This window comes from Equus quagga, chromosome 8, assembly GCF_021613505.1.
Source record: "Equus quagga isolate Etosha38 chromosome 8, UCLA_HA_Equagga_1.0, whole genome shotgun sequence".
NCBI lineage: Eukaryota > Metazoa > Chordata > Mammalia > Perissodactyla > Equidae > Equus > Equus quagga.
The window spans coordinates 126,365,074-126,501,156 of record NC_060274.1 but is presented as its reverse complement, the minus strand read 5'-3'; the positions used below and the strand labels follow the sequence as shown (position 1 = coordinate 126,501,156).

At 53.2% G+C, this 136,083-nt stretch overlaps 8 protein-coding genes and 2 long non-coding RNA genes across 21 annotated transcripts in view; 7 read left to right on the top strand and 3 right to left on the bottom strand.

Annotated features, from left to right (window-relative positions):
* The window catches only part of SMARCD3 (SWI/SNF related, matrix associated, actin dependent regulator of chromatin, subfamily d, member 3), a 33,305-nt gene extending 16,237 nt beyond the window's left edge, over positions 1-17,068 (top strand). The window contains exons 1-13 of one of the 7 annotated variants that reach the window (XM_046669763.1): positions 6,858-7,408; positions 10,289-10,500; positions 12,232-12,274; positions 13,373-13,495; positions 13,608-13,746; positions 13,911-14,080; positions 14,258-14,359; positions 14,605-14,766; positions 15,556-15,731; positions 15,903-16,038; positions 16,332-16,454; positions 16,571-16,672; positions 16,888-17,068. In XM_046669763.1, coding sequence (XP_046525719.1) covers positions 7,331-7,408; positions 10,289-10,500; positions 12,232-12,274; positions 13,373-13,495; positions 13,608-13,746; positions 13,911-14,080; positions 14,258-14,359; positions 14,605-14,766; positions 15,556-15,731; positions 15,903-16,038; positions 16,332-16,454; positions 16,571-16,672; positions 16,888-16,941 — 1,620 coding nt within the window. In that variant the 5' untranslated portion in view covers positions 6,858-7,330 and the 3' untranslated portion in view covers positions 16,942-17,068. Of the gene's footprint in view, positions 1-6,857; positions 7,409-10,288; positions 10,501-12,231; positions 12,275-13,372; positions 13,496-13,607; positions 13,767-13,910; positions 14,081-14,257; positions 14,360-14,604; positions 14,767-15,555; positions 15,732-15,902; positions 16,039-16,331; positions 16,455-16,570; positions 16,673-16,887 lie in introns of those variants that run through there. The other 6 variants (XM_046669766.1, XM_046669765.1, XM_046669768.1 and 3 more) reach the window with 6 other exon arrangements.
* A 127-nt stretch (positions 17,069-17,195) lies between these two features.
* CHPF2 (chondroitin polymerizing factor 2) lies at positions 17,196-23,227 on the bottom strand. Its single transcript, XM_046669761.1, has 4 exons — positions 21,293-23,227; positions 20,282-20,846; positions 19,368-19,550; positions 17,196-18,647 (listed from the first exon to the last, which is right to left on the bottom strand). The coding sequence occupies exons 1-4, from the start codon at positions 21,553-21,555 to the stop codon at positions 17,340-17,342; spliced, it is 2,319 nt and encodes a 772-aa protein (XP_046525717.1). The 5' UTR covers positions 21,556-23,227; the 3' UTR covers positions 17,196-17,339.
* Positions 23,228-28,777: 5,550 nt separating this feature from the next.
* Positions 28,778-42,873, top strand: ABCF2 (ATP binding cassette subfamily F member 2). 2 transcript variants are annotated; one of them, XM_046670505.1, is made up of 15 exons: positions 28,778-28,868; positions 29,514-29,715; positions 34,054-34,266; positions 34,756-34,938; positions 35,024-35,195; positions 36,346-36,441; positions 37,303-37,405; positions 38,609-38,704; positions 38,877-38,996; positions 39,085-39,174; positions 39,544-39,654; positions 40,299-40,361; positions 40,581-40,709; positions 41,332-41,535; positions 42,257-42,873. In XM_046670505.1, exons 2-15 carry the CDS (start codon positions 29,556-29,558, stop codon positions 42,392-42,394), a joined length of 1,878 nt encoding a protein of 625 aa, XP_046526461.1. In that variant the 5' UTR covers positions 28,778-28,868; positions 29,514-29,555; the 3' UTR covers positions 42,395-42,873. The 2 variants fall into 2 exon arrangements, with proteins under 2 accessions (XP_046526461.1, XP_046526462.1); XM_046670506.1 differs by lacking the exon at positions 28,778-28,868 and adding an exon at positions 29,115-29,414.
* A 2,894-nt stretch (positions 42,874-45,767) lies between these two features.
* LOC124243865 (histone H2B type 2-E1) lies at positions 45,768-48,515 on the top strand. The gene is made up of 2 exons (XM_046669930.1): positions 45,768-45,899; positions 48,279-48,515. Exons 1-2 carry the CDS (start codon positions 45,768-45,770, stop codon positions 48,513-48,515), a joined length of 369 nt encoding a protein of 122 aa, XP_046525886.1.
* A 2,036-nt stretch (positions 48,516-50,551) lies between these two features.
* Positions 50,552-64,281, top strand: IQCA1L (IQ motif containing with AAA domain 1 like). Its single transcript, XM_046669929.1, has 19 exons — positions 50,552-50,562; positions 51,234-51,561; positions 52,701-52,820; positions 53,142-53,327; positions 55,487-55,558; positions 56,976-57,181; positions 57,647-57,731; positions 58,178-58,303; positions 58,444-58,519; positions 58,917-59,023; positions 59,854-59,937; positions 60,031-60,089; positions 60,826-60,908; positions 61,087-61,194; positions 61,830-62,029; positions 62,462-62,548; positions 62,826-63,003; positions 63,376-63,614; positions 64,177-64,281. The coding sequence occupies exons 1-19, from the start codon at positions 50,552-50,554 to the stop codon at positions 64,279-64,281; spliced, it is 2,460 nt and encodes an 819-aa protein (XP_046525885.1).
* A 1,985-nt stretch (positions 64,282-66,266) lies between these two features.
* On the top strand, positions 66,267-75,899 carry ASB10 (ankyrin repeat and SOCS box containing 10). Of its 5 annotated transcripts, none has more exons than XM_046669066.1 (6): positions 66,267-66,605; positions 67,408-67,675; positions 70,956-71,475; positions 74,844-74,957; positions 75,236-75,421; positions 75,587-75,899. In XM_046669066.1, the coding sequence occupies exons 1-5, from the start codon at positions 66,335-66,337 to the stop codon at positions 75,419-75,421; spliced, it is 1,359 nt and encodes a 452-aa protein (XP_046525022.1). In that variant the 5' UTR covers positions 66,267-66,334; the 3' UTR covers positions 75,587-75,899. The 5 variants fall into 5 exon arrangements, with proteins under 5 accessions (XP_046525022.1, XP_046525023.1, XP_046525025.1 ...); XM_046669065.1 differs by lacking the exon at positions 66,267-66,605 and adding an exon at positions 66,687-67,251; XM_046669067.1 differs by lacking the exons at positions 66,267-66,605; positions 74,844-74,957 and adding an exon at positions 66,680-67,251.
* A 7,426-nt stretch (positions 75,900-83,325) lies between these two features.
* Positions 83,326-100,936, top strand: GBX1 (gastrulation brain homeobox 1). Its single transcript, XM_046668828.1, has 2 exons — positions 83,326-83,947; positions 100,383-100,936. The coding sequence occupies exons 1-2, from the start codon at positions 83,419-83,421 to the stop codon at positions 100,934-100,936; spliced, it is 1,083 nt and encodes a 360-aa protein (XP_046524784.1). The 5' UTR covers positions 83,326-83,418.
* A 3,737-nt stretch (positions 100,937-104,673) lies between these two features.
* Positions 104,674-136,045, bottom strand: AGAP3 (ArfGAP with GTPase domain, ankyrin repeat and PH domain 3). Its single transcript, XM_046669044.1, has 16 exons — positions 135,605-136,045; positions 134,275-134,333; positions 133,905-133,992; positions 133,615-133,700; positions 133,327-133,468; positions 132,788-132,922; positions 132,511-132,638; positions 130,679-130,837; positions 127,011-127,103; positions 121,863-121,967; positions 114,848-115,016; positions 107,070-107,224; positions 106,895-106,985; positions 106,518-106,740; positions 105,576-105,831; positions 104,674-105,405 (listed from the first exon to the last, which is right to left on the bottom strand). The coding sequence occupies exons 5-16, from the start codon at positions 133,346-133,348 to the stop codon at positions 105,199-105,201; spliced, it is 1,743 nt and encodes a 580-aa protein (XP_046525000.1). The 5' UTR covers positions 133,349-133,468; positions 133,615-133,700; positions 133,905-133,992; positions 134,275-134,333; positions 135,605-136,045; the 3' UTR covers positions 104,674-105,198.
* Positions 109,117-114,841, bottom strand: LOC124243454 (uncharacterized). The gene is made up of 3 exons (XR_006889671.1): positions 113,689-114,841; positions 110,871-110,990; positions 109,117-109,128 (listed from the first exon to the last, which is right to left on the bottom strand). It is a non-coding gene; the product is annotated as an uncharacterized LOC124243454 (long non-coding RNA).
* Positions 134,352-136,083, top strand: part of LOC124243453 (uncharacterized) — a 14,503-nt gene continuing 12,771 nt past the window's right edge. The window contains exon 1 of the long non-coding RNA XR_006889670.1: positions 134,352-135,523. This is a non-coding gene — a long non-coding RNA (uncharacterized LOC124243453). The remainder of the gene's footprint in view (positions 135,524-136,083) is intronic.

Sequence of the window (136,083 nt, the reverse complement as noted above, 5' to 3'; positions counted from 1 at the left end):
GAGGGGTTGGTGGGAGGTGGGACGATGTGAAGGGAGTCTCTGGAAGTTCTTCAGAAGCTTCTGTTTTCTCAGGGAAGTGAGAAGCAAGGGCATCAGCTGGGAGTGAGGAGGGGGGAGGAAGAGTTGGAGGTTGGAGGAGGGAGAAGATGTGAAAAACTCCTGGAGGGGAGTGGGAGCAGGAAAGGACGTGAACAGACTAGGGCAAGAGTGGGACACCTGGGCAGCTGGGGCCGTTGATGGCCATGCTCCTGAAATGACAGTGAGACCAGCTCAGGGCGGTTGTGTGTCTCTCTCCAGCCACGTTCAGTGCCAGGGTGCAGAGGAGTACAGTTAGTGAAGCTGGATTTAACTCTTAAGTAAGAGAGTCAAGAGTATATGCAAGAGAGGTTAAAATGGTAAATTTATGTATGTATGTAAGGGTGTGGTTGTGATGAGGGGTGAGGGTCAGAGAAGAGGACTGGGGTCTCCAGCAGAGTCGTGGGCTCTGGGGGTCAGGTTTCTGGACAGAGTGAGCTGGAAAGAAAGGAGATGGTGGTCAGAGAATTGGGTGCTGACGACTGATATTAGGGGTGAGGGGCTGTGGTTGCTGGAATTATAAGGTCCAAGAGATGACTCTGGAGTGAGTGGCTGAGGAAGGCTGGGGGATCACTAGAGGAGAGGTGGCCAAGTAACTGAGAGACCAGAGGTGTGGGAAGGACCATCCATGCAGATCCCGAAAAGCAGAAAGAAGAGGACAGGAGTCATGCTAGAGGGAGTGACAGTGAGCCAGGAGCTAAAACGCTCAAGAGATGAGGTGCTGTGTTGGGGGGTAAGATGCAAAGGCAGGGGTCTGGAAGCAGCAGTGAGGGGCAAGGAGGGTCCCTACCCCACGTCAAGGCTCTGGGGGAAACACTGCCACCACATGGAAGGTTTCAGCGGAAGCGTTCCTCAGCGGGGAGCCCGGCTTCTGTAGCAAGAAGGCCAAAGCGCGTTCACAGAGGTGGCTGAGTGTAGTGGAAATTTTACTTAGGACAGACCATGCAGTAGAAGGGTTCAGGTTGGTGGGAGATGGGAGCAGAAAGGGGTACACAGGGCTCTATGGAGGTGAGAGTGCAGGAGTTGAGGGGAGTCTGGGACTTTCTGTGACGCCTGACCCAGTCAGGGAAGAAGGGCATGATGCCAGTAAGGCAGGTGCACTCAAGACAGACCATGGCACAGAGGCAGAGTGTCGGGCTAGGAGCGGGGACGGGCAATGCAGAACGGAAAGTGCCCTTTCAGACCCTGTGAGCAGGGCTCACCTCTGACTCCTAAGGGAGTTGAAGGCATCTGGGAGACCAGGTCTGCATGTTGCTTCCATGGATGTTTTGTCTATACGTGCCACTGCCCATTTGGTTTAATTTCCCAAAAAAATTCTTTAAGGAAATACAGATGAATTTTTTTTCTATTCAATTTTCTTCACTCAGGTGACATCCTAGACCTCAGAATGTAGTGTATGGCAGAATTCCCTCTGATCACCTGGTCAGAGCAGTCACTGAGGCCTCAGAAGCTTCCTGGGGTGAGGGACGGGACATTAGGCCACAAGGAGATTGTCCTGACCGTGGTCACGATGGAGCACTGAGCTGTGAGAGGGGAGAGGAATCAGAGGTGTTAGGATGGGGCTGCTGTCTGCCAAGGGAGAGGAAGGCCGGGGCCTAGGAGCTGTGGGGCGTGAGCAGGGCAGGAGTGATGGCTTCAGCCAGACAGAGGGTGTTGTGGGGATGGGTGGGTTTCCCAGCCCTGGCTGCCGGGCAACCAGTGGAGCAAGCTAGGCGCCCATACTCTGGGAGGAGGAGAGGGAGGGGCTCGCTGTAGCTTGGAATCGTGACAGCCTGTGAGTCCCGAGGCCACAGATCCCTCTTGCTTTTGGCCCTGAATCTAGCTCCACAAGCCAGTTGGTCCAGAGGGAGACGGGCGGGTCAGGAGTGAGGATGGTCCTGTGGGACCCCTACCTGCCACCCCACCAGGCAGAGCCACGCCCCGTGTACCACCCCCTGGGCCACAGGAGGTGGGCTGGGGCAGTTATAGCACCCTTCAGGATCCCCCATAAACACCGCCCCACAGACCAACCCCATCCTTGCCAACATGGGGACCAGGCCAGGGTGGCTTGTTTTTGCACAGCGCCACAGTTGTTAGGTGTGAACTGCTACGAGAAATGACTTAATTAATGGCGGCCATGAGGAGAGTGAGAGAAAACTTGCTGTGAATCCAAAATGTGCCTTCCCTCCGGGCCTACGGATACTTAGAGCCTGAGAGGCCCAGCTCTTCGCTCTTCCTGCGACCGGCACTTTCAGCATCCTGATGTTTGCAGTGATGACGTGTGAGGTGTATGTGAGGGGCCGGGAGGGGGTCCCAGAGCGCCCCATGAGACTGAGGGAACGCACGGCTGGCAAAGAGAGGAAGGACTTATTCAACTAAGCTTTATCATGCACCTGCTTATCATGCAGGCCTCTGGGACCCCAAGGCAACGCCTTGCCCTCCTGGCAGGAGGCTGACAGCATGGTGGTGTGTGTGACAGGGACCAGGCTTCATTGCCGATTGGCAGCATCCCTTACTTGGTGTGGGCCTGCTTCTCTGTGTCTCTGTCTCTCTCCCTCCTGCCTTGTCTGCCCTGGTTCCCGTCTCTGTCTTATGGAATCCTTGGATTTCAGGGCAGGAAGGCCCTAGAATCCTCTGACTACACCCCTCCTTTTACTCCTGAGGAAGCTGAGGGGCAGACAGGGATAGCGACTTGCCCAAGGTCACATAACTGTTTAGGTGTCCTACTTTTTCTTTGTTTTTTTTTTTTGCTTCTTTCTATCATATTTGTCTCTCTTGTGTGCGTTTGCAAAACTGACACAGAAAGGCGAAGTCACACAGAGAGACAGACTGCCCCCTTGATAGTAGCAGAGGGTGTCCTGGGCACAGAAACATTCTGGCACAAAGAGGGAGGTACCCAGCGCCGCTCTGGCCTGGGGAGAGCAGTGGGGTAGCCAGGAGGAGGAGGAGGACTATGCCACGATGCCCCTGGTCTGGTCTGCCAATGTCCTGTTGCTGGCTGGAAGAAGTCCCTCACTAGAGGTGGGCGTTAAGGTGGAGACGCCCCTCCATCCATCTCCGGAGGCTGGGCCTGGCCCCAAGGTCTAGTCAGGGTTCCCTGGGGGCCTGGGACTTAGGCAAGACAGGTAGACTGGGTCCCCTGGCATGTCCTGGGGTTTAGTGACCAGAGGAGAAAGTGGGGGCTGGGTTTAGGGATGGGCCAGAACATAGAAATCAGGGGTCCTCAGCCTGAGAGCTCCAGGTGGTCTCACTTTCGTCTCTCTCCCATTCTCTGTCTCTCTGTCTCTGTCTCTGTCTCACACACACACACACACACACACTCTATCCGTGAGGGTAATTTCATTCCGCTAAGAAAAGCTTTATTGCTGGCGGTGTAGGGAAAAGGGGCAGCGGGAAGAGGTCTCTCCCTTCAGTCTGGTTTCCTTTGTTCCTCCCTTGCCTTCCTCCCGCTCCCCTTCCAGCTTCCCTCCTCTCCTTCTAGCCGCCTTCTTCCATTCTCCCTCCCTCTTCGCCTCCTCCCCCCTCCCCCTGAGCTGGGACCCCTTAATGGGACCTCCATAGAAGGCGGGGAGGGTGAGACTCTGGGCTCTGGCCCCAGCCTCGGTGGCCATCTTCCCGCAGGGAAGGAGTTAAGTCTCTTCGCTGCATCCCTCCTCCCTCCTCTGCCTCCCCCCCGCCGCCTCTGAGTCCTGCAGCTAGGCCCTGGGCTGACCTTCACCGGGAGGGAGGCCGCAGTGCGCATGCCCAGGCCGGCTCCGGGCCGGCTCCCGCCGCTGTCCCGGCCCCCGGCGGGCGAGGGCGAGGGCGGGCGGCTGCGGGCCGGGACGTGCCCCCGGCGCTCGGGCGCGGTGGGGGGGCCGCCGCCGAGCCCGTCCCGCCGGCCGCGGCGCATCTCTCCCTGCGCGGGGAGAGGCGCTTTGCCATTTGGTGCTGGTGGTGCTTCGGCGAGGGAAGGAGAGATGGGGGGACGGCAGGGGGGACTCCGGCTCCGGGCCGCCGGGCGGCCGCCCTCTGCCCGGACACGCACACGGCCTGCCCGGAGCACGGCCTGGGCTAGTCAGCCGCGCATAAGGGTCTAGTCCGGCCGGGAGGAAAGCCCCCTGCCCGCTGGCATCGGGGCTTTCCCTGAGCCTCCTTGCCACCCGGCAGGAGCCGGCGGCGTGGCACTGCTGAGGGCCCTTCTGGGGCTGAGCTTAGGGGATCCTGGCCTTTGTGAGGTGGGAGTCCTGGCCGGGGCACCCACACTGGCGCCTCTGCTTTCTAGGCTGAAGGCTCCCTGGTGTCCTCACACCTGGGGTCGCCCCTGTAAAAGCAGCATGCAAACGTGTCTGCTGGCGGGTGCCTTGTGAATTGTGCCTTGCAAGTGGGATGTGGAGGTAGTCAAGGTGTGACTGTGTGTGCAAATCCATGTGGCTCCTTGTCCGTCTGGTGTTTGCATTGGTGTGTGCCTCGGGGGCATGTATGCGCCATGTATCTGTTGTCTGTGCACCATAAGAATGTCTCCCAGAGAGGGAGCTACAGGGGGAGGCCCTGGTCCTGGGGTGGCCTGGGAGCGGGTTATTGGTGGACATGAATGACTTAGGGGCTTCTCCTCGAGTACCGCCAGAGCCCTTGGTCTAACCATCTCCTGCAGTCTCCTCCACCCCCAAGACCAGCCCCTCACAAATGCTGGTGTTCCCACTGTCCTTCATGCCCCTTCCTCAGACTTTTCAGCTGCCCAGTCTGGGATGCCCATCCACCTCCTCTGCTGTCTTCTTTCCCCAAAAGGCCTCTCCAAAGGTTGAGACCTCTGCGCTTTACACGAAGCCTAGAGGTGTCTACCCCTGCCCAGTCCCCTAGAACCTCCAAGGCCCGTGGGTTCACATGTTCATGCTAGAAGCACCCATGGCAGGTGGGGGTGTCCATGGTGACCCACAGTTTCAGGTAAGCGTCAGAGTATGAGCTCTGTTCACTGGCCCACTGGGCTTTGGGTGGTTGCAAGTGTTAGCAGACATCTGGTTAGGTCACGTCCCCGTGTCCAGGCATGAGGGGACAGTGGGACTTAAAGACTGGTCTCTGACTTGAGGGGGATGCAGCCTATTTGGGAAACCACATCTAATCCACACGAACCACAGGGCACCTCAGACACGAGTCAGTCAAGCGCTGATCCATGGCGCAGGACAGATGGCAAGGGCATTCGGAGAAGGGAAAGATCCACACATAGGAGTGGGACCAGGGAAGGCTTCCCTGGGGGAGGTGGGGCCAGAGCTGGGTTTTAAACAGTGAATGTGTTCTGGACAGGCAGAGGGATTCCAGGCAAAAGAGTAGCGGGAGCAGAGGCTTAGAAATGGGAATAAGTGAGGGGTTTTGGAGGTTAGCTTACAGACTAGAGAGATTACCTCCCCAGGTTACCAGCAGCTGCCATCATGGCCCATGGTAACTACTCACCCATCCCCACCCCAAAAGGGCCTGGTGTCTGTATGTGGGGGTCCTGGGGGAAGCCTAGGTAGAGATTTGGCAGGAATGGGATCTCTAGGTCCCCTGCTAAGCCAGCAGTAGAGGAGGGGCATCCGGGACCACAAACCCTCTCTGACCTTTCAGGGGATTGACACTGGGCACCTAAATGGACAGTGACAGCCAGATGCACAACCAGGGCCCGAGGAAATCAGGCTGCAGGCAAAAAACACTCCCTCGGTTCTTTGTCCTGACCTCTAAAGGCATTTTGAAGGGTTAAGGGTCAGGAACCCCCAGCATAATGCTGGGTCTTCAGGGTCTAACTTCAAATAAGTTTTCCAACACATTCTGCCAGGCATCGCCCCATCCTCACCTGGATTCTGACACTGCAGCCCCAGGAGGCCCATAAACCTGACCCACTGCTGTCCCAAAGCTGTGGGCTCATCCTCCAGGAGGAGAGGGGTGTGGCCTTTGAGGGCATGGGCGGGACCAGGGCTCCCAGCCTGGGGATCTCAGGATTTGCTCCTCCTGCTTCCTGTCCCTCCTGTACCCCAGGGACTGCCAGCTTCCTCCGCTTGGCCCCTCCTGGGACTCCCTCATAACCCCACCCCTACCTCTCCTTTCTTGGGGGTTTTGAGACTGGCCCTACCATACCCAGCGGGCCCAACTCCCCTGAGTCCCCTACCCCCACCCACACTCCATTCCAAAGCCATCAGGCCCTGCTTGCCTCACTCTCTCCACCCAGCCACCCAGGCACCCACCCCAGCTCCTTGCCTCCCCCACACTTCTCTTCCTGTTCTCATGAGCCCAGTCCACCTCCCTCTTTCTGAAATACTTCCCCTATTGCCCTCACTTTCTCACATGGAGACAAACAAAGACTCACATCCCCAGAAATAGACTCACACGGCGCTGGAAGACACAGGCCATGTCCTGCCACACACGCACCCGCACGCGCGCACACGCACTAAAGGCTCTCGTGGAGGGAGGCACACAGAGACGGCATTTGTCTGTGCACGCACATAAACATCCACACCCACCGCCACCGCGCCGTGCCCACACGAGGGTGCAGACACACACGGCGGGTGAGACAAGGGCGCACACATCCGTGGACGCAGGGGGACACCGCCTCCCTGGGCACACCCACCACTGCCGGCCTGGTGCAGGAGGAAGGCCTCCTCTGGGCTCAGGCTCCCCCCCGGATTCCTTCCAGCGAATGTTTCCCTACTTGGCCTGCCAGGTCTCTGGGGAAAGGGCCTCAGAAATGCAGCAGGAGCCACTTGGGGGGAAAGTTGGAACTCACTGTTCCCTGCCTGGCCCTGCTGGCGAATTCTCTAACTGAGAAACTATTCGTGGCGAGAGCCCGGGTGGCCGGCGAGCCCCCCGCCACCTCCCCTTGCGTCCCCTCCTCGCGCCGCCTCCCCGCGGCCCTCGGCCGGCCTCGGGCTGCAGTGGCGCTGCCCAGCGCCCAGGAGCCGGGCTTGCCGGCGTGCCTCGCTGCTTATCTGCGCTGTTTGGACAGCGAGGGTTGGAAAGGCAGGCTTTTCTGTCCCCGCCGAGTCAACAGGCAGACCCCGGGCCGCCGGACTATTTCTGTCTTATCAGTGCAGGAATGCGGCAGCCGCGGCGGCGGCGGCGGCGGCGGCGGCGGGCGGGCGGCGGCGGCGGCGTGGGCCGTGGGCCGTCAGGGCAGCCCTGAAGGGGCCCCCTCCCCACTCCGCTCGAGTAGAAGTGTGAGAGAGCCCAGCAGGACTCAGAGGGGAGAGTTGGAGGAAAAAAAAAGGCAGAAAAGGGAAAGAAAGAGGAAGAGAGAGAGAGAGTGAGAGGAGCCGCTGAGCCCACCCCGATGGCCGCGGACGAAGTTGCCGGAGGGGCGCGCAAAGCCACGAAAAGCAAACTTTTTGAGTTTCTGGTCCATGGGGTGGTGAGTGGGGGAAAGTTAGCGGGGGAGGGTGAGGAGCTGGCTCGGGCTGAATGGAGGGATGATCGGGAGGGGCCGGGAGGGGGCTCCCGCTCTCCCACCCCTCTAGCGGGGGGCGCCACGGCCCGCGGCCCAGCTCCGCGACTGTGCTGGCGCCCTGGCACCCGAACACGTCGTCAGGCGGCCAGCCGGGGATGGGTGTCCGAGCGGGGAAGGGAGGCGTTTGCATGGGTTCTTGTCAGGGGCTGGGGGTGGGACTTGGGGGTTGTCCCCCTCAAGTGGGGGCATCCCCTCTGTACCAGACGTGTTGTCTTCCGTTCTTTTCCTTGTGGGCCCAGGTGTTACCCCTGTCCTGGGGGTGGGGGTGGGGGACATGGCATCCGATGGGCTGGGCTGTCTGTTCATCCATTGGGACAGTGTCTCTCTGATTGTGGCTCGGGAGCAAGGAGCAGGTGACCCTGGAGGCACTGGGCGGGAAGCTCTCTGTCTGAACAACCTCTGCCTCCTGGCAGGAGGGCTCTGGGGCTTTGCTGATGGCCTCTGCCATCAGGGTCAGAGAGAGGCTCTCTCTAGGGACAGACCCCAAGTTAAGGGGTCTGAGGATCCCCTTGGCAGACTTGGCCACCAGAAGCTGATGTCCTTAATGCCTCAAAGGTGTGAAGGAAGGGCTGGAGTCAGGGACGTTAGGCCTAGGGACCAAAGGGGCAGGGCAGCACGTCCTGCCACGAGCAGACTTGGAAGGCACGCAGGGAGCTGAGGAAGCACACGGCGACCTAAGCAGATGGGGGACTCAGGCTGAGGCAACAGGGGCCAGGTTGGGAGGGGTGTGGAGGGCAGTGCAATGGGAGAGGCAGGGGCTCTGGGACGTGGGATGGGTGCTGGGGTTGGAGGCGGGTATAGAGGAAGCAGTCAGGTTCACTGTGGCCAAATTTGGTTGTGACCCCAAGGAAAGCATGTTCTCAGTGAGGGAGCCCAGAGTCCCTAGAATCTTGGCCCTTCCTTGGTAGCTGGCACCGCTGTCTGGGGGCTCTGGAAGCCTCCCTCTCAGGGCCTCTTCTGCAGATCAGTGAGTCTTGCTGGCCTTGATAAGTGGGAGAGCAGCTGATAGGGGAAAGGGGCTTCTCTGGGGCAGCCTGTCCACCAGCCCTGGGGATCTCTGGGGTAACTTCCCAGGGGTGTCTGTGTCGGTCAGCTAAGTTTCTAGTCCTCAACTTGCTGCTTGGGGAAGTCTCTTTAAAAAGGCCCATCGAGGAAGGAGAGAGGCTATACATATGAATTTTTTATTTGGCCAACTTAGAGCTTTAGTTCTTGGGTGGCTGTGAGCCCCACTGCCCTACTCCCTGTGCCCCCTCTGAGCTGGTTGGGAGTGGCTGGGCCTGGGCTCCATTCTGGGCTGCCACCCTCGAGGTGTGAGTGACAAGGTCAGGTGGGGTGGGGGAGGCCGACACATGGAGAGGCAGGTTTCGCTATGGGAGAGATGGGCAGAGACAGCTGAGTGAGGGGACGGCGGGGGGGGGCAGGGGGTGGTTAGGGTTAGACATAGTGCCAGGCAGGAGGGAGAGTTGGCAGAAGGGTTTCACCAAGCTCAGGGGCAGGGCTCCTTCTGTGCCTGGGGGCAGCTGCACTCCTGAGGGTGAAGTGGGTAGTGTTTGAACGATAACAGGGGCACAGGGTCTGCATCCTTTGCTCCCTAATCTTCCTGCATTCCTTGTCCCGGTCCCCATCCCACCCACCTTCTACTTTACGGCCCCTCTGGTCCCCCAATCTCTCTTCTGGAATCTGGACAAGTAGGGTTTAAGAAGTCTGTGAAACACTTCACTCCATGAGTTTGCATCTCAGTGGCTGGGGAGTACACCTGCTTCATATCCCTCTCCATGGCCCCCTTTGAGCCCTGACTTGTGACTTCACTGGGGTGGGGGTGGGAAATAGAGGAGGTCTGTAGGATGGGACCATCTCTGGTGATCCAGCAGACAGGAAGGGAGAGATGGATGTAAGAGGAAATGCTGCTGCCTTTGACTGACCCAAACCCTCTGGGCAGCCCACCCTTGACCCACCTTTCCCCTGCCCTCCCAATCAGAGAATCCTGGAGGGGTCTGGCCTCAGGCCCCTCAGGTTACCTCCAGCCCTGCCTCCAGCCTTCACCTTCGGAGCAAATTATGGGGGTAGACTAAGTCAGCAAAGCCCCTAGCTGTGGAGACTTGGAATTAGGCAAAGGGGGTGGCAGTTGGGACTAAGGGGGCAAAAGCAGGGGCCCAGAGAGAAAACTGAGTTGAGATGGGGAGGGGTGAGTACAAGGCAGGACAGTCCAGGAAGTGGATGGGGAAGCAGAGGATGGGAAGGGGGCAGCAGGAGTCCGAACAAGGACCTCAGCCCCTAACCTAGATGAAGCCCCAGAGAGCAAAAAGCCCTGACCCCCTCAGGAAACGACCGCTCAGAGGCTGCCTTTGCCAGGAGGAGCCGCGTGACCTTGGCTAGGTCGCTCTTCTCCTTGAGCCACGGTTGCCTCATCTGTCAAGTGGGGATGGAAGGACCCATTCAGTCTGTCTTGCAGAGGAGCTTGTTAATGTGCACATCCTTTGAAAAGGTTGAAAAGGCGCCGTTAATATTCATTTTCGCGGTACCTTCCGCAGATCTGAGGCTGGCAATGCCCTGTGCAGTTGCCTGGCTTCAGTTAGCTTCCTGCAGCGAGACGCAAAGCCCCCTCCGCCAAAGCCGCGCGGTTCCGGCGCCCCTGCCCCTCCCACCCCTCGCTCACGCCGGCGGCATCAGGGTCACCGGCCAGGGGCTTGGGGTGGGGGAGACGCGGCTCACCGCGCCCGGAGCCGGGGCCCTGGTCTGACCCGCGGGCGCCTGTTTCTGCTTCACCCCCGCCCCCCCACCCAGCGCCCCGGGATGCCGTCTGGAGCCCGGATGCCCCACCAGGGGGCGCCCATGGGCCCCCCGGGCTCCCCGTACATGGGCAGCCCCGCCGTGCGACCCGGCCTGGCCCCCGCGGGCATGGAGCCCGCCCGCAAGCGAGCAGCGCCCCCGCCCGGCCAGAGCCAGGCCCAGAGCCAGGGCCAGCCGGTGCCCACCGCCCCCGCGCGGAGCCGCAGGTGAGTGGGGCCCAGCGCGGAGGGGGCGGACCGCAGGACCCGCAGGGACGGGGTGGGCGAGGACCGGGATTGGAAGGGGCAAGGAAGAATGATCAGCAGGGAAGGAGTCGTCCTGGGTGGGATGGGCTCTGGGGAGGTGGGCTGAGGGGGCACTGGTCTGGTTCCTTTGTGTGCCCACCGTAGGGACTGAAGCTGCGGCCGTCGCGCCCTTCTCCTGGTCACCTGCTGCGTTCGTCTACCCACCCCTTGTCCCCAGGTCCTGGGTGATGCTTCAGGCTTTGGGGTGGGGGCGGGGCTGGTAGTAGGACCGAAGGCAGAGCTTTAGGACTGTATTTCTCAAAGTGTGGTTGTCCGGTGCGCCTTCCTCAGAAACCCCTGGCTTGCCTGTTTAAAAGCCCCACTCCAGATCTAGATCCGAATCTCTGTCCAGGGGGGTGGAGCCTGGGAATTTCCCTTGTGGGTGGGTGGTCTCTGCCCAGTCATGTTCTCAGGTGATTCTTAGGCCCTCAAAGGTTGAAGAGCGGCCATAATATGTCCTCTGGACCAGGTCTGCCCCCAAGCTACCAGGATCCAGTCCATTTCCTTGTCTGAGCCAGCTGGTGGCACCCCCAAAGCCCAGGCTGGTGGCTGGCAAGAGAGATGCCCCTCTGGGTTTCAGTGTTTAGCCAAACACACATGCTTTCCTTTGCACACCAGATGGAGTCCTATAAAAGGCGTAATATGGATTTTACCTCATTATTAAATATTTTTTACACATCAAGGAAAATTCACCATTTATAGGAATCCCGCAAAAAATTCTTTTGCAAAGTGAATCATCCATTTATACAGTAAACAAGTCCCTGATTTATCTTATATAAATGGAGAGTTTCTTACAGATACTTGTTCAAAACAAATCAGACCTTTAATGAAAGCTGCTTGCCTAGCCTTAGGATAGATTTTTGGACAGGGACGGGGCAGTGGTTGAGAACACCACACGGGGGCAGTATGGAGCCATCTCAAGGCTGGGTTCTAATCTCAGTTTGCCAAGGATTTTCTGGGGTGCCTTTGGGAATAAGAAGCAGCTGGTGAGTCCAGAAGAGTCCAAGTCTCAGCTAGCCCAGGTCCAGCCTGCTGTCATGTCCCACAGGAGAAGATCCACACACACACCCCTTCTCTGGATCCCTGTGGGTGTGTCCCTGGGCCCTGTTGCCAGGTGGTCCAAGGGCATGAGCATCCCCTGCCCGTCAGCATCTCCTTCAAGCCCAGGGTGGCAGGGTGCAACCCTGACCAGCTTCACACCATTGCCTCCTGCTCCAGGGATGTGAGGGGGGTCAGCTCCCCTCCCTTTGAGCTCAGGCCACCTTGGACTGTGCATCCCTGCTTAGCAGAAAAGGAAAGTCCTCAGAATCTGTCCTCTGTCTCCTCTGTCTTCCCTTCTCCCCAGCTTTCCTCAAAGCCTTCTGCAGCTCCCCCACCCCCAGCACCTCCTAAGTCTAAATTTCTCTGGCCCTGAGGATGTGATGGGGTAGAAGGGAGCTCCCAGACTAGAGAAAGGACGGGGTCACCTCTGCTTCCTGTGAGAGGACAGAGCAATGCCATGCACCACCCCACGTAGCCCCTTGGGCAGGCAGATGACGGGCTGTGGGAACCCCAGCCAGGCGGGCGGAGATGTCGGGATAATTTAGCAGGTGGCCTCGTTACTCCCAGATCTGTCGCCATGGTAACCTGGTTTTTTCTTTAAAAAATGTACAGTGCCAAGAGGAGGAAGATGGCTGACAAAATCCTCCCTCAAAGGGTGAGTGCCTTTCACAGCAGCCCCAGCCCACCCCCACCCTTTGCTGCTCCGCCCTCCTCTCCCCCCCACCCCAGCGCCCGGTGTCCCCTCCCTTCCTCCCTCAAGAGCAGGGCTTCAGCTTCATGGTCACTTTCACTTTTTGTTTAAAAAGCTAATTAAGAAGTGAGGTTCCCCAGGCCAGAGGGAGGGGGTGGGGCGGAGGGAAGGAGTCAAGTCATAAGGGGCAGGATCTTGGGCCTGGGGTGCAGTGGACTGAATTCCAGCCGTCTGAAGACATAAAGGTGTGGGACAAAGAGGGGACAAGAGCTAGGGGACCAGAGGCTAGCAAGGAGAGTGAAGGGAACAGAAGCTGGCCAGAAGGCCTGGGCATCACAACAGGACCCAGGCCAAGCTGGGTACGAGGGTAGCACCATTGAGACATGAATTGGAGCAACTGGGTGAGGTGCCAGGGTAGAGACAAGCAACGACATCCCTGAACTGTCTCAGGGACCCCAGGGTCCTAGCCACTTTGCAGACATCTAAGGGAAGCCCAGAGGCCGTGTGACAAGGGAAAGGACAAGATAAAGAGGTGAAGTCCTAGTGCTTGCTGGGCTCCACGGTTGTTACAGCCTCCCCTAGTGGTGAAATGCTTGGGGCCCCCTAGAGGGAGAAAGTTTTTATCCCTACGCATGGAGGCTGCTCCTGCGGGATAGAGAGTCCTGGGGGGAGGTCCCATTTGCACTCTTACAGTCCCAGAATCTCCATGCTCATTGTACCCTGGGACCTCATGACATGCTCACATTCCACCTAAAAGATTGGCTAAGGGGCTGGCCCGGTGGCGCAGTGGTTAAGTTCGCACATTCTGCTTCTGGGCAGCCTGGGGTTCGCCGGTTCGGATCCTGGGTGGGGACATGGCACTGCTTGGCAAAAGCTATGCTGTGGTAGGCATCCCATGTATAAAGTAGAGGAGGATAGGTATGGATGTTAGCTCAGGGCCAGTCTTCCTCAGCAAAAAGAGGAGGCTTGGCAGTAGTTAGCTCAGGGCTAGTCTTCCTCAAAAAAAAAAAAAAAAAAGATTGGCTAAGACCCTGGTTCCCTACCTTGCTCCTCCTCTTCTAGATCCGGGAGCTGGTCCCTGAGTCCCAGGCTTACATGGACCTCCTAGCATTTGAGAGGAAACTGGATCAAACCATCATGCGGAAGCGGGTGGACATCCAGGAGGCTCTGAAGAGGCCAATGAAGGTGCTTTGGGGGCAGGAAGAGGGCTCTAAGTCCTGTTCCCAGAATGGAGAAGTGGGGTTGCCCAGGGTGGGAGCACAGTGTTCGCTCTGTACTACACTCTTTATTTCTACAGCAAAAGCGGAAGCTGCGTCTTTATATCTCCAATACTTTTAACCCTGCGAAGCCTGATGCTGAGGATTCTGATGGCAGCATAGCCTCCTGGGAGCTGCGGGTGGAGGGGAAGCTCCTGGATGACGTACGTCCTGGCCCAGGTCTCTCCAAGTGTCCTGGGGTGGGTATGGGGCTGAGCTGAGGACAGAACTAGATGTTTGCACTAAGGATTAGGGAGTCAGCCCTGGCGAGGGGTGGTGGGTGGCCTAGAAAGACATTTTGGGTGCGGAGGTCTGCTTCTAACCGTGCTGTCCTACCCAACCAGCCCCACCCACTCCCAATTCATTCTGCCCCCATGGTCCCTGTTCTGCCCCCACGGTCCCTGTTCCTCTCCCACAGCCGAGCAAGCAGAAGCGGAAGTTCTCTTCCTTCTTTAAGAGTTTGGTCATTGAGCTGGACAAAGACCTTTATGGCCCTGACAACCACCTAGTTGAGGTAAGACCCAGACCCCTTCTGCCCCTGAGCTGCCACTCTTCCACAGACCACACTCCCTGAAGAATCTACACCACAGTCCCGTCGGCTACACAGATGTGGATCAGGGCCACCCTAGAGCCCCAGGCCCCACCAACCCAGATGGGCCTGTGAGTGACCTAGCTCTTCTCCCCTGGACAGTGGCACCGGACGCCCACAACCCAGGAGACAGATGGGTTCCAGGTGAAGAGGCCAGGGGACCTGAGTGTGCGCTGCACACTGCTCCTCATGCTGGACTACCAGGTCTGTGCCAGCCCCCTACCCTACAGACACCACACGAAGACCTGGACTCCCCCAACACTTTCTCTTAGGGTGGGCCTAGGCCTCAGAGGTGTACATCCTGAGATCCCATTCTCCTCCCTACTTCCCTTCTCCAGATGCATGTTTCTGTGGAGCCCAATCACCAAGTCCTTCCTGGCCCCAGCCTGCCTGCCCTATGCTCTTTCCACCTTCTCTTTTATCTAATTTTCACGGTCACCTTTTCCTAGCCTCCCCAGTTCAAACTGGATCCCCGCCTGGCCCGGCTGCTGGGGTTGCACACACAGAGCCGCTCAGCCATCGTCCAGGCTCTGTGGCAGTACGTGAAGACCAACAGGCTGCAGGACTCGCATGACAAGGAATACATCAATGGGGACAAGTATTTCCAGCAGGTACCCTCCCCCCTGAATGCAGGGACGTGGGGAGCAGGCAGAATTACTAGTAGGGGAAGTACCTCTACTAAGGTAGCACCACTGCTCCCTTCTAGATTCCCGGGTATCAGAAATGGTACACAGTCATGGTCTCGAAGCCAGAGACCAGGGTCCTAGTCCAGGCCCTTCCATGGCACAGCTCTGTGCTGCAGCCCATCCATTTTAGCCACACCATGTTAGGAAGCTCTGGAACCCTATAAGGCCAGTAGCCCCAGGTTCTAGTACTGGGTCCAGACTCCGAGTAAGTTACTGAGCTATTTTTGTACCTTGTTTCTTTGCAATGGGGTAATAATACCTGTCCCATCTAACCCACTGGACAGTTGGGAAAATCACATTGCTATGAAAGTAACTTGATAAAATTCTACCAAAGTAGAGATTATTAATAATTTTTAAATAAACACAGTAGGTAACCTGAGAAGTAAAAATAAGTCGATGTTTAATGAGCACTCACCATGTGCCAGGCATTGTTCCAAGCACTTTATGTGTACCGATCCACTGAATTCTCACAACAACCCTGTGAGATAGGTACTGTTATTCTCCCCATCCTAGAGATGAAGAAACTAAGGCCTGCTTGCTCAAAGTGGTCTAGGAAGTGGTGGAAGCAGGATTTATACCTAGGCCAGCCGACCCAGGGCTGTGCTGTCAGCCACTGCACTGCCCAACTCCTTGTCAGCCCTCCACCACCCACAGCCTCTCCAGTCGCAGCCCCGTGAGCACTGAGGAATTAGCCTTGCTCCTGGCTTCTTCTAGCCTTTCCAGGATAGAAGAATCCAGAACTGTAGTTATGCTCTTTTCAAGCACAGAAGAGTGGTCTCTCTCCTACTTCAGATTTTTGATTGTCCTCGGCTGAAGTTTTCTGAGATTCCCCAGCGCCTCACAGCTCTGCTATTGCCCCCTGACCCAATTGTCATCAACCACGTCATCAGGTGAGGCCCCAGCTTGCTCCTCAGACCAGGGAATCACTGGGGTCCTGCCCTCCCTGCCCCTGCCTCTTCCTTCCACCCCCACGACCCCTCCCTCCCCCAGTGCATCTGCCCCCGGGGCCCTTGGCCTCTGCGAGGGCAGCATGGACACCAAGGGCTGGACTTCCCTGGCAGCGTGGACCCGTCGGACCAGAAGAAGACGGCATGCTATGACATTGATGTGGAGGTAGAGGAGCCACTGAAGGGGCAGATGAGCAGCTTCCTCCTTTCCACAGCCAACCAGCAGGAAATCAGCGCTCTGGACAGTAAGGTGGGGCCAGAGCCCAGAGCTGGAGTAGGACATTAACCCAAAAATGACAAAGTGCAGACAGAACAGATAAGAGCACGGGCCTATGGAGAGATGAAGGGGACAGGTGGCCCTTCCCTTGCTACTTGGAGCCCCGCCCATACCCCCCTTCCCTGGGACTGCAGAGGCATCAGGGACCTAAGGGATCACCCTTCAAAAGAACAGCAGCCAATCTCTCCCCCTACTTACCCCTCCTCCTTCCCCTCCTCTCCCACATCACCGGGGCCAGGTGAAAGTGTCTGTCTTTCTACCTGTAGATCCATGAGACGATTGAGTCCATAAACCAGCTCAAGATCCAGAGGGACTTCATGCTAAGCTTCTCCAGAGACCCCAAAGGCTACATCCAAGACCTGCTCCGCTCCCAGAGCCGGGACCTCAAGGTGAAAGGGACTCAGGGAGCACTGGATGGAAGAGAAGCATATGGGGAAGACAGTAAATATGTACACAGGGACTGGAGGGGTCCACGCTCAGGGCTGACCCAATTGCTCCCTCCCAGGTGATGACAGATGTGGCAGGCAACCCCGAGGAGGAGCGCCGGGCTGAGTTCTACCACCAGCCCTGGTCCCAGGAAGCTGTCAGCCGCTACTTCTACTGCAAGGTGTGGAGGGGCCCGTGCGCCTCAGGCCTCCCCCTCACTCTAAGAGAAACCTCCCTTCTCTGCCTGGCCAGTGGCCCTGGCCACTCCACCAGCCCCCGCACCACATGTAGCCCTCCCTGTTCCCAGATGCTCTTCCAGGCCAGGCCGGGTGGCGGGGTTGTCCTGTCACTCACCAGCAACACCATAACCCTGCTCCTGCTCTTATTTCTCTACAGATCCAGCAGCGCAGGCAGGAGCTGGAGCAGTCACTGGTTGTGCGCAACACCTAGGAGCCCCTGAGAATGAGCACCACTGTGGGCCTCTGGGCCCACGCCCTGTCCCCCAGGGCTCTGCCATCACTCCTCTGACACCTTCCGGGTGAGGCAGGGGTCTGGATTAAAGCTCATTCATCTGAGAGCAGCTGTGTGGTCACTGGCAACTGGGGAGGGAGGGAGGTGGAGGGGAAGGCAGTGGGTTCCTCTGGGAAAACTCCCACCCCCCTCCCTCAGATTCTTCTCCTCACTCCATTTTCCCTAGACCTAAAAACAGTTTGGCAGAAGACACTTTAATATTTTCTTATTTAAAAAATACAGCAACAAGCTCTCCATCTGTCCATCAATCTTGCCTTGCCTTTCCCAGGGCTAAGGCAGAAAAGGGAAATATGCAGAGGTGCATGGCCCCGGGTGTGCTAGGTGCTGTTGGCCTGCTCCTGTTCAAACAGAGCCATGGCGAGCTGGGCACGGCCCCCCAGCCCCTCCAGGTTGCTCAGGCGGCAGCGGTGGTAGAGTTCCTCACTGAGCCGAGGGCTGCAGTCACGCAGGGAGAACTTCTGCACCAGCCCTGGCTCCACGGCCCGGAAGAGGTGGAGCCCTGAGAACCGGAGGAAAACATCCATCACCTCCAGCCCCTCCAGGGCTTCCTCCTCTTCCTGGCCTGCCAGTTCGCCAGCCAGCCGGGCTCGGGCTGCCAGGTAGTCCGCATTGTAGAAGCAGCCCTCCGCAGAAGCCTGTCGGTCAAACCTGCCTCCCACAGAAGCCCCCCGGGAAGGGTCAGCACCAGGAGGGGACGGGGGATCAGGGCCAGCCCCGGGGGGCCCCGGGGGAGATCTCTGTGGTGCCAGGGCAGGGTTGAACTCCTGGAAATGGACTGGGAAGAAGGCCTGCCAGCCGGAGATGGCATTCATGCGGCAGCGGTTAAGGACTTCGGGCCCAGGCCTGGTCCACACGGTGGTGAGGAAGAAGAGTGTGTCCACGGGATGCTTCTTAGAGACCACGTCCATGAGCCTCACCTGGGAAGGGGCCTCTGCTCGTACAGCGAGCCAGGCCAGCCTCGTCCCAGGATATCGTCGCTCTAACTCAGCCGCTGCAGCCTTCACCCCAAGAAATGGGTCTGGGGCCCCTCGGCCACCTTCCCGCGGCCCATAAACCAGCAACAGGGTGAGCAATGCATGTTCTCGTGGTTCCAGAACACTGGCTGCAAAGGCCTCGAGGAAAGCAGGGGCTGCAGCAGCTTCAGCCACCAGGAGTGGCAGCACCAGCTGCACGCGGGTGGCCTCAGTGACATAGGGCATAGGCAAAATTTCCACCCGGCTCAGTGGCCGCAGCAGGCTGACCCTGCGGGCCAGGGCCCGCCGATGCCCACGCTGCGTCACAGCTTCCAGCAGCAGGTCCAGGGTGTACTCCATGCCCCGCGCTGGATCGAAGCGCCGGTAGCCATTGAGCAGCCGCTGCTTTTGGAAACGCAGGCGGGGCTGATAGCGCCGATTCAGCTGCTCCATAGCAGTCTCCACAGCATCACCCACATCCGCCCTGCTAGCCCCTTGCAGTGGGCACTTGGGAGCCCCATCTGCACAGGAGAAGGTATGCTGCTCTGTGAAGTAGTCCCAGCCCAGCACCTCAAAACGAGAGTGTGGTGTGAAAGGGGCCGGGAGCCCAACGGGCCAGCTCAGCCCTGCCTCCCCCTCGGGGGTCAGCACAGTCAGGTTCCGGATCTGCGCCTAGGGTGGGAGGGACACACAGTTAGAGCCCATCTAGGCAGTCAGGACCCTAGCCAGCTCCAGCGTCCTGGGTTCTGAGCTGTACCCTGACTCCATCAACACTTAGTGAGGTGCCCTTCAGCTAATCGTTTACTTCCCTGTACTTTACTTCCTTTGTCTGTAAAATGCAGAAGGCATCTGAATCATCCCACCTTACACAGAGGCCATGAGGAAGAGGAGGAGGAGGAGGTGGGAAATGTGCCTCTGTGGCACTGAGAGCATCCTGCAACACAAAGCTGGCAGCCTTGCTCTCCCGACCCAAGGCATTCACACCCTCTTTGTGATGGGCCTTTGTTTTCACCTGTATCCCACCTCGAGAGAATTCCACCTTCTACCTTTGGGGTTTTGAAGGCCTGTGCTAGAAGTCCAGGGACTTCTGAGGTTTTCGCCCCCTTGGTGGAGAGGTACTACTGGAGAGGAGCTAAAACTATCCTAAGCACCGTACTGAGCCCCAATCCTCACAGTTCACCTGCAAACCCTTTTAATTGCATCCAAGTTGTGCCAGGAAGTTATGATTGACCTGGACCCCCAAGAGTCCCTTCTCCCCAGAGTTGTTTTAAATTTAGGTAGAGTCAGCCTCTTTCTACGCCGCCCAGCTTCCCCTCTCACTCAGCTGCCCGCTCACTGGGAGCCTGGACACCTGCCACTCCCTCTACCTCCAGCCATGGTCCCCTGGCTCACCTGCAGTTGCTCTATTTCACTGTACGCCCTCTCCAGCTCCAGAGCACTGAAGCGTTTGTGGAGCCGGTACATGAGGGTTCCCTCGGAGACAGGGTGTACTGCGAAGGCACTCAGGAAAGCCGAGCTCCCCTCCTTCTCAGGGTCCCTATTTTTGGCCAGTTCAAATGAGCGATACTGCTGCCCCTAGAGAGACCAGTCAGACCAATCAATGCCACACATGGAGGGCTGCCTGTCCCAACTGCTCTTAGCCAAACTCAGCATTCACACCTAATACTGCTGCTGTCACAGAAGGGAGGAGGGAACGAGAGCTCATTGCAGTGTCCCCTTAACCTTGGCCTTACTCTCACCACTGGATTGTGGAAAAAAGAATATTAAGTAGGCAACTAAGGATGCCCTCTTCCCCTAAAGAACCCCACGGTCTCTCAAGAGAATGAAAGCCATGAGCCACCAAACACTCCCAGTACCCTGGTTTGAGAGAATGAACCCCCTCTGGGATCGTCCCCTCTTCTCCAATAAACAGGGCAGCTCTCTGGGCTAGAAAAGTGACTACCTTACTCCTCCAGATGAGTGGACATCTCTAGGACATTCCCAGATCATTCACGACTGTGCATGTCAGGGGAGGGGGGGAGGGCAGGGCGCAGACGGGAGGCAGACTTAAGGTGAGTAGGGGCACCTTGCTGTCTTGCTCAGAGGGTCCCTAAAAAGATGCCAGTTCTGACAGAAGACTGCCAGAAGTGAGCAGGGGAGAGCCAGAGGGGCAGTCAGTGGCTGGGGCAGGCCGCTGACAGGGCGGTCAGGGGAAGGACAAAACGATGGCTCCAAGGTGGTGCTAGGAAGGAGCCAGCAGCATCCAGCCTGGAGACCACTCACGACTAACTTGTCAGGGACTGGGAGTGACTTGAAAGGGCTGTCACCTGGTGCTGTGAGACACAGCCAATGCCCAGAGAGTCGATGAGGCAGCGGCCAAGCCACTCGTCAGGACGAGCACTGAGAATATCTCCTCGGCAGCCATCCAGATGTGGCCGCAATCGAAGCAGGAGACTCCGTGACAACAGGTAGCCAAAGCCCCCGTGGCAGTACCGGGCCTGCTCGCCTGTGCCAATGAACTCCTCTGCCCGGCCCAAGTACAGGTCTTGGTTGATGCTGAGGTGGCCGGCAAGGGCTGCCAGGCGGGGGGCCTGCACATACGTGTCATCCTGCATGATGAAGAACCAGTCGTAGTCGGCCCCAAAGTGTGTGTGAAGATAGCGCAGGGTCTCTGACATGAGCCAGGCTGGCCGCTCGTCCCCATGAGATACCACCTGCATCCCTGCCGGAGTCCGGGCCCCTCGCTGCCCAGTGAAGTAGAGTAACCGAGGGAAGTGGTGGGCCACTGTGCGGTTCACAGCCACAGCAAGAGTAGACAGCGTGGCCCGGGAAGTCAGGACAGCCACCAGCAACCGCTCACGAGAGCCCAGCTCTGTCTGGATGTACCGAGTCCTGTGGAGAGACCAGTGTGCCAAGGTCAACTCCCTAACCTTTAGGAACCCAACTTGTCCAGCACATACATTGCCCTGGGAATAAGTGAGCTGGGGTTGAGAAAAGAGAAGGGAGAGACCTTCTCATCAATATTAATGAGCTACTAGAGTGAGCATCCACTGAGAAAGTGACACTGGAATTGATTTGGGGAGGGGTCTATTAAGGATAGATTAGATGGGTTAGATGCAATTCCTGCCCTGGATGTCAAGAACATCCAACACTAATTTAACACCATTGGATGAAAATTTTTCAGACCTGAGGAGGGAAAAGATAGGAAAAAAGTGTGATGAGTAATAAAGCAAAGAATTGCTCCAAGAAGCCTAACACAGCTTACCAGTGAAGGCAGAGGCAAGGACTTAGACGAGTCCTAAACTGGGGTCTGGGGGCCCCGTGCACACAGCTCTCACCTGAGCACCTTCTTATAGGGCTTGTTTGGATCCCTGTAGTAGGGGACAATCCGGGGTTTGAAGTCTTCATCACTTTGGTCAAGCCGAGTTCTTGAGTCTGGATTCTGTGGCCCTCCTGGCTCCCCCACAGCCTCTACACAGGGATCTTCTCCCTCACCTTGGATCCAGGAAACCCGCAGGAGGCTCAGGCTACATCCCAGAGACAGCCCTAGGATGAGGGGCAGTGCTGGTCGCAGCAGAGCCAACAGGGAACTCAGTCGCATGATGGTACGCCCTGCCACGTGTGTGCCCCAGAGGGCACAGCCTCAAGGATCGATCAGTGGGTTGATGGGCAACAGGCCAGTAGCAGGCCAGCAGTTTTAACACGGAACCTGGGGTCAATGAGGTCGACAACAGAGCAAGGTGTGTTTGCTTCCAGGCCCAGCATCCCCAGGAAGCATCTGCCTGGTCTTTAGTAACCAAGGAGTCAGATCTAACCTTCAGTCCCAATGGTAACAGATATGAGAATCAATTTTACCCACTATTGCTATTGTGGTCTGTCTTCCAATAGAAAAGGGAGGAAATAAAACTCAATCCTGCCAAACCTAACCCAAAAAAGAAGGACTACACACATATGTAGACTGCATCTAAATCAAGAGACAGCAAGGACGGATAAAGAGGTTGGGACAAAGCACATGCTCCACCAAAACAACAGCCCCAACTAAAGGAGCGTGCCTCAGTAGGCCTTTCCCAAAGAGTGCCCAGCTCGGGCACGTTTCTGTGCCCTGGGCACTCTACTTTAATTTATTGAAGGGGCTGCTGACCAGCTGCTGAAGGTGGGCACAAGGAAAGGGGTCAGGGCCTCTTTCTACTCTACCCGCCAGTGTTGAGGAAACACACAGATAGAGAAAACCCTCCTCCCAGTCAAGAGCAGTCACGAGCCACTGGCATTGTGTGGGCACAGAAGGTCTGCCCACCCAAATGAGGTGGACAGATATGGTGACTCAGCACCGAGAGCCTCTCAGGGGAGCACAACGGCTGATGGAACCATTTTGCAGGGCATTTTTCTCCGAATCCCAGCTGCTGAGATGTTGGTGCTGCCCACCTTCTTCTGAGAAGAGACAGGAGGCAAATAACAGTAACTCCAGCAGTGTAAGAGCGACTCGGTGTCTGATTTTACCAGGGCCCTAAGTACCCAAACCGAACCAAACCACACCAAACCTAACCGAGAGGATGAGAAGCAGTTAGAGACAATGCAGGGATCCTGGGCAAGCAAACGGAGGCTCGGCTGGCGTGACGGCTGCCAGGCCTGGCGCCCCTGCTCTACCTCTCAGCGATCAGAGATCAATTCTGGTCCTAGAAAGAAGGCCCAAAGCGAGTTTTAGCCGTTAGTCTCAAAACAGAAATAAAACCGGCTGCGTCACGGAGCTGTCGAGGAGGGGCAGGGGGACTCTGCTCGGTTTGTTCCGCGCAGGGAATGGAGGTCGCGGCTGGGAGAGGGCAAAGACCCGGTTCTCCGGTCTGTCGGCAGGGGCAAAAGCCCCGCTTGCGCGAGGCCCACCCGAGGCCCACGGGGGAGGCCCAGCAGCAAGGCCAGGAGCGGCGGCGGCCGGATAACGGACGGCCCGGGAGCTGGAGACGCGGCCAGCGCTGACCCGGGGAGTGGGGGCGATGGCGTGGGGTGGGACGTGCTCCTGTCCCCTGGAGCGGCGCCTCTGTCGCCCTTGTAGGGGGAAGGGCGGGGAAGGTGAAACAGACCCCAGTGCCCGGCCGAGGAGCCGGTTCCGCTGCTGCAGCCACTGCCACCTCACAGCCCAGCCTGCGCCTTCCTCTTCCGCTCGCTGTCAGTCTCCGTCTCTATGGTGACCGCATCCGGCCGCTCGCTCCGCCACCGCCCTCTCTATGGTCGCCCCGCCCCTTCTTGCATCACATACCGGCTGTGGGGCAACAAGTTCGGCAGGGCCAGTCTCCCGCCCCCACAAGAAACGCGTGCATTCCACAAACGCTAACCCGAATGGACCCACACTCGACCCGAACGCGCCCCAGATCTTCAACCTGAACTCTGTGTGCTTTGGAAAAAATACCCTCCCCATCAATGAGCGTGCTTCTGCCTCCTACACGACTTCTCCCAATGGGCCTCGAAACCCCCTCACCCACTCGGTTATTTCAGAAACGTTTGTTGTATGCCTACTCAGTTCCAGGCCATCGTAATGATACTGAGTAAACAAGCAGTAGACCAGATGAGGCTGATCCCCGCCCTCAGGGAGCTGAGAGTTGAGGGAGACAGGTATTAAACACACACTTGTAACCACAGGAACAGAATGTCACCCCAAAATATGCCTCTTTGGATTAGGCATAAGAATTACTCTAGGCTGATTATTTTGAAGAAACAGCAGACACGGAAAAGCTCTGAAAACCCATAGAAGTTACCCATCTCTAAGGAAAATTTACATTTATAAATCTCCATTTGTGTGCCTTCCTCTCTGAGCCAGGAGGGAGAGGACTAAATCCCTAGGAACTCTCAGCAGCAGAGAAGGGAATGCCCTAAATCTACGTGAGAACTTCACCCTTGTTTGCTGTGCTGACCTCATCTCAACAACAGAAGGTTATGACCATTTTTCAGGGGCGGGAGCCAGCCAGGAGTGTGTGCAGAAGAGAAAATTTTGATCTGTCCATCGAAACTTATCCTGCTAGCGCTTCCACACACCAGCCTGCCCTCCTGATTCCTTACACCTTCCCGTCTTCCCCGAACCTGGGAGACAGATTTGAGGGCCCATCCTCCCGTCTCCTTGCCAATCAACTATGTAATAAACTTGCTTCCCTCATAGACCGGTGTGCACAGTATCTGCTTCTGTGTCCACAGGTGGAGAGAACCCTGCTGGGTAACACATTGACATACTAAAATATAAACTGAGGTAGAAATCACAAATGGTGATATAAGTACCATTGCAGAAAACTAGATCCAGTGGAAAAACAAGACAGGAAGAATTAATTTAGATTAGGAATTTGGGAATGCTGAGATCCAAAGGTTCAGTAAGTTACCCAAACAAAAAGTGGAGAGGAGTTTTCTGGACAAAGAGCAGAGCCCAGAAGGCCTGGAAGGAGGAGAGATTGGCCTAAAGAACTAGGAAGGTGGGGCGGCTAAGCCTGGTGAGAGAGGAGAGAACAGCCCAAAGGGAGGCTCAAGGGCAGGCAGAGCCTTCCAACACCACAGCCCACAGCAGCTTTCCAACCAGGATGGCACTACTCTAGGAGGCAATTTGAAAGTCTACAGTGGCAACTGCGTTGTCAAATGGTTGAGGGGAGGAACCAAGAATGCTAGATGTCTTGCACATTGCAAGACAGGATCACACAAGAAAGAACTGTCTGTGGCCGGGCCGATGGCATAGCGGTTAAGTTCTGCACACAGCACCTCAGTGGCCTGGGTTCATGGGTTTGGATCCTGGGCATGGACCTATACCACTTGTTAGCCATGCTGTGGCAGTGACCTCTATATAAAGTGGAGAAAGACTGGCACAGTTGTTAGCTCAGGGCTAATTTTCCTCACAAAACAAAAGAAAGAAAAAAGAATTGTCTGTCCCACATGGCTTTCAAATATCCTATTGAACATTCATGTAAGTGAAAAAAGTAGTTATAATCATCTGATCCTTGAGCCTATTCTGTGTTGTTTTGTTTTTTGGGTTTTTTTGTGAGGAAATTGGCCCTGAGCTAATATCTGTGCCAATCTTCCTCCATGTTGTATGTGGGACACCACCGCAACACAAGCTTGATGAGTGGTGCGTAGGTCCATGCCCAGGATCCAAACCTGTGAACCCTGGGCCGCCAAAGGGGAGTGCGCGAACTTAACCACTACACCACCAGGCCGGCCTCACCAACTCTGTGTTTTACATATAAAAATGAAGTAATCTTGCAGGGTTGTAATATGTGCTGAATTTTCAAGGAATGTAACCAACGTGTAAATGGAAGGAAGATTATACTTTGTTTTGTTCAAATATTCACTAAGAATTACTCACCATGTTGGAGAACTATATCACAGACAGCAATGTCACTCATGGTATTCTGTCTGCATTTGTATTGTCACATTCAAGGTGATCCCACATACAGGTACAAGCATTGGACTAATTATGTTTTCTAGCATGCTGAAATAACATTTTATTAAATTTTATTAAAAAGGATTTCCTGGGACTGGCCCAATGGCGTAGTGGTTAAGTTCACACATTCCGCTTTGGCGGCCTGGGGTTCACAGGTTCGGATCCTGGGCACAGACCTGGCACCGCTCATCAAGCTACACTGTGGCGGCATCCCACATAAACTAGAGGAAGATTGGCACAGATGTTAGCTCGGGGCCAATCTTCCTCACAAAAAGAAAAAAAAAAGGATTTCCTTTTCTTTCCTCTGTTATGATTAAGACACTATAATTTTTTGAAATTTATGTGTGTAGTTAGGTTATATCTTCTATGAACTTTATTTCAAAATAGTAAAGGGGATGTAATAAAAAAGACATGTTTGCTATTAAAAGGGAACACTGGGGCTGATAGAGGTAAGACCCACGGTTCTAGGAAGTATATAAGATAGAACTCACCAGCACTGTTATCCTTCACTGTGTTTTGGTCTTATCCTCAGACTGCAATTCGATATTCCCTCAGCAACTGGCACATAATAGGTGGTAAATGAGTGACTTGTTAGAAGAGACTCTGGGAAGCAGAGCAGGGACACTCACGTTGAGGTTGGAAGATAAGGTCCAGACCAGCATTGTCCAACAGAAATATAATGCAAGCCACAAATGTGAGCCATATATGTAACTTAAAATTTTCTGGTAGCCACATTTTTTAAAAAGCAAAAAGAAACAGGTGAAATTAATGTTAATATATTTTATTATATTATTAAACACATCCAAAATATTATCATTTCAACATGTAATCAAAACAAAAACTTGAGGTATTTTACATTTTTTGTCCACACACCATCTTTGAAATCTGATCACACTTACAGCATACCTCAATTTGGACTAGCCACATTTCAAGTGCTCCATAGCCACGTGTGGCTAGAGACTATCACATTGAATAGCACCGTTCCAGACCCTTCTCAGTCACTAAATTTCTAGGTAATTCTGGATGAGACATTTCATTGCTTGGGTCTCAGCTTCTTCATACTTTAAATGAAGAGTTTGGACCAAATATTCTTGCTTCCAGCACTGACCTGTGACTTTTCCTGTTTACCCCATCATTTTCTCCTCCTTTCTACCCACATTTCTCTCTCTCCTTCCCATTTCCCCATTTCTTCTCCCCTCATCCCCAGGTCTGTTCCATGCAACAGATCTAAACCCTAGGTGGGAATGGCAGAACTTCTAAGTGACTCACAAGTTTTCTAAGCCACTTTTGTGCTGTGGGAGATTCTGCCCAGCAACTGTCGATTCATAGGAAATCGTGGATGTGATTGGTTGCTATGCAGGTGGATTCAGAGAAGTAACTAGTTAGTCTTTCTTTTGCCATCCAGAGCCATTTTACAGAGTTGGAGTTCTGGAACAAGAAGATTCCAGCCTCAAATCCTGGCACTCTCTCCTACCAGCAGTGTTGTTTTATTAACAGCTCTATGCCTTCATTTTCAATCTGTAAAATAATAATAATACCCACTTCAGAGTTTGTTGAGGGGATTAAATGGGATGGGATAGATGAAAGAGCATAATAAATATCAGTTCTCTGTAACCTGTAACCTGCCTATAACTATGCATTTTAATGAGGCTGGGAGAGGCAGGCGTATCGCAGACAGTGCTCTCAGGAAGCCAGACGCTTGGAGAAGTGATTTTATGTGACCCACAACCATATATAACTTCTTGGCTTCATAAAGAAAGGCTCTGCCGTCAGTTAACTATTGTCTATATCTCTTTACCTAAAACAATGCTTTTGTCCACAGTAGGTACTTAATATTTGTTAAATGTATTAAATTAAATAAATATCTAGTGCATACTTAGGCAAGGATTCCACTACTAGCAGAGAAGGCAAGAAGGAAGCCTAGCAGAACTCTGGCTAAGTAATAATTAGCCAATTAGCAAAAATTAAACTCTAATCTTTCTAACCACCATATGAGGTAAGTACGATCATTATTCTTGTTTTACGGAGGAGAGTATGTATTTTGCCCAAGGTCACACACTGTAAATGGTAGAGCTGGGGTTTGAATGCAGGCAGTCTGCCCCCAGAATTCTTGCTCTTAATTATGCCATGACAAGTGAGGTCCCCACCTAGGTACTCCAGCAGCGCACAGAAATCACTTTTTTTCATGGCACTAATCACCCGAATGTCATGGGCTGTTTACTTTTTGAATGTTCCTTCTTAACTGTGTTTCCTGAGGTCAGAGAATAACTTGTCACCCTTTGCACCTCTGGCAACTAGCTCTGAGCCTAACATATAGTGGGCACTTCATTGGTGGGAGGGTATTCTAGAAAAAGTTATGCTCAAAGGCATGAATGTATGCAATAGCATAGCTTACTTGAAATACAAGTAGTTAGATTCTACTGCAGCATCAAGTTTGAGGAAGAAAACTAATTCTATGGTGGGAGGAGTGAGTTTATTTTTCAAAAGGGGGTTACTTTTGAAGAATGTGCTCAGAGGGAGTAGCAGCTTCCTTTGCTTCCCTCCAACTGTGTCACTAATGGTGAGGCACCGCTGGTCAGGAGCCCGGAGAAGTAACAGGGATCACAAAGGGCCTGCTTTGTATTTGAGGTTACAAATTTGGGGTTTACAATGCGGGCAATGAGAAGTCTGCTGAGAAATTTTAAACAGTGAGACTCAAAGGAAAAGTAACGGGCGAAGTCACATGGCTAACTGATGACAAAGCTAAATTCAGAAAAGGGGTCTTATTTTCACTTCAAGATCTTACATGGCTAACAATTCTGGAGCGGGTAGGCTAAGCGGCCAAGGTTTAGGAATAACGTTCGGCACCTTCTAAAAGTTTGGCGAACACTGTACCAGGCTCTAAATTCTCAGTTTCATGAAACAAGGACGCCTTTCTTTCATGGAGGAATTCTGTTCGCTTTATCTTCGCGGTAATGCGCCCCTCTCCCGGCCCTGTTTCACCAGCCGCCTCACTCTTCCTCCTCCTCCCTGCACCTCCCTTCTCTTCTCTCCCCATTGTTTCGACGCATTCCCGCCTGATGCATGCTGGGAAGCGTAGTCACTCACCCTGCCGCCCGAGCCGGTTGGGCGGCCCTATAAACTCGGTATCTCCATGTAACTCAACAGATATTCCAGAGGTTCGGTAAAGCCTGGAAGACTCAACCCGTTTATCCGAGGAGTAATCTGGGATTTGCAGTTTCCAGTGCCCAAAGCTGGCCGCTAGCATACGACTCTCGGACTCTAATACCCCCAGCCTCGCGCATCCTGATGACGTCACGAAGGCCCGGGAGGCCCCTGGGATACGCGGTAGTTCTCGAGGAGGGGTCTGAGCCCTGGCCGCTGCTACTCGAGGACGACACTTCCCAGGAGTCTGCGCGGCGGCGCGCCGAAAGCCGCGCGAGGCCGTGATTGGCTGGTGAGCCGGCCGCACGCGGAGGAGCCCAAGGAGCCCCTCTGTTGCGACAGAGGCCGAGCGGCGAGGCCCAGTGAGTTGGGGGAAGGGGCGCTCAGGGGAGGGTGCCGGCCGGTGAGGGGAGGGAGGACGAGAAGAGGGAGGAGGGACGGGGTCGGGATGGAGGAGGCGGCGAGGGAGAAGAAAAGGCCAAGGGAGAGAAGCTGACGGGCCGGATTGTGGGGGAGGTTCGGGGGCTGGCGAGTGAGGAGACCCTGAGGGGACTCACTGTGGGTAGGAGGAGTGCGTCCCAGGAAGAAGCTGGGTGGTGTGGAGCGGGGCGACGGACAGGCGGCCGGAGGCAGATGGCAGGAGGAAGCCCGGGGAAGCGAGGCGGCCGGCTAGAGTGCGGAGCGCCAAGTTGTGGGGAAACCGGAGATGGGGACCTCTGCCGAGGGGCAGCACCTGGCCCTAACTGGAGGCCCTGAAAGGAGGAGCGTCTCCAGAGTGAGGCAGTCTGTGGGGATTGGTGGACAAAGCCTGAGGGAAGAGATATTAAGATTAGAAGAGCGGCCGAGGATCAGAAGTGGCTTGAGAGACCCTGGCAAAGTTGGGAGCGACTAGGCAGGGGCGGAGCTAGGTATCGGAGGCTGGGTAGGCAAATTCCTGAGAGGGATGGAGCGGGGCCCAGGCACTCTTACCAGAAGTTTAGAATTTTGGGGTGTTTGCCTTCCGTCAGGCTCCCTGAAAGAACAGTAACCTACTCCTGTGGTTCATCACCATGCCTTCTGACCTGGCCAAGAAGAAGGCAGCCAAAAAGAAGGAAGCTGCCAAAGCACGACAGCGGCCCAGAAAGGGACATGAGGAAAACGGAGATGCTGTCACAGAACCACAGGTGGCAGAGGAGAAAAATGAGGAGGCCAATGGCCGAGAGACCACAGGTGAATTGAGGGAGAGGTGGGTTCCTGGGATGGTTGCCACGACCTAATGGATGCCCCAGCTGGAGTCAGAGTTCTGCTGCTGGGGGCACTGGAGAATATATCTGGTGCCACGAAACTTTTCATGATGAACCAAACCAATAGAGTTGGAGTTTGTGCCATCCTGTTATTGATCAAGGAAACTGAACACAAGGTTCTCACACACTCAGTGGCAAGCAAATGTGGGAGTCGTGCTGCCTTGCTGCTCTGTCTACTAGACTATGAGGAGGAGGTCAGTTCCCTGCCCCTTTCTTCGTTTCCATTTCTACACATGGTGATCAGCGTGCCAAGTTCTTGGCGACATTATATGTCTTCCCAAGGGTAATGACTATACTAGCAAGAGGGAAACTTATGATTTGTTTTATGGTTTTTTCCTGGAAGAGAGATGCCTTTCTGTTATTTGTATTTGGGGAAATATTTATTGAGCACTTCTCAAGTGCTGACAGTGTGCTGCATGCTGAGGCACTATAAACATAGTCTGCCCTCTGATAACTTACAGTCTAGGTGGGGAAACAAGGCAGTGTGTGATAAAAAATATTCAGGCCCTTGGCAGTCTTTTCCCAGCCTTCTTCTCAGCCCCTTGAAAACTCCCTAAACAGGCCTTTTGCTCCATCCAGGCGTTATTGTCCCTTGAGTAGTCACCACATTTCTGTCCTTTTACACACTAAATTCTAATACCATAATTTTTGTGCTAGCTACATTTGACATTTCTCTTAGGGCTCAGCTCAAGATAGTAAAGCCTTTCCTGATGAAACCTGACCCCAGTAATATTTCAGTTCACGATACCTCCATGCTGTCTTATAGGGTTACCTTTTTATGTTCTGTCTTCTGTTTCTTCAGCCAAATTGTTTGATCTTTGAGTGCAAGAACTGTGTCTTGGGTAATACTTTTTTGTATGACCAGCCTTGCAGATAGAGATCCTAAGTAAATATTTGAAAAGGAAAGGAGAATTACAAGTGCAACGTATAAAAGACAAGAATTCAGAAATGTGGAAGTTAAAAATGATTGAGAGGAGAGCATTGAGTGGTAGCAATGGTCTCCAAAATAAGAATTATGGGAGAAAGCTGGTGCAATAAAGTCAGGCCGTGGGGAAGTTTTATTCCTGGCCAGAGTCGTGGAGGGATGGGAAGTTAAGAATGATGGGAGTGGACACGCAGGCCGAGTTGTGATCTCTAAAATAGAGAGATGGGGTCCCTTCTAGGCCCTCAGGAAGCATGGTTAAGCAGTATCTATCATCAGCTCTGTAGGTACTTTCTAGATGAATTGGGCAAGTAGAAAAACTGAATCCCACTTTGTCCACTGTTCCCATTAGAGATTTCTTATTCACCTTTTCTCTTGGGAAAATAGAATTTTCCAGGGAACCCAGCTCAGGGATACGGGAGCTTTGGTTTTCACCCTGCTTCTGCAGGGAGCTACTGTTCTGAAACGTGAACTCTGTTTTCTTTCTAACCCTCTTAAAACATTTCTTAAGGCCAGGGACCAGGGTCATGTCTGCTTTCATAATTAATGGATCATCTGATTCCTCTCCCAAGACTGGGTCCTCTCTCCTTTCTGAGTTTGGGATTACTTGATGCTGCAGGTCACCATTCTCCAACCTTCACCAATGGCCATTGCCACATGGCCTTCCTTAGGTAGTAAGATATGGAAAGAGCAAGATAAATATCAAAGACAGTGACCTCTGACAGTCAGTTCAACCTTCTTTCGAATGTGGGACTCTTCAAGACAGGCAGTGGAGTCCCCTTGTTTGGGGAATGAATAGAAAGGAACTTCTTAGGAAATCTACATTGTTTATTCTCTCTAATGAAGTTTACTCCAGAATCCCTTTTCCATTTATTCAATGCTGTTCACTGGTCTTTTGAGTGTGTTTTCTGGGATGCTGTAGGCTAGACAATGAGGTCTATTTAAGTCTCTTACTTTTGAAGCTCAGGAGATGACTTAGGTCCTAGATTCTGTAAAATGGAAGAGATCAAGAGAAAATGGTAGATAGGTTTCACTTTTTTTTTTTTGAAGATCAGCCCTGAGCTAACTACTGCCAGTCCTCCTCTTTTTGCTGAGGAAGCCTAGCCCTGAACTAACATCCGTGCCCATCTTCCTCTACTTTATATGTGGGCTCCTGCCACAGCGTGGCATGCCAAGCGGTGCCGTGTCTGCATCCGGGATCGGAACTGGCAAACCCCAGGCTGCCGAGAAGTGGAACGTGCGCACTTAACCACTGCACCACCAGGCCGGCCCCAGCTTTCCCTTAATTTTGCCTGAACAGATGGAGACCTAGACCAGGGATTGGCAAACTTTTTCTATAAAGATCCAGACAGTAAACATTTGTGGCTTTGTGGGCCATGCGATCTCTGTTGCAGCTGTTCACCTCTGCCCTTGTAGTGGAAAGCAGCCATAGACGATACGTAAATGATGAGTGGCTGTCTTCTAAGAAAACTTTACTTACAAAAACAAGCAGTTGGCCAAATCTGGCCAGCCGTTTTTAAGCCATCCTCCTCCTAAGCTAAGAATGGTTTTTACATATTTAAGGGGTTACATTTCAAACAGTAGTATATATACCTACCTATTAGTCTCAGTTTTGCCATTGGCCCATAAGCCTTAAAATATTTACCATTTGTTCCTTTAAGGAAAAGTTTACCACCTCTTGATCTAGATCATAAGCTTCTCCTTACTCTATCTTCTTAGCATCTAGAACAGGGATTGGCACAAAGTAGGGCTGTGGGACGCCTGGTAACTCAACCATATTGAAAAGAGACTTTTTAGATTCATCCTTTCAGTCAAAACAAAAAATTTGACCTCCATTCGAAAAGCATTCGTGAAGCACTTATGTATAACATAACTGTACTGGGAGCTGAGGTAGATGTGGAGTGACTGCCATCTGTCTGGTAGGCTGGCGCCAGCACTGGTAATCTCCTGACAGCAGGGTGTGTTGAGAGAGTGACCTAAGACTAACCATACCACACACCTGCTCCCTTGGAGTTGCTCTCCCCAAGCCTTCCTATCCGAGGAGGGCACTGAGCTTTCTTCCCTCCTCTTCTCCATCTTTACTCTTCCTGAGGACAAGCACATAGGCTTTTCTCATTTCAGGGGTTCTACTGTAAAATCACCAAGGGAACTCAAGTAAGGGTGACAAAGACTAAGAAATTAGAAAGTTCTCACAGTGATGGAACCTCGTGTGTAGTCTCTAACCCCTTTCTGAAAAGGTGGATAGATCACTTTATTCTCTTTTGGAAGAAGCTTACCAAGACTCCCTCTACCCCCATTTCTGTCCCACTTTCAACAGCTTTGACACTTTGCTTTCTGGAAAGGTGATGTAGTGAAATGAGTAAGTTCATGGTCTTTGGGGTCAGACAAACCCTGGTTCAAATTCTGGCTCTGTCATGCACTAGCCGTTCTGACCTTGGCTGTGTTATTTAACCTCTTCGTTTATTAAATGGGGGTTATAAGTATATATGTCACATGGGTGGGTTATGAGGATTAAATTAGGTGGGGAATGATGATGTAGGACAGTCCCAGGTACAGAGTAAACTCAGCAACTATTAGCCAGTTAATGTTAACCATTAATATTAATAGTTCTTCCCAGCCTAAAGATATAATCATATCTGAAAAACCACAAAAGTAGAACACCTAGTCTCTTATCTTGTGTCAATTTGCATCTCTGAAACCCTCTAGGCTTGGGAACTTTTGGTTTTCCCAACCTTGGCCCTGCCTCATTGATCCCTCTGCATTTTCTTACACTGGTCCTTCTAGGCAGCTTAGCCTCCTGGAAGCACTGCCTAGAAGTTCTCTAGTTCTCTATCCTTAGGATAGGAGAATTGCATCTCTCTAATATCTGCTTTCTTTTGGGCATTAGGACTAATTCTTTAACACATACTCATGGAGGACAATTTGGAGGTCTAGCTATGGGAAGACCATGCACTTATGTTATTTAAGAACAAGAGAAGTTAGAATTAGAAGGACAAGTTGCGAAATAAAAAGTGTCCCAGAAAGCAGACTCTTAGGGCAGATCTGTATGCAATGTACACCCTGTTTAAAGCTAGTGAAACATCTGAGTCTACTCAAGTTGATCTTGAGCCCAGGTCCTTCAGGACATGCCTTTCCAGCATTCAGTTCTTCGTATAATAATATTTGGTAATCTAAGTGGCGAAAGCCACAAGTGCCCAAATAGGGTCTTGAACCCTGGGCCCTTGGATTAAAAGTCTGACGCACTACTAACTGAGCTACGCAGGTGCTCTAATACGTGCCTTTTTGTGTGAGAGCTGAGTCTTATAGCCCTCTTCCCAAATTTCTTTGATTTTCTGTCCCCAGAAGTGGATTTGCTGACCAAGGAGCTAGAGGATTTTGAGATGAAGAAAGCTGCTGCTCGAGCTGTCACTGGTGTCCTTGCCTCTCACCCCAACAGTACTGATGCCCACATTATCAACCTCTCCCTCACCTTTCATGGTCAAGAGCTGCTCAGTGACACCAAACTGGAATTAAACTCAGGCCGTCGTTATGGCCTCATTGGCTTAAATGGAATTGGTGAGGCCCTTAGAAGGCAAGGTGGGGGGTGTCTCTCCTTGGCTCATCTGTCACTCAGCAAGTATTTACTTAGCATCAGCTGTGTACAAAGCAAGGCATTTACAGTGTGAGTGGGAGAGCAGATATGCCCAGGGAAAAGGAACTAGCACTACAGAGCAGTATGTGTTAAGTACCACATGAGTGGTTTCCGACAGTGGATGCTGGAGAAGTGGGTGGGAGGGCTGGGGGTTGGGGTCTGTGAGGCTGTTGTAAATGCACAGACTTCACAGAGGAGGTGTGGGACAAGAATTGGAGGAAAGTTGGAAAGGTGTCCCAAGGACAGGGGTGAGGGAGTAATAGCAGGATTTGAATGAATGAAAGGAAGGAAGGTACTCAAAAAAGTGGTGAGGTTGTAGTTTGGCTGGAGTGGAGGAATTGGTGTAGGAGAATGACAGGCAAAACTGAGCTGAGTGTCCTCTTCTCTTCACCTTGTTTGCTTGCCCCTCTCAGGAAAGTCCATGCTGCTCTCTGCTATTGGGAAACGTGAAGTGCCCATCCCTGAGCATATCGACATCTACCATCTGACTCGGGAGATGCCCCCTAGTGATAAGACACCCTTGCAGTGTGTGATGGAAGTCGACACAGAGCGGGCCATGCTGGAGAGGGAGGCTGAGCGACTGGCTCACGAGGATGGTAGGGCTCCACACTGAGGGGCGTGGGGGTGGGGTTCTTCCCAGGAAAGGCCCAGGAAGCCTCACAGGCCATGCACTGCCCACAGCGGAGTGTGAGAAGCTCCTGGAACTCTATGAGCGACTGGAGGAGCTGGATGCTGACAAGGCGGAGATGAGGGCCTCACGCATCTTGCACGGACTGGGTTTCACACCTGCCATGCAGCGCAAGAAACTAAAAGACTTCAGTGGGGGCTGGAGGATGAGGGTTGCCCTCGCCAGGTGAGTCCCTCCGTCCTTCCCCACCCTCTATACTCCCTATTTTTTCAGGGTTGAATGCTCACTCCAGTGGAACCGTTTAGAACAGGGGTTACTGGTTAGTAAGGGCCAAACAGGACACAAACATTGACGACTCGGAAGTGGGTGGTATACGTGGGCTAAGGAGTGAGCTTCCTGACTGAAGTGGTCATTGTTGGATTTCCAGCACAGAGTTTAGGAATCCTAGGACCAGCCCCAGGTAAAATGGCAGAATAGGTCTTTTTCTTTCCTTTCCTCCTGCCTCCCCTCCCACCCTTTTTTGTGCTTCAGTTCTTCTAATGCTTGCTATAAAGATAAAATGTTAGACAGCTATTAGAGCATCTGTCCTTCTTACCCTCTTGTGAGTTGGACCCAAAGTGAGTTTCTGTAGACCATTATTCCCCTAGCAGTCCCCCTGAAAGTCCTCAGTTAAATAGGTGATTTCTTACCTCACCATTTTCTGTCAGGTCATTGGTGAGGCTTGATACACTGCTTTAGCAAGGCTGCTTGTGCCTGCCTGAGACATGAGAGCAGTGGTTCCAGGTGCTAGCAAAGATTAGCCTCAGCTTCTCATAGAGAGCTTTTAAAAAAATAAAGGTTCTAGCCTCTCCTTCAGATCTATGCAGGCAGAATGCTGGAGTTGGTGCCCAGAAGTCTTCTTTCTAAAAAGCTTTGCAGATGTGGGAACCAGTGCTATCCCCTTGCTTCTCATGTCTTCAGATTCCATCTAAGAAAAAGAATATTTTGCCTTTTTGCTGGAGTCTGGCAACCCTACCAGATAGGTTTAACCTGAATACTTTTTGCTTTAGCAATTTGTTTCCTCTGTATCCTTTAGCCTTCCCAGTGGTCACCAGTCTCAGTGTAAGAGACATTTAGACTCATAAGGACTCTTACAGCCTCATCTCCAAACTGCATTATCCCTCTGCTTCTCAGCCCTGTTACGTGTCCTTTAATCTCTGCTCTTCAACTCTGGTTTTTCTTGTAGTTCTCCTGTTTCCTCTGAGGTATAGAACCTAGAATTGATTTCAGGACACAAGCCAGACCTGACCAGAATTGCATGTAGCAGGCAAGGCTGTCCCCTCTTGTGTAGCACCTGTTAGACTGAAGTGGCTCTGTTTCCTGTCCTGTCCTTCAGAGCCCTCTTCATTCGGCCCTTCATGCTGCTCCTTGACGAGCCCACCAACCACCTGGACCTCGATGCTTGTGTGTGGTTGGAAGAAGAACTAAAGACGTAAGAGGGTGGGGATGGGGTTGGGGAGTGGGTGGGCCCTAAAGAGGGAGTTGAGCAGAGTCCATGGGAAATGGATGCCCAGAAACTGAACTGATAATAGAGCAGTGAGCAAATGAGCTGAAGTGAGGCCAGAGTGAAGGCCAGATTGAAAAAGTGGTGAGCACCTTTAGGGCTGGCCTTTTTGTTTGATTGTTTTTGTTTAGTCTGAAATGTGTGAATTTTTTAAAAACTTTTTGGGTTTTTCCCTTTATTTAAAATATAACATTTTAATTAAAGACAATATTTTTTTCTTAACTGTATTACATATATATCATATAAAGGAGGACTCCCATCTACGATCATGATGTAGTGACAGAGGCACTGCAGTGGTCCTTCTGTGGCTAAGGAACTGAATAACCTGGAATGTTGTGCCAACTTTGAAAGAAGGCTTTCTGTGGTCTCTGCAATGACTTGGTACCTTCTTTAAAAAGAAGAGCATGGTGGTTTTTATTGCACTTGTTCCAGTTCTTCCAACCCACAATTTTTAGACACATTTATGGGTGTATTTGTGTACATACACTTTTGTTTTTGCCATCACTGTACCATCTCCACTGCGTTCTTTTGAAAATTAGAACAGAAGATTGAGGAAACTCAGACTGTCACACTACACTTTGAAAGGCACTTTGAAGAATGTCCTTACAGGGAGATTGTGCACTGGTGGCTTAGATGCTTGCTGAGAGTGGGAATTGGCCAGTAAATCTAAAGGGTGCTCAGATGTGAGGATGGGAAAGAATGGAGGTTTTCTAGGCCTGACTCTCAGCTCACCTGTGGTGGACTGTCTTCGTTCTGAGTACCTCCTTGACTAATTCTTTGGCTTTGCAGTTTTAAGCGCATCCTGGTCCTCGTCTCCCATTCCCAGGACTTTCTGAACGGTGTCTGTACTAACATCATTCACATGCACAACAAGAAACTGAAGTATTATACGGTGAGTGGGCCTCACCTTCTCCACAGTAACCTCTGTGCTTACCAGTTCCCTGAAGTTCTCCTTTAAAAAAAAGAATGACTTAGCAGCCCTTTTCTACCTATTGCTATAAAAAGATGTGGACAAGGAGTCCTGCAGCCTGTTTTATTTTAGTCCCATAGTAATTGCTTTCAGGCCATAGGCCATGCATTGGCAGCCTGTGCACATGGTGTATGTTTGCCTTATGGCAAAGACGTTGACTTTTTATGGTGCTGAGGCAGGCCCTGCTGCCCTCCACCTTCTTAAATGGCTACTTACCTCTGCTCATGACAGTTGACACACTTACCCCTCCTTTCATGAAGAATGTGAATCAGGATCTCAGCAGCCTACTTTTGAACCTTACCTTTTCATATTCTGTATTTCAAAAAATATATCAAATAAAAAGTGAGAAGTAGAAGTCCTGTTTATTTGTCATTACGCTTACCAGAGGAGTATTAGGAGTTTCTTATTTAGCCTTCTAGAAATTTTGTGTGTACTTGCAAGCATTTATAGAAAATTTCATGTATACATATCACAGTTGTAGTCTTAATAATCATTCTCTTTTGTAGTTGCTTTTAAAATTTAATATATCTTGGACTGCTTTCCATATGAATATATATAAATCAACCTCATTTTTTTCAGTGACTGCGTATTATTTCATTGCGTGGCTATCTTATATCTTGTCAGAGCCTTTTTGCTGGATATTTAGGTTCAGTCCAGTATTTTGCAGATAGAAACTATGGCAGTCCAATTGTGCAGGGTTTGCCAGGTCCTAAATCTGCTTGGTCTAACGTCTTCCCTCCTGGGGGCAGTTCTTGTAGTTTGGGTAGGGCTTCAGCCTCTAGGGGTGGGGAGTAGTAGGGGATACTCTTGGCAGGCTGTGAGCTTCGTGAAGTCCCTCTGATGGTGGTTTTCAGGGCCACTCCTAGTGCTGTGGATGTCTTTATGGCTAACGTGAGGATTTGATCTGGAGCCCTGCTCTGGCCAGGCTAACAGTGAGAGGCACATAATTTGAAAGATCTCAGATTCTAGGTTAGGATGTGCTTTTTCAATGCACTTCCTCCTTCCCTAATGCACAATCTTATACCCAGGGCGAAGTCAGATGCCATTCCTTATCCCCCGTACCCTGAAAGAGAACCCAGGGCTGAGGCTAAAGCTGCCCACCTCACCTGGCGCATTTTCCTGCAGGGTAATTATGATCAGTATGTGAAGACACGGCTGGAGCTGGAGGAGAACCAGATGAAGAGATTTCACTGGGAGCAAGATCAGATTGCACACATGAAGGTAGGGCAATTGTAGAGCTGAGCTCACCTTCTCCAGGAGAAGTGGATGAGGGTATTTGGGGAGTTTAGGGGTGCTGGAGGAGGTCAGGAAGAAGTTGTCATCAGTTTTTACCCTGCATTTGAGTTGTTTGGTGCCTGCTTATACTCCAAGCCCCCTTTCTGGTCTCTTTCAGAACTACATTGCTAGGTTTGGTCATGGCAGTGCCAAGCTGGCCCGGCAAGCCCAGAGCAAAGAGAAGACGCTACAGAAAATGATGGCGTCAGGACTGACAGAGAGGGTCGTGAGCGACAAGGTGGGGTCTGATAGGCTGAAGTTAGGTGGCCTAAGGTGAAGTGGATAAGAAAGGACCTAACCTGATAAATGCCCTCTCCTCTTTCTAGACACTGTCATTTTATTTTCCACCATGTGGCAAGATCCCCCCACCCGTCATTATGGTACAAAATGTGAGCTTCAAGTATACAAAAGATGGGGTGAGTACCTGTGTGTGGTTGGGAGGCTGGGGTGCATTTTACAAGGTGAGCATCAACTGGGTAGGGGAGGGTCTCCTGTTCTTTGCCAACAACACCTGTAACCCATGTGGCACGGGGGATTTTTCAGGCATGGCAGCTGAGGTCCCTCATCCAGGGACTCACTGTGGCCCTCTTAAAGTACTTGGAAGGAAAACTGCTCAGCTGGGTTAGCAGCTGTAGGCAGTGGGTTGGGGTCTGCCATGAGAGCAGTGTCCCTTCTCCACACTCCCACCTCCTCCAGTGGTGATTGGGACTTAATGGGGTTGTCCTGCCAGCCAGATTGATCAGTGCCTTAGCCTTGTATCCATCTCTCTCTCACACCCACCTCAGCCTTGCATCTACAACAATCTAGAATTTGGTATCGATCTTGACACACGAGTGGCTCTGGTGGGGCCCAATGGAGCAGGGAAGTCAACTCTTCTGAAGCTGCTAACTGGAGAGGTATGGTGCCAGGTTGGGGTAGGGGTCTTTCAAGAGTAGGTGCTTGCTGTGTCTGAGGAAAAGGGGACGTATGCAGGAACCACTACTCTTGGAGGGCCTGGGTGCCCTGGTGATGAGTGAGTCATCTTTTGGGGTTGGGGGTGTCATCACTGGGCAGTGCTGATGTTTGGGGCTGTTTTCTCAGAGAGAGCAAGGGAAGGAGGGAGGGGTCTGTGTGTCAGTGTGAGAGAGAGAGAATACATGCATGTGTCTCAACAGTTTTCTGTTTTCAATCAGAGCATTTAGAATACATGAACCTGTGTACATTTAGAGATGTTTTTATTTTAGAAAATGTATGTTGTACCTTTTTCCAAGTCTTTTATTATTGAGTAAAGTGCATTCTGTAATAGACATTTAATACCTACTGAATAGATTGTGTTGTATGTATCTTTACCTCCCTTGAGAACATCTTTGCCTTCCTAAATATTTTTAAAGTGGCCAGAGTAGCAGTCTGTGAGGTGGTGATGTAGATCCTGTTCAGGAAGCTGGATGAATCTTGTTCAGTGTTAACATATGTGTGTTTCCCTGCTCTGCCCATGTCTGCTTCTGACTGGGTTTTCTTTCTTATATACTTAGCTTTCCCCTTACTACTCGTTTCTTTCTAGCTACTACCCACAGACGGGATGATCCGAAAACACTCTCATGTCAAGATAGGACGTTACCATCAGGTACAGGCCTGGAGTTGGGGTGGAGGGATTTACCCAGGGTGTGGGAAGGTGGCTGCATGTGACCAAGTTAGTTCCTACCTGTTTCTCTTGGGATCTTGAACAGGTACCTGGGTAGAGGTAGAGAATTACTCAGCAGGTAACCCAGCAGGGTTCCTTTTGAAGTGGGATACTCTGAACCTGCTGTTATGATATCCTGAGTGGGTTCCTTTTTTCCTGTAGCATTTACAAGAGCAGCTGGACTTAGACCTCTCGCCTTTGGAGTACATGATGAAGTGCTACCCAGAGATCAAGGAGAAGGAAGAAATGAGGAAGATCATTGGGCGATATGGTCTCACTGGGAAACAGCAGGTCAGTGGAGGGGGTTGTGGGAAAGAACCCCAGATGACTAGGAGACTGGCTGGGTGGTCAGGGGACACTGTCCTGGTGATCCGGGTTTGAAGCTATCCCCCAAGTCTCCTCCGTTAATTCTAGCCCCTAAGAGAACCGCTATCTTTCCTTTACCCTAGGTTGTTATGTATTGGAGCATTTAGGTCTTTTTATGAGGGAGGGGCAGGGAGAGCGTGCCAGTCTCTGACATGCCCTTGCCACCAGACTAGCAGGATGAGCCATAATGTTTGAGGGCATGGGAAATTGAAACCTAGAAAACAGATTCCTGGATTCAAATCTGGACTGAGGGTCCACTGGATTGCTCCAATTCATTAAGATTTAAGTGCTGCGAGAGAGTAAGAGGCATGGCCTTGGTAATGGCAATGGCTTCAGGCTTCCACTTGTATCCCTCTCAGGCCTTGAGAGACTGGTGACTATGCCACCATCTTGCTCTGTGATCTTGGGTCTTCCTGAGCCCGACTTCTTGTAAATAGCAATAATATTAATGGAGGAGACTGGGGAGAGAGGTGAGTCTCTCCCATCTCTCTGTGTGGTGTACAGTGGGGATAACACCAAGTTATATAAATGTTATGGTTCCGCTCAGGTGAGCCCAATCCGGAACCTGTCTGATGGGCAGAAGTGCCGAGTGTGTCTGGCCTGGCTGGCCTGGCAGAACCCCCACATGCTCTTCCTGGATGAGCCCACCAATCACCTGGATATTGAGACCATTGACGCCCTGGCAGATGCCATCAATGAGTTTGAGGGTGGTATGATGCTAGTCAGCCATGATTTCAGACTCATTCAGCAGGTGAGGCTCCCAGCTGGGGTGAGAGGCCTGGTGGAGGGCATCTAGGAGAATGTTGGGTGGAACACAGTTGTGGCACCCGGAAGGCACTTAATAGGTTTATGGGATTTGGTAAAAGGGCTCAGGGCCTCATAGGGTGATGACCTATGACTCTTTGGGAAACTTAGAAAGGCTCAACAGAAATACTTCATTTCTTCATTAGCTATTTGGGGATGTTAGCCTACTTGGCATTGTTGACCAAAATCACGGGGGGAGTTGGGTAGAGTATGGGATGCTTTTACTACTTTCTTCAGCCTAGAAATTGTATTATACTAAGGAGGATTTGGATTAGACAGAAGGCTACCACCGGTCATTGGTGGAAAAGCTGCTGGTCATTTTCTGAAGCTTTGGTGAAGATGAGGTAGAGGAAAGGAAGCTGAGAGTAAAGCCTCTGAACGGATGTAGGCCCTACCAGGGAACTGGAAATAGGAATGACGTAACAGATCCTGCTTGGAAGGCTCTGAACCTGCTGTTATGATATCCTTGAGTTAGGCCATTAGACCATCCCGCAGAACGAAAAGGTAGTGAAACCAACCATGAGCTGGATATGAGTTGGGATGGGCTGGGAGGGTGGGACAGGAGGAGCTTGTAGAGTTTTCTTCCTGGAATTCCTTGAGAACAGTCTTCTGGGCAGGGATGGGGAGAGTGCTGGCCAGGATTATTATGTCTAGGATTTGTTTTCTAGGTTGCACAAGAAATCTGGGTCTGTGAGAAGCAGACAATCACCAAGTGGCCTGGAGACATCCTGGCCTATAAGGAGCACCTCAAGTCCAAGTTGGTGGGCGAGGAACCCCAGCTCACCAAGAGGACTCACAACGTGTGAGCCCTCGCCCAGGCCAGGCCCCTGGGGCCGGACTCCTGCATTGCTGCAATACTGCTTCCCAGCCCCTCCCCCATCCCCACCTGCCTTAGCTGCACTCTGTGATCTTATCTACAGCTGGACAGTACCTGTCCGTTTCCTGTCTTTCCAGTTACTTTTGTCCATGTCTGGACTCGGCTGGCTCTTCCCACCAGCCCCTTGCCGGTTATTGACCCTGATAGTGATGCAGCCAGAGGCACCCGAGGGTTAGCGCAAGGGCCCACGCCCAGAGTTCGCCCGTGAAGGAGCTTAGGATCCTCGTTTTCTGGGTTTTGGTGATGTTGGAGGAATACCCCCAGACCACCGCCCCCATTCCTTTCTGCTTCTGGTTTGGAGCTCTGGACCAGGGCCTTAGTCCTGGTCTGTTTTTAAATAATTATTTAACAGTGTAACTTTTAGACCTGCGTGACATCTACAAAGCGTCCAATAAAGAAATAAGAAGCCATGGTCCCTACCTTCCTTCTCGGGTCTCTGAGCCCCTTGCTCCCCTCCTCCCTGCAGTGCCAACATTCACTTCCCCTCAGCAAGAGCTGGGGTGGGGTAGGTGGGATGGATGCAGACTGAAGACTAGTCCGTAGGAGCTGGAAGAACTCTGATTTGAAATTGTGCCTTTCCTTAGGCCAGTGGTTCCCAAACTTTAATGTGTATCAGAATCACCTGGAGGACTTGTTAGATCAGATTGCTGGGTCTTGCCTCAGAGATTCCGGTTCAGTAGGTCTGGGGTGAGACCAAGAGATAACATTTCTAAGAAGTTCCTAGGTGATGCTGATGCTTCTGGTCTGGGGCTGCACTTTGAGAACCACGCTCCTGGAGCATGTTTTTCAGAGTGGTGTAACGCCCTCCTACCGCCACCTGCACCACAGCACTTGGGAAACTTGTTAAAAATGCAGATTCCTCAGGGAGCCAGCCTGGTGGTGTGGTGGTGAAGTTCACAGGCTCCGCTTTGGTGGCCTGTGGATTCAGAGCCCAGGCATGGACCTACACACCACTCATCAAGCCATGCTGTGATGGCATCCCACATACAAAATAGAGGAAGATTGGCACAAATGTTAGTTCAGGGACAATCTTCCTCACCAAAAAGAAGAAAAAGAAAAATGCAGATTCCTGGGCTCCAGACCTATTGATTACATTTGGTGGGATAAGAGAGATGCAGAAATGGTCAGGAGTCTATTTTCACACTCAAGTTTGCAAACCAGTGTTCCTGGCAGGATACAGGAAATTTTATTATTTTACCTGTCCACAGCCTTAATTAGCAGTAATTTACTTCCAACTGGGGCCTCTGCATAGCCTGTCTGAACTTGAATAGCACTTCCAGCCTTTGTGCCACAGGCACACCAGTGGCCATCCTTACTGATGTGGATTCATCACTTCTGAAACCTCAGCAGCCATCCCTGTGGGAAAACATACACAGCCGTGATTTTTCAGCTTTCATTATAGTACATCCAAGACTATGTAAAACAAAAAAGTCCCAGCTGGTGTCTAAGCCCCCAAGGAGTTCACGATCTAATGGGAAAGCCAACGAGACTAGAGAACAAGATAGAAGGGGCATAAATCAGATGGTAAATTGTGACTTCGGTAGCAGGATACACAGAAGGATTCAAAGGGGAAGGAAGTCTCCAGTGGGTAGCTGCCCAGAAGGGCTGGGTTGGTGCTCTAACTTGAAAGATGAGTAGGATCTTCTCAGCTGGCTGTGAAGTCCAAGAGCTGCTCTGGGCAGAGGGAACAGTAAGAGTGAGCATAAGGTGAGAAGCTGCAGCTGAGCCCGAGACGCCGAGGCTGGTTGAGGGGCATGGCTCCTGCTCTGCCGTCAACCCCAAGGGCCTGGCCTTGCTGCTTTGTGCCTGAAGTGCGTCCCAGAGCAGAATGGCCTACGTCAGTCCTGAGTATCCAGAGACTTGGTTGTGGGGAGAATGGGGATGGAGAGGAAAGCTCCTGCTACTTCAGCCGAGGGAGGGCCTGGGGATGTTGTTAAGAACTCCCGTTAAAGTCAGGTGGGGTCTCCAGCGTAGTGTTCCTGAGGTGCTAAGGGATGGGAGGGCTTCAGAACCTGAGAAATGTAAGTAATAGGCTAGTCAGCCTGTCCAAAAAAAAGCCAATCTCAAAAATTTTAAGAATGCCTAAAAAGCCCACAAAATATGTATTTCCACAAATGCCTAAAATTAGCGGTGCCTTATTTTGGGTTAAGGATTGCCCTCTGGGTTCTCTTAAACCCAGCACGTTAAGATGTGGCTGATGTTGAGGACTGGGTGAAGAGGTGAGTTGAGGGAGGCGATTGATTGCTCAGGCTCTCTTTCCTCCTCTGACAGGTGGTGCTTGTCTTTAGTCCTCTTCCCTGGTCTTCCTGACTGGGAAACGCCTCTTTCCCCCAGCCTGTGCTTTTCATTTTGCTCCAGGTTTCTTTAATCAGCGTTCAAGAACCTGAAATATTCGCTCACATATAGGTGCAAAGTGGACAGGACTAACTTGCTCCATTTAACAGCCACATTTTTCTTCCCTTCCCTTAGCTGCTAACTTCCACAGGACCCCGCTGTCATCTGCTTTTATGGAGAGCATCCAGTGTTTCTCTCCCGACTTCCTCCAGTCGTCCCAAACCCCTCCCTGTCAGACCCTCCCAGCTGTGCTCTCCTGCTGCCTACACTCTTGGCTCAGCGCTCTGCTCCATCTTCTGCCTTCAGTCCATCCTCACTCTACTCTCCACCCATTGATTCCTCTCTGCTTTTCACACCATTTATCTTTCTCCCTTTCTTCCCAATTAAATTTTCCTCCCTTCTCCCCAGTTAAATTGTAGCCATCCTACAAGACCAGCTTCAAGTCTATCCCATGAAGCCTCCCCTGGCTACTGCAGCCCTCGCTCATTTTTCTTTTCTGGACTCTGTCCCTACCACACACTTTAGCCCTTTTACTCCACCCTAATTGTTTGATGTGAACCATTCTTGTCTTCAGCTGTACTGTAGGGCTGTATGGGGGGAGCGTGCCTTGTGTTCCTTCTGACGCTCCCCAGCACTTTGAGCCATGCCGAGCACAGTGGGTGCTGAGTGATTGCATGGCATGGTTTGGTGGCGTGTGAACTCTAACAAGTGTGTAATACACTGGGAGATGATCCAGTGAAGGAGGGGGCTGATGAAGGGTTTCTTATTCAGAGACAGAAAATCCCAATGGGGAGAGGAGGGAGCAATTAGTCTCTTTCAAGATTAACCCGGAGCATGTTCTGGATAGAGCTGGGCCAAGCCCCACCCCTCCATCCCAGGTGCTGGCTCCCAGGCCCACCTGGTGGGCAGCTGACTTCATAAAAGTAGCCCCCAAGGAGCAGAAAGTGGCTGTTACGAGGAGCAGGAGGATGAGTACTGAGCATGGACAACAGCATCAGTCTGGGGGCCGAAGGGGCTGTAGTTCTGGGGACAAGAAGTCCAAAAAGCGTAGCCGGCGCAAAGAAACCTACTCAATGTATATCTACAAGGTGCTGAAGCAGGTGAGAGTGGGGAGCTAGCTTGTGTGTGTGTGTGGAATGTATTGGCAAAAGAGCCTTGAAAGGGTGCTGAATGGAGAGTCTGGACTTGGTTTAGTCCTGGCACTGAGGCGAGTCACCTCAGGCACACCGTGTCCCTCTTTAAGGTGGTCACCCTTGATCTTGGAGGTCCCTACACCTCTCAGCATCTATTGTGCACCTGTGACGTGCAGGAGACATTTAAAGCATGCTCCCTGCCATAGTTCAGAGGCTTACAGGGCTTTTGGACAGAAAGATGATTATGTGGAATGCTAAGTGGGTCATAATTAAAAGACAGGGAGGACTACAAGAAAGTGCTGGGCTGGGCCAGCCCCGTGGCTGAGTGGTTGGATTCACGCACTCGGCTTCGGCGGCCCGGGGTTTCGCCAGTTTGAATCCTGGGCGTGGACATGGCACCGCTCATCAGGCCATGCTGGGGCAGTGTCCCACATGCCACAGCTAGAGGGACCCACAACTAAAAATACACAACTATGTACGGGGCGGGGGGGGGGGGGGCTTTAGGGAGAAAAAGGAAAAATAAAAGCTTTTTTAAAAAAAAAGAAAGTGCTGGGCTAAAGGTGATCAGGTATCAAACACATTATGTTACAAACAAGAAGTACTAGTTAGTGGTAGCTAGAGCAAGGAGCAATTTGTGTAAAGTCTTGAGAAAAGTCTTTCAGACGAGGGGCACCCAGTCTTTTGGGGGCTAAGGCGTTGGTCTACCTTATAGATGAGGGACCCAAGGTCCATAAAGGCTTAATGGGTTGACTGAGTCACATGACCTGACAGCAGTAGAGGTCAGATCCCCCTGGCTCTGGGCAAGCCCCTCACATACTTCCACCCCGGAACCCACAGGTGCTCTCTATTTATGCAGCCTACCAGAGCACCTGCGAGACGCACCTATTCCGGGGACTCACATGCAGACAAACATTTCTGAGCACCAATGGATACCCAAACCCAGTGTGGAGGGTCCAAGACAGCCTGGCCGCAAGGCCTCTGTCCTGCTCGGCAGAGCCGGGGCCAGGAGGAGGCGGGGTAGCTATGTCGCCTGCCCTGGGTCTCTCCAACCTGCCTAAGCTTCTTACCCTCCATTAGATTAGATCTCAGAGGTGGAACCTGTCTGCAGTCTGAATCCCATCGGCAGTTTTAGTGACCTGACAACCTGGGTCTCTGGGAATGCTTGGGTGAGGTGGGGTGGATTGGCCAAGAGGGCAGCATCAGAGGACAGACTCCAGCGTCCTGAAGAAAGTGGGGTGGGAGAGGGTATTAGTAAGCCCTGCAGCTTAGCCTGACTTTGGGACTCAAAAATTGTGAGGGAAGGGTTGGACCAGGACTGGACTCACAGAGGAGAGCTGAGGAGCAAGTTACCCACATACTGCGAAACTTACTGTTTCACCCCCACCCTGAGGAGACCAGGATGTGATGACAGCACAAGGGGTATAGACCAAACCAGCCTTGTACTGGCTCAAATTTGCTGCTGTCAGTGGTGACCAGAGGTGGTGGGGAGAGTGTTGGCGGGGCCAGAGAAGCCTGAGTTCTGGTTCTGTCTCCACCATTGGCTTGATGTATGTCGTTGGGCAATCACTTATCTTGCCCTTTACAGAGAAACGCTTACTGTCTGCCTACTTACATTTTAGGATTGTTATCAGGTCCCTATCTTTGTTTTACTAGAGATCACCTAGTTCAAAAGCTTGTGGGACAGAAAAGGAAACTGAGGCCCAGAGGAAAGTGCCTTATTCGAGGTCATACAGTGATTCACGGCACAGCCACAGAACCTGGGTCTCCTAACTCCTAGTCTGCTGCTGAGTTTTTGTCATGTAGGTGTGCTCTCGGGAAAGAAATTTGGTAACAATCTACCAAGTTAAGTGCACAGGCCCTTTGACCCCACAGTCCCACCTCTAGGAATAACCTTCATTATGCTCGTACAAATGTTCGAAGATGTGTATTTACTACAACACAGTCTAATAGCAAAAAACACAGGCAAAAGCCCTAAACATCCATTAGGAGAGGAATGATGACATAAACTGATACATCCATACTATAGAATACTATGCAAATGCATTAAATGAAAAAAGCAGAATGCTGTGTAAGTGATTCCGTTTGTCAAAGGTAAATGCTTATATGTGCTTATACAAGGAACTTAAGATTAAGATGACCTTTTGTGGTTGGGAGAAACTTTTTTAATTTGGAAATAGTAGAAAAAAACCAAATCCCTATTGCCATATCTCTTGGCCTCTGGGAAGAGGCTGGTGAGGCGACCTTGCCACCCTGCCTCTGGCTTCCTGCAGTCCCCAACTTGGGGCTGGGGCTTGTGGCATCAGGCACAGCCTCTTGGGTAACAGAGTGGTCCTGCTGCTTCTCCAGGTGCACCCCGATATCGGCATCTCTTCCAAGGCCATGAGCATCATGAACTCATTTGTGAATGATGTGTTTGAGCGGCTGGCTGGCGAGGCTGCCCAGTTGGCCCAGTACTCGGGCCGAACCACACTGACATCCCGGGAAGTCCAAACAGCCGTGCGTCTGCTGCTGCCTGGGGAGCTGGCCAAGCATGCTGTGTCTGAAGGCACCAAGGCTGTCACCAAGTACACCAGCTCCAAGTGACCCGGGGCCTAACAATAAAGCGTGAACTGCTCCCATGCACTGTGGTGATTTCAAAAAGGGACATGCGGAGGCAAGGCGCGATGTGGGGCAAGGGTGTCATCACCTTTTATGGCTACCAAGGTGGAATAATAACTTGTTCATACTTTTTAAAAACTACTTTCTGGGTGTACCCCATGAGGGACATTGATAGCGCTTTGTAAACATACAGATATCTAATTGGTAGTGAGCTGAAGTAGGACTTGGGATCTGGGTTAGAATCCTGGACCTGTTGCCAGCTGTTTCCATCACTGCCTCTCTGTGCTGGAAATTCCTCATGTGTGTTACTCTTTCAGCTCATGGTTTTGTGATGCCATTTCTGGCAAACTATCATTTCTGTCCTGTGCTGGGCACAGGGACTACACAGATGTATTCTTCAAGATATAAAACAGAAGGCCCAAACCAGCTTCTAAATAACCTGCAGGGCTCCAGGAGATGTTTTTGTTTTCCCCTGACATTCTCTTCCCCTTAATTTCAGAACCAACTTGTGGGAATGTTTTTGACACTCCTAACTTTTCTTCCCCAATTTTATTTTGAAAAATCTCAAAACCCACAGAAAAATTGCAAGAAAGTACAATGACCACTTGCATATCTCTCACCTAATTCACCACTTAACATTCAGCCTCATTGGCTTTTTCTCTCTCATTAGGCCTTTTCTCTGTCTTGTGGGCATATGAGCCATAAATTCTCTCCCATGCTCCAAGGGGGTGAGGTGAGGGGATAAGATTTAGTGACCAAGTTCAGAATCCTTTATGGTCCCTTCTTAACTGGATAGCCTCAGCTTGTTGCCTTCAACTTCATGTGCTGCACAGGCTGTGATAACGGCTCACGCTGAGTTGCAGTCCCACATTCCTCCTGTGCATTTTCTCACACGTCAAGCCGAAGGTGAAGATACTGTGAGCTGAGAACTAATTATCCACGTTTTGGTCCCACAACTAGAAGGAGATCTGGCCCCTGAGCCTCGACTCTTCCCCACTCCCACTATGTTTCATACTTGCTACTCAAGTTGTGACTTGGAGACCAGGCGCATCTACATGCCTGAGAGCTTGTTAGAAATGCAGAGTCTTGGGCCCCACCTCAGATTGTGGGATCAGAATCTGCATCTTGACGAGGTAAATCACGCACCCACTAAGATCCGAGAACTCCTCATCCCTCACTCCACTTTGCAGCTGCCTCCCTTCTCCCCCTTTTCCTTTGCCCTGTGCCTTATATATTTATTTACTCATAAGTCCTGAGTTAACACTGAGCCATAAAGGTTACCCTCAGCTGACCAGAGTCTGGATATAATGTTCTATATTTTTTAAAGAATGGTCTCCTGAGCCTGTAGCAGTGATTGGGAAACCCACAGATGGCTCGGAATGAGCCCTAGTCACCACTGAGTCTGACTGCTACACTTTCTCATGTCATTCCCACACGGTATAGTTCGCACAAACTATGTGAATCACCATCAGGCCCAGGGATTCAGGTCTGCTTGTGCTCACTTCAAGGGGAATTAGCGACCTCAGAGCATGAGCCCAGGCCTTCTGACCCCAACTCCAGGCCCTTCTCCCCTCACCTCACTGCTGCCTCCAGGACAGCTGTATACAAGGATAAAGGAGGCTGGGTCTGAATTAAGGAATATAGGGCTCTTCCCACTGAGAAGTGCAGTTGGAGCAACGCCTTTAGGACCCACGTTCACCAGAGCCTCACAGTTACCGGGTGACTTCAAATAGAGACCATGCTTTTATTTCATCCTCACCAGAAAGGTAGCCACAGCTGACCCCACACTCTGCCCTAACCTTCCAAGGCTTCCACCCTCTCCCAGCATGCTGCCTCCAGGACGTCCTCTGATTGTGTCCCCAATCCTGCACCTGCACCCCCCTCCTCTCTCAGCCTTAGAACGTTGGGACAATGGGACAGAACTCTTAAAGCCAGGCTGTTCTGGCTTTGGAGGGTGGATCCACAGAGGTTCTGGGGATCCCATGACCAGCTCACAAAGGGCAGCGTGAAGAGTGGGCATCATGTCTGAGGGGTGAGTGAGGAGCTGGAGCAGAGCCCCCAAGGCAGGGACAGCAAAGAGCAAAATGCCTCCCTGGTCCTGTCAGGCTGGGGCTGAAGGGTGGGGAGAAGGACTGGTGGGGAGAAGGAGGTTCTGTGCTGGGCCCCAGCCATTCACGCAGCCACCCCGGCTGCTCCCGCCTGTGGTCAGCTTTTGCTCTTCAGGCTTCCCTAGGACTGTTAATTCCAGCACCAGGGCTCTGCTCTAGTGAATGGACCCTTCTCTACAGTCATCCCTCACCCCCACTTCCCACCCACCATCCCAGACCACTGCAGCATCCCTGGGCTGCACCCTCACCCTGGAGGGATCAAGTGCCGACTCCAGAAGCCCTCCTCCTTTCAGGGAGCCGCTAAAGGCCATGCCCGTTCTTCATTCTCCTTACTAATCCATTAGCGGACGCCCTTCCTGCAGTGACCCACTCTCACACATTCTCTAAGCCCCAGTGTGTGCACTGTAACTATCATCTCATTCCCCCGGAGGACCCCTCACCTCACCGAATTTCACTTTGACACCATGGGGAACCTTAACGTTACACCTTCTGGAGCCCCGAGTTCACACTCCTCAACAGCTCAGCAGCGCCCATCACCCCCCATTGGCTGTCCCCACTCCTCAGAGCACCCTGGTGCACACTTCTTCCTCTCCAGGGCTTACCAACGCCTCTGGGACTCCTCTCACTTGACCCTACAAGAGCTGCTGGACCAAGAGCAGCCCTTGCTCGAACCCGTGCCCGACCGGGAGCGGCAGTCCTTCCAGTACAGGCTCTCACGGCTATACCTGTACTACCTGGGGCTGCTGCGCCGGTTCGACACCCTCTATGACCAGATGGTGCAGCCGCAAAAGAGGCGGCTGCTGCGGCGCCTGTTGGACAGCGTGGCAGGGCGCGTGCTGGAACTCAAGGACGATCTGGTGCGCACCGACCTGCGTGAGAGCCACTGCCTGGACCAAGTGCTGCAGGACCTCAAGCTCACGCCGGTGCGCAGGCCTCTGAGCGGAGCCACGCCCACGCCAGCTGTGGGTGGGAGTCGGCCTTGACTTCCGGCGGACGCCTCCGTTGGGACATCAGCAAGGAAAAGAGGCCAGGGCAGATCAGGGGAGGGGATTTGGTCTTGGGAGAAGGGCTTCGGGAACCCGGAGGTGTGAGCAAGTAGTTGAGAGGTAACTGGAGAGTCAAGTTAGAGGCCACTCATGGCTGGGAAGATGCACAAACCTCGGGAGATTGGTGAAGAGTCCTCTAGAGGCTTGCTCCTCAAGGTGTGGTCCATGGACCAGCAGCATCAGCATCACCTAGGAGTTGTTAGAAATGCAGAATCTCGGGGCCTGTCCCGTGGCACCGCGATTGGATTCGCACGTTCCTCTTCTCCTCGGCCCGGGGTTCGCCGGTTCGGATCCCGGTGCGGACATGGCACCGCTTGGCAAAAGCCATGCTGTGGCAGGCGTCCCACATATAAAGTAGAGGAAGATGGGCATGGATGTTAGCTCAGGGCCAGTCTTACTCACCAAAAAGAGCAGGATTGGCAGTAGTTAGCTCAGGGCTAACCTTCCTCAAAAAAAAAAAAAGAAAAGAAAAGAAAAGAAATGCAGAATCTCTGGCCACACGCCAAACCCACTCATCTGCATGTGTTTTAACAAGACCCTCAGGTGATCTGTATACACTGACAGGTTCTGGAGCACAGAGTTTCTGCTCTGGCTTCCAGTCTGCCCCAAGGTCATGGTTCACTGCTCCATGTCTCAAAGTTCTCTAGCCCAGTCTGCATCAGACACAGCAGTGGACTTGAAAAAAAAAAAAACAGATTCTCCAGGCTCTGCCGTTCTGGTGTGGTCATCTGGGGAGGGCCTAGAAGTCTGCATTTTAAGAGCTTCCCGGTTGATTCTGATGCACAGCCAGGTTTGAGACCACTGTCCATGGTCTCAACTCTGGCACATGGTGAGGGCAGGAGAAGAGAGGGATGACCCTTGGGAATCTGCCGATAACCTGTAAATTTCCCACCTCAGGGCTCTAGAATGGAGGAAAACAGTGCCAGGGTCTATGTAAGCAGCTGACAATGGTAATGGATCAGCCCCGTGGCCCAGCTTTTGATTCCTGACCCCCCTTTCCCCGTATTGCTCTGAAGGCAGAGCTGGAGGTCCCAATCCCTAAGTACTTCCTGCTGGAGCAGTCCAGTATTCTGAAGGAGCGAGGGCTGATGCTGGCAGAGATCCTGTCCAGAATGGAGCAACTGTCCTCCGAGGAGGTAAGTCCGAGAGGTACCCTCCCAGACCCCTCCCATACCCTGGCTCCTGGAACAGAGTTGCCACCCCCAGGATGCAGAGAGGCACTGCCCTGCCCTACACTCACGTCAGAGTGCTCTGGGGGTTATCCCCGGCTCCCTTCAAAGCTGCTCTTGTGCTCCTTGTAGCCTTCTAACATCAAGGCAGAGGGACAGAGCTCGGCACCCAGATGCCCCGGGAGGACCAGGCCCCAGCACGTCTTTTAGTGGTTGGTCTCCCAGCTGCCTACCTGGATGCAAGTCTTCTCTCATCTCCTCCTGCTCCTTTGCCCCTGCTCTGGCCAGAGCTTTCCAGAAATGCACCAGACTGAGGCCGTAATCTTACTGCAAAGGGCCGAGCGGGCCAGGCAAGGCCGGCTCCGAGCCAACTTCATGCGAGAGATTCGGAAAGAGGAGGAGCGGGATCGGAGGATTCGGGAGGACGGGCGGCACAAGTTCAGTCAGGACCAAGCAGCCATCGCCATACAGAAGGTAACCCCTGGCGCCCAGGAGGGGGATCACAGTACAGTCACCTCTTCCAGGAAGACTGCCTGGCTCAGCAATTGATGACAGAGATGCTGGTGCTTGGGTTCTGTTGCCTCACAACTAGATCCTAAACTAGGGACCTTAATCACTCAATAGCCATGTATCTTATTTGTTATTATTTATTCCACTTCTCTACTCTCAAAAGGATTTGAAGTGGGATACCATAAAAACCCCAGAAATGGAAGGATCATTAAAATTAGGGGAGAAAGATCCATAATGAAGCAGCAGAACAGAGTAGATGATCATTCCAGAAACTCTTTAGACTTATTTTAACTCATGTTAAAAATGAGTCACTAAAATGTGTCCTGAGCCTCCTGGCAGCTGAGGCAACAGGAAACATGATCATCAAAATAGTGTTTGAGAACTGATGTGATCCAGGTGTCCTCAAGGTCTGTGCCGTCTGGGGACACACTTTAACGTGGAAATGACATAATCCCATCCCATCCTGCCTCACTGCTCAAAACCCAGCCCCTCCCGAGGTTTCTCCGTGCTGCCTGCTGTTCTGGTGGTCATGCTCTCCTCTGCTCTCGACGGCCATTCCACCCCTCTCAGCCCTTGCTGGAGCCCCAGTGTGTGGTGTGGCCTCTCCATCACTCTCTGAGATGCTGCTAACACAGGCCCACTCCAGGCGGTAGTGGGTACCAGCCAGGTGAGACTGGAGGGCCCCTAAGAAAATTCCAGGGACCACTTTCCTCCTGCAGCCTCACTGTTCCTGAGACCCACTGGCCTTGCCCTGTAACAGGGAGTCTCTTGCCACCTTTTCTTTCGGAAACGGGCCCAGAACTGATGGCATGGGGCTAAATCTTTCTCTCTTGAATCAGTCTTCTCTTCCGTCTTCTCTTTCTCAAGTCCCAATGCCTCAAAAACTTCTGTATGCTCGCCCAAAAGCAAGAAACTTAGAGGAAACTTAGAACCTCTTCCTACCAAAAACCAAAAGCAAACCCACCAACTAACAAACATACATCAAGTCTGAGAAGATATGTCTTCTCCAAACGGGATAGATTTTGAATTATGGAGTAGTATGCATAGCATCCCAATCTGAGCCCCTGCCTTTGGGTGACTGTAGCAATGTGCGGCTGCCCCATGGATGAGGAGGAGGTCCTTGCCCGCAGGGCTCACAAAAGGAACCCTTTTGAGAAGGAGGGTTGGACCCAAGGGTAGAGCCCCACTTCCTCCCTGAGAGCCAAAGCAAATTATTTTGTCCCTGTTGCCAGACATCAAGGGTATGGAAATACTGTGTTGCAGTCTTTGAGTTCTCTCCTGCACTAATAAAAGGAAAGACTGTGTTAAGCACTTAGTCATCGTGGGCCTTTCCTGTGCTAGCCACAGGAGCTGGAGGACGGAGCTGGGACAAGAACCCCGGGCCCAGAGCCTGCTCACTGAGGCACTGTGAGGGAATGGAAAGGACCTCGCAGGGTGCTGGCCCTGCCTCCCTCTGCCAGAGCCTTGCCCTCCACCCCACTGATACTGGGCTGTCCACGCACCTGAGAGTGGCCAGCAACCTGAGAGAAGAGCACTGAGGGAGGAGTCAGGAACCTAGCCCTGGTCTCAGCTCTACACTGACTGGCTCTTGGGCCTGGAAGAGGCCATGTCCTATCACTGGCCCCAGTTTCCTTGTGTCGAAAATGTAGGAATTAATTAGGGGAGCTCCGTGGTCCTTACAGTGCTGACATCTATGTGCCTGGGTGGGATCAAGTGCTTACTCCAAAGGCTCTGGGAATTCTGAGCATGAGTCAGGAGACCTGCTTGGAGGAGGCGATACTTAAACTCTCATCTGTGCCTCCAAAGGTACAGCAGATGAGACGCTGGAGATGAGGAGGAATTCCTGGGGGCGCCTGAGGGAACAAAGCCTGGGAGCTGGGCGACTTGGGTGCACCCCCGCCCCGCTCTGTTCTGGGCTGTTCCTGCTCAGGGTGGCAGTTGCCCATGAGCTGCCGTCCTGGAGGTGCCCTCCCCAGCACTCCTCCCCCACCTCTCCCCCACAAATCTCCCCTAGCCAGACCTTCCTGGAGACAGAGGCTGCTGCTCCTCCTGGGGCTGAGCCTGAGAACCACATCCCTCAGAAAGGCAGTGTGGGGAGGGTCTGGGCCCATCTGTCCCCCCAGGTGTGGAAAGGCTACCTGCAGAGGATGCGCACTCAGCAGGACCGGCAAAGAGAGATGGAGTTCATTGGCATGGTGAGTCCCTTTCTGGCCACCGCATGGGGCCCCTCCTCTCTTCTTCATCCCTCTGCCCTGTCCCTAGAGTGCAGCCCTGAACAGCCCCTCACTCCCTCTGCTCAGGACTGTGGTGGACGTGAGTGGGGCAAGGCTGGGGCCGGGGGATCCTGGTTGAGGGATCCTTCAGGGTTTGGTTGAGAAAGAGGGGGAAGGACTGGAAAGCCACAGCCAACCACGTCCCTTCCCACCCCTCCATCTCCTAGAGCTGTTGGAAATCTCAAATGTGGGGCGGGGTGAGGGATAGTAGCACAGAGCATCGTGGACCCCACGTCCGCACCCCTAGTTGGAAAGAGAGGCTGCAAGGGTGGGCCCAGCAAAAGGGGAGGCCACAAGGCCAGTGGGAGTCACCCCCCTCACATCAGAGCATTTTGGGCCAAAGGCTCCCCGCTTGCTTTGGAGGCCCCAGACTGGCTTCTCCTCTGCTGTGCAGGGAAGAGGGCTAAGTGTGAACTACGTAACATGAGTGAGAGTGTGCTTGTGTGGGTGGTAAGAGGGGCAGAGCCCCTGGAGTGTGTGTACAGGCGGGGTGAACAGGCCCGCTCTCGGCTTCTCATCTGTCCTCTGCTCTCTGATGGTTCTTTCATCCCCCTAGTCTCCACCGACTCAGGAAAAGAAGTCAGGAGGAGGGTCATGATCCCTGGGAAGGGACTTTGCAGTGGGCAGACCTGTGGAGGCCTGGGTGATAAAGGGAGGGGGCTGGGCTGGGGGGGAGCAGAGAGATTGGAGACAAGGGCTAGGTTGGCTACACCAGGAGGTTTGGGGGCTTCAGAAGCAGGGAGTGGCCAAGGGCCACTGCATGGGAGTGGGGGACCCCACTGGAGAGCTGGACCCCCAGGAAGCGAGAGCAGACAGAGGGAAGCCAGGTCGGGCCTTGGTGGGGTGGGGGCAGGGGGACATGGCACGGCGGTGGGTGAGGAATGAGGCTGGCCGCCCGGGCCCATCAACAGTGTGAGCTCAGCGTTTTCAGTAATTGTCTCTGCGCAGAGTGATATTTAAAATACATTTGGGAGCCAATGAGGCGGGAAAGTGGCTGCGAGAGCGGCTGCCAACACAGGCCGCTGGGGTGGGGGTATGTGTGGGGGCTGGGGCCGGAGGCTCACAGAGGAGGGTGCACTGGGGGGAGTGGGCAGGGGGGGCCAGCACGGATGCATCTAGCAAACTCATTATCAGAGTAATTTACACAGATGAGTTTCGGCTCCAAACACAATTTCTCCTGATGCAGGCATGCCCGCTGTTCCGTGTGGGTGTGTATGTGAGGCCTCGTGTGTGTGGCTGTGTTGGGGAATGAGTCGGGGGCAGGTGTGTGTGCCTGAGGCCGGGGGCTGGGTCATTCCACTCCCACTCCTGAGTCCCTCAGTCTCTCCCACTTCCCCAGCTCCCCTTGCGCAACCACGTGGAGCACTTGGGCCTCCTGTCCCAGGCCTGCCTCTGGGAGGATGTCCGGAGGCTCCACCAGGTAGAGAAGGAGCAAGAGTTCCAGTTGGCCATCACAAAGACCCACGATTCTCTCAAAGAGATGGAGGGGCCCGAAATGAAGGAGAAAATGAAGGAGCAAATCCGACAGTGGTTTATCGAGTGCCAGTCAGTGTCCCCAGCCTCGGCTGACCAAACCCTCAACCCCTTTCCCTCCTCACCCCAGGGTCCTCCACACCTGTTCTGTCTTCTGGTCCAGACTGGGCTCTTTTCTCCATCTACCTCCATCTACCTGACACACTGCTAACACACTTGGCTTAAATCTGGGGTCCCCAACCTACAGGACCATCTCCATACATGACTCCCCATTTCCCCACATGGAAGAGAAATGCCAGAATAAGATGGGAAAAGCATCCATGAATGCCCCCCGAGTAATCTGTCCTTTCTATTCTGTAACTATCTGCTCCTTCCCTCTCTCCCTCTATCTCCCTGGTCCTTCGTGTTTTCCCATTCTTCCCTCGATCCTTCTGTCATCCATCTACCCATCCATCCATCTGTCCATCCATCCGTTCGTCCATCCCTCCCTCCACCCACTCACCTGTCCATATTTCTGACCATCTTATGTTCATTTAGTGCCCTTACTGGCCGATTCCCTGATTATCCAGATGAGTCTTTAGGTGGATCCTACCTGATCTTTGCAGACAAGACTCCAGAACAGGTACCCTGGAGGTGGGGACAGGAGATTTTCTTGGAGTCTGTGCTTACAGAGAGCACTGAGTGTAAACCAAAGGTGGCAGTGGGGTGCAGGGAGAGATCAGCCTCAGTTGAGGCAGATGTGGCCGAGGAATTTTATGTAGCTAGCAAGACTGCATGGGGAGGAGGGGTACCTGTGTCTGGAGAAGACATCCGTGGCCAGGGAGAGGAAAACTGTCTGGTGAGACTATCATGGCTCCAGATCCCCATGGGACAGGAGAGCAGCACTCTGGCACCTGGTATCCCTTTCTTCCTGGACCCCAGTGGGGTCTCTGGAGTCTCGGCTATCTGGATCCCACTAGTGACCTTAGACCTCGGGAATCCTGGGTCCACACCAGCTCCAGGCCCTGGGTTCTCCTGCTCCTATGAAATCCCCTTGGTCTCTGAAACGTCTTTCATCCTTGGTCACAGGTGAAAATGGAACTGGAGGCACAGGCCCAGGACAGCAAAAAAAAGGACCAAGAGAAAAATAAAGAAAAAGAAAAGGAGAAAAAAGAGAAGAAGAAGAAAGGGAAGGCAGAAAAGAACAGGAGGGGGGTAAGGCACATGTGGACCAATTGGGCGGGGACAACGTCTGAGGGAATTCGTGGCGGAAGGCTGATCGGTTGAGAATTAGAGCCGGAGTTTGTGATGGGTGGAGGTGAAGGGGTCAAGGTCAAGGGCTGTTTCTATTCTAGGAAGCAGATACAATGCTGAAAGTGTTGCCATCCAAATTTATACCTGTGATCAATGCCGGACACGAGGAGTACATAAGTAAGACGGGAGAAGGCTGGGGAAGAGTGTCCAGGCCTTGTGGGGCTTAGGGTGACTGACCTTGGTCATGGGGAAAGTAGACATGGGCCATGTGGATCATAAGGTAGCAGTGTGGGCGTTGTAAGCCAAGAGGATAATGCCAAATGGGGAGAGGGGCATGGGGTGTAATTCTCTGGATGGAGGGTGTTATGTGTTTGGGTCTGAATCCTGTGGTCACAAGCCTTGGGATCAGGCCTCTGTCTGCCGTAAGGGTAGGAATAGTGCCAGGCAGCTGGGTGAGGAGGGGGGGACCAGCCTGGGTCAGGTTCCTGGTCCATGTGCATGTGTATGCACATGTGTGTATGAGTGTACACCTGGGACTCTGACCTCCACGCATCTGTCCAACTCTCACGGTCAGATCTGTGGAAGAACCAATATGATAGCACACACCCTAATCAGAGTTTTGACTCTGAGACCCTCCAGGTGGAGAAGAGGAAGGAAGTGGAGCAGGAGATCCGGTTACAGGTGAGCCGTTGCCTCAGGGCTTGGCTACAGGCTTCCTCCTCCATCAGGGCCTCCAGCTGCTTCAGGCTCTGTCCCCTCTCTCCTCCCGCGCATCCTCAAGCCCTCAGCCTGTCCGTCCACTGTAGCATCCCCTGTGCACTGCCATCCCTCCATAGTCCTAGCTCTGTCTCAGTCCATCTGGTCCCGGCTGTTCTCTGCATGCCCATCTCCGTGGTCTCCCTTTCTCCTGGGGTGTGGATACAGCCTGGATGTGAGGGAATGGGAGGGGCTCTGAGCCGAGGTCACACCCACCATCCTCAGCGACCTTAAAGGGCTTCTGTGATGTGCCCACCCCGTGCCATGTACTTTGGAAGCATTAGATCTTGTGATCTTTCCAACAACCCCTGAGGTAGGCACCATGATTTTCTCAATATTACACACAAGAGAGACTGAGGCTGAGAGATCATACAACTACTCAAGGTCACACAGAGTTTAAAGGGTGGGACTGGGGCTTGAACTGAAAGCCGACTGACTCCATCCTGGGGGCCTCTCCCCACGCTGATGCCAGTTCAGAGCAAGGCTAATGCCTGAACAGGATATGGATTAGGATTGAGTGTACCTGGGTGTGGGGACAGGAGGTGGGTGGGGTGGGTGGGGTGAGAAATGCAAAAGCTGAGGCTTCCAAAAGAACATGTGTGAAGGTTGGTGGCCACCCGTGCTGGCTTCACTGGGCTTGGCTGACTCTTCTCTGAGGCTCTCCTCATCATCTCCTCCCCTGCCTCCATCCTCCCCCCTCCCACCTGTCCTCCTCAGTCACTAGCTGCCCCCTACACTCCCTGGTGTCCCCCCAGGTTGATGAGCTGATGCGTCAAGAGCTGAAGAACCTGCGCCTGGCTGTAGACAGGGAGGAGGCTAGACCCTTGAAGGCTCCAAAGGCAAGATGAGGGGCTAGGGCTGGGACAAGGGTGGGCATACAGTGGAGAGGCAAGGAACAGAGGACAACTGTCTATGTGCTTGTTTCTAACCAGAAAAAGACTGGGAAGAAAACTGGGAAGAAGAAGAAGGAAAAAGATCTGACCCCAGACAGGTAGCGGACCCTCCACCTGACTGTGGTGGTGGAGCAAGCCTTTGTCTAGGACAGATCTGACTTCTGCTCCTGTCCTGCCAAACTCACAAGAGAGCTGTGAGGATCAAGTAGAAGCATAAGAAAGTGCTTTGAAAATGATGATGCAGAATAAGATGTGAATGGAGTTCTGTCCTCAGTGCTCCATCCGTCCTGTTCCTCCCTCTAACCTTTCCCTTAAGCAGCTCTGTCCCTACCAAAGCCATCTGACCCTGGACTTTCCACTCTGGGACATTACAGAACCTGTCAGTGGTCCTTTTCTGCTCACTTCTCTGGTGAAGCGAGTCACAAGCACACTGATTTTAGCTACTTTAATGGCCATCCCTCCCAGGAGTGTGTACATCTTCAGTGTGGTTTCTAGGACGAGGGCGATGTGTCACCCAAATCACTGGGTTCCTGATGGTGGACCTTTGGGCCGTGAGCAGACTGATAGAGGGCGTGTCACAGAGATTGCTGGTCCTCCCCATAGCCCTCCAACCTACAGAGCATCTGCTGTGGGCAGACTGCCTTCTGGGCCAGTGGGTTGGTGCAGCGCCTTCTGATATTGGCTGTCCAGTGGCACTACTGATAATTTTGACCATAGGATGTTGGGAAAAAGGGCCCCTTATCCCCCTCTCCTCATACCCACAGCACTGCCTCACTCGTCTCTGTCTCCATTTCCCTTGGTCCTTGGGGGCCCCTCTGCGCCATCCCCTGCCAGGTCCGTGGAATCTCTGTTTGAAGAGCTTGTCCTCTCTGGCTTTCTAAAGAAGAATGAGACAGTGGCATTGAAAGACTATGTTGGTGAGAACCCTCCCCAGAGCCTACTCCTGGAATGAGGAACAGTGCCCGAGGCCCCTCAGCCACAGCCCTTCCCGGGGCCGACTCTCACCCTCTTGAGGGAACCTTCTCCTTGAGGGCTTCCCTCTCTTGGCCTTCCCCAAGTGGATGCCACTCACCAGGTGGCTGTCTGTCCCCCCAGGTGACTTCCTCTATCTTGGATCCACTCTGAGTTTTGCCAACAAGTTGCCCATGCCTTCCCTTTTTGACATACGACAGAACATGGCCTTGTATGGTGTTCTCCGGCTTGGTGAGGGGCCCTAAGGAGAGGGAAGAGCACTGGGCAGGGGGGGCTCTCGGGAGCCTGGGTACAGGGTAATGTGGCTGAGGTGGGCATGTCCAGCCTGGGCCTCCAGTCCCTGGAGCCATGGACCCGTGTTGGACTTCCCCCAGCCCTGTAGGAGGTCATACCCAGACTGGGCCCCCCCAGAAGTCATGTGGGCCCTTGACCTGCTGAGAAGCCCATACTTCTAGCCTATTGCTCACTCCCAAGTGACATCCCATAGTCTGTCCCATTCCTAGTAGACGGGAATCTTTCTGAAGTGGTTGGTCACATGCCCTTTAATTTCACCCCTTTATGACCCAGGAGTGGAAGCAGATGGCATGGCAGACGGGAAGGGCAATGGAAGTGGGTAGAGGGCTCCCTCCTGACACCCACACACAGCTTTTCATAACTGTGATGGCTAAGCCACTCCAAGTCATCTAGGCTGCCCCTCTCAGAAAGCAGGCCTGGGGCGTTGCTCAGACAGAGGGGAAGGCAGCACAGCCAGGATCTGAACCTCATCCTGCCTAGGCCCAGGCCTTTGGCCTCCCCTTGCACAACATCTCCACCCCTGGCCCCCTGCTGGCCTACCACCTGCCTCTGGCCCCTGTTTTCTCTCTCAGGCTCCCCAGATATACACTCCATGGCTCCCCTTATCCGCTCCATCCTCCTGGTGGGCCCCTCCGGCATGGGGAAGAAGATGCTGGTCAAGGCTGTGTGCACAGAAACTGGCGCCAATCTGTTCGACCTGTCACCTAGCAACCTGCAGGGCAAATATCCTGGCAAGACCGGGGCGCAGATGTTGGTGCATATAGTCTTTAAGGTCTGCGTCCCCTGACTTTGGCATTTCTAGTTCTCAGACCAACAACAGAGCAGGGTAGGGTTTATGCTTAGGAGGTCGCACATCTGCCTATTTGGCGTGATTTCAGGAGCTGGTGAGGACTTCCTACCAACCCCTACTGGGAGCTTGTGGATACCTGAAGCCCCAGTGATGGGGGAGGTGGGTGAAGTGGGGAGCAGAGCAGTTTCTTTTCATGGTAGAGATGAGGCTTAATATGCAGCCCCGCTGCCCAAGGCGGGCAGGGACTCTGTTCACACTGAGGTGTGATGGGTGTGCAAAGGCTGGGAAGTGGAGGCTGGAGCTCTGAGGTCCACCATTGCCCAAGGCCAGCCCTGATGCTGAGTTAGACTAGACAGGGAGGCGACCCTTGCCCAGGGAAATCTAATGTCCGGTTTCTATTCTCTGACTGTCCAGGTGGCTCGACTCCTTCAGCCCTCTGTGATCTGGATTGGGAATGCTGAGAAGAATTTCTATAAGAAAGTCCCAAAAGAAGAGAAGGAGGTGAGTGAGGGGGCAGGCAGGATGAGCCCATGGCAAGGCTGGAAGGCTTGGACTTGTTAAAGTCACTCCAAACCTCACCCATTGTGTAGCCTTGGACAAAGCCCCTGTCTTTCTCCTGTCTTATTTCCTTATGCTTAAAGCGGGACTGACAGCCTCTCCTGTCTGCCTGTCAAGGTCTGTGTGAAGCTAAGTGTGGGCATGTGCTCCGAGAACTGAGAATCCCGTATGATAAGTTGCCCCATGTCCAGACCTCCCTGCCTCTCCCTCCCCTGAGCAGATGGACCCAAAGCGAATAAAGAAGGATCTGGCCAAGGCCCTGCGACTGCTGAATCCCGGAGACCGTGTGATGCTGATAGGGACCACCAACCGGCCGCAGCTGGCTGAGATAAAAGGGCTGTGCCGGACCTATGAGCGAATCCTCTTCATGCCACGGCCTGATTACGCTTCTCGCTATGGTGAGGCCCTGCGTCGTGGAGACAGGCCAGAGAAGGGATCCAGGGACCACCCCTACCAACGCCCACCCAGCCTTCTTCCCATACCCCACTGCTGCTCTGAGCCCTCACCTCCGTGGCCAGGTGATCCAGAAGGACCACTAGGCAAGTAGCCCGGTGGCCTGGGTCCTGGCCAGGCTCTGTGGACACGTGCAGGCCACGTAGGTCCTTGAAGTCTCATTTCCTCATGTTAAGTGGGGAGGATGATCTCTACCTTCCCAGGAGGACAGGTGGTGTTGGATGTAGAGCCACTCTTCAGCAGCAAAGCTCGTTCCAGATACAGGGAGAGGTGCCCACTGCCTCTCCCTGCCCCGTGTCTTCCCCCTATGCCTGCAGTGCTCTGGAAGCAGATGATAGAGGCCCAGGGAGTCCAGATGGCCCAAAGTCTGGACGTCAGTGCCCTGGCTAAGGTGTCTGATGGCTACACGCCTGGTCACATTCTCCATGCCATCCGATCGGTGCTGACCCAGCGGCGGCTCCTGCAACTGTCCAAGCGGCCCCTGGTGGCCTCAGAGTTCCTGGGGCATCTGGCAAAGCTGGAGCCAGTGTACAGGGAGGAGGAGGAGTCCCTGAAGGTGAGGCTTCTCTGGGGAGAAAGCAGGAGGCAGGGTTGTAGGCCAGCACCAGCCAGGGAGTTGACCCTCTGAAGCCCCAGGCCAACATCACACCTTGGACCCCTCGCCCTGCTACCCCATGGAGTTCAGCTGGGAAGGAAATAAGAAATCACAGGGAAGGACATGTGGGCAGGACTGGCTCATCTGGTTTCCTTGAGGGTGGGAGCCTGAAGGGGCCACCTTGTATTAGGAGCCTGTGGTTGTTTCTGGCACCAGCTACCTCTCACTTCCCCCACCTTGGAGTCAGTACCCACCCCCAGAGGTGACAGGATGGCTACGGGAGTACAGGAGGCAGGGCTGCAGAGTGTGAGGAGGAGGGCTTGCCCCTGACAATGGCTGACACTGTGGCCTGGGGTATTTGGTGGGGAGCGAGGGAAACTATCCAGCAGGATTCCCGGACCTTGGAGGAGCAAAGGTTAATGAAGACACCCATCCATCAAAAGGGAAGGGGTGAGGTCAAGAGGCAGAGCCGAGGGTCAGTTCCAATGCACTTACCCTTCCTCCTCTTCATCCTCCAACACAGGACTGGTACTTCAAGACCCCGCTGGGCAAGAAGAGGATGAAACTTAGCAAGGACCAGGATGCTGAGGAGGCCAAGCTGGCAAAGGAGAAGAAGAAAAGGAAGTGATGGCTGGGGCCGGGGTGCCCAAGATTAGCGGTGGGACTGGGCAGTGCCCCACGGGCAAAGGGACCAGGGGCAGAGGCATAAATGCCCAGATGGCTAGAGGACCAGCTCTCTTTGTCCATCTCTTTGTCTCTTGCTCTGTGCCCCCTGCCTGTGCCCAGCCTTCACCTCACATCCCACCCTCCCCTGGCCCCCCAGCTCTTGCCCGCTCATAGCCATCTCCGTCTGGCTCCCAGATCTCTGTCCTCTGACCCCACCCATGTTTTCATCTCCTGTCATTTTCTTGTCCTGGCTTCTCAGTTCTCTCCTCCTTGAGGTATGTAAGGGAGAAAAATAGGAAGAGAAGGAGAGAAGGAGAAAGGAGAGAGGGGAGAAGGCAGGTCTACAGTAAGTATAGAAACAGAAAAAACAAGAGTCTGGAAGTCACGGACTGTGGTTCTAGCCCATTGGTGCTAACTCCCCATGTGGTCTTGGCAGTCCTTTCCCGTCTCTGGGCCTCAGTTTCCTTACCTGTAAGGTGAGGAGAGGTTGGACCAGGCAATCTCCAAGGTCCCCTCTGCTCTTGGGTTGGATTTTTCCTGCAAAGTGTCTGGGCAGTCAGGGAGGGGAGGGCTCTTGGGCAGCGGTGGGGTGGGGTGCGGAGAGAGGGCTCAAGGGAGAACACGTGTAGGGAAAGGGAGGGTTTGTGGCCAGAGCTGGGGCTGCTGGTAGACCCAGTGCCATCTCTGAGAGATGGGTCTTCATCTCTTTCGTCTGGAGACCCCTGCCCCCCACCCGCCCAAGCTCTGCACTCCTTCCTCTGACCCAGAGCCTGTCCCTCAGGCGGCTGAGTGGGACGAAGCCTCCTGCCCCTCGGTGGAAGTCCATCTGTGGGACCCCTTGCTGGGGAGATAAGTTATGGGAGGCTGATGTCAGGGAACTTGGGGAGCAGAGGGCTGGAAGCCCCAGGGTTATCTTGGAAGAAGTGATATAAGGAGTCTGTGAATAAACGTCCAGTTGTGTGCCAGGTCTCAAAGGCAGTGAGAGCTGACAAGGCAAGCCCATCATGCTGGAGCAAGCCATGAGCCCTGTGGTGGGCAGGGGAGGATCAGCCTGCCTAGGGACTGGGTTTTGAGTTTCTTGTCTCTCTTTTTTCCTTTTTATTTTCCCAAACAAAAGTAGTCTCATTATCCTAATGTGCCTGAATGGGAGAGCCACTTCCTCTTTCTCATTCTCCAGCTGAGATCCCCTCTAACCACAGCAGGTAGAGGTGCCATGAGAGGAACAGGGCTCATCTAGGGAGATGGGGGGCCAGCACCTAGGATCGGCATGGGGGGGGGGTGTCAGCACTGAGGATGGGCATGATGACTTCTATTGCTGCCTGTGGTCGAGCCCTATTTCCCCTGTCTTCTAGAGAACTGCTGCAGGGGACGCCTCACGGAGTGGGGCTCTCTGCCATTTGTCACTACTGTGGACTTCTCCCTTGGGTTTTGGAGGGGGAAGGTGCAGGGCTAATTGGTGACATTTGGGAGTGCAGGAAAAATTATCTGGCACCATATGCCCTCCCTCTGGGCTCAGAGCCCAGGCTGCTGGAGGCTGGCTTGGTGAAGTACATGATAGATGAGAAAGAGTGCAAAAATGACAGCTTGAGAGCCCCTACTCCCACTCCCGTTCTAGTTCCAGCTCTGCAACAAGTTGTCACACCTTGGACAAATCATTTGCCACCTCCGGGCTCCATTTTCCTTTACCTGTGAAATTGCAGATTTGAACACCACCGACTGAGTAGTTCCTTTCAACCCTGATGTATTTAACTCCCGGGTGAAGCTCAGGGTTGAAGGGCTCCATCCTCACTCTGTTCTCCAGGCTCCTCCCTAGTTCCCACTCCCAGCCTGAGGGCTTCTTCCCCCGGGGTCTGACAGCCGGCCAGTTGGGACTATTTATGGCATGGCCTATGTGTGCTCTCCTGCCCCGCCCACTGCGGCCTCTGCCTGACTCAGGCCCGGCACCTGCCTGTCCAGTCCACCAGCAGCATTGCCCTGAGTCTCACTTCTTTGGCTCTCTCTCCCAGAACCTGGCCATGCCTGGGGGAAGGAGCTCCCCACCCAACTGGAGACACCGTGTGGGGTGCCTCCCCTTGGCCCCTGTCTGCCGGGTCTGGGGGCCCCAGTCCTGCCCAGCGTGGGAGCCCCCTCGGCCGTCCCCGCTGCTGTGCCAGGACATGGCCTTGCAGAATGCCCTGTACACCGGAGACCTGGTGAGGTTACAGGAGCTGTTCCCCCCGCACAGCACAGCTGACCTGCTGCTGGAGAGCCGGGCTGCGGAGCCTCGCTGGAGCAGCCACCAGAGGGGTGAGAGGCAGCTGGGAGTGGGGGTCAGGGGTGAGGACCAGGGGGCTGGGCTGATCGCATCAGGCACAGAGGTACAAAGTGCTTGAGGAAAAGGAGAAGCCCCTGGCAGTTTCTGCCCCACCCGAAGCTTGCCTAAACCTTGGCCCAGGAGTGAAGTCATGCGGAGCCCAGAATAGCTCCTGCTGAACTGCGTGGCCAGGTCAGGCTCAGCTCAGGGACATAGAGACGCTCTCCCTCCCTCTGTCTGTGTTTCCCTCCTCCTTTTCCTCTCTCTGCTTTTGGTTCCTACCTCTCCTCCCCCCAACCCCCTTTCTCACATGCTCACACTCTGCCTTCATGAGCTGGTCCCCAGAAGAGTGCAGGGGGCAGGAAGAGCCCCCCGGTGACAGACATGCCCTCTGTGCCAGGCTGGTGGAGAAACCCAGCAGAGGGTCTGCAGAGCACCCGGAGCCTGGCCAGGGACCCATCGTTACCCGCACGGCCTCCGGACCTGCCCTGGCCTTCTGGCAGGCAGTGTTGGCTGGGGACATAAGCACTGTGTCCCGTATCCTCACGGACTCCAGCACCGGCCTGGCTCCAGATTCCGTCTTTGATACCAGCGACCCAGAGCGATGGAGGGATTTCCGCTTCAACATCCGTGCTCTGAGTATGGGCCAGGGGCACTGGGGGGTCTGAGCAGGAGAGGGGAGGCTGGGGATGGAGCTCTGGGCTCCCTCTTCCCAGTCTCTGCCCACCTCCCCACCTGCCTGGAAGCTCTTTGTCTCCCTCCAGGGTCTGAGGCCCATGTCCCCTCTCTCCCTAGGACTCTGGTCTCTGACCTATGAAGAGGAGCTGACCACTCCACTGCATGTGGCAGCCAGCCGGGGCCACACGGAAGTTCTACGGCTGCTGCTGAGGCGCCGCGCGAGGCCTGACAGTGCCCCTGGGGGCCGCACCGCCCTGCATGAGGCCTGTGCTGCAGGCCACGCTGCCTGTGTCCATGTGCTGCTGGTGTCAGGAGCTGACCCCAACATCCCTGACCAGGATGGGAAACGCCCCTTGCACCTCTGCCGGGGGGCTGGCACCCTGGAGTGAGTGACCCCTCTACCCAACCCCCATTCTACTTCTAGAAGAGGCAGAGAGATGACCTCAGGGAGGGTGGGGGAGCATGTCAGGGGCTGGCAGGCTTGGTGGGCTGGAACGGAGGAGTCAGGGTTCAGATGGGGAGTCAGGGTGCTATTACTCCCAAAACCATCCAACCATTGGCTCTGTGAGCTTTGGAATGGCCTGGACTTGGGAGAATTTCTGCTTCCGCAGTTGTGGAGGAAGGCTGTGGCAGGGGCCCAGCTGCATGGCCTGCATTGGCACTTGTCTGTATCCATTATGGGGAGGTGGTATACTGTAAAGTTTTAATGTTCTCTGAGCTTATCCCGTGTTCCAGGCACTGTGCTAAGCACAATGGCAACTAAAGTCCTGCCCTCAGGCAGCTGACTGTCCAGTGATCCACATAGGCCTCAGTGGTCCCTGTGGGCAAGGTCTGGTTCTCAACTTGGCAGGTTTGGAATTTCCATATTGGCAGGCACCCTCAGATAAATGGGCTCAGGGATGGAGCCCAACAAACCAAACAAGAAACTGATAGATATACCCAAATGTGACAATGTCTTATTTACTGTAGGGGATATTCCTTTACAGTGACCCAAATAATTATTACCTTTGTGTAGGGAACGTTGGACGATGAGTCTTCACTTACAGTTTTTGGATGAGCATGGAATCCTGGCAAAGGCAAAGGGAGTCTTGGCAACTCTTGGAATTGACTGTACATACAATGGAGGCCCTCTCTCTACTCACTGCACACCTGCCATATTTCACATCTTGCCCCTGAATGGTGGCAAGTTTTTGATGTTTGGGTCCCCCTTTCATGGACCTTCTCCCCACTGTTCACCTCATCAGCCTTTAGAGGACTCCACTGACTTATCATATTATGGTTGAACATGTGTTCCACGCCAGTGTGGTCCAATAGAAATATAATGTGAGGGGCTGGCCCCGTGGCCAAGTGATTAAGTTCGCGTGCTCCGCTTCAGTGGCCAAGGGTTTTGCTGGTTCAGAGCCTGGGTGCGGACATGGCACCGCTCATCAGGCCATGTTGAGGCAGCGTCCCACATGCCACAACTAGAAGGACCCACAACTAAAATATACAACTATGTGCCGGGGAGATTTGGGTAGAAAAAGCCTCCCCTCCCAAAAAAAAGAAAATTGGCAACAGTTGTTAGCTCGGGTGCCAATCTTAAAAAAAAAAAAAAAGAAATATAATGTGAGCTGTGTATATAATTAAAAATTTTCTAGTGGCTTTATCAAAAAATGAAAATGAAACAGGTGAAATGAATTTTTTAAACAGTGGTAAAAGATACATAACATAAAATTTACCATCTTACCCATTTCTAAGTGCACAGTTCGGTGGCACTAAGTACGTTCACATTGCTGTGAAACCGTCACCACCTCCATCATCCACCTTCTGAACTTTTTTAATCTTGCAAAACTGAAATTCCGTACCCATTAAACAATACCTTCCCATTTCTCCCTCCCCCCAGCCTGTGGCACCCCACCATGCTACTTTCTGTTTCTATGAATCTGACTACTACTCTAGGTACCTCATATGAGTGGAATCATACAGTACTTGTCCTTTTGTGACTGGCTTATTCCACTTAGCATAATGTCCTCAGCATTCATCCATGTAATAGTGTGTGTCAGAATTTCCTTCTTTTTTAAAGGCTGAATAATATTTCATTGTATATAGATGCTATATTTCGTTTATCCATTCATCTATTGATGGACATTTAGGTTGCTTCCATATTTTGGCTATTGTGAATAATGCTGCTATGAACATGGGTGTACAAGTATCTGTGAAACATGTGAAATTAATTTTAATAATATATTTTATTTCACACAATATATTCAAAATGTTACCATTTCAACATGTAATCAATACAAAAACTAATGAGATATTTTACATTCTTGTTTTGTACCAAATCATCAAAATTGGTGTGTACTTTACACTTATAGCATATCTCAATTAGGACTAGCCATATTGCAAGGGCTCAGTAGCCACGTGTGGCTGGTGGCTGCTGTACTGGACAGCACAGTTCTATACAATCCCACATTTTTACTTCTGGCCATGTTTCAGTCCCGCTTCCCTGAGGTTACACATAGTGATAATCATTCCTTCCTTTCTTGAGTAAACAAATATATTTTAAAAATTATGATGAGGGCCGGCCCAGTGGTACAGCGGTTAAGTGCGCACATTCTGCTTTGGTGGCCCAGGGTTCGCCGGTTCGGATCCCGGGTGCGGACAAGGCACCACTTGGCATACCATGCTGTGGTAGGCGTCCCACATATAAAGTAGACGAAGATGGGCACGGATGTTAGCTGAGGGCCAGTCTTCCTCAGCGAAAAGAGGAAGATTGGCAGCAGATGTTAGCTCAGGGCTAATTTTCCTCAAAAAAAAAAATATGATGGAGAATTTCAAACATATAGAAAGGTGGGCAGGATCACATAAGGAGCCCTCATGATCCATCACCATCTATACCACCCACTCCCCCCACCAGATGCTGCTGTTATGAGCTCTAATGATAACAGCTTTTCAAGCATTGTCTCAGATGATGCTCACAACTTGCTAGGGCTAGGTACCAGTGATTATCCCCGTTCTACAGGTGGGGAAACTGGAGTTCATCTTAGCAAAGAAGCTAAGTCCATGAGCCTTGAATTTTGGTGCACAGGTTCTTACAGGCATACACACCCTTCCCTGACAGCCATCATGGAGCAAATCTGGCTGGCCAATTGTGGTTTTGTTGTTCTTTGTCCTACTGTCCCCATCTCCACTTGCACCCACTGTCAGACCCCACTCCCCACTTCCTCCTCTGGTCCCAGCATGCAGACTCCTCCAGCTGCCCTGCTGCCCCCTGGGCCTCCCCTCACTAGCTGTGTGAATATGGGTTGGGTCCACACACCCTTGGGGCCTCAGTTTCCCCATCTGAACCTGCTGTAGGAATGCTGTGAGGATGAAACAGGTCAGTGCCCGTAAAGCCCTCAGAAGGCACCTGTTCTGACTGCGTCATGGCTGTTTCATGACTTTACGCTCACAGAGGGTTTAGTGCGCTATTTCTACAGAGAGCATGTAGACTTGAAAAAAGTGTATCACTGACCCTGCAGGATGTTGCTGGGATGACTAGTGACAGACAGGATGGAGGAGAAAGGCAGACAGAGCCAGGAGCCCCCCAAAGCGCCCCCCATGTTTGCTTTGCTCAGACCAGCAGGAATGCAGGGGTGTAGGTCTGTGCCCCATTTTCCTGCCCTCCGCTGTCTCACCCTTACTAGGTGTGCAGAGCTGCTCCTGAGGTTTGGGGCAAAAGTGGATGGTCGGTCTGAGGAGGAAGAGGAGACACCTTTGCATGTGGCTGCCCGACTTGGCCATGTGGAGCTGGCAGACCTGCTTCTAAGACGGGGGGCATGCCCCAATGCCCGTGATGCCGAAGGCTGGACCCCACTGCTGACTGCCTGTGACACCTGCTGTACATCCCCTGCTGACGCTGAGGCCACCACCGCCCGCTGCCTCCAGCTGTGCTGCTTGCTACTCTCAGCTGGAGCTGATGCCGATGCTGCCGACCAGGACAGGAGGCGGCCCCTGCACCTGGCCTGTCGCCGGGGCCATGCGGCCGTCGTGGAGCTTCTCCTGTCCTGCGGTGTCAGTGCCAATGCCATGGACTATGGGGGACACACAGCCCTGCACTGTGCTCTGCAGGGCCCAGCCGCAGCGCTGGCCCAGAGTCCAGAGCGTGCAGTGCGGGCTCTGCTCAACCATGGTGCTGTCCGAGTCTGGCCTGGGGCCCTCCCTAAGGTACGGGTCTGGGGGCAGAGGGAGGGCAACGACAGTGAGGGGACGGGAAGACCCAGACCTGCGCTCCCACTTGCTCTAGATGCAGCCTAGGACACTTGGGCACTTGATAGGTCGGTTCTTTCTGCCTTTCATTTGACAAGTAAGCAAAGCCCAACAAGGGGTAAAGGTGAGGACACAGACCAATAGGCGGTGTATGTGTGTGCGCATGTGTGCACACACATACGTGTGCACGCGCATGAGTATACATGTGTGTTCCCATGTGTTCACATGCATGCGTGTGTGAGTGCATGCATATGTGTGTGCATGTGTGATGAAAACGGACTGATGAATCTTACAGTGGGGCCAGATTATAAAGGATCGGAAAAGAGTCTTGAAGGAGGAGCCAGGACTGATGTGGGCAGCAGGAAGTAGTTTCTTCCTCAGGAGAGTGAGCTGATGAAAGCAGCATTTAGGAAGCTCTGCCTGGCAGTGGGACCTGTTCAGTGAGACACTCTCGTTACAGGAGAGGCTCCCCCAAGGCAGAGTGATGAGCCTGGGTGACGAGGTGCTGGGCCTCATGACCATCTGCAGATGGACATGGTCCTGGTTTCTGAGAGCTTAGCAGGACACGCATCACTCAGTCCAGCCTGCCCTGGCACCTGAGAAAAAGACTTTCACTGTCAATTTCCAACCTGTATCTTATTTTATGTTAATTTCCCCAAAGTGGGTTCAACTTGAAGACCTGTGCTACTGATGCCCTGGCAGGGGTCCCTGTCCCATGCTATGTTGTGTCTGGAGGGGGCTATATGATGTAACGAATGGCAGTGAGCCTGGGGTGTAGACCCCTGTTCTCCGAGGAGCTGGATCAGGATGATATGGCTGTGGGCAGGTATCCCTGCCCCGCTTCAAGGCTTATCCCATCCAGGCCCACCCATCCTGGATGCTCCCCTACTGTCCCTGCCTCTCCCCTTCACTCACAAACCTAGAAGCATCTGTCTAGATTCCTAAGCAAGACCAAATAATTAAACAGCCCGAGAGTTCGGCAGATTGGTCTCCCCTTTGGGAAAATACAAGAAAATCAACAATTAACACTAATTAATCTCCTATTAACACCAGATAATTAGGAGACGAGCAATTCCAAGCAATTCCCTGTAATCTGACGGCGGCTCTGACAGCTAATGATTTCCCTGTTGGGGAAGGGGTGGGAGGAGGAGGTGGAGCAGCAAATGGATTTCCCGGGACCCTACTGCCCGCCCCGCCTCTGGGACCAAAATGGCCAGCATAGCAAATTGCCCCATTTGTCCCTTTATCTGGGCACCATGTCCCAAGTGATCAGAAAGTGCAGGAAGGAGTCTGTATCTGTTTCCCATGGTCTGCTCCAGGCTTGGCTGGAGTACCTGTCCTCCAGTGAGGAACTGCTCCCTGCAAGGAGGCCACCATGGCCCACCTAAGATCACTGCCAGCCCCAGACAGTTCTCCAGGAACCACCGTACTGGACTGGGCGCTCAGGAGACCTGGATCCAGGCTCTGGCTTTGACACTTGTTTGTGTGACTATAGACAAGTCACTGAAATTCTTTGAACCCAAGGTCCCTGCAAGTGATACAAGGAACTAACAGTGATGAAAAGCTAGGAGCATAGTGGATACCAGGAGGAGCAAGCATAGCCCTGACTACACACCAGACTCTTCTAAGGTGTGTCACCTGTTATATGGGTTCCCTCAGTCCTCCCAACAACCTCTGAGGTAGGTGGCAACTATGAGTGCAGACTCTGAAGCCAGACACACGACCTGTGTGACAGTCTGCAATTTGCTTAATCTCCCTGGGCCTCAGTTTCCTCATCTGTAAAATAGGGACATAACAGTATGCCTGCTTCGTAGGGCTGGTGTGAGAACTAAATGAATTCATTCCTATAAAGCCCTTTGGACAGGGCCTAACCTAGAGTTAGTGCTCAATCCCTGTGAGCTAGTGTTGTTCTACAGCTAAATCATGTATGTGAAAGCGCTTGGGATGCTGTTAGGCATTATCCCAATGTAGGGTATCATTAGACAAGGGAGAGGGTGACGCAGGTTGGAAGAGCTGAGGCTTCCTGGAGGGGATGGGACTTGGGATGCGCAGGGCTTGAAGAGAAGGAGGAGGAAGGCACAGGCATTCCAGGCAGTGTGCAGAGGCAAGGATCAGCATGGCCCGGGAAGGATGGAGAAACTGGCCCGAATGGTAGGCAGGAGCAGCAGGTAAGAGCAAGAAAGTCCGATGTAACCAGCCTCCTCTTTCCTAGCACTAAGGAGGAGTGAGGCGAAGAGGCCTGCCCTGGGCAGATGGACTGGGGGAGCTCCGGCAAGCACTGCCCAGATACATGGCCAGGAGCAGAGGGTGTCGGGTGTGTGGGGTGTGTGAGATGTTTTCTCTAGGGGCTCTGTTCCCTGGACAAGGCCTTCCACCTGCTCCCACTACCCAGCAGCACCCTACACATGCAGCACTCCCAGCCTGTCAGGCAGAAGGGTCTCCCTTCCTTGTACAGGGGTGTTAAAGCCCCTAATGTTATAGGCAAGCGTATGTGGGGACAGGGGGGTTATAGAGAGGAATGCTACCTGGGATACAGTACTTAGTTGTTCGCAGATTTTACAGAGTCTGTGGACTCCGCCTGTAGCTTCAGATACAGCAAGAGATGGACTGAATGAAGCACAAATCTGCTTATAGGTATTACATACAGGCACGGGTGGGTCTGATGGCACCTGTGTGTGTCCAGGCCAAGTGTGGCTGCCTTTCTGACTACATAGACGGTCCCCTGGCATGGGCTGCTCCCCTGGCCTGGCTCATCCCTTGCTGCATCAGGCTACCTCCTCAGAGAGGACTTTCTTGACAATCCAGCTAGGACAGTGCCCTCCCATGCATGCTCAGTCCCTGAGCCTACTTATCTTCCTTTGCAGCAGCATATCTCTAAGTGGTGATTTAAGAGTTCATCGTGTTTCCCCTCTGAAGTGGAAGCTCTCAGCTGACAGGGAACTGTCTGTCCTCCTCCCTGCTGGGTCTTCAGTGCTTGGCCCATAGCGGCCCTCAGTAAATATTTGCTGAATGAAGAAATGAAAGAATAAATCTGGCCCCAACTTGATCTCACCCCGACTCCTACATCAAGCTTCTGCTGGCCTTGTCCTTTCTCCCTGAATTCCCTCCCTAATGACCTCATTTTAACTTGATCACATCTGTAAAGACCCTATTTCTAAATAGGTCACATTTATAGGTAGTGGGATTAGGACTTCAACCTATCTTTTGGGAGATACAATTCAGTCCACAACCGCTGTGCTATTGCTGTCTGCTCATCCTGCGTGGACTGACCAGGGCCCTGCAGTGTGTGGTAACCCAGAGTGCTGATGCATCTCTGCTTCCTCCAGGTGCTAGAGCGCTGGTGCATGTCCCCGAGGACCATTGAGGTCCTGATGAACACCTACAGCGTCATGCAGCTTCCTGAGGAGGCCATGGCCCTGGTGCCTCCTGAAATTCTGCAGGTCAGATTCCAGGACCCCCAACACACAATCACTCAGCCTGTGCCCAAGAGACTCCCACCTCCTAAAGGGAAGCCCCAGTGGCACCCTCACTCTGCCCCACAGAAATTACCCCGAGACTCACTCATGTCCCAGAAGACGAAAACTCAGAGTGAACACCCAAAACATTCTACTTCTAGAGACTCCTGTAGACACTCACTGGCCACCAGCTTCCCCACTTTAGAAGGAGTGGGTGCCACTTGTCCAAGGCTGCCTTGCTGAGCCCCTCCTTCTGTCCCCAGAAGCACCACAATTTCTACTCCTCCCTGTTCGCCTTGGTGAGGCAGCCCAGATCCCTACAGCATCTGAGCCGCTGTGCACTCCGCACGCACCTGGCAGCCTGCCTGCCCCACGCCCTGCCCCGCCTTCCGCTGCCGCCCCGCCTGCTCCGCTACCTGCAGCTGGATTTCGAGGATGTGCTCTACTAGGTGAGTCCTGGGTTCTGTGGACAGTCCCAGCCAGCTGTTTGCTGGGGGTAGGGGTGGGTGGGGATGGGTAGGAGGCAAGAGAAGAGTTGGGAGCAGGGCCCTGGCCAGAACCAGTCAGCCTCTGGGGACCACCGGACCTCTCTGAATCCACACCTCTCCTTCCAGATGTCCACTTCCCTTGAGAGAGCCTGAAAGCAGATGCCCCAGGCCCCAGGGGGTGCCGGCCCACTTCTCACAGTGCTCCAAACCCAGGACTGAGGTGAACCGACTCAGGCCAAGGTGGCTCTCTCAGCAGGAGGTCCCCTCCACAGGCAGATGTGGATGTTGCCAGTCCTACCAGGGAGAGGTGGATGGACCATGCAGCCAGGCAATGTCTGACGGAGAGAGAGCTAGGACTCATGGCAAGTGATACACTCCTCTTGGGGGTCTCCTGAGGTCCCCCTTCAGCCTGTCTAAACCTTGTTTGCACATTAAAAGTTTCCAGGCTTGTGCTGTTTGGTGCTGTCTCCAGCAGGCTTTCCTCTGAGCTGCTTCACTCCCAGGGGCCTCAAGATGGGCAAACTTGCAGGGTCTTCCTGGATCTGCCCCATAGTGCCAGCTCCATCACCTTCCTCCTCTGGCATCCACCAGCTGTTGAGGGATCCCAGGCAGACCTGCCCCTCTGGCACATGACGTGGCGGAATGGCCACCAGGTGAGATAGCGTCAGAAAAGCCCAAAAGGACAGCTGGCCAGAGGATGAGCCAGCTTAAAGACTTGGGTAGCACAGGGCCGCTGTGGAATGAGGGAGTTAAGTCAGTAGGGCAGGATGATAAAGGCAGCCTTGGGGTAGGGAGGTGAGGTGAGGGGCAGAAAGGCCAATGGGAATGTGGGTGCAGGGGTCGGTGAGCATGAAGGGGTAACCATGCTTCAGGTGAGAGTGAAGGACCCAGATTTAGAAAAAACAAAAACAACTGTACCTACTGCCCGTCCTGTAGGTCAGGGAGCACCGGACGCACAGCTGGGTCCTGCCTCTCCTTATCCGCTCCTCCTTCAATTCAGCTTTGCGGCGGCCTGAGCTGAGCCCAGAGTTACACCCCTAGGTTTAGCGCTAGCTCTGCCATTAACTTGTGGACCATACGTTTCTTCCTCTCTTTGGGCCCAAGTTTCTGGATCTGTAAAACAAGACAGGAGGAGAGAGTTTCTGAGGGTCTTTGCAGTACCAGGATTTTAAGAACCTGCAGGAAACCCCAGCCGCCAGGAACCGGCCTGCTCCCACGAGGGAGGTGGAGTTGACCGGCAGAGCAGCCAATCAAGTGCACGGTGATCCGTGACGTCAAGGGTCGCTGGACAGATTTCCCAGGGCCCCAGAGTGCGCACGCGCCGGAGCTCCCGACTTTCCCGCCAACTGCCGGGAGCCGGGCGGCGAAGGGCCAGGCGGGAGGGCGCGAGGCGGCGGGGGCGGAGCCCGGAGAGCCTGAGGCGGCGGGGCGGGCCGGCGGAGCGCGTCAGCGAGCAGCCGAGGAGAGGCGGGGCGGAGGGCAGTGGGCTGCATTCCCTTCTGGCCTCATCGCCTCGGGCTTCCCAGGGCTGTGCGGCGCGAGGACGGGCCACCTGACAGGAGGGCCCGCGCCTGGAGCCCAGGCGGCAGGCAGTGGGCTGAGTGAGGCCGGGCCGCTCGGCCGTGGAGCCGCCGGGCGGGTCCTGAGCCTGCAGGCCCCCTCCCAGTGGGCAGTGGGCGGGGGGTGGGGGAGGGAGGGGCGCGAGGAGGCCCTTCCTGCGGGGCTTCCGCGAGCTCCCCGTGCTGGGGGCCTCTTGGAGAGCCCGGTCTGTCCCGGGGCCGGTGCGCCCCGGGGTTCCCACGGGGTCCCGGCGCCTCCGGTGGTCCCGGCTCTGCGGCATGGGCCCTCGGGGCCTGGGTCGCCATCCCCGCCAGAGGGTACCTCCCGGTGGCGAGGGAGACGCCAGCAGACAGGCGGGGCGACGTGCCCGCGGCAGCCGTCCACGGAGGCATTGACCCGGCGGCGCGCGGACTGCCTGGGAGCCGTCTGAGATGGGATGACAGGGAAGCCGCCTCTTTGAGGTGACACTTAAGCTGAGGCCTGAATGACCAGCCATGTGAGTGGAGTGGGGAAGAGCAGGGGAGTGACATGAACTGATTTAGGTTTTAAAAGATGGCTGTAGCTGCAGAGGGCCTTCGGGGAGGGGAGGGGAGGGGAGGCGAGGGAGAGTCAGGCCCTTAGGAGGCTACTGCAGCAGTCCGGGCAGAGACGGGGACCCTTTTGTGGAGACGCGATGAGACTTACTGATGGAGTGGCTGTGGGGGGCTGAAGGGGAGCATAACCCAGGATGACGCCCAGTGTTTGGGCTGCGCGGCTGGACGGATGCTGGCCCTGTTTGCTAAGGTGGGGAAGACGAGAAAGGGGCAGGTGGTGGAGCACCCGGAAGGCCAGTGTGGGAAATAGTAAATCGGAGCCGCCTATCGCACAGCTCGAAGAGGCTGCGTGGCAACGTCATCTGGATCCACGAATCCGGGATTCAGGGACGAGGGCAGGTGTGGGGATATAAATGCGGGACCCTTGGCCGGTGAGAGCTGTTTAAAGCTCTGTTCCAAAGAATCCTGACCCTCGAGAGGATGACTTTCCCGAGAGAGTCCTGTTTGTGCACTTTGATGGAAACCTGTTTCGTCCCACGCGCGTCATTCATTTTGTGCTGCCTGAGTTCCAGGTTGTAGGCACCAGATAGACAGCTGTGAATGAGACCTGTTCCTGCCCTCGGTGAATTTTCCATCTAGTCTGAGAAACAAGTGTGTGAATAACGAGTTCAAACACAAGGGGCAGTGAAGCGAATGGAAAAGACGTGTGGGAGCAGGAGCTGAGAGGTTGGGGAGAAAGGCAAGCAGTAGGGGCGGGGACCTGGGAAGACTTCACAGCAGTGGGGGGCCTCTCCCGAAGCGCTAAGAAGGGGAAGGATTTCTGACCCTAACTGGAGAGCGCTGGATCCGCGTGGGATGCCTTTTTAAGGGTGTGTGTGTGCGCGTGAAGTGGTCGGTATGGGGACCTACCGCCCACCTCGACGCCTTCTCCCCTTAGCAGGGCAGTGTTAGGAAGGTCCTTTCTGGGGTTAGACATCCAGACACTCGCAAGCCAGGGAGCTTCCTCCCCAGCCTCCTGCTGCAGGTCCCGCGGGCCCAGAACCTCTCCCCGGTAATTGCTTTCCGTAATGTGTTTGCTCCAAACCAATTTCACGCCTCCGTGAGGACTCCGCCCTGCACTGGAGGCGCGGACCTCCCCACCACCAGCCTGTCTGCGTGTAACGCGTGTGCACACACAAACGGCACACATTTAACACAACAGATGCACAGGGTGCAAGTACCTGGACACAACAACATACGTGAACCTACACGCGTGCATACGAGACTTTAAAACCCTCGTGTGCGTTCCCCCCGCCCAACCAGAACGCTCACAGTTCACTACCCGGCAGCGCGGGGCGCGCTCGCCCTTTGGACGGCTCACCCGGTCCTGGTCCTTTGCCCTCGGCGCGTCTCCCGGACTAACGCCAGGGGGCGCTGCGGTCCTCCGCGCCTCTCCCGCGGTGACGCAGTGGCGCGCTGCTGCCAGCAGAGGGTGCCCGCGGACAGGGCCCGACGCTGCCCACTGTGAGTGGACTCTCTCCTGCCAACGAGTGAGGCGGAGGGATCGATCTGGTGGCTTTGACTTTCGAATACTTCGTTCTTTCTCAGCATCCCAGGTCCTTGGTTTCCAATCCGTGAAAGGGAGGCCAGATGATGGGGTCTGACATTGGCACAAGCAGAGAGGGTAGATTCAAAATGAAATTCCTTTGTAGGAGCATTTCCTCAACAGGTGGAGTAGTGAGAGTGGGACAAGTCAGAGCATGTGGACAATTAACGAAGCACTTTAGAATTCCATTGTCTACAATGAGGGGAGTTACTTGCCCACAATGGGTCTGTTTAGGGGTTCAACTGGAGAACCACAGAGTTTTCTCTTGGTAAAGAAAGGAGCCAGCTCTGTTCAGACGTGATAGCAAACAGCTTCTGTCCTTGGTACTGATGGGAGAGGAAGAAGCAGTTTTTGGAGAGACACTGATTTGGGAGAATTCCATTCTTGAGCACTCTGCCCTTCTTTGTCCATTTAGTCCAGGAAGAAATCATTTTGAAAGGTGAAAGGTGCCTTTCCTCCTATTCACTTGATCCTTGCACCGACTTTTAAAAAAAAATTTTAATCCTTTTTTTCAATTTTTTATTTTATTATTATTATTTTGGTGAGGAAGATTGGCCCTGAGCTAACATCCGTTGCCAGTCTTTCTCTTTTTGCTTGAGGAAGATTGTTGCTGAGCTAACATCTGTGCCAATTTTCCTCCAATCTGCATGTGGGACGCCGCTCCAGCATGGCCTGATGAGTGGTGTATATGTCTGTGCCCAGGATCTGAACCCACAAACCCCAGGCCACCAAAGTGGAGTGGGCAAACTCAACCACCACATCACCAGGCTGGCCTCTTAGACCAACTTTTTCACTAGGCAGAGTAGATATTAATCATTCTCTCTTACACATGGAGAAGTTAAGTCAAGAGGAGCCAAGTTCACATGGCTCAGTGAGGAGTCAGAAGAGGAACTTAACTCCAGGTCTTTTTACTGCAACCAAAGCCTTTTTCCATTTACCACGTGGCCTCAGTTCCATGGTCCATGAAAGGGCAGGGAAAGGAAATGGGCTATTCAGTTGCCGCTGTGTATGTGACTGCTTTTATCCTGGTTTAGCTACTGAATGTCAAAGACTATGCAGAAGTCACATGACCCCAGCGTGGCAAGGAAACAGATCCAGGACTATAAATGGATTATAAAATACAGTATCTAATAAACACACACCACACCAGGGCAATACAAAGACCCTGGGGCCTCCCTTGCCTCATTTCAGAATGGTGGACCACTCGGCTTTGTTGACAACAAGCTTTAAGCCTGTACTCTCTGTGCCAGCTTGAGCAGAGAATTCCACTTTACTGAGTATAGTTCTGGGCAATAAGATCTTGGCTTAAACTAGGTGACATACATCTTCAAGATCAGAGGGTCTTTCACCTTGAGTCCTTGATAATGCATGATCCATTTTGTCCCACGAGAGAGTGACAGGCTTATTAAAGTGGCCTTTTACTGGGGGAGTGGTGGGAGGGAGATGTTTCAATATATATATCCTTTCGAGCTTTTGGTATTTTGTGCTATGTGATTTTATTACCTATGCAAAAAATGAATGCAATTACTTTTAAAAATGGCTCTTCCTTCATGCTTTATTTGATTAGTGTTGTTACTGCTCATATAGCTTTAATTTCAGTGATTGTAGCCCAAAGTTCTCTCAATAATTTATCAAGTCAGTAAGCCTCTATTGGGCCGGCCCAGTGGCACAGCGGTTAAGTGCGTACGTTCTACTTTGGTGGTCCGGGGTTTGCCGGTTTGGATCCCGGGTGCAGACATGGCACCACTTGGCACGCCATGCTGTGGTAGGTGTCCCACATATAAAGTAGAGGAAGATGGGCACGGATGTTAGCTCAGGGCCAGTCTTCCTCAGCAAAAAGAGGAGGATTGGCAGCAGATGTTAGCTCAGGGCTAATCTTCCTCCAAAAAAGAAAAAAAGCCTCTATTTTGTATCCAACACTGTAAAGCCATCAAACCAAGTACTGACCTCTCACTTTTTAAGTACATGACACTTTTGCAGATTGGTCTTCCATATTGGTACCATGAAGTGCTTGGTTAATTTAACAAAAGGTTCTGAAAAATATCTTTAGGAGGACGTATAAGGATTATCCTAGTACTTTAGAAGTGAGTTGGGGTTCCCAGATCTAAGTTAGTGCATCTCTCCTTTTTCCATGGTGACATCTTCCCACCAAACTTATCTTTCAGAAGTTTCACTGAGTTTAATGTAAAGCCCAAGATAGATCAAGACTGCCTGGAAACCACACTCTTCTCCCTTTACCTCTCTGATGAATTGTCAATCAAGCGTAACCAAAGAAATCTCCCTTCTTGGGTCCCACCATATTCTGTCCCACTCTGGTGATAGTGTCCTTCAGGGTGCTGATTTTTAATACATCAGCCTGACTTTAGCAGCGTTCACTAGGCCAACATAACGCTCTTGATTTGAACAAATGTCACTGAGATCCAGAGTTCTCTCCTGCCCTGCTCTGTCTTGGCTTGGAAACACTGAGACTCTTTGCCATAGGTTTTTCTCCTCACCTGAGCCAAATAACTTCCTCTACCTAGACTGTATCTCCCTAAACTTGCCTGGCTTTGCTACTTTTAATTTTAATTAGCTTGGCTCTCCCTGGCCCCACCTGAATAACAGTCTCCCAGTGACTAGATGATCCTCGTTTTAGCTGGCCAGGCTTGCTCTGTGTCCTAAAGCTTGGGTCACTCTTCTTCTGTTGACTTGTCTATCTTATGTCTTTCTTGCCTGCTGACCTGAGGCTCCTCTCAAGCGAAAGTGCTCATGACTTTTGCCTCTAGATTGACAACTCTACTTCTGGGAATCAGGAGGAGGGGGAGGGTAAAAGGCACCACCATTTCTGTGTCTGAGAATGGGGGAGGTGAGCAAAGTCATCGCAATTAGCGGATAATTAGCGCCGCTGACCCTTGGGGCTCATCATCGCTCCTGGGGCCAGCCCCCAGCAATCAGCCAGGGCAGGTCGAAAGTGTCAGGCCCGGGAATGAATAGGGCTCATCAGCGGCGCAGGAGCAGGGGAGCCAATCAGGGAAATTAATAGCAGAGGAGAAGGGGAGAGAGGGAAGGAGGAAGACGGAGATAGAAAGACAGACAAGAGAGACAGATATAGGCAAGAAATGAGAAAAAAAAAATAGAATAAGACGGACTGGGATAGGGAATGAGAAATGGGAATAATCAAATAGGAATAGGGAAAGAAATGAGGGCAGGAAAGGGAAGAGCGGGAGGAAGGAAAAGAATGTAAAGGGAGAAGGGTGGAGGGGGAAAGGTGAGAGGAATGGTAAGTACCTGATATAGTGTGGGCCCTTGAGGAAATTAGCCACAGAGGCCAGAGTGAGTGACTGAGTCCGCGACGGAGGAGGGAAGGGGAAGAGCCAACGCCAAGAGAAGAGAGCCCAGGGGAGAGAGTGTGAACAAAGTCGGGAAGAAACGACCCTTCGAAGAGGAAAAGGGCCCCAATACGGGTGGCCCTGAGCCGCGGCGCCGGCCGCAGAGCGCGCCCCCTGTCGTCCCCGCCTCGCCGCCCCTGGGGGCGTGGGGGACCCGTCCCGCCCGCCGCGCCGGAGTTTGTTCTTGGGGCCGCCACGTCGTCCGCCCCAGGGGCCAGGGAGGGGGCCTCGGGGGCGGGGAGGCACGCCGGGGGACTGGCCTAGGGTCCGACGGAGGGCGGCAGCCCCGGGCCGGGCGCGCTGTGGTCCTTCCCCGCCGCCCATCCGCCCGCCTCTCCCGGTGGGCCCTTCTTGCCTGCCGCCGCGTCCACGCCCGGGCCCACGGTCCAGTCCACGCCCGGGCCGAGCGGGCCGAGTGGGGGGCGGGCTGGGTGGAGGGAGGGGCGCTGGCCCAGCAGCTGCCACCGCCTTCTCATCGGCCGCAAACTTTCACAAAGCGGCGTGTCCGGCCTCATCAATCTCCATTAATAATAGTTGGTTGGGCTGCGAGGGGCAGGCGGGGGTCCCGGGCCGACCGGCCGGGCTGCTGGGAACCGGCTCTGCGGAGGGAGCGGGAGCCGGGCGCGGCGGCGGCGGCGGCGGGCGGAGGGAGGAAGTGAAGCGTAATTTGAGGAAGATGGATGAGTCCGGAGGGCGACACCCCCAGCCCGCCCGCTCGCCCGCCCCCTCCCTCCTTATGAGAGAGAGGGAGCGCGGCGCCGGAGCCACACTGCGCCGAGCCCGCGCCCCGCCGACACCTCGGCCCGGGAGCCAGGGAGAGAGCCCTGCGTGTCCGCGCGGGGCGCCCGAGCCGCGGGGCGCACGGCGGCGCCGGGAGGGGAGCGCCCCGGGGCGGCCGCAGCTCCGGGCAAGATGCAGAGAGCTGGAGCCGGAGGCGGGGGCGCCCCTGGGGGCAGCGGCGGGGGCAGCGGCGGGGGCCCGGGCACTGCCTTCTCCATCGACTCCCTCATCGGGCCGCCGCCGCCCCGCTCCGGCCACTTGCTCTACACCGGCTACCCCATGTTCATGCCCTACCGGCCGCTCGTGCTGCCGCAGGCGCTGGCCCCTGCACCGCTGCCCGCCGGCCTCCCGCCCCTCGCCCCGCTAGCCTCCTTTGCCGGCCGCCTTACCAACACCTTCTGCGCGGGGCTGGGCCAGGCTGTGCCCTCGATGGTGGCGCTGACCACCGCGCTGCCCAGCTTCGCGGAGCCGCCCGACGCCTTCTACGGGCCCCCGGAGCTCGCCGCTGCCGCCGCCGCCGCCCGAAACAACCCCGAGCCGGGCGGCCGACGCCCAGAGGGCGGGCTGGAAGCCGAGGAGCTGCTGCCGGCCCGGGAGAAAGTGGCAGAGCCCCCACCGCCCCCGCCTCCGCACTTCTCAGAGACTTTCCCAAGTCTGCCGGGTAAGTGCTGGGGCCGAGCAGGGCGCCGGGCGGGAGGCAAGTTCACCCGGAAATCCCAGACAGCAGCCTGCTCAGAAGCTCGGCACCTGCCTGGAGCCCTGGAATCCCAGAGCCCGAGATGGCGGGTTCGCGGAACCACTTCCAATTCCGTTCCAAACACGGCACCTCTAGATCCCAGAACCTGCTCTGTCTCCAGAGTGCCTGAAGCCTCCCGGAAGACGTCCCGCTACTCCCTTCCAAATCAGTGGCATTCTAGTCCTCAAGCCTCCACTCCCGCCTCTCCTTTTCAGAATCCCTTCATTTTTCTCCTTTGCCAGGAATAGAGAAACTGCAACTGTGGGACTCCTGGGGACACCAGCAAGACCCCAGGGTGAGGGTACATTGGGGCAGCTGTCAGTTCAGTGAGGAGAGGACACTTCTGGCTTCTGAAGAGAAGATTGTATTGACCCCGAGTGGTCTCTGAATGCAGGGGCAAAGGGAGGGTCTTAAAGCAGTAGTGACCCTGTTGGTGACCTGTCTTCACCTTAGTAGTAGAGGTCACTTCTGAATTGGCAGATTTAGAGCCAAGTCTTGAAGAACTGGGTAGGGGGCATAAAGGAACATTAGCTAGCAGGGGCCCTAGCACCCGCTGGACCAGGGCTGACTGGGAGGCCAAGAGAGAGGCTAAAGGCTGGGCTGGGTTGGGTGTGGCCCAAAGGCCTGGAGTCAAGAACCCAGCTAAGATTCTGGAACCAGTGAGATTCAATTAAGAGAGAATTCAGGAACCCTGGATCCTCTGTGGGACGGTGCCCTCTCTGTAGAAGCATAGTTGTTACACTGAACCCTGTTTAGATTCACTCTGATTAGAGTCCTCCTAGCCTCCCTATTGATCCTTAATCCCTAGAAGCCAGAAAAGCTTTCCCTTGTCCAGGGGCAGATCCAGGGGCTGAGGTCCAAAGCTTATACAATTTGGTGGGCCTTATTTAAGAAAAACAGGGGTTGCATGCAAGTGTGGGGTTCCGAAATCTTACAGTTCCTTAGCATCAGGAGGAATCTGCCTCTGCTTATCCATTCATCGCATCCAGCTTAGCAGGTGGAGGTGACCCCAGGAGGCCTCAGGGCTGACTCTGTCAGAGTCAAGGAGGAGATCCAAGAGTCCTTTTGTCCTTTGCCAGGCAAGGGTAATTCCTGATAATAGGTTTCTGGGCCCTTCCTTGGAATTGTCCAAAGGGCTAATCACTCCTCCAGACCCCAAGGGCTGTTATAGGGCCTGTCTTCCTCTTTTCCTCTTTAGCCCCAGGTATTTTGGCTTTGGGCATTCAGCTGTTGTTTTGTTGTACCTGGTTGGACCAGGAGGATCCAGTGGCTGAAGTCTGAGCAGCACCTCCTAAGCAGGATCAAAAGGAAATGATAGAGCAGGAACTGGAAGGTGGGAGGAAATGTCCACAAGATAAAAGGGCCCAGAGTAGGGCAAACAGGGATGAGCCAGCAGGAGGATTGGAAGAAGAAAGGATCAGTAGGATTTTCGGAACAGGATAGTCCTGAGGCAGAAAAGAGAGCAAGGGAGGCCATCAGAGGGATGGATGGCTTTGGAGGCAGTAGGAGCGGGAGGAAGAACTAGACACATCTGGGGAAGAGATGAGCTGAGGTGGGGGAGAGGAGACACCACCAGAGCAGGGGATCTGAGGGGGGAATTCGCCCAAACCACGCGAGAACAAGCAACTTCTCCTACTCTTACAGGTTCCCCTTAGTTCATATTTTGACCTATTTGTATAATGGGGGCTCTTTTATGAAGCAGATAGAATATTGGCTGTAAAACCAGACACTGAAAAAGAGAAAGGAATAAGCAGAGAAAAGAACAGAAAAGAAATATTGAGGAAAGAAGAATAGAGGAAAGGACCAACAAATGAGCTGTATGTATACTCAGATTATCCAAAGACAGAGTTTGAGGCAGGAGAAGGCTGTCTGTTGGAAGAGATGTGTGCAAGGGATTTCTAGCCTGGGCTAAATGAAAGGGAGCAATATCTCTGAACCAGAAGTGTGTGTGTATGTGAAGGAGTTCTGTCTTGAGAGAGGATTGGGAGGGAGCTAAATAAACATACTAGTAGGAAACAGGGAAAAGTTTTAATGCTAGGAATAATTTTTTAAAAAGATTTTTCAATACTGGGAGTGATGGGAAACTGGAATTTATATATATATAATGATGAAGGAAAGATCTTCATCATCAGAGGAAAATATTGGAAGCGAAAAAAGAAGAGAGACTTGTGTTGCTCTTGGAGTAAAAACAAGGAATTTCTTTCCTAAGAACGATGGGAAGGAGACCTTACAGAGGAAGAATTTTCAGAGGTGCTTGAGTGAAGGTAATCACTCAAATTGGGAAGAGACATACGTAAAGGGTTTATAGTGGGGTTTCTGGGGCAGAACAGTTAGGAGAGATTTCAGAAGAAACATTCCAAGAGGATAATGCTTGGGACAGCTTGTCTGTGATTGCCACTTCTTATCACTCTTAGTACACACTCTCCCAACTCTTCCTCCACACGCCACTCACTCACGTCTACCCTCCCAGTCTTGATTTTTTTCCCCTAAAATAGTTGATAAAAGGCAATTCTAGAGATGTTAATTTGTTAAAATCAATTTGGGGGGCAATGACACATTGGCCCATGCTGAAAATGGTGGGAAAACAAATACTCCATTTTGGGAAATTAAGTATGAGAGTATTTAGCATGAAATAAGAGAATTCTATGCTTAAACAATGGGATTGAAACCTCAATGTCGAGTTTAGAGAACGAATCCTGTCTTTAAAATGACAGGAGGAATTGCTGTCCTAGTGTGAATGGGTAACATTGCTCTGAAATTATTAATTTACACTTGTTTACTGCTTTACAATTACTAGCCCTTTTAAATGAAATTATAGTGAAGATAGGCCAATTTGAAAAATAATAAGTGAAGTTCTTTTTCTTGGGAATTACAAGGATTATTTTTAAAAATTTTGCTGAGAGTTAAGACAGGTCCCATCCTATTAGAATTGATGAAGAAGAAAACAGAACTTTGTTATGATTTGATTGCAGAGGTGGAGGCTGTATTAGCAGGCAAAAACAAATACTATGTACAGAAATAATGGAGTAGAAGACGTATTGAGAATGGTAGATTGAAAATAGTTCTAGGTGTGGAATGAGGGGAGCAGGGGGATAGTTGGGGAGGCTGTCTTATTAAGAGTGATAACAGGAGAGAATTTTGAATTAATAGGGAAGATTTAAAAGTATGAATCTACAGAAGAGCCCAGAATAGTGCTGTCTAGCAAGCCATTCATGTAACTTAGAAATTTTTATTAGCCACATTAAAAATTAAAAAGAAACAAGTGAAATTAATTTTAATATATTTTATTTAACCTAATATGTCCAAAATATTATTTCAGCATTAATCAATATAAAAAAATTTAATGAGATGTTTTATATCCTCTTTTCATAATAAGTCTTTGAAATCCAGTGTGTTTTTTTATACTTCCAGCACATCTCAATTCAGACTAGCTATGTTTCAGGTGGTCAGTAGCCTCATGTGGCCAGTGGTGACCATATTCAACATAACAGATCTAGAGACTTGTAAGAGCAGAGTCATATGGAAGTGATGGGGGAAAGGAGCTTTGAATTGGGGTGGATAGTGAAGTCCTCGATGTATTAGGAATAATGGAGAGAAGAGAGCAGTAAGCTCTAAATGACAGGAAAAAAGAGAATTCTGCCTTGAGTGGGATAGGAAGAGGTGATCTTGTTGTGTGTGAAGGTGTGTGTGAGCTCTGAGAGTAATCAAAGCTAACCTGAGGCTGTGGTGCAAACACACATCACAGAGATGCCTGGTGAAGAGGATGTTGCGTGCTGCGGGAAGTGATGAAAAGAGCTGTCTGTTTGGAAAAATGCAGAAGAAAACTTTAAATTGGAGATGTCTAGAGCAATAATTCATTCAGGGAGAAAAGATTTGGATTACCTGAAAACAAATATTTAAGAAGTAAGGGATGATACATACTCCATATATAATTGTTGAATGAATGAAAAAATATAGTGAGAGATTGCTGTGAAAGAGAATGCCAGTATTGAGCATGGCGAAGAAAAAACATTTGTAGTTGAAGTGATATGGAAAAGAGAATATGACGGGACAAACCTGAGAGATGGCAGTGTAGTAAACATTATTTTAACTAAACAGAAAAAGATTTGCTGATTTATGAATAGAGATTGGCAATAATAAAGGAAATCATGCAAGGAGACTGGGAAAACTTCTTGGGAGCCTGCTATTTGAGTGCTGATTGCCGTAAGCTAAGCACCTGATTGTAGCCAGAGAACATTTTAGATGACCGTCAATTAATTTCTGAATAGATATGCATTATGACTGTCAAGATATATTTACTCATGAGAGAAAAACAGGAAATGATAATATGACATGGAATCAGAGACTTCTGTTAGCAACAGGAGAGAGAAATTTTTCTTGGAAGTGACAGAGACCCAGAGTATGGTTTCCTAGAAATTTAGAGGAAGAGCATACAGTGAGAGTGATTGCTCCATTGACATTTACAGAAAAACAAATATTGCATTAGCTTAATCTGATTGAAGGAACATTGATTTAAGAGTCATGACACATGGGTTCAGTTCTCAACTTTGTCAATCATTAGCTGTGCAACTTAGGCAAGTTGCTCAGTTCAATTCAGGGAAAATTTATTGTATGTCTATTATGGGCTTAGAATATTCAATACACTACAGGAGACTCAAAGTTTTGAACTTCTCTAGGCTTCGGTTTCCTCATCAGTAACATAAAAGTTTTGGTTCAGGTGAATTTTAATGATCCTTTCAATTCCATAGAATGAAAACTTATTTTTCTAGCCTCAGTGTTTAAATTAGAATTCTTAACATGGACTCCATGCATCTCTTGTGAGGGTATCTGTTAATTACAGGTGGGGAAAAAATTACATCTTTATTTTTACTAACTTCTAACTAAAATTTGGCACTTCCTTTAATTATGAATGTAGGCCAGGAACCATAGTAGTCATTTCAACAGTACCTGAGATTTTTGTCACCAATAGAAATCACAGTTATTGATATAAATTTACAGTCATCAGAGGCATCTTATTTAATGAATTAATAAATAAACATATATGATTATATCACAAATTCATTTTTAAATATTTGATAACTATATTTTTATATAATGGCTTCTAATGTAATCCTATGTATTTTATGTTAGACACCGAAAAGCATTATTCTGAAAAGGGGTTTGTAGGCTTTATCAGACTGCCAAGGAGTCCATGGCACAAAAAGGGTTAAGAACTCCTGGTTGAGAGGGAGAGAGAATCTCAGAAATGACAAGAGGAGACTTTTATTGAGAGTATTGGAATGGATAGTGAAATGCCTTCTATCATAGTGAAAGCAACACTTGGGAGGGCTGGAAGAGAGAAGGGATCTCTGCAGCGGCATTTGTAAATATGGAGAGATATGTTATAGCTGGTTAGGGGGTGATTCTTATACTCAGAGTGGTGGGCATGAATAGTCCATACTGGGAATAATGGGAGAGAAGCAGTAACTGGAATAATGAGGGGGAAACATTTTAATTGGAAAGAAGGAAGAACGTGATATGAGGAAAGTGCTTTGCTTTGAAAATAATGTTACAATCAGAAGCTGTAGGCAAGAATTTTGCCTTGGAAGTAACGGGGGAAGAAGGATCTTTGCAGTGAAACTGATTGGGAATTAGGAAATAAAAATGAGAGAAGTGATGGAGTAGATGTACAAAAAGAGAGAAACAAATAGGAATGGTGAGAAGGAAAGAGTTTGGTGGGAGAGAAATTTTATCTAGGGGGAATGAGGAAATGCCTCATGAAGGATAGGAGAGAAGAAACTCTGTCTGAACCCATGAAAAGGACAGAGCTGTGTGTGCTGGCGGTCACGCCCACCGCTACAGCGGTAATGATGAGACGAAAAAGACGTGGATTAGGGGTAAGAGAGAAAAGGTTGGAGTTTTCCACTGGAAATATGCTCATGCTGGGAGAAAGCTATCAGCTTAGAATAATGTGGAAGAAATATTGGTGTCCTAATTGGGAGAAAGTGACAGGGAGAAGAGAAGCTTGAATTTGGTATGATGGAAGAGTGACATACACAAGTTGAATTAAGTTGTATAGAAAGAGACAGCATTGTACCACAAGTAGTCATGAAGCAGTGTCTTCATTCTTTTCCCGTTATGGAAGGGACTGGAATAATCTTCAAGTGAGGAAACAAAAAGTCTGTATTAGAAGCGGCAGGGGGGGGGGGGGGGGGGGGGGGGGGAGTGGCAGGGACTAACAGAGACTAGGGTTATGAGGAAAAAGCAGTGTGTGAAAATGAGGACGGGAGAAACAGGAAAATACTTCTGAACTGAGGGTAATGGGAGATAGATTTCTTGCCTGTGAATTATGGAGGAGATGGTATTATAATAGAAGTAATGGAGAAGATGGAAGTCTGTATTGGGAGCAATGGGAAAAGAAGTGATGCAGAGGTGTGCTAGGAGGGAGGAAGATGAAATCACCCTGAGAGCGAAGGTAAGAAGCACATGTGCTGGAATGGACGATAACTATTCTATCACTTATGCGTAGATACTCGAAGTATGTAAATGAGTGGTCGTGGCCAAATCACACCTGCCTGTGTCTTAGCTTCCTCGTCAGTAAAATTAGCGGTTTGATTTAGGTGAACTCTGTGGTTGCTTCCAGCTCTACAATTCTGTCTTTATCTATAAGGAAAGCTTTATTAATGAATTATTTCCTTTAAAAAGTCATCCTGAGCAGAGGGATTGGAGGAAATTCTATACTTCTCAGTGCTGAGTTGTTGCGGTAGCTGACGAGGATGAGGCAGGCTGGGGTATGGACATCTTGAGGTGAAATCAGGACTGGGCTTTAGGATAGAAAAGACTTTGTCATCTGGAATTGGGGAGGTGTCACCTGAGCTGTGGCTGTGTGCAGCCATCATATTAAATGAGAGAGAAACATTTGATAAAGGTGGGAGTAGATCTCATCTAGGCCAAAAAGATTGGGGGTCAATTGTGACCGAGGTTACCGGTGAGGAAGGAAACAGTGCCCGTCAGGGAGTGAGAAAAAGAAAAGCTGTGTTGTGGAGTCAGTGCCTGGCCTTCTATATTATTTCTCTGTTTGGTACAGTATTTGTGAGAGGGTGACATTAGAATTCACCCTTTTTTTTTCCATTCAGTGTTAACAAAGAGATGTGGTGTAGCACAGAGGAACGAGCGCCGGCTTTGAATACAGATCTTGGTGGCACCCTTTCTTTGTGATCTACAGTGAAATACTAACCTCTGCAGACTGTTTCATCACTGGTAAAATAAGGGCAACAATACTTACCTCACAGAGTTAAGAATTAAATGAGAAGATATTTGTCTGGCATCCTAAAGTAATAGGTGCGCAAGAAATTATTGGTATTGTCCTTGTACTGGAAACGGATAGGGAGCTTTCCTGGGAATTAAGCTGAGAAAGACCTCTTTACCAGGAATTCTGTAAGAATAGGTGACACTCTCTGTACTGATAAGGACAAATATTTCTGAGAGTGATGATAGAAAAGGCGCTGCATTCTGAGAACTGTTTATATGAGGGATGCTAATCTAATAGGGGTAGATTTCAAATTTTGTCTTTGGCTCATTCTCCCTCCTTTTGCTTTCCCTAGCTCACATTTTGGGATCCCTCTGTAGATCCCAAGGCTGCCCAAAGTCCTTCTGCTATGTCCCACTGGGAACGGTTCTTCCTTTGTCATTTAAAAAAAAAATACCTCCTTTTTTCTACATCAAAATTCCTATTCCTTCATAAGTCTGATCTTGACTTAATGTTAGGAGCAAAGCCGTTGCATTAAAATAATTGACACTCTGATAGAGTAAGGAGATTTTTTTTTTTTTAAGATTTTTTTTTTTCCTTTTTCTCTCCAAAGCCCCCCGGTACATAGTTGTATATTCTTTGTTGTGAGTCCCTCCAGCTGTGGCATGTGGGACGCTGCCCCAGCGTGGCTCGATGAGCAGTGCCATGTCCACGCCCAGGACTCGAACCAACGAAACACTGGGCCGCCTGCAGCGGAGCACGCGAACCCAACCACTTGGCCACGGGGCCAGCCCCCTAGAGTAAGGAGATTTTTAAAACTTCAAATGAATTTCAAACTGGTAGAATTTTAGGTGGTGTTGTTATGAATAATTTCAGGTAATGTGGAAAAATCATTTTGGATGGCAGATTTGTGGGAGCGAGGTGCAGAGGCTTACTTTCCCTGGAGTCATGTGATTGTCGTCGCTTCTAGTTACAGCACGGTGTGTAGTCAGAACCCTTTGGGCTGCTAGTGATAGCAGCTCAACTCTGACGTAAGCTAAAACGAGCACGTACTGACTCACCTGACCACAAAGTGCAGGCGTGGACCCAGAATGCAAGCAGTGTTGCTAGGGCTTTTATTCTTGCTCTCAGTCTGGCTCCTCTCTCTGTCTTGGCCTCATCTTCCTCTTAAAAGAGGTAGGGGAGGGGGGCTGGCCCCGTGGCCGAGTGGTTAAGTTCGCGCGCTCCGCTGCAGGCGGCCCAGTGTTTCGTCGGTTCGAATCCTGGGCGCGGACATGGCACTGCTCGTCAGACCATGCTGAGGCAGCGTCCCACATGCCACAACTAGAGGAACCCACAACGAAGAATACACAACTATGTACCGGGGGGCTTTGGGGAGAAAAAGGAAAAAATAAAATCTTAAAAAAAAAAAAAAAAAAAAAAGAGGTAGGGGAGGGGGCCTGGCCCCGTGGACGAGTGGTTAAGTTCGCGCGCTCTGCTGCAGGCAGCCCAGTGTTTCGAATCCTGGGCGCGGACATGGCACTGCTCATCAGACCACGCTGAGGCAGCGTCCCACATGCCACAACCAGAAGGACCCACAACGAAGAATATACAACTGTGTACCGGGGGGAGGCTTTGGGGAGAAAAAGGAAAAAAATAAAATCTTTAAAAAAAAAAAAAGAGGTAGGGGAGGGCAACAAGCATAAGCAGCTCTAAATGTTTATAATCCAAGGTTGGGACCCCAGTGGATTCCAGCATATATAAAATCCTACAATGACTGATTAACTAGCTTGAGTCGAGTCCCCACGGGTGGAGAAATGTGATCGACTGTCCCACTGTACTGGGTGGTAGGCAAGAAGCAGTGCCCAAAGGAAGGGGTTGCTGTTAGTGAACAAAAGGGGGAAGGGATGCCGGGCAGACAAAAACAAATCCCAAACAGATGTCCACCTCAACCAGAAAGAAAGAAAAGAACGTACCTTTAACTCCCTTTCAGTATTAGGGAGGAAAGCCTTCTGCCTGGCTAGATAAGTAGTCCTAGGACCGATAGAAGAGACTGGGAGTGAAGCTCTTGGAGAGAGTTCTGTAATGGAGAAGGTAGAGAGTGATGAAGATGGAAGAAAAATTTCTGTTCCTCAATGAGGCTGATTCCTGTCCAAGAAAGAGCTGTACTTGAGGGAGGAGGGAGACAGTTGTAAACTAGAAGCTAAAGAAAATTGATATTAAAACAAAACTGTTTTCATAGTTTGGAAATGGCATTTTTAAAATGAGAAAATACATTTCTAAATAAAAGGAATGCTGTCTGGTAAGATTACACTGTACAAACCAATAATGACAGAAAAAATAGGAGAAAGATCTGGTGGGAATTTTCTCTTGGGGAATGATGGGAGAAATAGCCTATTAAAGGACAAAGGTGACATTTGGTGAGTGAGGCCTCTTCTATGGCAATTTTAAGAATCTCTCCAAGAATGTTAAGGAAAGACATTAATGATTAGGCTAGAGCTCTGTAGTGACAAGTGAAACGGATGAGGTCTAAATAAAACTGAATTCCGGGCCAGCCCAGTGGCATAGTGGTGAAGTTTGTGTACTCTGCTTTAGCAGCCCGGGGTTTGCAGGTTTGGATCCCAGGTGTGGACTTATATACTGCTCATCAAGCCATGCTGTGGTGGCGTCCCACATATAAAATAAAGGAAAATTGCCATAGATGTTAGCTAAGGGACAATCTTCCTCACCAAAAAGAGAACAAAACTGGATTTGGTAGAAAGGTTATTTATCTGATGAGGCATCTGGGGAGAGGGGTTTTACTTCGATTGGGAGGGAAAGAGAATGTATTTTACTAGAAAGGATAGAAAGAGCATTGACTGGAGATTTGAGAGACCAAGATTCTAGACATGGCTCTGTCTCTAACTGTGTGATCTAGGAAAATGATTTAATCTTTCTGAACTCAGTTTTTTCACCTGGAAATTGGGTTACTAACCTCCCATTACTACTAATAATGGGTCTACTCTACTTCAATGAGTTGCCTAAGATAAAATAATAAGTATGAAAGTGTTTTGGAAAGTTAAAGGTCATACAAGCATGCTCTTGGCAATGACAATGTTAGTATGCCATGAAGGGACCCCTGAGCTTGGAGTGGTGGGGAAATTGCCCTGAACTTGTCATGAAGGTGGGAGGGGCTCTGGATGGTAGTGATGTAGAGAAAATTTCTCATGTGGATTTGGAGTAGAGAATGCTGAAGGGTCATGGGAAGAGTAGAGAGAGAAAGTGAAAATGAATTTTCCTTATTGTACCTAAAATTATAGGAAGGAGTAGTAGCAAAATAGGGGCATGAAATTAATGGGGATGAGTGAAAACAAATTGAAAGTGAGCTAGTTGCAATGAATGATTGTACTATCTCCAAAAAGAACAGAGAAATAACTCTGCACTGGGCAAGATGATGAAATGAGGATGTGGAAATGAGAGTGGTGGCAAATATATCTCTTTTTTGAGGAATGACCTGGGTTTTTCTCCACCACTTGACCCCATCCAAATTGGTTCTGTGTTCAGGAAGCTGAGTAGTTGAGCAGGGAGGATGAGAAGGAGACTCACTGTCCTGAGGGTGGTTGGGGGAGTGTGAGGGTAGTCGTTTTTGAAGTAGAGGGAAGAGACGTCAGAACTGAGTGCAGTGACTTCTCTTCCGTGAATAATAAAGACTATTGATTTGATATACGCTAGAACAGCAGGGTAGATGAGGGACAGCACAGGGGCGCTGTGGATTCCTGTAGCTGGGAGCTAAAGTGATGCTCCACTCCCCTGGGGGTTTCTGCTCCACTACCCAGGCTCATCATTCTTGGTGACCACAGCTTCAGGACTCTGCCTCTAGATTGTGTGAGTCTGGTGCTATTTATTCTTTCTCCTGGAGAATACCTACCATGGATTCTTTGGCCCTTGATTTCTTCCCCAGCCTGACCTGACCCATTTCCAAGATGAGGCTTCTCTAGGTCCTTGGAGCTGCTTCCCTTCCTGTCAGAAGGAAGGCCCCATGCAAGTGCCTCCCTGGAGCCTGAATGCTGCTCTGTGCAGTGGGATTAGGGCCGGTGGCACGGACTCTACAAGTAATTATGGTTCCGACTTGTGATTTCTGGTTCTTAGGATAATAGCATCCACCATGAGAAGTCACGTGAACTCTGGATGTTTCCTAATAACCAGTCTGTCCCGCAATAATTCCCCCTGAACAGACACCAAACTTCTTCATACAATCTAGACTTACCCATAGGGAACAAGCTGAAAACTCAATATATTCTTCTATTACCAGTAATATTTTCATACACAAAGGACAGACCTTTCCTATCTGTTTGGTCTACCCACCTAGTACAGTCAAATCACTTCCAATTTAAAAATTTTCCTTTTACTGAAATTATTCTCATCAGAATAATTATTTCCCATGTAAAATTTTCAGTGAAGTCTTGTTTTGTTGATCAATTTTTTTGTTCATATCATCCAATTATAGCATCTTCAATTAGAAATTTACTTTTACGGACATTATCTACCAAGTCCAATTATTCTAAATCAAAATTTGCCAGTAGAAATTTTATCAAAAAGATTTGCTTCTGTCAACTTTTAGTCAATAACATTTTTCTATGTGCAGTTTTTTATTTTGATTATATTTACCATTAATATTGATTATAAATCAGATAAAAGAAAATAGTTTGCATTTATGTTTTAGCTAATTCATAAGAAAATAGTAAGCTGTTTCAGGATTGCTATATTGTAAACAATTAGACTCCTATATTTCTCATCCATTTCTTCTGAATATGTTTCCATCACTTTGGACATTGCATTCTAAAGCACTCCATCTGTTGGTGGAGCAAAGAGCAAATGGCGGGGCCAAAATGTTCTGCTTTGCTCCAAGTGCATCAATGTTTTGGGTAAAAAAGGTAGTGGTGTTTGAAATAAAAGCTTTTTGCACTCTTTTTTCCCCCTGATTTTTTTTTCTATTTTTCTCTCTCCCTTCTCTAAACTTCTCAGCCCTTTTGGTTTCTCTGACCCATCATTTAATTCTTCTGCCACTATGTCTACCCCACTTCTCTCTTGCCCCAGTCCTCTTTCTGCCTGCTGTGGCCTTCCCTTCTCTCTCTCACTCATCAGTCTTGTTCACTCTCCCAGACACTCCTGTAGCTAGCTGTACTTTCCCCTCTCAGTTGCTGTCTTCTATTACCCCACCCCCATCTCCTCCCAAGAGTTGCTTATCAGAGCTCTCAATGTCACGACTATAAAGGCTCAGAGAGAAACTCTTGCCCCTGCCGCTCAGCATCCCACTGGGATCAAGTAACCAAGAGAGCTTGTGAACCTGTGCTCCTTGTATAGCTTTAAAAGCAGCACTGAGGGTGGCCTGCTTATGTGGGCTTGATTATATGGAATCTGTCTGAAGACAAAGGGATGGATGATATGATCCCAGGAGGGTCCTGCCAGATCAAGGAACCTGGGAGCCTCATCTCAATCATCATCAATTTAGATTTATTGGACACCCCCTGGGTACTTGGAGCTGTGCTAAATGATTTCATCCTTCAAGTCCTCAAATCCAGTTTCTGCCTTTTTAGCAGCTGTTTAAAATATTATAATATTGGCCTGAGTTTTTACGAGCTTTTGTTATTCTTTCTGTTATTATTTACTACAAACCATGTTTTAAAAATTAAAAATTAGGGGCTGGGCCTGTGGCCAAGTTCCACAGATTCTGCTTTGGCAGCTGGGGTTTGCAGTTTCAAATCTCTGGTGTGGACTTACTCCACTCCTTGGCCATGCTATGCAGGCATCCCACGTACAAAGTAGAGGAAGACTGGCACGAATGTTAGCTCAGGGCTAATCTTCCTCAAGCAAAAAAAAAAAAAAGGAGGATTGGCAATGGATGTTAGCTCAGGGTGAATGTTCCTCACCAAATAAATAAATAAATAAACAAATAAATAAAAATGAAAAGTTAGAGCATTGAGTAATGATGTTGAGGATTGGCCTTCGTTTCTTTTAGCATAAGATCCCATAGATGCTCACTCCATATGGGCTCCTCTCCAGCTACTGTGAGATGAGAGGGCATCCTGGAAAGTGCATAGGATAATATTCATGGAGAGAATGTCTTCTGGGCACCACAGCTGAGAGGGGGTGGGGTTGTGGGGAATATTTTAGGACGGGCTTGGGAAAGGAAGAACAGAGATGGGAAGAGAGAGTGAGAGGGTGCTTAGGGATAGTTTATTTAGTCCACAAATATTTTATTGAGTGCCTACTCTGTGTAGGTAATTTTCTAGATACTGAAAATACAGCACTGAAAAAATATTAAAAATCCATACCTTCATGGAATTTGTATTTTACTAGGAAGAAACAGCCAATAAAATAAGTGAATAAAGTTGGTGACATGTACTATATCAATAAATAAAGCAGAGAAGCAAGATAGAGAATGTTGGGAGTTTTAATTTTAAGAGCATGATCAAGGAGAGTATCATTGATAAAGTGAAGACCTGAAGGAGATAGGGAATGAGCCAGCGCAAAAATCTAAGTGAAGAGCATAGTATTCCAAACAGAGAGAAGAATCATCTGGGGGAGGGGCAAGGGCAGAAAGGGCAGAAGCAGGGAAACCAGTTTGGAGAAAATGTCGACGAACCAGGTGAGAGATGATGGATGCTGAGGAGGTGGTGAGAAGAGGTCGGGGTCTGGGTGTATTTTAAAGGCAGTAGCACTGCCGGGATTTGCTGGTGGATTGGGCATGGGTTGTGAGAGAGGGTGAAGGTTGGTTTGAACGACAGGGAGGATGGAGTTACCTTTAGCTGAGATGGGAAAGACGTGAGTTCAGATGAGGAAGAGCTGGCTTGGGAGAAGGATCAGGAGTTCGGTTTGGGACATGTTCAGTTTGAGTTCTGTGGGAGCGGAAAACAGTACAGGGAAGAGCCCTTAATGAAATGAAGGCGGAAACCAAGGGTGTGAATCTTGCAGAAAATAAAATGAATTTGGCTAGGGATGAGATAAGGGAGAAAGCATGGGGTGAAGAAAGGTGAGTATTCTGAGGAATGCATCATTTATAGACAGTATATTTATCTGTAGACAGTACCTAAAGCTGGGAGCTAGTGAAGCTTGGGCAAGCTGTTAAAGAGAGAACCAAGACCAGTTGCTGGTGTAAAGCAATAAATAGGAATAGCATAGCAAGGCTGGGTGAGCCTAAACTAGGGTATGCCACATGGGTTTTGAGAAGGTTAGATAAAGAATGAAGTACTGCAGGAAGAAAAGACTGGGGCCAGGGGATAAAAATACCCCTGAGGTGTGAAGGAGCTGACTGAGATGGAGGTGGGCGATCTGGACATGGGCTGGGAATTCTGGCCTCTAAGGAAAATGTAAACGTGGCTCTTGAGGAAAAGGAACAGGTGTAGCTCGCATCGGTGAGGGAAAAGGACAACTCTGGAGATGGGAAGGGGACTGAAAGTTACTGGGCTGGTCCTGGTGGCTCTGAGAAGTTTTTGCTCATGTGCAGGCAGATAGGGAGGGGTTAGAGAAGAGTGTCGGGTACACTCTGAGTGCTGGAAGGTGTTCTCGCCATGTACACACATGCACACCCTTTTTCTCTTATAAAGCATTTCATCGTTCCCTGAATTTATTTTACTTTGGGTTGTATTCTCGACCTTGGAGTCTGCTTATCAGCGTACATGTGATATGTGGTGGATGTAGATAGACGCACTCCCACATTTCTGAAGTCCTCCCTTTTCACAGTGAACTCTCTTGGTAAGGAGTTGACTATTCATATACATATTATCCATTTTCCCTTGTTCTCTTTCCTACTGGCTGGTTTTCGTTTGACTTTTAGTTGTTTCACTGCTTATTGGTCCTTTGGGCAAAAAACAAGGGAGTTTGTAAGACTCAAACACTGAAAACATTTGTAGTGTATCATTTGCAGTTCTGACAAAAACGTCAGTGGATAAGCAGATTAAAGCCAATGGTTGAATTAAATTTTAGAATTATGTATAGATCAAAATGTTTAAATGCCTGTGATTACAAATAATCAGTAATCTACTAAATGAGTCAAAAGTTCTTTTTTATCACTTTCCTCTCTATATTTTCCCTTGCTGCACTTCTATTTCCTTCTCCTCTTTCTCCCATATTCCCTTCTGTTCTCCCAGCTGACATCAAGCTCACGGTCCTCAGGATTCTGAACTTGAGCAGAAAACAACTGTGCTGCTCAGCTGGGAAAGAGGGAAGGTGGGGAAAAGATGACATCATTTTAAAATTAAGGAGAAGGATTGAAAGGGGCCTTGGGGAGCTAAGTAATTGGAAGAAAAATCTGGTTGCAGATAAGGTGGCATGTGGCTGGGAGGGGTCCTCATTCTAGGCTGGATGGTCTGGTTAAGGAGAATTGGGAAGGGGGCAAGGGGAGGAAACCTTCTGACTCCCAGATCCTTCAATAACATTTGTTGGACCCAGGTTTGGGGGTGAGGGGCTGCTGAGAATGGGGTATCAGATGACCCTGAAGTTTCCATCTGGAAATGAGATTCTAAGATTCCAGATCTAGGGAAGAGAGAAGGAGGGGAGACAGAATAGAGGTCAACACATAGCTCTTCCCACCAGGCCAGGTGAGGACTCTTAGGAGAATAATAAAGGCCGACAGCCCCCATCTCCTCATCTATCCTGCAAAAGTAAATTTTCCTACATTACTGATTCCTTCCTATACTAACTGAAAGGGTCCTAAGCCGGGTCCCACACTGCTTCATTCTGGGACCTGAGGCTGTGTGTTTTGTGTTTGGAGGGGTGGCAATTGAGTGAAAATTCTTGGTCTGGGTTTGGAGAAAGCTGGGAAGGTAGTGGGTAGGGAGAGTGAGGTGGCGGGGCGTGGGGAAGTTGAGGGGTCACAGTCCTGGGAATGGTGTTCCTTTGATAGACACATTGCCTCCCCCACTTTGCCGTAGTGAAATCTGTGCTGGTTAATACCTTTCTTCCCATGTCTTTGTCTTCCCTGAACCTCTTCCCTACCCCTCATCCTGGATGTGCTGTCCTTGTCTCTCCTCCCTCCCCATCTCATCTCCTCCATGTGTGTCTCTTCCTGCGTTGTTCTGTCCGCGCCTGGCCATGGTTCCACGTGCCTCCTCCAACCTAACTGCCCTTTCCTTGCCTTCTCCCTCCCCATCCGTTGGTTTCTGCTCCCCACAGCAGAGGGGAAGGTGTACAGCTCAGATGAGGAGAAGCTGGAGGCACCAGCAGGAGACCCGGCAGGCAGCGAACAGGAGGAAGAGGGCTCGGGCGGTGACAGCGAGGACGACGGTTTCCTGGACAGTTCTGCAGGGGGCCCCGGGGCTCTCCTGGGACCTAAGCCGAAGCTAAAGGGAAGCCTGGGGACTGGAACTGAGGAGGGAGCACCAGTGGCAGCAGGAGTCACAGCTCCTGGCGGCAAAAGCCGGAGGCGCCGCACAGCGTTTACTAGTGAGCAGCTTTTGGAATTGGAGAAGGAGTTTCATTGCAAGAAATACCTGAGCTTGACAGAGCGTTCCCAGATCGCCCACGCCCTCAAGCTCAGTGAGGTGCAGGTCAAGATCTGGTTTCAGAATCGGCGGGCCAAGTGGAAGCGCATCAAAGCTGGCAATGTGAGCAGCCGTTCTGGGGAGCCTGTAAGAAACCCCAAGATTGTTGTGCCCATACCTGTGCATGTCAACAGGTTTGCTGTGCGGAGCCAGCACCAACAAATGGAACAGGGAGCCCGGCCCTGAAGGGGCTTCCAAGGACTTCGGAAGGCAAAGGATCTGTTCCTGAGTCTGCTCTGAGACTGGGTTAGGGTTCTGTGGACCAGAGGGGCTACTACTGTGATTCTGCCCTGGGACAGGGCTCAGCTGGCCATTAACTTAGCTCTAGATGTGCTCTCCTGGCAACCCGGGATGCGGGCACTTGGCCCTGAGCCTAGTGCGGAGACCCTCAGGACTGGGGGCTTCAGGGTTAAAGGGGTTTGGCTTCTTATTGCTGAGGGGCTTTCAGGCCTGAGGTAGACTCCTGGGGAGGGAGCGGGTTCTAAAATGCCTAGGGCCTGAAAGGTTCCTGGCTAATGCCCTGGAATCACTTCTGACAGGAGTGGGGGAGTCCAGGGCAATACCTAGCCAAGCTGGTCACAGCTTCTTATTTATTTTGTGTAAAGTTTGTATATATGGAGCTGTCTGCCTCTGTCTGTCTGCACCCCTGAGAGGGATTGAGAAAGTTCTTTGTTTCCTTGATCCTCAGCCAGAGTTTAGTTCCATCTTACTGCCCTGGGTGGGTACCATCTTGCCTGTCTATGGTACAAGGATGTGCAAAGAAATGATGTGGAACTGTCACTAGCCTCCTTAAAAGCTCTTCGGCACTAACCATCTCCTCCCATGTAAACTACCTCCACTTCCGTCCTTTCCCACTCCAGGCAGGCCTGCTGTTCGCACCTCTGGACCTCATTCTTCTGACGCGGCACTTCTTTTCTCTTTATCCATTAAACAGGCAAGCTTCTTCAGCTCTGCTTTCTTCTCTTTGGAAGAGTTGGCAGACTTCAGGATAGAGAATTCACTCCCTTTTGTATTATGAGGGGAAATGAAGTACCTGACCCTAGTTTAGCTGGAGTCTGTCCAAGCCCTATCTACTGGGTAGAGATACTAGTCCTGTCAGTGACTGGGGCAGGCCCGGGGCTCACCCGTACCTGTGAGCTCGTTAATACATCTTTTTCTATGTAGAGGACGTAGCAGCTTAGTCCATCTCTGCCACCCTTTGATATTCCAGACGTGAGAGACTGGAGTACAAGACCCACTTCCAGTTCTCTGTTCTTATGGCATTAATTGTGGTCTCTTCTTCCCATCACGCTGTTTACGAAGCTTGGGATACGAAATCCTCTTTTATTATAAAATAAGGTTGGTAGAGAGGGCCCACTGCAAAGTGGGTGAGGCAGGAATGAATCTGTGCTGGTTCTGGGTGTGTGTGTCCTGTAAGGGAAGCTATGGAGAAAGGAATTAGAGGCTTTGGGATTGGAATTCTATGAGCGAATTACAGAACAGCATTAGTGGACAAAGTAAACATAGGGATATGAGGCTTCAGGGGCACTTGCAACAGAGTATAGTACAAGGGAAACAAGATAAACTAGAGCTGTTTGCCATTTCCCCACCTTCACAGAAGGGCTGCTATCCTGTACCAGCTGTGGAGCAGGGCTGCTCAGACATGGAAGAAAGGGGATTATTACAGAAACCAGCTGAAGTTGGTATCATGGTAAACAGGGCTTCTTGGGAAGAAAGATGACCTGCATTGATTTGGGAGGAGAGCTAGAGTAGAGAACAGAGCCACTGAGAATGAAAATGGGCAGGCTGAGTGAGGCAAGGAGACTCAGAAGGTCAGGGAGGGGAGGAAAGGACAGCTCAGCCAACTAGGTGGCCAGTCTCCTCACCTTCCTTAGAGGGCAGATTGCTGCTATTCCTGATTCCTGGAATGGCAAACCAGCCAAGGTCTATTCACTCACACGTCTACTGAATGCCTCTTACATCGAAACTGAGACAGTTTTTCCTTGGCAGTTCACTTCTCCTAGCTGGTTTTGGCAACCAAACAGAAAGCAACCTGGAGCTGGGACTGGTCATTAACAACGGTGTCACAGTTCCCCAGCTAGGACACACGGATCCAGGGCTGGTCTTCTCTATTCTTTGGCTAAATGTCAGCAAGGCTTGAGAATTAGGCTAAAAAAAAAATGTATTCCAGAGCAGCCACAATCCTGATCTGGATCAAGGCTGTCTCCCTGATGCCTTAGATTTGCCCACATAGCTGTAACCTACAGGGTTGGATTCTTTTTAGGAGAGAAGCCAGGCGAAGGTCGAAGATCACAGGAACTGTTGTCCTTTCGCTGTCAGAAACTCATGTTTCCAGGCCTAGGGCTGGAGCAGAGGCTCTCTGGCTCTGTGCCCTCAAGAGGGCTGGGAGGACGGGGAGGACCAGCAGCCAAAACCAAGGCCCTGATTTGCCGTTTTTTTCTGAATTTACCCATGAAGCCTCTTAAACTATACCAGGCAGTATTCAGCCACTCAAACAGCTTATTTTCCTTAGGGAACCTGGAGGTGATTATTGCTAATATTTTATCAGCATTGCAAAAGGGGCTGTGGACCGAGGAAATAAAACCTGGTTTCCTCTCAACAGCATTACTTGGTTATTTACCTACACACAGGCAAGTGTCCATGCACAGAGTGCCAGCCCGCCACATCCAACGTATACACAGTGTTGCAGAAAACACAGGCCACCGGCGGAGTGGTTCCAGGAATGGGGAACCAACAGGCTCTTTAGAGAGCAGGGTCTCTAACTTAGTAAGTTCTCACCGTTTAAGAACAGGTACAGAGGGGTTTCCCCCAGGTCTTCTTTCTAGAATAATAGGGGATAGTCAGAGGGAAAAGCAGGGGCTCTGGATTCTGCCCCCAGCTCGGCAAGATGTTGGTGAGAGTCAAGGTGGCTGTTCTGCCATCAGCGACCTACCTCCTCCCCTTTCCTCAAAAGCAAAGCCTAGGCATGAGTCCCGAGAGAAGTGCTGCCCTAATAAATGTCTAGCCGCTTATCCTGTGGCATCCTTGGAATTCTGTGCATTGACTCCAGAGTCTCCCTGTGCGTCTGGCTGTGTGGGCTAGTTCCCAGACTCTCAGGAAGGGGCAGTATGCTTAAGCCCTCTCTTTGGGTGAACTTTGGCCAGTACAAGGTGTGGGATGAGGTTAATGGATAGAATATTGATGAAAATAGAGACCAGCTAGAAAAGCTTTCTATGGGTTGGGGGGGGGGGGGGGAGTGTGAGTGGGGAAGGCATCAAGAAGCTTCCTGTAGTATGCACAGAGCTCTGTATCTCCTGATGTCAAGATTCACTGCCAGTGCTGCTGGCAAACTCAACTACACCCCTGGCAAGAGAGGGCTGAAAGAAACGCACGTAGGAGGCTGAGGGAAGACACCCTGACCTCAGGCTAATTGAGAGGCGAGAAAATCCTAGAGCACAGACAGCAAAAAAGAAGACAGGGACAAAGAAATAGAGATGAGGGGCATTTTTGGAAGGGCAGAGGTATAAGCCAGCCCTGGCAGTCTAGTGGTTAAGATTCGGCACTCTCACTGCCGTGGCCCACGTTTGTTTCCTGGTCAGGGAACCACACCACCCTTCTGTTGGTTGTCAGACAGTGGTGGCTGTGTGTTGCCGTGATGCTGAAAGCTATGCCACCGGTATGTCAAATACCAGCAGGATCTCCCATGGTGGACAGGTTTCAGCGGAGCTTCCAGACTAAGACAGACTAAGAAGGACCTGGTCACTCACTGCCAAAAAATTGGCCATGAAAACCGTATGAATAGCAGCAGAGCATGTCTGATATAGGCTGGAAGGGGAGAGGATAGTGTAAAAAGACTGGGCAGGGTTCCGAATGCTCTGCTGTATGCAGGGTCAGAATCAACTCCACAGAACTAACAAGAAATATAAAAGGGGAAAACAAGGCCATACACACAGTCTCGTTTATTGGCTCATCATACATATACACCAAATATGTACACAAACATAAATACTCCAATATACAAATTTACATGGGACTCACAGATCACCCCCTTGTTGCTTTCATCCAGCACACCCCTTAACCTGTGTCTCATCCAGGCTCCATTTTAGGATGCAGGCTTGCAGGGGGCTGGCACTAGCAGGGAGGAATCTGGAGGAGGGAGAGGTCCTGCTCCCCTCTCCTCACAGGTAGCCCCAAAGGGTCCTGTCCCTTTTCAATGGCACCATAGGGCAGAGGGCTAAATACTTCCACTCCTTCTCTGCTGCAGCTCAAATCCCAGACGTCTCTTCTGATCCCTCTGTTTCTCCCATTTGGCTCTTCTCCTTTTTGATTCTTCCTATTTTCTTCTCCTTCTTCCTTTCTGTATGTCCCTGCTTCTCAGTCTCTGTGTCTTTGTTTCCCCCAGTGCCTGTTGGGAAGAGGGTTCCCCAGGCCATGGAGTCCTTCTGGCCCCTCTGCCCCCTTCCTGGGCCTTAGAGGAGGCTAGGGCTTCGGTGCAGTTCAGCAGAGGTGTTGGTGCCATTGGCAGGCTCTCTGTTGGGGGTAGGTGCTAAGCCACAGCCCTCCCCAGGGCAGCCATGCTGGATCAAGATGTCTGCACATTCCTGGCTGCCAGCCCGGCGAGCATAGGCCAATGGAGTCAGACCTCGGGCGTCCCGGCTCCTCACATCCACCCCATACTGCAGAAGAAAGCACATTTGCATACCTGGCATGACATGGCAGGAAAGGTGTGGGTTCTTGGGGAGAAAAATGAGAGGTATAAAAGGGCTGGGGTAAAAAGGATATCAGGTAGGTCAGTGGAGCCTGCAAGGGGGAGGCTGGGCAGGCAAGGAGGGAGCCGACAACTCACCCAGATGAGCAGCTGTGTGAAGACGACATTGGCCATGGCACTGGAGAGATGCAGAGCTGTCCGCCCATCCCCATCTCCATAGGTCTCATTCACCTCCTCCTTGGACCCGTGTGCCAGAAGCATCACCAGCAGCCGCAGGTCGTCCTCCACCACGGCCCGCAGCAGCTGCTGCCCCAACGGCACATCCGAGCTCGGCAGTGGGGCCAGGAAGAGCTTCTGTTCGTACTTGGCCCGTATCCAGCGCTCTTTCTCCTCTCTGGAACCAGAGGTCCATTGAGGCATAAGCCAAGGAAGGACCGAGCCAACAGGCGGGGGCCAGGGAGGGTAGTCAGGAAAAGACATGAACACCCCGAAGGGGAATAAGGAAGAAACAGTGAGAGGATGTGTCAGAACAGAGGAGAGACAAGCCTGAGAAACTGAGGGCACATAGAGGGCAGTGGGTAATGCAAAGAGTATGGAAGAAGCTGAAAAGAAGGAACGCTGAAGGGAAGTCCCTTGGGGGCAGCAAGGATGTGGGGGGCTGAGAGGGCAGGAAGATTCCAGACAGGGCTCGTGTGGCAGCTTATCTGGCTATGCTAGAACAAAGGGGTGGGGGCCTGCACAGGGGGCCCACGCACAACCCTATCTACCACCCATTCTCCCCATCTCAGAGCTCAGGCTAGTGCCTTCGCACCACAGAGCGATAGGGCCCTGCGCATGCGCCTCCTGCTGGCCCCCTGACCTGCTGATAACGCTCAGAAAGGGTCTGTTGTTGTGAGACGCCTGAAAGACAGGCAGGGAGGGGGAGGGTCACCCCAAGGGGCCAACTGTCAAGCAGAGCAACAGCCAGTTTTAACCCTTCTATCCCTGTCACAGCCATTCAGCACCATTCCCAATCTTCCCCTTACTGCAGCACTGATGTCCCCTCCCTTCCTGGCCAGCTTCAGGGCCCCAGCCACTCACCTGCAGGCGTCAGGCCCTGGCTTTGCATAACCATCCAGGGCTCCCTCCCAGACACTATTGGCCAGGGCATTGCCCATCGCAGTCATAACAGCCAGCAGCTCAGGTGGCCAGTCATCAAGGTCAAGAGAACGGACCCGGGACAGGTGAGCCCCCAGATGTCGGTGGGTCCCTGAGCACTCGATGCACATCAGAGCGCCCAGGTTCAGGCTGGCCCAGTCTGGATCTAGATGGTGAGAGGAAGCATGATGAAGCCCACGGGCAACCTGAGTGAGACCACCAGGAAAGTCCTCCTCCCTCTTTCTTGGCCTCCCGGAAGCCTCTTATACAGCTTTCTCTAAGCCACCACCAACCCCGGCCCCACTAGCCCTGGCACTCACTGGGGGCATCGCAGTCAATACAGAAGCTGTTGCCACGAACAGTGCGGACAGCCTGTACAGCCAGAGCTGCATTCTGGTTCCCCAGTCGAGTCTGCCGTGGTGGGAGAGACAACGGGTGGCTGGTCAGTCACAAGGCCACCTTTGAGTCCCACCCCACTCAGGCCTCCGTGCCAACCTTGTCCTTGGCGCTGCGGCAGCCCTGCAGGCTGGCGAGGATCTGGGCCTGCACGCTCTGTACCCACAGCTCCCGCTCCTCTGCCGTCGAGGCCTCGAAGTGCCACGTCTGCCCAGTGAGGGACACCACCACAAACTCAAACGACTCCTCCGACTCTGTTGGGTGCGGGGGCATTTACCACCATCAGGGTAAGACACCTGGGCATGCACATCCAGGGACACGCCATTGCCACAACTCCACTCACACCCCTGCCTTCCTGGCACTCATCCTCCTCCTCCCAACCCAGCCTCAAGGGCAACGCTCTCCAGGGCAAGTTGCAAGGAAGATGAGAATAAACCGGCAAGAGTAGTGTGGAGCCCTCAAACCTCCATCCTAACCACCTGTGGAGCCTGCGTGAAAAAGGATGGGATGCAAGGTTTTAGAATCCCTGGCCTGGCAGGAATGGGTATGGAAATCAGAGAGGGGTACTTTCTGGAGAAAGAAGAGCTGAGTATCTGGGGAAGGAAGTGATGGGGGGCTAGGAGGCAATGCTAGGAGAGGATGGGGGAAGGCGGGTGTGGGCACCATCCGTACATGTCAGCTGCAGCCGCCTCATTTTGCAGCTCATTAAACCCAATATTCCTGACGGCGTCAGTGTGGGGCTCCTGGGAGCTGGGCCCCTCCCCCACTACCATGGCATAGACAGGCAGGCAGGGCAAGTGGATGGGGAGAGGAAGAAAGGTTTTCTCCATGAACCGGGATGTGTGAGCAGACAGGGACCCGAGGACATCTGCAACGACAAGCACTGTGGGCCGGACTATGACCCCAAGCAATGTGGTGAAGCTGTTCCAAGCTCTGCTCCCCCAGGCCCTGAGAAGACGGCCACACAAATCTCATTCCCAATGGTCACCATGGGTGAACAATTCCTAACAAGCAATGTGAATGTGTCGTGGGGGCTGGAGAGACAGCTCTGGTACCTGTGGGGAGGCCCAAGGGTAAGCCAGAGGGGAAGGCCTGAGCCACACGTTCTATCCAGGGCAGCCTCTCACATCAATGCCACTGACATCCCCTGGAAGTCCTTCTGCTCTGAGGGCACCCTTAACAGAACTGCCTTCCTAGAAAAAGAACTAGTACCTTCTCTTTCCCCAGGCTCAACCATCCCACCTCACCTTGCTTTCAACATAACCTTTGAACTACATAATCCTGATGATCTGTGGGGGCTGTTCCCTGGTATAGGTGGACCCCACGCCATGAGCATTAGGCATCACCGCACCCCAGGTTGGCTGGGAAACGTGCTCTTTCCCATAGAGGTGATCTCTGCCCACCTACCCACATCCCTAACCCTGACAATCAGAGCAGAAACGAGAAACTCTGTGCCAATATAAATTAAACTAATTTGGGAGCAACGAGACTCCAACCACTGAGAAGAGGGACATTTTGAAGCTACTTTGGGAAAAATCAGAGAAGTGGCACTATGATTAATAAAGCATTCTAAGAAAGGATCTATGGAACACTGTGTGAGGAGCTGGAATTCCTTAGCCTACAGATGACTAAGGAGAGACTCAGCCAATCAAGACACACGTATTAAGCACCTATCATGTGCCCAGCATTCATTAACCTCCATGGGTGATACGAGAGACACAGAAAACACAGGTCCTGGCCAAGAGTCTGGGAAGAGCTACTGGTGCAGCAGCCTGCTGTCTTTTACCTTCTATGAGAATGAGAAGCAAGCTCACAGTTTAATAGAAAGGGCTTAAATTAGGCAGAAAAAAGCTTTTCTGAGACACTAGGTTGAGATTACCAAAATAAGTTGTGGAACTACTTTTATTGGAAATTATTATTAGGAAGTGATTAATCTAATATACGAGAAAGGGTGTTACTTTTAGGGTACTGTCCCCAAGTCCCACTGCCCACCTCCGGTTTCCCTCTGGGTCCCCCTAACCTTCAGCAGCACTGCTGGGGCCGTCTGGTCGGGGGGTCCCGGTGCTCTTTTTCCGCCGGTGCTTCTTCCGGTTGGAGTGGGGAGATGGGGGAGGCTCCAGCTTGGGGCTGGAACTGAGCACCTCAGCTGGGCCACTGGCTGGTGAGGGGAGAGTTGGAGAAGTGTGGGAAGAGGAGAGGGTGGGGGGCAGAGCAGTCCTGCCTCGTGCTGCTAAGAGCTCCACCCTGAACTGCAGCTGGGCCACCCTGGGAGAGCCAGACTTACAACCCTCTCTCCCCGGGGAGGGGTCTGCCCAGCCTTGGAGGAGGAGAAGGTGGAGAGATGAGAGGGTAGAAACTCAGGCAGAGCATGATGAAGGCCAGAAGGAAACCCTGGCTTCTGCAGCCTGGAAGGGTGGAAGGCAGCCCAGGGAGCTCACAGGGAGCTGAAGCCCCAGCAGCTCCGCACCAAATTTATCCTCAATCACTCCCCGCTCCTCACAATTAATAGCAGAATTAGAAACAATCAGGGAGCTGCCTAATTACTGTCAATTAGAGCGCGCTAATCAAGCTCCCGTCTCCCACACCCCGCCCGGTGCTCACCACTAAATGTCAAACTTCATTAGAGGCAGACACGCTCCCTCCCTCCCTGCCTTCCTCCTTCCAGACTCAACAGAGGGGCCCCACCAAGGCCAGCACAGGCCTTCGGGATGGTGACCCCAGGAAGGGCCCCTAGCTCCCCTTCTCAGGCCCTCCATACTCACTCCCCGCAGGGGGGCCTGGACTTGGGTGCGAGGTGGGGCGGATTCCCTGTGCTGTGAGCGCCCAGTTCCTTCTTGCTGTCAGAGCTCAGGCTGGGGGTTAGTGCTTCTACTGGGGATGGGGGCCTGTGAAGGGTCTTTGGGAGGCAAATCGGGCCAGGCGGTACTGCCCAGCCAGAGGAACAGGTTTGCCTGGGCTGCCACAGCCCACCTCCTGGCTTCCCAGGAAACAGTGGGTATCCTGGGGGTCTCCTCCCTTACACCTCACTTAGGAAAGGAGAGCAGAGCTGCGCCCATCTCCCTTTTAGCCTTCAGAACTGCTGATGGGATCTGTGGCGAAAGGCTTAAGATATGGGTGAGTAATGGGTGAGTAAGGAGTGGGAAAGAGAGAGAAGGTGGGGGGTCAGAGAGAGAGAGAGAGAGAGTGTGTGTGTGTGTGTGTGTGTGTGTAGGCGCTCACTGAAGAGGCAGGGAGAAGAACTAAGATGAAGAAGATACAAAAGTGGACAAAGGGGAAAGAAAAATGAAGAGCTGAGAAAAGTAAGAGGGGGGGCAGAGAGAGAGAAGGTAGAGTTTTCGACCACCCAGACAGGGTGGGGCCCCAGCCTATCCAAGGAGGCAGCATGGGTGGGAAAACTACTTTTCTGGACCACTCCCTGGATCCTGGCTGCAAGGACCGCCCCCACCTCACGGCTGCCGCCTTCAGAATGTGTTTAAAGCCCCCAGCCTCCGACCTTCCTACTCAGCCGCTTCCCTGTCCCCCCCGCAGTGAGGCTGATGAGCTGACTGCGCAGGGGGCTGATGGGGATGCGGGAGCCGCCACCAGCTCTGCCTGGGGACAGCGGTGGGCGGGCAGAGAAGCTGCAGAGGGAGAGTCTCTAGCGCCAGTCATTGGCGAGGGCCTGAGGAAAGCAGGGAGTAAGTGGGCAGGAAGCCGCACATGGTGGTTGGAGAAGGAATAGAGCCCCTGCTCCATTTCCCAGACCCAGCACTGGCCCTGCAGCGTGTGGTCTCTGCGATGAGCCCTGGAGGGCTCCAGTGGGCCTTTCCCCTTGGCCCGGGCACCATCCCATCATAGCCTCCCAGGCCGCAAATGGCTGCTCGGCTGCCCTCCTCTGTCGCTTAACCGGGTCCTGCATACCTGGGGCCAGGGCAGCGGCCTCACTCCACTGGTCGGCACTGGAAACAGAGCAGGAGCGCTGGTGCAGCCCCTCAGGGCGTGGGCCAGCCCAAGCTGGGCTGCTGGCCGAGTGGGGGGCACCTGGGGGGGTGGGGGGAAGGGTCAGACTGGGAGGGGAGGCCAGGGGAAGGGTACACATAGACTCTCCTGAAAACAGGCTACGGACTAAGCCTGAGAAATTCCAGCAGGGTACTGACGAAAAATAAGGGCCTCTTGGGTTCCCCAGATACCAGGCCAGGCTTACTGGAGAACTGGAGGCCTCACATGGGCCCTCCACACCTTAGGAGGCAGCTGGTCCCAGACATCACACCCCTCCTCTCTCCATGAACATAAAGGCACACACTTCCACCCTCTCCCTGTGATCCGGGAGCCGGGACGGGGGAGTGATACTGACATCCGGCCATTATCCCCAGCCCCCTTCACCTCCTGGTCAGGGCCCTGCACCCTACATTCTAGTCCACATATGCTCTTTGCTTTGCCTCAGCTTTGCTGCCATTCTGATGAGAAACAAGTGTATCAAATTCAAGTAATTATGTCTAATTAGTATTAGTAATTATCCTGTTGGGCTGGAGAAAATTAATCTTTCGTTTCCCATCAGGGAAGAACGGTAGAGCCAAGGGGAACCGAAGGCTCCAGGAGTGCCAAGGCCAGGGCAGGCAGGGCTGGTGGTGGAGGAGGCAGGGCAGTGTGCACCCTCAGAATTCTCCTGCCTCATTCCCCAGGCACTGAGCCACTTGTGGAGAGATGGTGGGACAACCATGGGGCCTCAGAACCTGTAACAATTAAAGGGCCTACGCCAGGACGTGGAGAGCCTATGCCGCCCTTTCACCTCAGTCCACCTATACCAGGGTCGGGGCTGAGCCAGAAGGCAAAGGCCATGGGAAGTCTGAGGACAGGTGGGCCATACCCAATGTGTTTGAACTGAAAGTGGAGGAGCTGGCCAGGTGTCGGAGGTTAGTAAGGAGGCAGAGACGGGGCCTGACGCTGGACAAAGCTGGAGAGAGCAAGCGGCAGACATGAGGCCTCATGAGACCCTGCGAGCACATGGGTCAAGTTTCTGGAAGCCTAGGGATGGGAAGCTCTGAGCTGAAGCCACTAGAAGGTAAAGGAACAGGCCAGACATCCCTAATGCTCTGGGGACAGTACGACACTGAAAGGTGGAGGGCACGTTTTGTGTTTCTCTTGTATTTGTCATAACACCCAAGGCAGGACCAGACACACAGTAAGTGCTTATTAATATACGTGTGGCGCCGAGACCGCCGGCCAGTCTATCCAGTTTCCAGTCCCCTCATGCTGATGCTTCCTTTTCAGAATCCTGCCCCCTCCCACTCTGGCCTAACAGGTCCCTGCAAACTTCGCCTTCTCAGCACCCTCCCTCTCCATCAGAAACCCTTCCAGGGAACATACTCAAACTCCTAACTTCTCAGACACCTTGCTTCTCCCCACCCCTCTCTTGCTTCCATTCCCTCCTGGGTTCCAAATCTTATTCCCACCTCATCCCTAGCCCCACCCAAAGACATCACAGGCTCAACTTCCTACCCAAGCCCCCCAACCCAAAACCCTGAGGGAGGGAAAGTGCTTTCCTTTTTCTTTGTTAATTCTCCCCTCATTACGCCTGCAATCCCACAATCAGTGTGCACTGTAATTGTCGAATTTGATGCTAATGATTAATGAATTAAACATGGAGCCATCAATTAGTCCTCGGAGGATAATTCTGCATAAAGCAGCGGATAATGTAATTACAGTAACAAAGATAATGAGATGTTAACATCGCCCGGTGAGCGGGAGACATGTGTGAGTGTGCATGAGGTCGGTGCCAGCGTGCGGCAGAGGGGACGCAGGCTTAGGTAAACGCCCGTCCATGCGCTCTGGGGATGTCAGTGAGTGTCTGTGGGTGCTGGTAATTATGCGGGTGATTGTGCATCTCGCTTCTCCATGCGCCACTTCTGCTCCCCAGGTGGAGGGTACCAGGGCCCAGGAATGTGACAGGACAGAATGTCTTATTGTTTCCCTCCCTTTGGGGAAATAGCCTAGCTTTCCTCTTGCCACCTGCCTTCAAAGAAATGTTCCCCTTGGGTGCACTTATACTTCCTCCTCCTCTGGTATGATATGAGAAACCCCAAGCCAAACCAGAGGCTGCCACTGTTGTCTGCAAACAGCTCTGAGAGAGCTCTTAGGGCCCCAGCTGATCCCCAGCCCTCTGCCCCTGCATGCAAGTGACTTCCCAGCAGCCCTGACCCTGCACTAAAGACAGTACAGAGCCTCTACCATTTCTGCCACTCGAGCAGACCATTCCCTTGTGCACCTCCCCAGGAGACTCTCAGCACCCACTGTAATGGAGGGTTGTCTTTCTCATCCTTAGCATCCTTCCTTCCCTTCGTCCACTAGAGCTCTCCCTCTGCACAATTCAAGGGCTTCTTTCTGAGCTCAGGTGGCGTAGAGGACAGGACACAGCTTTTCAAGTCAGGCACAGTTAGGTTCAAACCCCAGCCCTACCACTTACTGTGGGATTGAACAGACAAGTTACTTAACTCTCGGAGCCTTTTTTCCTCCATAAAATGGAGATGATAATCTCATCTTCACAGAGCTGTGAAACTGGGGCCTGACAGTAGATCTACTGCACTTGGCACATCTCAGTCACTGGTGTCAGTGCCCTCCCTTTGCCTTTCCCAGTGCCTCCAGACTAGTTAGCGGTGGCCGAACACCACCACTGGCGGGGTGCCGAGTGCTTATGGCCTCGCCTCAAACAAGAAGCACGCTCAGGAGGCCGTCATCTCACCTAGCTTCCCTTATCCCAGAGCTTCTCAATGCAGGTGGGCCCTATCAGCATTTCAGGTGGGGCAATTCTTCAGAGTCTGTCCCATCCACTCCAGGCACTTAGTACCCCAGCCCCGTGTCCGCTGAATGTCCGCAGCAGCCTCCTGTCATTGCGATAAGCAGAAACACCCCTGTGTCTCCACACGCACGCTGGGGAAGGCAGCAGACCTGTGCTGCTGAGAGCTAACTCCTGGGCAGGGAGACAGTGGCTGCATCCGGGAGGGCAGAACAATGTCTTGAGCAGCTCTTTCCGGGCCCAAGGAAAATGAGATAGAATTATCTAGGACAACATTAGGGATACTGAGGTCTTGGGAGGAAACGTCCAGAAGCCAAGGTAGATCTGGGATGAGGGGGTCTAGGTGTGGGAGGGATAGCCCCCCGAAGAGCAATGTGTCTTAGGAGCCGCAGAGGCCTAGGGAGGCAGGCAGAGCCATGGCAGGAAGCAGCTTAGCATCTTTCACCTGAACTCACAGCATCATCTGGAAAAGTAAGAACCGGTCAAGGAAAAGTTGCCTTGCCTCAAACTCACACTCTCGGGCTCTGGCTCCTTTCTCAGGGCTGCTGGACACGTGGCAGAGTCTGCTTGGCCTCCACTTCCTCTCTAAACTCAGTCCTCTCTGAGCAAAGACCCCAACTCTCACTGCAGACCTGAGGACATCTGCCAGGTTGACCCCAGGCAGCTCTGTCCCCTTCCCCCTCCCTCTCTACCCACATGGCAAGCTTGGCTGAGGTGCCGGCCACGTGTGCCAGAGGTCCTGCCCCCACCACCAAATGCTTCGGCTTCAGACGTGGAGGAGAGATGGTCCCAGGACCGCTGATGCCACCTGTCAGCATGAGGCTATCTGGCCCCATTCTGATCTCTGAATCACTTGCTGGGCTGTACATCAGCTGCTACCTTTACAAACTCCATGAGGGCAGCATTTTGGCAAATGTGTTTGGCTGAGCTGATCCTGAAGCATGACTCTGGATGACAAGCGTGTTTGGAGCGCTGAGGATCCAGGCTGAGAAGGAGCAAAGCCCCATAATGCCTACCTTCCTAGGCCCCTGTTGCAGCACTCCCCACTCTTCCAGAGAAAGGAGGCAACACTCACCACAGCCCCCCACCTCAGCAGCCACCTCACCTGTGCCCCCACCCAGCTGTGTGTTACTCCGCTCCAAGGCCAGCCCGTTGGCCCGAGGGCTGGTGCCTGGGGCTGTGGCAGGTGTGGCTCGAGGCAGACGCTTCCCTGGCACTTTCACTGTTGTCCGCAACAGGTCAATCTCCTTGCCATGGATGTTCTGCATGTAATCCTAAGGGCCACATGGATACGAGAGATGAAGATTCATTAGGACAGGTCGCCCTTCAGCAGCACTCTGTCTCTGGCAGTGACCCTTTTGACTCCTAAGTCTCTCCCCGCTGTGCTGCCTGGAGTGGGGGAAGCAGAGGGAAAGCTCAAGCTTTAAAAAGCAGGACTGTGGGGGCTGGCCCTGTGGTGTACTGGTTAAGTTCATGCACTTGCTTCAATGGCCCGGGGTTTATGGGTTCAGTTCCAGGGCGTGGACCTACACACGGCTTATCAAGCCATGCTGTGGTGGCATCCCACATACAAAGTAGAGGAAGACTGGCACAGATGTTAGCTTAGGGACATTCTTCCTCACCAAAAGAAGAGCAGGACTGTGAAGCCCAGAGGATACCTCCAAGTCTAGATTATACTCAGATCTACATGCTGACCACAGGCAGCTCTGGGGGCACTCAGCCAGGAGGGGAGCAGGGGCAGGGTAGGGGAGATAGAAGAGTCTGGAGCAGGGCTCCTTTAGGGAAGTCTGCTCAGGGGGCAAAGGAGGCTAAGTATGGGACCCAGGTGGAATTTAGGGGAGAGAGGGCCAAGATAACCAAGGAGAGGAAGTGACACGGGATACAGATGACTGGGTTGCCCCAGGCTGTGGATGGCTGGTCCCTGAGCATTTCAGCCCTGTTTTCAGAAGCTCCCACCACCACTTGGGGCATTGAGGACTTTTCAAGCCTAGAACAACAGCACCTGATAACAAATATTTGTTGAGCAGTTAAAAGGAAGCCTTGATTCTTTCTGCAGTTCTCAGGAATATACAGACAGGTCCATAGTTTCACAGATGCCAGTGGGTATCCTATCAGCAGTAATAATAACCATCATCATCAACACATCACCTGCCCATTTATGTGCCAGGTATTCATTGTACTGTAGCTGTATATTCCATCTGTATTTCATACATTACCTCCCGTAATCTTCATAACAACCTAAGAGGGAGGTATTACTACGCCCACCTTACAGATGAAGAAACTGAGGCTTAAAAGGTTAATCTACCAAGGTCACACAATCAGAAGGTGGTAGAGCCAGATTCAAGTGCAGGCTTTTCAGATTCCCAAGGCCGTGCACTGAAGGCAGACTTCCTGAGCCCAGGAACTCACCCTGACTTCAAGTCAGCACCTGGAGGGCCCCAGAAGTGGAGGAACGGGGAGGGAGCCAGAGTGGGAGCCACTCAGCGCTTTGACCCCCACCATCCCCACCTGTGCGACATCGGCCTGGGTGGCAGGGGCAGGGTGGGGCTGCAGAGCAGAGCCCTGCCCCTGCTCTTTGGCGTCCTATTTGAAAGCTGGGCGTGACCAGGGGCCCAGCTTTCCCCACTGCTTCTGGCCTCTCCTTCCAGACTGCTGACTCCCATTTCCACACTCCGTCATCTGTGAGCTCGTCACCAGTGAGCACCTCAGCAGTTCCCAGCTAACATCCTCAATTAGAGGTGGTAAAAACTCCTTCCGGGGCCGGCCTGGTGACGCAAAGGTTAAGTGCGAATGTTCCGCTTTGGCGGCCAGGGGTTCGCCAGTTTGGATCCCGGGTGTGGACGTCGCACTGCTTGGCAAACCATGCTGTGGTAGGCGTCCCACATATAAAGTAGAGGGAGATGGGTACAGATGTTAGCTCAGGGCCAGTCTTCCTCAGCAAAAAGAGGAGGATTGGCGACAGATGTTAGCTCAGGGCTAATCTTTCTCAAAAAACAAAAAACAAAAAACCCAAACAAAACTCCTTCCTGAGTAGATTCTGGGTGGGTGACACCAATTTAACTTTGAACTGGAATTCCTTTGATTGGCCTCAGAATCAGCGCCTCTTCTCCCCCCCTCAAGAGCACCTCTGGGCTGTTCTGCTTCCTGAGCGGTGCCGGCTCAGACACAGTCCTCAGGTCCTCAGAGGCCCAGCTCGCCTACCTTTACCTAGCTTTGGGGCATCAAGACTTCTTGTCACCCAGGCGTTTTCCTACCTTCTCACCTCTTAGCTTCAGGGAAAAGGGACAATGTCCTCTGCTTAAAAGAGCAGATGGGAAGCGCTGCCTTTTGGCAAGCAGGGAAAGAGTTGGGGCTAGCCAGGGCTCAGGGACTGCCCCTCACTCTGGGAATGACCAAGAGGACATCAAGTAGAAAAGGATCACCTGCCCCAAGGAGCCAAGAGAACATGGGGTTTCCAGTTAGGAAGAGGAACAAGAACAAGGAAAGAGAGAGAGCACCCAGCACCGGCCTCCCTCCTGCATTTCTGTCATTAGGCTGGATGTCACTATAGGATGGGTCATCAGGGGACCGGCGGGAGGACTGTGGGGAGGAAGGGGCACCACTGATGCTAGCATGCTGGCCTCACCAGCCAAGTACGACTCCAGGGAGACCAGGCAGGATCCGTAGTCGCCCTTTATTCTCCAAGGGGCTCTGATACCTTCACAGGCAGATGGTCCTTCAGAAGAACCACAGGGTCCTAGCCAGCAAAGAAGCAGCCCCCAGAAGCGTGTGTCTAAGAAGGAGCTGCCCTACCTGCTGCAGCTTTGAGCCGCATCTGTGCCCTCCTGCCACCACCTAGTCCTCTGTGAGGAACGGCGCCAGGTGCCCAGCCTCAGGCACATCCTGCTCCAAAGGTGTTTGCTTCGCGTCTCAGAATCACAAAACCACATCACTGAGAAGTCAACAAGAGCAGTCTGTGCCTATGGCAGGACCCCTTTGACAATCTCCAACCCCCACTATGCTGGGTGCTGCCAGGGCTCTGTGCCCAGCGCTGAGCCTCAGCAGAATGGCTGGGAAGGAAACAAACCCAGAAGCCCCTTTCCTGCCCACCAATGTCCCTTCTATCCATCCCTTCTCCAGCAAATTCAGCCCACCCCACCCAGTCACTATTGGCTCTCTGGTCTTGCTTTCAGACCAGCATCCAGTATGTGACTTCAGTCTCGGCCCTCCCTACTCAAGCCCCAACATCCCAGTGACTTGGCTTCTGCATGTACCCATCCTGGGTCCCTGCACACAATCACATCTTAGAGCGGTTGCTCCAGACAACTGTCAACAGCTGGCTGGGCCGAAGGCACAGCTGTAGTCCCTCTCCTGGGGGAGGGGCTCGGGCTGCTCTAGTTCACAAGGAGGTCACAGCAGCTGCAACAGTTTTCAGGCCACACGACAGCCCTGGGATGCCCAAGCTGGGACGTGGCAGGAGCAGCTGACCTTATGCTAGGAAGAAGAGCTGCATGGAGGGACTCTGTTCAGGGCCAAGAAGCCAGACACCAGCCTTAAGGGGAAAGGACTGGCCCCCTTCAGCATCTCTGACCACACTGGATAGGTGTTCCTTGTGCTGGTGCAGGCCAACACCAACAGCTCTCCTCTCTGTGCCCTACGCCAGGCCAGCTCCAGGGCTAAGTTGAGAGGTGGAACCCGGCCCTGAGGAGAGTGGTGAGGAGCTCGAGGAGCAGCAGCAGGAATAGGGACATCAGGGGCAGAGCAACAGCGTTTCCCTCCGTCAGCAGAACGAGGAGCTCGGCGGTGGTGGTGGCAGCGGCTGCTCAGGAGAGCGGTCACCACGGCTGCCTTTATTACCCACCATCAAACAGCAATTTCTTCCCCAGCCTCCTCGCTAATTACCCAGCCAGCGTTCTCATCTCGTTTTATTACTGGAATTAACAACGAGTTCAGAGCGTGGAAAGCTATTAAGATGTGTGATTAAGCCACATTCAATTAGTTTCTACAAACAATTTAATTGATGTTGCAGATAGAATTAACAGAAGGTGATTGTGTGAATGGCTCCGCTGGCTGCAAAATGGGGGAGGCTGTGGCGGGCTCTCTTGGGCCAGGCAAGGATCGGGCGTGAGGCTTGAGTCGTGCCCACCAGCCCTTCCTCTGCACGCCTGTCCAGCCCCTCTAGCCTGACAGGCCTCCATCAGTAGGGGAGTCACCAGGCCTGCTGCCCTTAGGTCTCAGGCAAGAGCTGTCCCTGCGAGGAGAGCTGGACTAGGCCAAGAGTTCTGTGTGCACCTCTGGAGTTACCAGAGGGTCATTTCTCTGCACAACTCCCTAACAGGAGGAGGCCTCTGAGGGAAGCCGGGCGGCTCACTGAGAAGGAAGGTACCTGCTCACTGCTGGCAACTTAGAAGCTTGCTCATGTTGGAAAAGACGGCAAAGGGGAGATGGAGCAGATAAGCCAACAACACACGAGTGCAGGAGCAACCAAGGAAGGAAATCAAGAAGCCAGAGGGGTGGACAGAGTGAAGCAGCCTCTGCTAGGAGTAAACTCAGACCCCTGTTCATGCAGCTGCACACGGCAACCTTTGGTTTGGCCTTCACTCAATACTTTCATCGGTACAACCAGTTTTGAATCTGATTCGTCTTGTGAGTGAGAAGAGAAGCATCTACAGTTCCTCCTGGCATCCAGTGTCGGGGAAGGACTGTGGGCTGTGCATTTTGACCCCAGAGCCAATGGGCAGCCAATGAAGAGCTGACAAATGGGGAGCCCATGCTCTCAAAGGCACCGTTCACTCAACCTCTTCATGATGTCCTGCGGCTGGGAGAGCAGGAGGGGGCCTAGAAGGGGCTGGGGCCTGGTGGGTGCTACGGCCTCAGGTGCTGGACTAGCAGAGCTATCTGCCTCTTAGACTCACCTTGCAAGAAACCAAGGACAGGCCTGGAAGCCCCTGACACCCAGATCCTGTCCCAGGTCTCTGAATACACTAAGCTACACACAGCTCAATATGCATAGTGCTGGAAGGGACTCTGGCGGAGCTCAGACACCCAGCCCGGCCCAGGCCAGGCAGGTAGCCCATCGGCTCCCTCTGCCCTCCTTTACTCGACAATATGTCTGGGAAACACTTGCCCTAATGTTAACTCTTCAGCAACTTTCTTAGCCAGCCCTGAAGGGAGGTGCTCTCGGCATGTGCAGAAAAATCTGGGTAATGCTTAGAGTCAAAGTCATGGGTCCAAGTCTTAGCTCAGTCACTGGCTGGGTGACTTTGATGATCCAACAAACTCCACCAAGCCTCTGCTCTCCAGTTTGTTACGTTATGTGTGAACCAGCATTTCCTCATGCCTTTACCTTCCCTTCCTAAACCAAACCCAAAATCAAACACAACACCCAACACCTACCTCCACATCCCAAGACCCCTCTACCATCCCTCTCCTCTACCCTGGGCTTCCTCCACTATCTGGGCCGTGGGGACAAGCAGAGGCGACAGAGCATGGCACTCAGGTAGGGTAGCACAAAGCAGAAGGAACAGGTAAGGATGCAGCAAAGGCAGAGGCTAAGGCCACCTCCACACAGGTGGGGGAAACTGCGATGCTTTAAATAGGCTAGTTCCCAGCTCACCAGGCAAGATGGTGCCTAAGCAGAGAGCACACGCATCCTGCTGGAGTACTGGGGCGCAAAAGTACAACCGGCTGGGAGTTAGGAGGTGCCAGTGTGTGTTCTCGGCCTCAGCCTGTGAATGGGCATGGCGGGCCCTTGGCCGCTCTCAGCTGGGAAATACTGTGGTTCTGCTCTTTCTGGTACAAAGGCTCTGCACCCGCACAGTGGTCCTTGACTCGCTGAGACACTTGTGCCTTGGTGTCAGTGCTTTCCCTAGTAGCCTTGCTGCCTCTCATCCTCCCATCGACTCTGCAGTGGGACCAGGTCTGTGTGCGAGAAGGAGGCTGGAGTAGGGGAGAGGATGGTACTGAGGAGACTTTGCACTAAATACCCAAGGTCGCCTGGGTGTGGCCCTTTTCCAAGCCCCCAGTTTCCTGGCACTGGCTCCCACCCCGTAAAGTCAGGGACACTAGGAGGGAACAGTCTAACCTGGGTGTCCCCTGAGCCAACGGGAAGGGCCAGTGCCCGAGGACTCAGATATGGAGAAACCCAGCAGGGCCAGGCTGGGCTCTGGCCTGACTGGGAACAGACTGCCCACTGGCTCTTCCCAGGCCAGGCCTCCGTGTGTCTCCTCGGCGGGGCTGTCTGGCAGTGCTCTCAGGACCAGGTTATGGGCAAAACTGTGGACCCAGCACCTCTTGGGTTAGGCCTCCCTGATACCTTGTGCAGATTCAAAGGCAGGCGAGGGACCCTCTGAGGCAGGCCCTGGGCCTCTGGGCCGGGGGTGGGGCTGGCCACGTGCTGTGCTTGAGGGGCTTCACAGGAGAACTCATTAGCCCCACAGTGGGGTGGTGACAGAGATGGATTCTGGTGACAGCTGTGTGCTGGAGCCACGCAGTGAGGAGAGGGGGAGGAAGGAAGGGTGGGGGAACTGCCATAGGGGCCACTCTACAATCACTGCAGCCCCCCTACTGGGGCATAGGCCACACACCCTCCAGACCCCTCTACCCACACGTAACGCCACTCCCACTCTCATCTTCCCAAGGGGACATGTCCAAGGCCCCACACCATCCTCAGCAGCGCTGGCTTAACTACCCTCTAACTCCCCATCATCAGAGGCCCAGAGCCCAGGGATCCCCCACTGGTATGGCTCCTCTAGAGACAACTGGTTGGCAACAGTGGCACCCCCAACTTTAGCAATTCCATGTAAATGAGCCCAATCCAGTTCTTAAACCAAGTAGAATGGAGGATGAAGAGTCTGACTGCACACACCAGCCTGGCCTAGAGGTGACTATCCCCGGGGGTGAGTTTTCTCCAAAGGGCTTGGCCACAACTCAGAGCTTTAGTGTTAAGGGTTCGACCTGGGCCCGGGTCTCGGAGTCTGTGCAGTTCCCAAGCCACCAAAGTGAGGTCGTTTCTCAAGGGAAAGTCCATTTGAGCTCACTAAGGTCTGCTTCTTTTGGTCCTGGAGTCAGCCCCCTTCACATTTTGTTCCTCCTCCTCTGGCCCCAGCCCTCTTCCAGGTCCAGCGCTCCCCCGGACTCACGTGCAGACTGGGGTGGTAGGTGAGCAGCCCGTTGTCACAGAGTGTCACGTACTTCTTCTTCCACTCCTTGTTCAGGGACTTGCCACTCCGCTTCAGCAGGATGCCCTGAGGACAGAGGCCACATCAGAGAACAGGGGCCAGCCCCACACGTCACAGGCATGGGGAAGGTCACAGTGTCATTAGGTAACTTCATCCTCCATCCCCTGTCCTCCTGGGCCACTGTGATTAACTGAGCAGAGGCCATCCAGGACTAAGGCTGAACTAGGGAGAACCAGTTAACTGAACCTTCCACAGAACGTGGCAATCCCTGACCACCCTCCGGGAGGCAGCCTGGGACCCACCTCTCCAGTTACTGTGGGCCCCTGTCCTGGGGGGTGTCTCCTTTCCCTCAGGACGTGGAGCTGGAGGAGCTCCTCACAATAGGAGGCCAGGATTACATGGCCCCCCAGCAGTGATGCTCCTGCCCATGCGTCTACAGGCTGAGGTGAGAACTCAGAAGGACCCTGGCCTTCAACCTGCTGTGACAACCCCAGAATAGGGCAGAAAATCCCATAACCTTCCCCAAAATGCCCCCAGACTCCCACAAGGCAGGCAGTGGGGAGACATAGCCATAGAGCTCAGCAACCAAATTTCCTGTGTAAGCTGATAAGACACTCAAGTGTAGAGATTGGGGCCTGGCCCCATGGCCTAGTGGTTAAGTTCGGTCTGCTCCACTTCAGTGGCCCAGGTTCAGTTCCTGGGCACAGACCTACACCACTCATTGGTGGCCATGCTGTGGCGGTGACCCACATACAAAACAGAGGAAGACTGGCACAGATGTTAACTCAGGGCAAATCTTCCTCAGCAAAAAAAATAAACAAATAAAGTAAAATAAGAAAAAAAATAAAAAGGGAAACATTAAAAAATATATATATATAAAAAAAAGAAGAGCATGAGGACGAATAAGAGCTCCATGAGGGCAAAGATTTTTGTGGTTTTGTTCACTGGCACACCTTCAGCACTGTGACAATGCCTGGGACATAGCAGACACTCAGGAAACAGCTGGTGGCTGGGCTGGGGAAAAGCCAGCCAAGACTGTGTGGCTATCAGGGATACTGAACGCGGGAGGTGGGCCCCAGCTAGCGAGCTGCAACCTGACCATGCCCAGGGACAGCCTCTGCTGCCTTCCTCTACCGGTAACCCTTGAAGACGCTCCCCCCCTCTGGCTCTCTCCCTGAAACAACAGATAGCATGAGAGAATGGCTGAGGATGGAGGCTGGGGTCAGGGAGAGGACAAGGACAGCCACCAAGGTATACAGGTGGCAGATTCCCCAAGACCAGCATCGCACCCCCATGGATCCCCTCCTCCCAAACTCAGGAAGGCTGAGAAGAGGCAGCTCCCAGAGATTCCTAGACAAAATTCCTATGATGGAGAGCCACACGGACGGGTCAGGATCGGCAGCGGATGGGAGAGAATAGCGGAAGCACCCTGAATCCATCCCAACGCGTGTCAAAAAGGAGGAGCTCTGAGAAACTCAGCCCTGTAATGGCTTCTCTTTTAGGAAGGAGGGCCCTGCCCTAAGGCAAGCAGGAAAAGAGCGATTAGGGGTGAGACAATGGGAAGTCTCTCTGTCATCAGCTATGGTCCTGAGGCCCACAGTGGGGATAAACCCCAATTTCATTGCTCCTTCCCCCTCTAAGCCCTTCCGAAGAGAAGGCTCAGCCCTAGAGGGATGCAATTAGCAAAGAGGTGATCTGGGATTTCCTGCCTGATTTCTCCCCACTAACAAGGACCAAGGTGGAGGTAAGACAGGGCCCTACGTTCCAGTCTCCTCCTTTTCAACAGATGTTTCACATCCTTGCTACCCCTCCTTCCTTCCTCTATCCTTCCCCTCCCACAGCCCCCAAAAGACCAATGCTATTGCAGGAGATGTGGCCATGTGAGACGGGAGCTGGAGTACTTGGCCAACTGAGGACACATCCTGCTACCTGGTACCCCATCAGCATGAGAGACCCTAGCCTCACAAGGAGCTTCTGAAGACAAGCGGTGTTAATGGAACCCTCACTAGACAACAGGGTGGCTGGAACATTCCAGAAGGCAATCGGGCCCCTGCCTCGGGGTCTGTGATGGAACCTTGGTGACCTGCCTTTGGGAGTAGCACCCACCCCTTACAGGCCAGGAACAAGGAAAAGTACAGTTTCTCCCTCTCCCCTGACTGCAGACAATGCCCCTGCGGACAATGCCAGATTCTCATCCCGCTCCCTCTCAGAAAGGGATGGGAGAGTGGCTGCCTTGCTGGCTCGCCTGCTCCTCAATCTCACTCCCTCCTTTTCCGCCACCGACCCAGCCTTCACCTTCAATGGGAGATTCCACACCAGCCTGTGTTGTCAAATGCTTCAAACCTGGGCCTCGTCCCCACCTCTGTCCCTTCACCTTCATCATGTTTGGGCGCCTCCCTCGTGGGTCCAGCTCCCAGTCAAGGGAAAGGGAAGCCGGGCTCTGCTCTCCTTTCTGCCACCAAACAGCCCTTAACATCAAACAGATCATGTAACTGAGTGGGCCTCGGTTTCCTCAGACCGGGGAGCGGACTCCGGCATGAGGTCCTCCCTCCTCCAAGCAATGAATCAGGAATCAGGATGTCGAGGAGGCCAGTCTAGGAGAGAAGCTCTTTCCTATCCAGAACTCTTTCCCCTCCTTCACCTGGGCCCCTCTCAGGGAGGAAGCAGAGGAGCTGCCCACCAGCGGTAATGAGCTCGTTAGCCAGGACTGTGGGAGGAGCGCCGGCTCGGTAGAGAGAGGCATGTGCAGCTGGCCAGGGAACAACCCGCTGCCCACGCCCATCTCCAGCCCGCCTCTCATCTGCCCAGCCCTGCTCTGCCCACACAGCGCCAAGACACAGAAGCAGCAGAAAGCTGGGCTGGCGAGAGGCCTGCCTACCCGCGCCTCCTGTTCCCTCTCACATCTTGTGCTCCAAGGAGGGAGAATGAGCTACAGGGGTTCCTGCTACCCTCCCTGGCCAGCCGGGCTGTGCACGGTGGAGCAGGAAGCAATCTGGGGCGGAATGGGAGTGGTGCGGAGGCGACAGCCCCCAGAGGACCCGTTCCCGCCGCCGCCTCCCTCCCAGCTCCGCCAGCCGGCTTAATTGCGGAGTCCGGATTGATTGGGAATGCAAATGGCAACTGAAATGCAATCTCCACTCCCAGCAGGAGAAGGGGGGAGGGGGAAGGAACGGAATGGGGAGACCAGGACAGGAGGGCTGGAAAGGGGTTGGACCGACCCAGGGCAGCGGGGAAGTTTGGGGGGCGGGGCGCTGGGGAGGAGCGCAAGAAACCAGAGAGTGGATGAGCACATCCCCACGCTGCGTGTGATCGCGCTGCAGCATCAGAGCACAGGCCTAGCTACCTGCCTCCAGCCGGCAGCACAGTGGACTGCACTCGGGTTCCTTCCTGGCGGTGTCTGTCCCACTGAAAGTCCCTGAGGTTTAGGGGCCTGTCACACCCAAGTGACCTAGCTGACCCCCTGGCCAGGCCAGAATCCCGGGTACAAGTTCACAGGTCTTCAACCCCCAGCCCCAGAGCTCCCCCTTCCCCTCCACGTGGGGGATTCAGGGAAGAGATCAATCAGCCTGTACCCAAGACAGGAAGAGGGGCCTTTGGGGCTACACTCATCTCAAAGCACAGGCCCCCGGGGAAGGAGTTCTCTCTTACTTACTAAATGTTTACATGTACACACTCAGAAAGAACCCGCCCCCAAAGCAGGGAGTGACAGTCCTCTGCCGGAAGCACATCCGCATCACCTGGCCTGGTGAGAGGGCTGCAGGGAGGCACTCAGTTTGTGCAGGCCCAGAGACAGGTGATCACACCATCAATAGGTTTGTGAGGACCGATTTTGCACCCAGACACACACAGGCACAAGGGGAGGTGACTGGCTGCTGCCACCCCTCTCAACCTCTTCACCTGTCTTCCAGGTAGGCTGACCCAACTAGAGCGGTCCTTGTCAGACATCAGTGCAATGACATTTCAGGAGAAGGCTGAAGAAGAAACACAGGACATGGAGCAACACAGCGTTCCTCGCTCTGCCCTCTGGGACCCTCACATACTTCCTGGCTCTCCATTCTAAATGGGCCTCCACTGTGGGGTCAGACACCTCCAACCTTAACACAGGAATTCTGGTCACACTGCCAGTGGGCCCCAGACGCCGCAGCCTGGAGGGCCACACCTGACCACAGGGCCCTGACCAGGGTGAGCTCTGGCCATACCAGTCTCCTCTGTGGTCAAAACCTGACGACATGGTCCCTGTAGACATGGCATCGCTAACCACTGGCTCCCCAGATCTGTGCCAAGCCCAGCATCCTGGGGGTATAGCAGACTAACACCAGGCCACGTGCCCTTATCCCAACAGGTACCTCACCTAGCAGGCTCTTGCTTGAGCTCCAGCGAGACACCTCCTCACTCTACCCTCCAACAACTCAGCAGTTCCAGAACCCTGCCCAGCACACCACCATCTCTGCACAAAGATAGCCTCCATCATTCAATGTCTTTTTCCAGCGTGGGGACTGACGACAGGTCTGGGAGGATCCAAGCTTTGGGGGGGCCCAGCCCTGCCAGGGAGTGACTCAGAAAGGCGGTGGAGAAAAGACTAGGTGGTGGCACCTCAACTAAGTTTTTTCTTTACAAATGAATGGAGGCTCATATGGACAAGATTGAGCCAAAAAACCTACAGAAGAACCAGCCTTCAGTATGCCCATCAATGAGTATGCCTCAGGGTACTCTTTTGGGAATGCTCTTCCTTTTCTGGGAGGAGGAGAGGTAGGCCAGAGCCCAGACTCCTCTCCGGGTCACCCAACTCCAAAACCACTGGCAGGAGAGCAGCTGAGGACAGCATGTGGCTCTCTGCTGCCCCCTCGTGGTCGTGAGGAGGAACGAGCAGAGCCCAGCGAGGGGCAGCTCCAGACCCAGGCTGCAGTAGCCGCTCTAGCCGCTCTTCCCAGAGGTCCATCCTTCTTAGTGAGGAACCTCTCCTTGTGAAGGATTCAGGCCGGGCAATGGAGGGGGGGGAGGTGCTCGCCTCTTATACCATCTCCCAGAGGCCTGGAAAAGAACCATCCTCTAGCATTTCCTGGGCCTCGTCTCAGCTCCTCTTTGGCCACAGGGGAAGGGAGTGCTGACCTGTTTAATGGGGATGGCCCGACCACTCCCGATACTGTCCACCTTGCACTCGGAGGCTTTTTTCTCCCGGTCCAAGTCAGCACCCTTTCGAGACTAAAAGAGAAAAGAAGAGACATGTTAAAGGGGCCCAAGGTCCACGGGGGACAGTTGCCCACATGGAATGCCCAGCCCTCCCATCCTCCCTCCTCCTGGGCAGGCCCTAGCAGTGGGGCAGGGCCGGGGCGGCGGGACTGGGAAGGAACTGAGACCACGAGTATTCCAACGGGTTTATTCTTACACACGGCACCATACAGAGCAGCACAGTTCACTGAGCCGGGCCCGCCCCTTACAAAAGAGCAAGGACACGAAATACCGAGGGTGTGAGGACCGCACAGCCCAGGGGGCTGGGGCATAAGAGAAGGGAAGGGGCGAGGAGTGGTGGACGGTGGGGCTGAGGGATGGCCTGGAGCACAGGGCACGAAAACTGGGGAGAGCAAAGTCCAGAAGTGAGCGGGCAGTGGCCCGTCTGCAGCACAGACACCACACGGCACGTTGCACCGAGCATGTCGGCGTGGCCCAAGGGGCACAGTGGATGGAGAGAGAGAGGAGAGAGGCCAGAAGAGGCCCTGCGCCCCTGCCAGGCTCCTGGGGCAGAGCCCGCCCAATGCGGATCCTAGGAAACGGGGAGGCCAAGAAAGGAGAAAGGCAAGCGCGCAGCGGTGGCTGTGGCGTCCGGAGCGGAGCAGGAACGGCAGAAGTCCATGCAGGAAGGAGCAGAGGAGGGGAGGGGCAGGAAAGCTCCCCCCAGGAGCAGCTGGGCCGGGGCGGGCGCTCGGATGCCCCCGCCCCTCTGGGCCTGTCTCGCTGGCCTGGCGCCTGGCGTGGGGCCGAGCTCCCTTCTTCTCCATGCAGCGAGCCTGGCGCAGCGCGTCCAGCCGGGCCTGGTCCCCGGCAGCCCCCAGCCGCAGGCTCCAGCGTTCCTAGCCTTCCCTGGGGGTGGGGGTTAGTTACAAAGGTTCCTGTGGGTCTCTGGAGTGGGGAGCACGGCGGCCGCTTCTCATCTGAGAGCAGTCCCAGGGCCCGGCCCGCCTCCGGCCCCGCACAGGGGAGAATGTCCAGAGGTGCTGTGTGTCACCACCTGGTCTTCTAATTTGGAAGGAGTTGGAAAGGCCTTTTTGTTGATGAAAAGTTGGAAACAGTGGCACATATCTGCAAATATCGAAAGAATAAAGATTTTGGCAAGTTATACTCAAGCCCCGCACAAGTCGGTCAGCACTGGTGAGGGCAGAAACCCAGGCACCTGGGGAGAGGCAGCAGCGGGATGAAGAGGAGGAGGCGGCGGCGAGGCAGTGGCCGGGCAGTCCATCTCAGCGGGGAATGTTCACCACACGCAGCCTGGGCCCCACATCCCTCCTGTTCTCCAGGCTGCCGGGAGCCAGGGCACAGGGAAGGGGCGAAGGACAACAGCCGCAGCATGGGGGGAGCACAGCCAAAGGAATGGGAAGAACTGGGCCAGGGGCTGCCGTCTGCAGCTGCACCATCAGTGCCTGCCCTGGGTCTCTCCTGGGCGCCAGAGCCTCTGCCCCTTTGGCCCAGGGAGGAGGAAGGTGCATGGGACCGCTGCCACAGGGTCCCCAAACAGAAGAGCCAGTTGGGGGCATGGGGTGCAGACTGCCCCAGCCAGGCTGGTGAGCCAAGAGGCCTCCAACCACCAGAGGATCTCTGGGAGCCCAGGGGGCACCCCCCCAAGGAAGGGAACCAGGGCGCGAGCAGCAACAGAACGAGTACATGAAGTCATGGGGGGATGGGATGGCCACGTCCAGCGGGAGGGCCACAAGGGCACCAGCCATGGAGCAGGAAGGCTCTGCTGGGGAGGACGATGAGGCGAGGGAGTGGCCCCCTAGCGAGGATGACAGGGGGAGGTCCTGAGATGCACTCCTAGAGACGGACAGGTCTTGAGGCTGCCTCGGGGACAATGGCGCAAGTGAGGTCACCATGGAAACAATGGAAAGAAAAAATAAGGTTGCCACAGTGAAGATGGAGAGAATGAGAGGGCCGAAGGGAAGGCTGTGCCGTGAGCGCACGCAGCAAGGAAGGCAGGCGGAGGCAGCACGGTGGAGCAGGCAACAGAGCGCGCAGGGCCGGGAGCACGAAGGCGAAGGCGCGCGGCGAGGAGGCCATGAGCTAGGCATGGGCGTCAGACAGAGGGTGGCAGAGGGAGGAGAGCGTGCCCTGGGGTGTTGCAGGACTAGCAGCAGAGGAAGGTGAGAGACTAAGAATGATGCTGAGGATGGTAACTGAGGCAGGATGTCAGGGAGCAGGTGCCGAGGGCACAGACGGTGGTCACTGCAAACACAGGCACCCGCAGGCTTTACAGCAGCAGCAGCAGCAGCAGCAGCAGCAGCAGCAACAGGTGTGGGCACAAGCAGGCAGCCCGAGGCCCTGTGTGTCTCGATGGGTGTGAATAGAAACAAGAAGCTGTGAGTCTAGGCAGGGTCGGGGCTGGGGAAGTGCAATGCACGGCAGCAGCTTGTCAGCAGAAAGAGAGTCAGTCAGCATGGACGGGGAGGGGGCGCGTGGCAGGCAGAGGGTAGATGGAGGCAGGCAGACCTGGCAGAAGTGTGCTGGTGGGTGGAGGCAACAGTGAATGAGCAAGGCCTGGGGAGCACTGGCTGCCTGGGCAGGGTTCCTGAGAGCCTGGCTGGGGCCTGGCCTGGCCAGCAGGACACAGAGCCAGACTGAGCGCCAAGCCCTGACGCTCAGAAAGAGGCACACGGATGACGCAGAAAGACAGGGCCATGTCCTGAGAATCCACACGGGCAGCTCACCCACCTGCATCTGACCCAAGACTCCTGGCATGGTCCAGCCAATCCCAGCTGGAGGGTGAGAGTATTGGGTGGGTGCTGTGTGTCAGATGCTGGGCATGGAGAAACAGCAGACTCAGGGCACCTAAGAGCTGAGGGGCCGGGCCCCGAGCAGTGGATGGCACATGGGACCCCGGGGTGAAGTCCACAGGGAGGGGGAGAAAGGGTGGGCCTGTGGAGTTCTGAGTCAGGGTGGAGAGCCACAGGCTGGGAATCAGGAGACGGAGGCCTAGGAAAGATGTCTAAGCCTTTGTTAAATCAGTCACTGCAGGGTGTGGGAAGCGTGAGGTGATGGACAATAGCAGGAATGCAGACTGTGAGGCCTGGGCCCTGGTTCTAGCTCTGCCAGAACCATTCTAGTTCTGGTTCTAACCCTTCACACAGCCTTGGGCAAGTAACCTTGGGGCCTTGGTTCACTGCAGAAGCAAGGTGTCGGGAAGGTTAGAGCAGAGGCGTCAAAGGCCGCTCCAGCTGGCCAAGAAGCCCTACGTGATTGGGGGTGGGAGGGTGAGTGTGTGCAGCAGGGGCAGGAGGATCTGTGTGGATATGCCGAGGGCAGCGCCCTGTGGGCTCAGAAGAACGGTCTGGAAGAGTCTGGGTGTGGAGGAGGGCACCAGTAAGGAGCCTACAGAAGCTGCTGTGTGTCTGTGTGAATGGAGAAAGAGAGACTACAGGTGGCATCTTCCTGACTCGGGGCTACCCACAGCCCAGCTGTCTGGGGCTCCTGCCTGCTCTGCTCCCTCTTAGCTGGGTGGCGGGGGCTCGGCCCTGCCTGTGCAGTGAAGGCAGCTGGGCAGGTGGGAGGACAGGGCACGGGACACGTACCGTGAAGATGTTGGAGCGCCGCTTGGACTGCTTGCGGATGGGTGTGGGGGTGGAGGAGGCAGCGATGGTCTCGATGCGCAGCTCCCGCTGGCTGATGCTGGGGGTGGAGGGGACTGAGGATGAGTAGTCGCTGAAGGCGCTGCTGCCGCCATTCGTGGCCTAAGGACAGAGAGGGCTGCTGAGGGCGGCTCGGGTTGGGTGCAGGGAGAGGCAGCAGGCAGGAGCCAAGAACCCCTGCAGTATGGGGACCTGGCTTGGGGCTCATGGGGCAGCAGAGGAGCCACTAGCTCCTAAAGATGGAACCGAGGGGGACGGCAGCATGGCCTGAAGGCTGGCAGGATCCAGTCGTCACTGCCTGGGCTGCCCCACTAGGGCCCCAGCAGGGGCAATTCTGTGCCAACTAGGGAACTGAATCAGAGGCAACGGCTGCCTGTCGGAGTCAGTGACAGAGTGAACAAACTGTGGAGTCTTGGCGCACAGGTGGGTCTGGCATGAGGCAGCAGGTCACCCAGAATGAGCTCCCCAAAGTCAGTGACGTATGTTGAGGCAGCAGGAGGCCAGGGCGGGGCTCAGGGTGCCAGGGAGGATGAGCTTCACTCTTTGACAGTGTGTGCGATAGGGGAAGGGACATGGAAAAGCCGAGGCAGAGAGAACGGAACCAAGCCTGCCATCAGAGTGGGCGGCAGATAAGGGACAGAGGTGCGGAAGGAAGAGGAGACAGAAAGGATCACAGGATGGAGACAGAAAGCGCACGGCAGTGTCTACTCCAGGACTCGGGAGACAGCACAACAAGGCCCGCTCCCTAACGGTCCGTGGGGTGTTCACTAAGTGGAGGCCGTGTCCTGCTGGCAGTGCCTGGAATCCTAACCTGTCCAAAAGGAGCGGAACACCCAAACCGCCACCCCTCGGCAGTCAGAGGCCCCTCAGGCGGGGCCCGCCGGCACCTGAGGCAGAGCTGCTGAGAGACAGTGAAGAAAGACCTATCATTCCTCCTTCCCACCCGAGAACACTTACAAAGGAATCCCTGCGGCCTTCTAAAGGGCCAAAGGGAGGGGTCTCTGGAACAGCAACCAGGCTGCCATCAGAAAGCTGGGGGCCAGGGTGGGCCTTGGAAAGACAATGGCCCTGAGCAGACAGAAAGCTGTAGCTGTTGGCCTGACCACTCAGTCGAGTGTATCTGTGATGGCCCAGGGCTTTCCACAGAGCAGAGTGGGGAAACACAGTTCCAGAAGGAAACAGCAACCCACGTGCCAAGAGCCAAAAAATACACAGGCAGTAGGCCCGGAAGTGGGCAGGCATCCAAGTGGTATTATGGGAGAACAGTGGCAGGAGTTGGCTCAGAACACCCGACAGGGCACGAAAGCCATTGGTCCCTGTGGGGCAAGCGCTGCCCTTCTAAATGCAAACACCGACAAAAGGGCTGACAGGTGAGTAGGGGAGAGGCCTGTGCCGTGAGCTGGTTTTGCTAGGGCTGGTCCCGAGCAGGCCTACAGGAACTCCTCTCACCCTGTGCTCCTGAGGGTGGCTCCACAGGAAGCCGTCCTGAGGCATCGCTAACAGCACTGACTGATCACATTGCCTTAGCTGACATGGCTGCAGAGCGAGTAGAGTGGCGAGCAGGGATGGGAAACTAGCGGGAAGGCAGTCAGCACAGGGGTACAGATGAGGCCGGGCCAGTCGTGCAGGCTACAGGGAACTCGAGCGAGTGTTTTCAAACCGTCCGCGAGGTGGGAGACCAGATGAGGTGGGGACACGCAAGCAGACAGACAGTATGGTGAGGCAGGGCCGCGGTGGGACAAACTCGCGGTGGGAGACGGAGAGGCTGGCCGCACCTGGTTGATGTGCACGGCCGGGATGGAGGCGGCGGACACTGCCGAGTGGCTGGGGGAGTTGGGCAGTGACTTGCAGGGCCCGATGGCCAGCTGCTGCTTCTTCCGCAAGGCCACTACCTTCTGGGCCACTGCAGGGGACAGCAGAGTCAATTACCCCTCTGGGGAGAAGGGAGAAGCCCAGCTTAGAGCCGCCCCCCAGGGCACAGCGCCCCGCTGGCCACAGCGCCATCCTGAGCCCCGCTCTGGGGAAGCCGTTCCCACCCGGCGCCCGAGTTACCGTCCTGGAAGACGCGCTCCACGTTGAGCCCGTAGGTCGCGCACGTCTCATAGTAGGTGCAGCGCTTCAAGTCTGTGGAGAGCTTGCGGGCCCTGCTGTCGTCGATGACTCGGGGGTTTGCGGCACTGATGGCATCTGTTGGAGGCGGGATGGTGGGGATTTACTCAGCCTGCTGAGAAGCTGGGGCCACTGAGGGGGAGGGCCATTTGGTCAGAGGGTGAGTGGGCAAAGAGCCCAGGGCAGCGGATGACACAGAGCACGAGAAGACGGGTGTCCAGGCCTTGTTCCAGCTCTGCCACCAACTCACTGAGTGGAAAGGAGCCAGCCACTCTGTTTATTCATCACAAAATACGTGCACACAATCATCACATGGATGGCAGGATCTATCTGGGGAAGATCCATTGTGTACGCAGCCAGGAGGAGGCCCCCCGAAGACGAGGACTCAGTCAGCACCAGGAGGGGCGGGAGAGCTGGGCTTCCTTACAGCAGTCCACCTGGGGACCCCCAGCGCCCCATGCCACCCCTGCAGGCCTGCTCACCCTGCGTGCCCACCAGCACCATGGGCACCTCGCTCGCGTTGCGGAAGCTGCAGAGCCGCAGGAAGTAGTTGTACACGGTCTGGAAGCTGATTTCATCCTCCAGGCTGAACACAAACACCACCGCGTCCACCCAGGCAGCAAACTAGGGGGGACCGAGCAGAATTACCACCCTCACCTGGTCATGGGCGAATTCCGTACCCTTCTCCCCACACACTCAACCTTGCCCAGTCCCAAGCAAGAACTTCGAGTAAAGGGCACCATGGGCCAGGACGGGGGCAGGAGCATCACCTGGAGCTCAGGGGGACCTCCTTCATCTCGGATCAGCAGCAGGTAACTCTGGCCATCCACCACAATCTCCTTCTTAAACCGACCCCCTAGGACAGAATGCACGGTCAGGCCCAAAACTGAGAGAAGGAGCGCACGGAGGCCAAGCAGAGAAGAAATCCACAGCTTCCAAGGGGGGGAGACGGGAGGACTGAGAAGGACAAGGGGCTTGAGCCCCATACACAGACAGCGGGAAGGAGAGAAAGGGGGCAGAGTGGCCAGGCTCAGAGCCCAGGCCAGCCCAGGACGCTCACCTTCAGGGGACTCCTCCTGGACATAGGTCCCCGTCAGATAGCGGTGCACCAGGGCCGACTTCCCACTAGACAGGTTTCCCACAATGCCCTGCGGGAGAGGAAGGGGTGAGAGTGGCAGTCAGAGGGCATGAGGAAGGAGATGGGGCAGAAGAGGCAAATACCATCAGGAAGGAGAAGGGCCGGCTTGAGGACAGGAAAGGAATGAGTCTCGGAGGGCAGGGAAGAGGGCCAGAAGCGAAGGGCTTCGGGAAAAGGCCAAGCTGAGAGAAGGAGGGGACTGGACGTAGGGGAAGCCATGTCCAGACCCACGGCTCCAGCCTGCACCCGCCCAGCCCCAGGGCTGCCTGGGCCTCCCACGGGCCTCACTCACCACTTTAAGCTCCGGCACCGAGCGGCTCAGGGTCCACTCCTGGCTGTTCACAAAGGAGTCTGCGGGAGAGAAGGCCGCCCATCAGGCCTGGGGTGGCACGTACACCTGTGCTATCTGCTACCAGCTGCCTCCTGCCCTGCCCCTTCCTAGGCAAAGGCCAGAAAACGGGGTCCTGACCCTCACCCCCATTCCCTAGGGAGCAGCAGGAAAATTCTTTCCGAGTGGAATGGAGTGATGATAGTCCTCAGAAAGAGGACTCTGAGGAGCGTGGACTCAGTTCTCCTGGGCTAGACCTGTGCCCCTCCTCCTCTCACTGCTCCAGCAAGATAAGTATTTCCTACCTTGAGCCACACCCGGCCTGGTGCGCCCGAGGCCCAGACACCAGGCCCAGGTGAGAGGGCACTCCAGCAGGTCTCAGCCCAGACCCAAGCCAGGCTGGGCACTTGGCAGCTGGGAAGGGGGGCCAGCCTCCTGCATCGAGTAGGAACAGCTCACTCTCTCGGGGTGGGGCCACCCACCACATTCCTAGCCAGGGTGATGAGGGAGGAGCCCTTACCTGGCCCTGTTCTGTGAGGGGCAGGTCGAATGGGGAGCTATCTACCCAGCCCAACTGGCCCTCCTCCCCATGCTCCTCCTTGGTGGAGAGGCCACCTCCCTTTCTTTCCTAGAGACCCGCCTCTCCGGCTCCCTCCTCTCCAGGCCATTCTCAGCTCCCACCTGACTCTGGCAATGTTCTGGGAAAGGGAAGCCTTGAGCTACCCAGAGTCCTCCAAAGATGAGGCCAGCCCATCTTTATCCTCTGGGCCGTAACCGACATCCTCCAGCCAGCTCTGGGCAGCCTTGGGGCCAGCATGGCCATGCTTGCTTCCCCTCCCCAGGTCGTTTCAAAGAGTAGTCCTTGCGACCGGTCCACAAGCAAGCCCTGAACTCATCTGCAGGGGCAGCAGAGGCGAGGGCTCAAGCCCGGCCTGGGAGCTAGATATGTGTTCTCATCCTGCCTAGAGCCAGCTGACTCCGTGAGTCTGTCCCTTCCGGGCCTCAATTCTGCATGTGCCAAAGGTGAGGAAGGGGCCCTTCCGGCCCGTCCCATAGCCCACCATGCTATGGGCCGCGGCTAGCGCCCGGACGGAGGACCGCCTGGAAGTCCTCCTCTGCCACGACCACCTTCTCACACCCAGCAGCGACCCCAGAGCCCGCCTGAGCATCCATCTCCCTCGGGCCAGCCGCGGCCGGCCCCCACCTCTCCCAGGTAGGTTCAGGGGCTCCGCACCCGCTCTTAACGCGGGACTCCGACCAGAGAGGCCACGCAGGCTGGGACTCTTCCCCTTACCGCTTGGCGTGCCCAGGAGCCCCGGGGCCGCGGCCGCCCGGCGGCTCCACAGCGGCTCGGCGGGCGCGGGCGCGGGTGCGGGCTCCCTCCGGCGGAAGCGGCTGGTGAGCAGCCTCCAGAGGCCGGCGGCGGCTCGGGGGCGGCCGGGCTCGGGCGCGGCGCGCGGGGCCTCGGCGCCCAGCAGCAGGTCGCGGCGGCTGGGGAAGGCGCCCAGGGAGCTGGCGTCGCCGTCGCTGCGGGTGCGCGCCCGGGGCAGGGGCCCCGACTCGGCGCGCCGGATCTCCTGGCCGCGGCGCAGGCGGAAGCTGAAGCTCTTCCTCAGCGCGGAGAGGCCGCGCCGGGGGCCCTGGCCGCCGCCGCCGCGCAGCACCTGCCAGCGCTGGCTGCTCCACAGCGAGGCGCCCCGCAGGAAGCCCGCGCTACCCGCGCGGCCCAGCCCCGCGCCCGCGCCCTCGGCCGCCGCCAGCTCCAGGCGGTTC

Coding starts and splice junctions, on each gene's coding strand:
- CHPF2 (XM_046669761.1), bottom strand. CDS start 21,555: ATGCGACTGAGTTCCCTGTTGGCTCTGCTGCGACCAGCACTGCCCCTC. Junction 20,847..21,292: donor CCCTATAAGAAGGTGCTCAG/GTGAGAGCTGTG, acceptor GTCTCTCCACAG/GACTCGGTACATCCAGACAG. Junction 18,648..19,367: donor GTGAAATAGAGCAACTGCAG/GTGAGCCAGGGG, acceptor CTCCCACCCTAG/GCGCAGATCCGGAACCTGAC.
- ABCF2 (XM_046670505.1), top strand. CDS start 29,556: ATGCCTTCTGACCTGGCCAAGAAGAAGGCAGCCAAAAAGAAGGAAGCT. Junction 34,267..34,755: donor CATTGGCTTAAATGGAATTG/GTGAGGCCCTTA, acceptor TGCCCCTCTCAG/GAAAGTCCATGCTGCTCTCT. Junction 37,406..38,608: donor AGAAACTGAAGTATTATACG/GTGAGTGGGCCT, acceptor ATTTTCCTGCAG/GGTAATTATGATCAGTATGT.
- LOC124243865 (XM_046669930.1), top strand. CDS start 45,768: ATGAGTACTGAGCATGGACAACAGCATCAGTCTGGGGGCCGAAGGGGC. Junction 45,900..48,278: donor TCTACAAGGTGCTGAAGCAG/GTGAGAGTGGGG, acceptor CTGCTTCTCCAG/GTGCACCCCGATATCGGCAT.
- IQCA1L (XM_046669929.1), top strand. Junction 57,182..57,646: donor CAGTGGTTTATCGAGTGCCA/GTCAGTGTCCCC, acceptor ATGTTCATTTAG/TGCCCTTACTGGCCGATTCC. Junction 60,090..60,825: donor AAAGATCTGACCCCAGACAG/GTAGCGGACCCT, acceptor ATCCCCTGCCAG/GTCCGTGGAATCTCTGTTTG.
- ASB10 (XM_046669065.1), top strand. CDS start 66,942: ATGAGCTGGTCCCCAGAAGAGTGCAGGGGGCAGGAAGAGCCCCCCGGT. Junction 67,252..67,407: donor CTTCAACATCCGTGCTCTGA/GTATGGGCCAGG, acceptor CTCTCTCCCTAG/GACTCTGGTCTCTGACCTAT. Junction 74,958..75,235: donor TGCCTCCTGAAATTCTGCAG/GTCAGATTCCAG, acceptor TTCTGTCCCCAG/AAGCACCACAATTTCTACTC.
- GBX1 (XM_046668828.1), top strand. CDS start 83,419: ATGCAGAGAGCTGGAGCCGGAGGCGGGGGCGCCCCTGGGGGCAGCGGC. Junction 83,948..100,382: donor GACTTTCCCAAGTCTGCCGG/GTAAGTGCTGGG, acceptor TGCTCCCCACAG/CAGAGGGGAAGGTGTACAGC.
- AGAP3 (XM_046669044.1), bottom strand. CDS start 133,348: ATGGTGCTGGTGGGCACGCAGG. Junction 115,017..121,862: donor CCTACCACCCCAGTCTGCAC/GTGAGTCCGGGG, acceptor TGTGGCCCTTAG/GATTACATGCAGAACATCCA. Junction 107,225..114,847: donor ACAGCTGGGTGGGGGCACAG/GTGAGGTGGCTG, acceptor CGCACCCAACAG/AGTCGGAGGAGTCGTTTGAG.